The sequence below is a fragment of the Mytilus trossulus genome, chromosome 11, assembly GCF_036588685.1.
Source record: "Mytilus trossulus isolate FHL-02 chromosome 11, PNRI_Mtr1.1.1.hap1, whole genome shotgun sequence".
Lineage (NCBI taxonomy): Eukaryota > Metazoa > Mollusca > Bivalvia > Mytilida > Mytilidae > Mytilus > Mytilus trossulus.
In genome coordinates, this window is record NC_086383.1 from 54023758 (window position 1) to 54167936 (window position 144179).

The 144179-nt window shown below is 33.7% G+C and overlaps 2 protein-coding genes across 2 annotated transcripts; both read left to right on the forward strand.

The window, feature by feature from the left end:
- Positions 1-15879: 15879 nt before the first annotated feature.
- On the forward strand, positions 15880-113213 carry LOC134690165 (uncharacterized). The gene is made up of 18 exons (XM_063550142.1): positions 15880-15975; positions 16313-16411; positions 17035-17142; positions 29708-29779; positions 37843-37864; positions 46429-46647; positions 47359-48078; positions 51789-51895; positions 54441-54894; positions 59685-60460; positions 74698-75000; positions 77359-77386; positions 83773-84153; positions 87111-87413; positions 87862-88596; positions 98204-98391; positions 113024-113137; positions 113175-113213. The coding sequence occupies exons 1-18, from the start codon at positions 15880-15882 to the stop codon at positions 113211-113213; spliced, it is 4764 nt and encodes a 1587-aa protein (XP_063406212.1).
- A 41-nt stretch (positions 113214-113254) lies between these two features.
- LOC134690463 (uncharacterized) lies at positions 113255-117887 on the forward strand. Its single transcript, XM_063550435.1, has 3 exons — positions 113255-114259; positions 115569-116018; positions 117445-117887. The coding sequence occupies exons 1-3, from the start codon at positions 113273-113275 to the stop codon at positions 117457-117459; spliced, it is 1452 nt and encodes a 483-aa protein (XP_063406505.1). The 5' UTR covers positions 113255-113272; the 3' UTR covers positions 117460-117887.
- The last annotated feature ends 26292 nt before the right edge of the window (positions 117888-144179 follow it).

Sequence of the window (144179 nt, forward strand, 5' to 3'; positions counted from 1 at the left end):
TAGACAAACAAATACAACAACTAACAACACATAGTCTGGACCTGACTACTCAGAGCAAATAGACAAACGAATACAACAACTAACAACACATGGTCTGGACGAGACTACTCAGAGCAAATAGACACACAAATACAACAACTAACAACACATGGTCAGGACCTGACTACTCATAGTAAATAAACAAGTACAACTGCCTACAGCACATTGTCTGGAACTGACTACTCAGGGTAAATAGACAAACGAATATAACAGCACACAACACATGGTCTGGACCTAACTCAGAGTAAATAGACAAACAAATACAACAAATAACAACACAGTTTGGACCTGACTACTCAGAGTAAATAGACAAACGAATACAACAACTTACAACACATGGTCTGGACCTGACTACTCAGAGCAAATAGACAAACAAATACAACAACTAACAACACAGTTTGGACCTGACTACTCAGAGTAAATAGACACACAAATACAACAACTAACAACACATGGTCTGGACCTGACTACTCAGAGCAAATAGACAAAGGAATACAACAACTAACAACACATGGTCTGGACGTGACTACTCAGAGCAAATAGACACACAAATACAACAACTAAAAACACATGGTCAGGACCTGACTACTCATACTAAATAAACAAGTACAACTGCCTACAGCACATTGTCTGGACCTGATTACTCAGAGTAAATAGACAAACAAATATAACAACACACAACACATGGTCTGGACCTTACTACTCAGAGTAAATAGACAAACAAATATAACAACACACAACACATGGTCTGGACCTGACCTAACTACTCAGAGCAAATAGACAAACGAATACAACAACTTACAACACATGGTCTGGACCTGACTACTCAGAGCAAATAGACAAACGAATACAACAACTAACAACACATGGTCTGGACGTGACTACTCAGAGCAAATAGACACACAAATACAACAACTAACAACACATGGTCGGGACCTGACTACTCATAGTAAATAAACAAGTACAACTGCCTACAGCACATTGTCTGGACCTGATTACTCAGAGTAAATAGACAAACAAATATAACAACACACAACACATGGTCTGGATCTTACTACTCAGAGTAAATAGACAAACAAATATAACAACACACAACACATGGTCTGGACCTGACCTAACTACTCAGAGCAAATAGACAAACGAATACAACAACTTACAACACATGGTCTGGACCTGACTACTCAAAGCAAATAGACACACAAATACAACAACTAACAACACATGGTCAGGACCTGACTACTCATAGTAAATAAACAAGTACAACTGCCTACAGCACATTGTCTGGACCGGATTACTCAGAGTAAATAGACAAACAAATATAACAACACACCACACATGGTCTGGACCTAACTACTCAGAGTAAATAGACAAACAAATATAACAACACACAACACATGGTCTAGACCTGACCTAACTACTCAGAGCAAATAGACAAACGAATACAACAACTTACAACACATGGTCTGGACCTGACTACTCAGAGCAAATAGACAAACGAATATAACAACTAACAACACATGGTCTTGACCTGACTACTCAGAGCAAATAGATACACAAATACAACAACTAACAACACATGGTCGGGACCTGACTACTCATAGTAAATAAACAAGTACAACTGCCTACAGCACATTGTCTGGACCTGATTACTTAGAGTAAATAGACAAACAAATATAACAACACTCAACACATGGTCTGGACCGGACTACTGAGAGCAAGTAGACACACAAATACAACAACTGACAATACATGGTCTGGACCTGACTACTCATAGTAAATAAACAAGTACAACAACTAATAGCACATTGTCTGGAACTGACTACTCAGGGTAAATAGACAAACGAATACAACAACTTACAACACATGGTCTGGACCTGACTACTCAGAGTAAATAGACAAACGAATACAACAACTTACAACACATGGTCTGGACTTGACTACTCAGAGCAAATAGACACACAAATACAACAACTAACAACACATGGTCAGGACCTGACTACTCATAGTAAATAAACAAGTACAACTGCCTACAGCACATTGTCTGGACCGGATTACTCAGAGTAAATAGACAAACAAATATAACAACACACAAGACATGGTCTGGACCTGACTACTCAGAGTAAATAGACAAACAAATATAACAACAAACAACATTTTGTCTGGACCTAACTACTCAGAGTAAATAGACAAACAAATATAACAACAAACAACACATGGTCTGGACCTGACTTCTCAGAGTAAATAGACAAACAACTAACAACACATGATCTGGACCTGACTACTCAGAGTAAATAGACAAACAAATATAACAACAAACAACACATGGTCTGGACCTGACTTCTCAGAGTAAATAGACAAACAACTAACAACACATGGTCTGGACTTGACTACTCAGAGTAAATAGACAAACAAATATAACAACAAACAACACTTTGTCTGGACCTGACTACTCAGAGTAAATAGACAAACAAATACAACAACTAACAACACATGGTCTGGACCTGACTTCTCAGAGTAAATAGACAAACAACTAACAACACATGGTCTGGACTTGACTACTCAGAGTAAATAGACAAACAAATACAACAACACACAACATATGGTCTGGACCTGACTACTTAGAGTAAATAGACATACAAATACAACAACTAACAACACATGGTCTGGACCTGACTTCTCAGAGTAAATAGACAAACAAATACAACAACACACAACACATGGTCTTGACCTGACTACTCAGAGTAAATAGACAAACAAATACAATAAGTAACAACACATGGTCTGGACCTGACTTCTCAGAGTAAATAGACAAACAAATACAACAACACACAACACATGGTCTTGACCTGACTACTCAGAGTAAATAGACAAACAAATACAATAAGTAACAACACATGGTCTGGACCTGACTTCTCAGAGTAAATAGACAAACAAATACAACAACACTCAACACATGGTCTAGACCGGACTACTGAGAGCAAGTAGACACACAAATACAACAACTGACAACACATGGTCTGGACCTGACTACTCATAGTAGATAAACAAGTACAACTGCCTACAACACATTGTCTGGAACTTACTTCTCAGGGTAAATAGACAAACAAATATAACAGCACACAACACATGTTCTGGACCTAACTACTCAGAGTAAATAGACAAACAAATATAACAACACACAACACATGGTCTGGACCTGACCTAACTACTCAGAGCAAATAGACAAACGAATACAACAATTTATAACACATGGTCTGAACCTGACTACTCAGAGCAAATAGACAAACGAATACAACAACTTACAACACATGGACTGGACCTGACTACTCAGAGTAAATAGAGATACAAATATAACAACTAACAACACATAGTCTGGACCTGACTACTCAGAGTAAATAGACAAACAAATACAACAACTAACAACACATAGTCTGGACCTGACTACTCAGAGCAAATAGACAAACGAATACAACAACTAACAACACATGGTCTGGACGAGACTACTCAGAGCAAAATACACACAAATACAACAACTAACAACACATGGTCAGGACCTGACTACTCATAGTAAATAAACAAGTACAACTGCATACAGCACATTGTCTGGACCTGATTACTCAGAGTAAATAGACAAACAAATATAACAGCACACAACACATGGTCTGGACCTAACTCAGAGTAAATAGACAAACAAATATAACAACACACAACACATGGTCTGGACCTGACCTAACTACTCAGAGCAAATAGACAAACGAATACAACCACTTATAACACATGGTCTGAACCTGACTACTCAGAGCAAATAGACAAACGAATACAACAACTAACAACACATGGTCTGGACCTGACTACTCAGAGCAAATAGACAAACGAATATAACAACTAACAACACATGGTCTGGACCTGACTACTCAGAGCAAATAGACACACAAATACAACAACTAACAACACATGTTCAGGACCTGACTATTCATAGTAAATAAACAAGTACAACTGCCTACAGCACATTGTCTGGACCTGATTACTCAGAGTAAATAGACAAACAAATATAACAACACTCAACACATGGTCTGGACCAGACTACTGAGAGTAAATAGACAAACAAATATAACAACACACAACACATGGTCTGGACCTGACCTAACTACTCAGAGCAAATAGACAAACGAATACAAAAACTAACAACACATGGTCGGGACCTGAAAACTCATAGTAAATAAACAAGTACAACTGCCTACAGCACATTGTGTGGACCTGATTAAAAAAAAGAGTAAATAGACAAACAAATATAACAACACACAACACATGGTCTGGACCTTACTACTCAGAGTAAATAGACAAACAAATATAACAACACACAACACATGGTCTGGACCTGACCTAACTACTCAGAGCAAATAGACAAACGAATACAACAACTTACAACACATGGTCTGGACCTAACTACTCATAGTAAATAGACAAACAAATACAACAACACATGGTCTGGACCTGACCTGACTACTCAGAGTAAATATACAAACAAATATAACAACAAACAACACATGGTCTGGACCTGACCTGACTACTCAGAGTAAACATACAAACAAATTTAACAACACACAACACATGGTCTGGACCTGACTACTCAGAGCAAATAGACAAACGAATACAACAACTAACAACACATGGTTTGGACCTAACTACTCAGAGCAAATAGACAAACGAATACAACAACTTACAACACATGGTCAGGACCTGACTACTCAGAGTAAATAGACAAACAAATATAACAACAAACAACACTTTGTCTGGACCTGACTACTCAGAGTAAATAGACAAACAAATACAACAACTAACAACACATGGTCGGGACCTGACTTCTCAGAGTAAATAGACAAACAACTAACAACACATGGTCTGGACTTGACTACTCAGAGTAAATAGACAAACAAATACAACAACACACAACATATGGTCTGGACCTGACTACTTAGAGTAAATAGACATACAAATACAACAACTAACAACACATGGTCTGGACCTGACTTCTCAGAGTAAATAGACAAACAAATACAACAACACACAACACATGGTCTTGACCTGACTACTCAGAGTAAATAGACAAACAAATACAATAACTAACAACACATGGTCTGGACCTGACTTCTCAGAGTAAATAGACAAACAAATACAACAATACACAACACATGGTCTGGACCTTACTACTCAGTAAATAGACATACAAAAACAACAACTAACAACACATGGTCTGGACCTGACTTCTTAGAGTAAATAGACAAACAAATATAACAACACACAACACATGGTCTGGACCTGACTGCTCAGAGTAAATAGACAAACAAATATAACAACAGACATCACATGGTCTGGACCTGACTACTTAGAGTAAATAGACAAACAAATATAACAACAGACAACACATGGTCTGGACCTGACTACTCAGAGTAAATAGACAAACAAATACAACAACACACAACACATGATCTGGACCTGACTACTCAGAGCAAATAGACAAACGAATACAACAACTTACAACACATGGTCTGGACCTGACAACTCAGAGCAAATAGACAAACGAATATAACAACTAACAACACATGGTCTGGACCGGACTACTGAGAGCAAATAGACACACAAATACAACAACTGACAACACATGGTCTGGACCTGACTACTCATAGTAAATAAACAAGTACAACAACTAACAGCACATTGTCTGGAACTGACTACTCAGGGTAAATAGACAAACGAATACAACAACTTACAACACATGGTCTGGACCTGACTACTCAGAGCAAATAGACAAACGAATACAACAACTAACAACACATGGTCTGGACGTGACTACTCAGAGCAAATAGACACACAAATACAACAACTAACAACACATGGTCAGGACCTGACTACTCATAGTAAATAAACAAGTACAACTGCCTACAGCACATTGTCTGGACCTGATTACTCAGAGTAAATAGACAAACAAATATAACAACACACAACACATGGTCTGGACCTAACTACTCAGAGTAAATAGACAAACAAATATAACAACTTACAACACATGGTCAGGACCTGACTACTCAGAGCAAATAGACAAACGAATACAACAACTAACAACACATGGTTTGGACCTAACTACTCAGAGCAAATAGACAAACGAATACAACAACTTATAACACATGGTCTGGACCTGACTACTCAGAGCAAATAGACAAACGAATATAACAACTAACAACACATGGTCTGGACCTGACTACTCAGAGCAAATAGACACACAAATACAACAACTAACAACACATGGTCGGGATCTGACTACTCATAGTAAATAAATAAGTACAACTGCCTACAGCACATTGTCTGGACCTGATTACTCAGAGTAAATAGACAAAAAAATATAACAACACTCAACACATGGTCTAGACCTGACTACTCAGAGTAAATAGACACACAAATACAACAACTAACAACACATGGTCGGGATCTGACTACTCATAGTAAATAAATAAGTACAACTGCCTACAGCACATTGTCTGGACCTGATTACTCAGAGTAAATAGACAAACAAATATAACAGCACACAACACATGGTCTGGACCTAACTACTCAGAGTAAATAGACAAACAAATATAACAACACACAACACATGGTCTGGACCTGACCTTACTACTCAGAGCAAATAGACAAACGAATACAACAACTTATAACACATGGTCTGAACCTGACTACTCAGAGCAAATAGACAAACGATTACAACAACTAACAACACATGGTCTGGACCTGACTACTCAGAGCAAATAGACAAACGAATACAACAACTAACAACACATGGTCTGGACCTGACTACTCAGAGCAAATAGACACACAAATACAACAACTAACAACACATGTTCAGGACCTGACTACTCATAGTAAATAAACAAGTACAACTGCCTACAGCACATTGTCTGGACCTGATTACTCAGAGTAAATAGACAAACAAATATAACAACACTCAACACATGGTCTGGACCAGACTACTGAGAGTAAATAGACAAACAAATATAACAACACACAACACATGGTCTGGACCTGACCTAACTACTCAGAGCAAATAGACAAACGAATACAAAAACTAACAACACATGGTCGGGACCTGAAAACTCATAGTAAATAAACAAGTACAACTGCCTACAGCACATTGTCTGGACCTGATTAAAAAAAAGAGTAAATAGACAAACAAATATAACAACACACAACACATGGTCTGGACCTGACTACTCATAGTAAATAAACAAGTACAACAACTAACAGCACATTGTCTGGAACTGACTACTCAGGGTAAATAGACAAACGAATACAACAACTTACAACACATGGTCTGGACCTGACTACTCAGAGCAAATAGACAAACGAATACAACAACTAACAACACATGGTCTGGACGTGACTACTCAGAGCAAATAGACACACAAATACAACAACTAACAACACATGGTCAGGACCTGACTACTCATAGTAAATAAACAAGTACAACTGCCTACAGCACATTGTCTGGACCTGATTACTCAGAGTAAATAGACAAACAAATATAACAACACACAACACATGGTCTGGACCTAACTACTCAGAGTAAATAGACAAACAAATATAACAACTTACAACACATGGTCAGGACCTGACTACTCAGAGCAAATAGACAAACGAATACAACAACTAACAACACATGGTTTGGACCTAACTACTCAGAGCAAATAGACAAACGAATACAACAACTTATAACACATGGTCTGGACCTGACTACTCAGAGCAAATAGACAAACGAATATAACAACTAACAACACATGGTCTGGACCTGACTACTCAGAGCAAATAGACACACAAATACAACAACTAACAACACATGGTCGGGATCTGACTACTCATAGTAAATAAATAAGTACAACTGCCTACAGCACATTGTCTGGACCTGATTACTCAGAGTAAATAGACAAAAAAATATAACAACACTCAACACATGGTCTAGACCTGACTACTCAGAGTAAATAGACACACAAATACAACAACTAACAACACATGGTCGGGATCTGACTACTCATAGTAAATAAATAAGTACAACTGCCTACAGCACATTGTCTGGACCTGATTACTCAGAGTAAATAGACAAACAAATATAACAGCACACAACACATGGTCTGGACCTAACTACTCAGAGTAAATAGACAAACAAATATAACAACACACAACACATGGTCTGGACCTGACCTTACTACTCAGAGCAAATAGACAAACGAATACAACAACTTATAACACATGGTCTGAACCTGACTACTCAGAGCAAATAGACAAACGATTACAACAACTAACAACACATGGTCTGGACCTGACTACTCAGAGCAAATAGACAAACGAATACAACAACTAACAACACATGGTCTGGACCTGACTACTCAGAGCAAATAGACACACAAATACAACAACTAACAACACATGTTCAGGACCTGACTACTCATAGTAAATAAACAAGTACAACTGCCTACAGCACATTGTCTGGACCTGATTACTCAGAGTAAATAGACAAACAAATATAACAACACTCAACACATGGTCTGGACCAGACTACTGAGAGTAAATAGACAAACAAATATAACAACACACATCACATGGTCTGGACCTGACCTAACTACTCAGAGCAAATAGACAAACGAATACAAAAACTAACAACACATGGTCGGGACCTGAAAACTCATAGTAAATAAACAAGTACAACTGCCTACAGCACATTGTCTGGACCTGATTAACAAAAAGAGTAAATAGACAAACAAATATAACAACACACAACACATGGTCTGGACCTTACTACTCAGAGTAAATAGACAAACAAATATAACAACACACAACACATGGTCTGGACCTGACCTAACTACTCAGAGCAAATAGACAAACGAATACAACAACTTACAACACATGGTCTGGACCTAACTACTCATAGTAAATAGACAAACAAATACAACAACACATGGTCTGGACCTGACCTGACTACTCAGAGTAAATATACAAACAAATATAACAACAAACAACACATGGTCTGGACCTGACCTGACTACTCAGAGTAAACATACAAACAAATTTAACAACACACAACACATGGTCTGGACCTGACCTGACTACTCAGAGTAAATAGACAAACAAATACAATAACAAACAACACATGGTCTGGACCTGACCTGACTACTCAGAGTAAATATACAAACAAATATAACAACACACAACACATGGCCTGGACCTGACCTGACTACTCAAAGTAAACATACAAACAAATATAACAACAAACAACACATGTTCTGGACCTGACCTGAATACTTAGAGTAAATACACAACAAATACAACAACACATGCTCTTGACCTGACCACTCAGTGTAAATAGACAAACAACTATAACAACACACAACACATGGTCTGGACCTAACTACTCAGAGTAAATAGACAGACAAATACAACAACTAACAACACATGGTCTGGACCTGACTTCTCAGAGTAAATAGACATACAAATATAACACCAAACAACACATGGTCAGGGTTGTCTGATTTGGTACAGGCACACAATGTGGAGGGGTTAAACATATTTGCTTTTTTACGATTCCCCCTTGACCTATCTGGACCAATGGTATTAAAAATAAAACACACCATAATAAAACTTGTACTGTTCAATCACCATTGATCTGTATGGAAACTGAAACTTAGTCATTATACTGAATCAACATTAAATCAAAATTCTGAATTTAATTAGACAGTTTTAATGGAAAAAAATGGATGCAGGGTTTGATTTTGAAATATTTGTCTTTTTGTTTGAGTTATGGATGGTGAAGTTCTTATTTTGCTTCTTGACAAGAAACAATTTTTTGCACTAGGGTTTCACTTGATGTTGTGTTAACAACTTCGGTCAGATAGTGATATGTATAAAGATCTAATGTAGAAACATCTTGTAAATAGTACAAATAGTCGTTAGATTCATATAAAATGTAATTTCATTTTACTCATATAATTGTTCTCAATCAGAAAATACTACTCTTTTTCACTTTTCTTTGATTTTTAAAAAAAAATAATGATTATACTGAATCAACACAAAATCATGTTGTTAATACTCATTCTCTGTAACCACTTAAACTTTTTCGGCACGCATAGTCACCGATCTTTCTAAAAGTTGGCTGATATGTAGATCCTATTAAACTATTCAGAAAAATAATGCCAACCGATATTTATATAGGTTGGTAACCATGGTAACAGCGGAGAAAGTACCGATTTTGGAGAAAAATACAATATTTGGTGTAGTGCTGTGAAACCATGCGGCTACATCTATTATAAAGAAACACAAAAACAATTAATTTCATTCTTGTTTTAGTCTAAAATCAAAAAAAGTTATGGGTAATCTACCTAGAAACATGTGAAATTAATTTCTAAAAAATGGTCATCGTGCAGTATTCCTCACAAAACGAATTATCTCCCTTTGGTGGGTTACACTAATTACTGGACCAAAATAAAAATGCTAATAACTGTTTTATTTCTCAAAGGTTTCATGTCAAATTTGAATTGTAATAAATTTAGACCATTTAATACATAAGTATAAGAAAAAAATATTTGAAAACTTTTTTAAATATTCATAAAACTTGTCCTGACCAACACTGACAATGATAGGACTAAATGAAAATTCTAAGAACTTTTTTTTATTTCTTAAAAGATTTATGTTAAGCTTGAAATAATAATAAAATTTTATCATTTATTATATAAATCTAGGAAAAACTATAAATTAATTCCCAAAAAGTGACTTTCTAACGTTGACAATGACCTAACCAATGAAACTTTCTGTGTTAATTCACGGTATATTAAAAAAAAAAAAACAGGAAAAATATATGTTTTTGGGTAAAACACTTGACCTTACCAACGTTGACTGTGGCCTGTTTGTTGTACTTCCTAATACAATATATTATATATATATCTTATAGGATTTGCTTAAAATTTATTAAAAAAACAACAGTAAAATTAAAAAATCAAAATCAAATAATAATAAAAACCTTGGGCAAAACAGTTTAGGGTATTGTAACGAGCATGGGTTATCTTAACTTTTTATAATATTGTGTATTATATTGTTTTTTACTGTGTTGTAAATTATGTCGTATATTACCGGTTATAATTTGACACGTTTGATCACAAATATAGAGTAACACACACAATGTGTGAAGAAGGCCATAAATACATGTAAGTTGATCAATCCAATATAGTTTGTTTTTTAATATTTTCTTAACAGTAAATAATTATTTCCACGTCCTACTGAAGGCATGCCCGAGCCTTGTGCAGGATATCTTGTTAGTTAAATAGTTTCATAACACACAAATAAACATTTTGTGGACAACTTCAGGTATGCCTGATACTTGAGGTATGCACGATATTTTGGAAGTTTTGAACGTTTTCATCAAGTATAAGTAAACATATTTCGCGGATTTAACTTGATATATGCCAGAGCGGCAGAGCCTTGTGTTAGTTTAAATATTCCCGAAAGTCGTTAACTATTATGTTTAAATATCATTTTATATTTTTTTTATATATAAATCAATGGTTCAATCTAAGTGTTTCTATAAATTTAATGCAATTTGATAGCCTATTACATAAAATAGGTATGAAATCATTTTTCCTGATCGTGATAACTGTCAGAATGAAGGACAGAAAGTCACAGACAAAAAGTGACATGTATAATATGTTATAAACATTGAGTCCTGTTTCATAGAAAAAGCTTATTTTTGTTTGTTAAAAGAAAGACAGTATACTTATTTTGAAAAACATCTTTCTACGGAAGCGTATTAGGGACATAGAAAAAATAAAATTGGCAGTGAACTTTTTTTCAAAGTCGAAATTTTGACATTTCAAATCACTAAAATTTTGACTACAACTTGAAATTTTGACTTTTCAAATCCCGAAATTTTGACTACAACTTGAAATTTTGACTTTTCAAATCCCGAAATTTTGACTCCAACTTGAAATTTTGACTTTCCAAAATCTTGAAATTTTGACTTTGTAGAATCTTGAAATTTCGACCTTTTAAAAACTCGAAATTTCAACTTATGATAAACTCAAAATTTCAACTTATTTAAAACTCGAAATTTCGACCTATTTTTAAACTCGAAATTTCGACTTATTTAAAACTTGAAATTTCAACTTATTTTAAACTCAAAATTTCAACTTATTTAAAACTCGAAATTTCGACTTATTTTAAACTCAAAATTTCGACTTTTTGTAAACTCAAAATTTCGACTTTTTTTTCTAAAATCGTAATTTCGACTTTGATCTCAAAATTTTGACTGTTGAAATCTCGAAAATTTTTAGTATTCAAACACAGTTATTACAATTTTAAAAGGAGTAGACATGGACGCAAATTATTTAAGCGTCATCCACACATTTTGGCAATTTATATTCAGAGACTGGTTTTGTTCTTAAATTAAGATATGGATTAGCATTTAATATTGAAGAAATCATTCGTAAAGAACATGCATGTTGACAGAGTCCCCCCCCCCCATATTCCATGTTTTAGTTTCCACAACACTGTCATAGGATCATTAGGTCTGAGAACATTTAGCATCACAGTTTCAAAGGCCTGTTTGGTATACCAATAGCAAGTCACTGACTTTGCCTTGTTTAAACAATGGTAAATCAAGTAGCCAAAAATGCCATGCATATTCAGAACGAACAATGAGCTGCTCAGTTTTTTTTTTCTAGTTTTGGAAGTTTGAATTCTTATAACACAACTATTAACCCTTGTCTTTATATATTAGACTGTTGAGGAAAAGAATGTCGTAATATAGGTGTGTCGGAATAGCGGGGTTGTCTTGGTACACATATCTGAAGTCCAGACTTGAAATATGTATTTGAACCTGAAACATATTTTGTTTATTCTTTGGCAAGAACAAGATTTTCTATCTAAAATAATCTCTTTAAAATGGTTTAGTTTATTAAAATGAAGTTTATGATGTATATGGCTCTCCGCCTCGCTGATATAAATGACTGTGAATGTAGTAATCGCAAACGTATAAATACTGAGGAAAACTCAAAATTTTAAGTTTTAAAAAAGTCGAAATTTTGAGTTTAAAAGAAGTCGAAATTTCGAGTTTAGAAAAAGTCGAAAATTCGAGTTGAGTTTAGAAAAAGTCGAAATTTCGAGTAAAAAAGAAGTCGAAATTTCGAGTTTAGAAAAAGTCGAAATTTCGAGTTAAGAAAAAGTCGAAATTTCAAGATTTTAGAAAGTAAAAATTTCAAGATAAGAAAAGTTAAAATTTCGAGTTAAAGTCGAAATTTTGAGATTTGAAATGTCAAAATTTCGACTTTGAAATAAAATTTCACTGCCAAATTTATTTTTTAAATGTCCCTAATACGCTTCCGTATCTTTTTGAATGGGCTTTCAGTGAAAATCAAATTATATGTACATGCTTATAATTCTTTTAACGTTACCCTGTGTAAAGTTATATTGTCAAGATTTTTTATTTGCTGCTAAAAATCCATAAAGATAATCGTGATTTTCTCAAATTTCAATAATCCAATGCCTATTACTAATGTTAAACTTAAGATAGTGCTACCTAAGTCAGATCCAGGGGGCCCTGAGGGCCTACCCCCTCTTATCACTGGAAACATTTGGTTGATTACATATGGAATCACTGAAGCATGTATGTAGCGGGCCCTCTCTTGAGGCAGTCAGTGGCACCCCTTATTTGAAAGTTGTCTGGATGTTATACCCTCTGCTGCTCGTCGTAAGACCCGAGGCCACCCGTTGATAGAGATTCCTTGGGTCCATGTAGGGAAAAGAAACTTTTCGGAAAATCTCGAAAATTCCTCCCCGCCAGAACGGCAAACAAGAAATATGCCAGATGGATAGCAGGGAACATCGGGTCAACGGCCGACTTTACCCACCCTGGATGGTTACGCTATTAGTTTGCTTAAGAACCATTGCGTTGATTCTTTTAGGGGCTCCCTAGTTGACCAGTTGAAACTTCTGTCCTTGTCTAATTGATCCCCATTTTCATAGCAGTTATATATCAAATATTCCGCCTTTTTTCAAGCCTAGTACCCCTATTGCAGGATCTTTCTGACTTTTTTATTTCAACTTCACTACAGCATTTGAATAATTATAGTTTAAGGAACTAACTTGTAAAAACCATTGTCCTTTGACACTGCATTTAATTGAAAACTTACAGAAGAGAGTTTGTGTATGAGAGATTTAGTCTATTTTAAAGTGTTTTCCAAGTTAATGCATATAATTTATTGTTTCTATAGCAACACTATCACTAATCATGCCTGGAATATTATTGATAATTCCCATAAACAAGAAGACCTGGATAATGTAAACAAAAAAGTATATATTCATTGATATATATGTATCGAGGATCATTAAAACGAATTTGCAAAAATCAGCACTCATCAATAATTTTGAAAATGGACTGCATGTTCCCTGGCAACGAATTCAAAGGCAAATATTGCACAATTGAATATATATAATTTTAATTTTGAATGATTGTATTATTTTTTTTTTAGAAGGAATTATTGTTTTTCTTGTACACTTTTCATGATGATGAAAACATACTGAAATTTGTTCACAATCAGCAATTTTAACCAGATTAGAGAAATTTTGTTTGTTTCCTCCAAGTGGTTACACCTTTATGGATATACTATACTTGCATAATCATTTATATATTCATTTGTGTATACAGTGAAACTAAATTAGAGTTTTAGTTTTCCTACTTTTGTGCAAATTTAAGAAACTGAAACTTTTTTAAAATTGTTTTAAATTTGTGTATCATTATCAAATTGTTGCAATAGCAACACAGTTAAAACTATAATACCATTATTTATGAATATTTTAAAATTTAGATGATTACAATAATTTCTACAAATTTGATATTTATTTATTTTTTCTGACTGCAGAATTAGGTTTAATACAGGTTTTTTTCAAAATTAAAAAAAAAAAAAAAAATCTGAAAAAATGAAAACTAGGCATTTTGTATCCATGGTAACAAAAAATGAGATATACTTCCCCATGACTTTTTCACATCATTATTGAGATAAGACTATGGTTTTTATGAATTCATGGTTGAACTTAACTCAGGTGACCGCAAAATTTTTTTGTGAGCATTTAAAAATGACCTCAAAAGGGTATTTTTTACCTAATGCAAAGCACATAAAAAGGGGGGTGTATGTGATTATGATTGAAAATGAATATGAGAATATCAGTTATTTGAATACATTAATAAAATGCATATATTTAATAAAATCATAAAAAACATTCTTTCTCTTAATCATTTATTATGAAAAATTATGTTGAAAATAGCCTTTTTGCGCTTAAATTCATAGATATTGAGAAGAGGTAAAACAGGTCATCGGTTGCTATGGCAACCAATGTGCTTAGCAACCCAAATTTTGCCATTTTTTGTTTGTTTCATCAAAACTAGTAAATGTGTGAAGTTTGAAGAAAATCCATGACCATGCGTGCCACACTCCCTATGTAAGAGTTGAAATGGTTACAGAGAATCAGTATTAATTAGACAGGTTTTATGGACAACTAATATTTGTAATAATCATATAAAGTGGGGTCTCATTTTACTCATAGTATCGTTCTTAATCAGAAAATACAACTTTTTTCATTTTTCTTTGAAAAATTTACTTTTATAAAGTTAATGATTTTACTGAATCTACACTAAATCCTGTTGTTAATTAAACAGTTTTAATTGATGTGACTGGTCATTTTTGTTTATATTTATTACACAACATTGTCCAGTTTATCAGACAAGTTTTGATGTCAGTTGTATTATTCCAGGAGATGGGATGGACAGCATTAATGTTTGCTGCCAGTAGAGGACATGTGGAAGTGTGTCGACTTCTCCTGGAGAACAGATGTAAAAAAGATATCACATCAGTATGTTATCTACTAAATCTGATCACATTACTTTTAATCAAAACAAAATCATGTTGTTAATTAGACAGGTTTAATGGACAACTAATGTTTGTAATAATTATATAAAGTGGGGTCTCATTTTACTCATATTATTGTTCTGAATCAGAAAATATAACTTTTTTTCATTTTTCTTTAAAAAAATTATTTTCTTAAAATTTATGATTAAACTGAATCTACACTAAATCCTGTTGTTAATCAGACAGTTTTAATTAATGTTACTGGTCATTTCTGTTTATATTTATTACACAACATTGTCCAGTTTATCAGACAAGTTTTGATGTCAGTTGTATTATTCCAGGTTGGTGGATTGACAGCATTAATGGAGGCTGCCATGAGAGGACATGTGGAAGTGTGTCAACTTCTCCTGGAGAACAGATGTAAAACAGATATCACATCAGTATGTTATCTACTAAATCTGATCACATTACTTTTAATCAACACAAAATCATGTTGTTAATTAGACAGGTTTAATGGACAACAAATATTTGTTAGAATCATATAAAGTGGGGTCTCATTTTTCTAGTCTCCCTGTACTAAATTAGGAAATGTAACTATTTTTCATATTTCTTTGATTTTTTTTTTTTTTTTAAATTGATCATTATTTTGAACCATGTTAATCAGACAGATTTAATGATTATATCAACAAATACTTGACAGAATTATATAAAGTGACATCTCATTTATTTCTGTGCATCTGAATCCATTGATACAAATATTTTATACATTTCTTGAAAAAAAAAATTATTAACATGACATTTTTGATGGAAGTTCTGACATCGCACAAACAAAACTTGTTGTTTATTTGTTGTTTATGTACAATATGAATACAAGTGTGACTGGTCATTTTGTTCAGTTTTGACCACTGATTCATGTGATATACATTTTGTTTTTATTTATTACACAACATTATCCAGTTTATCAGACAAATTTTAATGTCAGTTGTAGAATATGTTGTATATTATTGATATTGATAACAAAGTATTATCCATAATATTTACATTTTGTTTGGTATTATTGTAGAGAGATGGAGAAACAGCTTTACATCTGGCTGCTGAGAGGGGATATCTACAGATCACAATATGTCTTGTAGAAGAAGGAGGTATCAGTCCCTTGGTTAAAACACATGAGGTAATATTTTATAGTAAATGCTCAGTATTCAACTAGTTTATAATGCATCACTAAAATGATGTTTAAGATATTTTTGGTCAAACGGATTTTTTTTCTCAAGGTTATAGTTACAAATATGTCATATGATCCTTTAAATTGAACTAAAATGATGAAAGTGTTTTACAGACTTGCATGTCTTAGTTTTTACTATAAAACATGAACATATATGATCATATACAAGAAATCCATTTTTTTTCTACAAAATCTTCAAAAATAAAATGATTTTGAAAAGGCCACATGCACATTTTAGGTGATAAGTTATAGTCTAGTCACTTTACCTATTTTTATAAACTGAAAGTCTGACCGATGATTTAAGAGAAAATGAATTTGTTTGTGCCTAAATATAGATAAAGTTATGCCAAATTTTATTGATTGTGGGTATAATTGGTATTTTTAAGTGTATCTGTTAACTTCTGTCATATTTGCAAAGTGACAAAAGGGAAGTAATTCAATTGTTTAACGTCAATAGCCAATATATAAGGGAGAAAACAATGATACAACTTACTATCTATAGTCTATTTTCTTTATTAAAACAACTGTTCTTCTAATGCATCCTTATCTGAAAGTGAAAAGATACATTTTACAGAGGTATTATTAGATGTTGTATACATAATTCTAATGTTTATGCAGTATTAAAAAAAAATACACCTAGTTTCTTTAAAATGTTCTTATTACAGTTAATGTCATACTTTATAAATTTTGTTTTATGAATATGATTAAATAGTTGCCTTTACTGGATAATCATGATTTTTGAAAACAAATTATCAAATAATATATTAACCCGAGAACTGCAGACTACCATTCTTATAATCTGTCACTATTTCTTCTATCTGCATATCATAGCACCCTTTACTACTACTGTTTGAAATGTCTTTGTTCCAATATTCAATCTGTAATATATTAAGACATAAACATGTGATGATCTATAAAGTTATGAATACTAGTACCAGGGATGATTCCAGGTGTTTTCAAATGGGTCCCTTTAACATCAAATTGGGAATTTTTATCCCAATTGGGAATTTTTATGCATACAATCTAAAACGAAATTTTATAAAATCATTTTCCTGACCTGTAAAAACGGAAAACGTATATTAAGTTTCACCTGTACAATGATTGAAGAAGATATTGGATTCAGACGAGGGAAGTTGTAATACATGAATAGCATTGCATATGATGCACTATCATCTTAACTTTAATAAACAAGGCTAGTAGTCTGTTGTTATTTATGTATTATTGTCATTTTGTTTATTTTCTTTGGTTACATCTTCTGACATCAGACTCAGACTTCTCTTGAACTGAATTTTAATGTGCGTATTGTTATGCGTTTACTTTTCTACATTGGCTAGAGGTATAGGGGGAGGGTTGAGATCTCACAAATATGTTTAACCCCGCCGCAATTTTGCGCCTGTCCAAAGTCAGGAGCCTCTGGCCTTTGTTAGTCTTGATTTATTTTAATTTTGGTTTCTTGTGTACAATTAGGAAATTAGTATGGCGTTCATTATCACTGAACTAGTATATATTTGTTTAGGGGCCAGCTGAAGGACGCCTCCGGGTGTGGGAATTTCTCGCTACATTGAAGACCTGTTGGTGACCTTCTACTGTTGTTTTTTTCTTTGGTCGGGTTGTTGTCTCTTTGACACATTCCCCATTTCCATTCTCAATTTTATATATACCAGCTAACATAAACCTATGTCAAGCAGTTTAGCTATTTATTCGAATTTCAAATAATCTTAAATTATCTCATAATATCATGATATATAAGATATCTTATATAACATAAGACTTTTATAAGATATCTCATTTAATATATGAGATATCTTATAAACTATAAAAGATATCTCATAAATTTTATGACATATCTCATGAACTATCTTGTAAGATATCTTATAAACTCAGGGTTCTCACTAAGGATTTTTGAAGGTGAGTCCAGGGACTCATCATTTTTAGGTATGATGAGTCCAACAGAAAGAAGAAAATATTTTATTGCAATACATATAAAGTAATATTTTAGTCTCCATTTCCTGACAGAGCAATGAAATGAAATCAAATTCAGATCACTTTTAAACTTTTGCTATACAATGATGATATTTGTGTTTAACTGTGTTCAGTTTATACAAAATATTTTAATCTTGATGCATCTGTGGACTCACCAGTTTTGAAAATGGTGAGTCCAGACAGATTTTGATGAGTCCAAGAATCATGGACTCGCCTGAGTGAGAACCCTGAAACTTAATAAGATATCTTACAAACTATATATCATATCTAATGAACTATTATATAAGATATCTTATAAAGTTTATGAGATATCTTGAAGTTAGATTAAATAGCAAAACGGCTTGCCATATTAACCACTGAAAAAAAAACATCCATTTGGTATTTTTTTCAACAAACCTCTTTATAAACTTACCTTGATTCAAATGGATTTCAAATTGAACTGGCCAATTGTCGAAATCAGAAAAGCAATTACAAAAGGTTATATACTTAATTGATAAGATATTTAAAGCAATTGCACCAGGCACCAGTGAACTTTAAAATTATTTGGATCATTTTTATATCTTTTCAAGTTTTGAAACAGTTCCATAATGATGACATCGTATTTCAGGGGAGGGGGCTCATTTCATGAGTGGTCTATCATCAATATTATTTTCAAAAACGCTCAAACTTTTGTCCTTTGAGGAAAAAGAGCAAAATATAAAATTACTTCTTTTACAAAACACTTTTTAATCAAGTTACATAACCGGCTCTGCAGGGGTATCTGCATTTATAAGATTGTCGCCCATTAACATTTGTTCATCAATGTTATATGAAAATTTGAATTTGTTCTTTGCCGAGGTATACTTTGACACCAATTTTAACAAAAAACATGTTTTTGATTAACCTGCTGAGCGATCTACTTTTTTTTAATTCAAATACTCCCATACAATTTTATTCACTTGAATCCGGCTGCAAAAATTGTTTACCTCACGTTGACATAATTAAATCGTTGCTAATAAAATGCGATCGTAGTCAGCATTCTTATCCGGATTTTACTACGTTTTGATGACAAACTATGAAAAATTATAGTTGCCGTAATCAGTGACTGAAACTTTTCCGGAAATACCCATTTTTATTTTATTTTCCTGAATTGGGAATTTATATTCACAATCATTTTTTTGGGGCCGCTGGCAGATTTAAAGGCCGCTAAGCGGCCCTAAACTATATAGTGGAATCATCCCTGAGTACTCAGTATAGCAGAAATTAACTCTTTAACAAAATCATGACTGAAACAAATCTTTCAACATTAATTTATGAAAATGTTCAAGCTGATGCCCATTTTGATGTACCAATTTTCTTACCTTATTTTCTGTTATTGATACATAGATGGCACTTTCGTCATACTAATTCTAAGACTCATTTTGATTTCATACTTAAATTTATTGTTCAAAATTAGTATACAATTTAAGAAACTTGACAAAATGTTTGGCCAATCAACTAGTTTCTGTAAAATTTAATATTTTAATTTATATGCACAATGCTTAGTGAGTTATCACTGTCAGTATCATCAGGCGGATAGTATGGTCCCCTGCCATGTGGGTTAATCAAACTAACTGAATGTGAAGAAGAATCAGATTCCATTATGTCAACAATTGGAATATGACCGGTGTCTATCAAATTCTGTCGGATATCTTCGTCATCAATATATATTCGATATCTTCACTTGAGGACTGATTCAAAGAATCAGTTTCTGATGAATCAGATCTTAAAAAGTATGACTCATATGTATTTGATTCTAGTTCCTTATATTGCCATTCGTCTGTATGTTTAACTGTATCTGCATTAGAACTTACAAAAGAATCCATAGAAACAAATATATCTGGAGAATAGATAGTGTCTCCATTTACACATTAATTTATACTTCCATGGACAACATTACAAATTTCACACAAACACCCTGGAGACAGATTACTGACTGATTCATCGATTTCAGAATCAGTTTCTATTCCAAAATATTCATTATATGCACAGTGATATAAAAGTACAGCACTACCATTATGTAGTGAAATATATCCTTCTTCAGGAACAGGAGTCTGAAAATAAGGGTATGCCCAAAATGCACATCTAGCCATTTTTAAAATTTAAAAATGTTTACATCTTGTATGCATTTTTAGCTCACCTGACCTGAAAGGTCAAATGAGCTTTTCTCATCACTTGGTGTCCGTCGTCCGTCGTCCGTAAACTTTTACAAAAATCTTCTCCTCTGAAACTACTTGGCCAAATTCTACCAAACCTGGCCACAATCATCCTTAGGGTATCTAGTTTAAAAAATGTGTGGCGTGACCCGTCAAACCTACCAAGATGGCCGCCATGGCTAAAAATAGAACATAGGGGTAAAATGCAGTTTTTATCTTATAACTCAAAAACCAAAGCATTTAGAGCAAATCTGACAGGATAAAATTGTTGATCAGGTCAAGATCTATCTGCCCTGAAATTTTCAGACAAATCGGACAACCTGTTGTTGGGTTGCTGCCTGTGAAATGGTTATTTTAAGGAAATTTTGCAGTTTTTGGTTATTATCTTGAATACTATTATAGATAGAGATAAACTGTACACAGCAATAATGTTCAGCAAAGTAAGCCCTACAAATAAGTCAACATGACAAAAATGGTCAGTCGACCCCTTAAGGAGTTATTGCCCTTTATAGTCAATTTTTAACAACTTTTCGTCATTTTTTGTTACTTTTCTAAAAATCTTCTTCTCTGAAACTACTTTGCCAAATTTAACCAAACTTGGCCACAATTACCATTGTGGTTTATAGTTTATAAACTGTGTCCGATGACCCAGCCTACCAAACAAAATGGCCGACATGGCTAAAATTAGAACATAGTGGTAAAATGCAGTTTTTGCTTTATATCTTTGAAACTAAGACATTTAGGGCAAATCTTTCAAGATTTTAATGTCCATCAGAATAAGATATATCCCCTCACAAATTTTCAATTGAATCGGACAACCTGTTGTCGGGTTGCTGCCCTAAAATTGGTGATTTGAAGGAAATTTTGCAGTTTTTGGTTATTATCTTGAATACTATTATAGATAGAGATAAACTGTAAACAGCAATAATGTTCAGCAAAGTAAGATCTACAAATAAGTCAGCATGATCAAAACTGTTAGAGGACCCCTTAAGGAGTTATTGCCCTTTATAGTCAATATTGAACAACTTTTGTCATTTTTGTAACTTGTATAAAAATCATTTCTAAAACTACTTGGCCAAATTTAACCAAACTTGGCCACAACCATAATACTAGGGTATCTTTTTTTTTAAAAGTGTCTTATGACCCCGCCTACCAACGAAGATTGCCGACATCAGTAAACACATTAACAGGTGAGCGACACAGGCTCTTGAGAGCCTCTAGTTATTTTTTGTTGGTTGCTGTATATTACTGGGAGGGAATAAGTATTATATTGTTTCTTTTTTTTTTTTTTTTTTCAAATGTGAAGATGATTTGAAATGTTAGCATATGAACAAGGGAAGAAATCCTTATAATATTAAATAATTATCTCCCCTATTAATGTTTTGTATCACAAGTATATTAAATCAAACCAAATCAAAGTTTTATTCATTGTCGAAACATAGTAAACAAAGTAACACAATCTAGTGAGCTTTTAAAATCAATTCTCCCACTGTTTATTATTCTTTTATGCTTTATATACTTAATGATTTTGTTGTCACAAAAAACAACATTGTCATTTGTCATCATTACTTTTAACTCATACAGTCTAGACTGCATGAATAGTTAGTGAAGAATTTCTATTTAAATATGAGTATTTCAGTGTTAAAGATTCTTCATTTCTTCATAATTATTAATTGTTATTTGAATAAAAGGAGATGTGGTATGTTACCAATAAGACAACAAATCAATGACATACTCATAGATAACAAAAAGACAAAATACATTCATCATTAACTCAAAAGTTAAAATTTCTTATGAAGAGATTGGTTCCTTCTTTAAAAATTTAAAAGCTGCATTTATTTCACAACACAGTTATCTCTTAATCTAAAATATCTAAACATTAGCTTACCAAGTTCCGTTTATCTTCAGTTATATCAAAGTCCAACTTCAAAGTTCAAATACAGATAATGAAAAATAAGCTCCTGAAAATATACGAAACTTGTCTCACTTTTATACATAGATTTAAGAAAATTCAATTTATAGCACTAGTTGAACCCTCAGGTTGCATAACACTTGCAGAGCCTGATTAATGATTCACACGAATATGTGTTAAGATCGTTCACCATGCTTACATGTTACACAGCCAACTAGCATAAAGCAGAGGGTGAATAAGGATCAAGAGGTGCATACACTATAAAGCGTATGTTGTATAACAGTGGGAGAGAATAGAACATGTATATTAACTGAATTCATTTTTTTCTTGTGACATGCAATGGAAGTGTTATAGGTATTAGAGAAGGTCAACATCAAAATTCAAAGGATGATATGAACAAAATATAACCATGATAACAGACCATCACTGACATTTGACTTTATTGATATTTAAATGAAAAATACTTACTGTGTTGCAAATCATAAATAAGAAGAAATCAACGTTGCGATGTTTTAACTCAGTAACTGAAAAAGAGATATATGTCAGTGTAATGTATTTCATTGATATAAGAGGGTGGTAATGAGTTAATTTTTTAGCAGCGCTGTCGTCCCTTTCATTTCCAGTGTTCTCTATTGTAGTTATGAGTAAGTTTTTGTTCGTGCAATGTTGTTGGGTTTTTCATTTCATTTTGTTTGTGTGTTTTATTTCTGGTTTTTGGAAAATGACGCTTCAGCGTCTTGTTCCAATACTGCTGACCTGAACTTCCATTACATTTCTCTGCCTTCCACGCTTGGTTTCGTATATTGTCTTCCCCATTACATTTCTCTGCCTACTGCGCTTGGTTTCTTACTTACTATTTTACAAACAAGCTGGAATCTGCTTGTATTATCATGTGTAGTAATCAACCTGGAACCAGTTTACATACCTCCGGTCCTTCTTATTACCAAAAAGATAGAAGTGTACCAACCAATGTAGTTAAGATACTCATAAATCTATTTTTATAACTTTATTGATTATGTGAAGTAAAACTAAAACATTGTTAAAACATAAAAGTTATATAACTAATCGGGGAATACTTGATAGTCTTTTCGTTTTACAAACTACTGCCTTTTTTATAAGAAAATATAATATGTCCGTGTTGGTCCACTTTCTATTGGTTATAAGACAGATCGAAGTACTGGAAATCCATCTTTGTTTACAAAGTTACAACTGTAGAGTCTGTAACAGACTGTATCTGTATGACATGTGAATAAATTGTCGATATAGATGCTGGCTTTAATACAACGGCTTGAGGGAGCGCCACCGATTTATTGGCGGGGCGGGATAACAGATTTGAAGCTCTCTATGCTTGATGCGTACACAACAGTGTCGTCATAGCTGATTAGACGCGATCACTGTCTTACAAAGGATGAGTTTGCATAATGTACGATGTTTTACTTAGTGGAATGTCAAAGAACTCACAGTAAGAGTTATTCTTCACTTGCTTTTCCATTGTTTTCCACAATAATTGTTGCGTGGTATTTTTTGAATTTCTCTGCAGTTATGATTCTCTTTAGACATGCTTTTTTGAGGAATTCGTCTGGTTCAATAGCGTAAATCAGCCCCTCAACAACTTTTTACATAAATACTAACTATGGCTTCAACTCCTTGTTCGTACTTGTCTGGAGATCTTGTTGAAGTTCCAGTTTGGCAAGCATCTTGGAGACTTATCCATCCTCTCTTGACTTGTAATCTCTGGTGATAAATTTTGGCGCTTGACATGTTTTATTTTGTTACCGGGTAGGGGTCCCATACTATGATTCCATATTAAATAATGAGATCAATTCCTAAAGGTCTAGTTCATTATCCAATCTGACACAAATTTCAATAACTGGAATGCCACCCAAGTTGAATATGTGGTGACCCACTATAACAGCATAATCACGTGTTTAATTCCATGATGGTTCAAAAGCATAAACTTAAATGAAGACAGAAAGGAGTAGGTCCGGTAAGACCCCTTTTTGGCCCCAAAATATGGCAGTTTTACAAAATTGTTAAAATGTAAACTTTTAGTTATTTATTGAACAGTTGAATGCTTCTGCTACAAAAATATGGGCTGTTTTTGACAATAAAAAGCACATATATCGGGTTGTAGCACCATTAAGTCATGCTTAATTACTGAAATCTTCAAAATTCTATCATTTTAGTTAAATTTTTGGACGGTTTCCGTGTAAAACGAAAGTGGCCGCATTCGTGTTCATCCTTAATATGGAAATGTAAGTTGTATTTTATAATAATACATAGCATATATAAAGGTTGTGGATGAACACGGATGCGGCCACTTTCATTTTTGACAATAACCATCTGAAAAGTGACGTTTTTTGGCATATTTGAGAGATTTTTCATATTTGAGCTCGAATCGGATCGTTTTTAATGACTAAATTAGTTAAAAATGTTCACAAAAACTAATTTAATCAAATGAAATAGACACTTTAGTGTTTAAAAAGTGGTCAAATTCTTTCGTCAGATAAGTCTGAAATTTGAGGCCAAAATGAGTCCTTACCGGACCTACTCCTTTTACACGGAAGATTGTGGATAAGTGTAAATTAAAAATTAGCTTACTATGATATATGGTTAAGGAATGAATATGAAATTGAGCAGAGTTGTTATAAAATATCAATATGGCAGAGAAGTGTCAAGTTTCATATAAAGGGACCTAACTAGCATGGAATAAAAGATCAAAGGAGTATCCCTATTTGTCTAATCCTCAAGGTGAAATAAAACAAGTATAACAATATTATGCTATTGTATAAATCTACAGAAATATAATTTGCTTCAAGTAATAGAAATAACTATGTCACTAGTAACTTATTTAATGAATATGTGGGTAATTATATATATAGTCCTATAACATATGACCTCGGGAGCATTTTTTACTATTTCTATTTACTGTTCTGATAAAAAAAAATACGATCAATGTGTCAAACTTCGCATTCAAAATAAAAACAAATAATGAAAATATCAGTATAAAAACGTTAAAAATTGAATAAGGATGCGAAGTCATATGTTATAGGAGGCTCTTCTAAATCATTTGGTTTGAAAGGATACTAGTCCACTTGTATTTTTGTCCGTCTGATGAGTAATAAGCCTTTTTCAACTGATTTTTATAGTTCGTTCTTATGTTGTACTGTTATACCACTGTCCCATGTTAGGGGGAGGGTTTGGATCCCGCTAACATGTTTAACCCTGCCACATTATTTATGTATTTGCCTGTCCCAAGTCAGGAGCCTGTAATTCAGTGGTTGTCGTTTATTTATGTGTGACATATTTGTTTTTCGTTCATTTTTTTACATAAATAAGGCCGTTAGTTTTCTCGATTGAATTGTTTTACATTGTCTTATCGGGACCTTTTATAGCTGACTATGCGATATGGGCTTTGCTCATTGTTGAAGGCCATACGGTGACCTACAGTTGTTACTGTCTGTGGCATTTTGGTCTTTTGTGGATAGTTGTCTCATTAGCAATCATACAACATCTTCTTTTTTATAGTAGTCTGTATTCTTGATTTAGAAAAATGCAATTGCAAGAAAAAATTTACACATTACTAAGAGTACTTTAGATCATTCAGGTAGTTTTTATTTAGTATGTACAAAAGAACAGCTAGTAATCATTGGATATTGTAGATCATTCCAGTATTCTTGATCACCTATTTATTTGTACCAAAAAACCAGCCAGGAGTCGGTGGATACTGTAGATCATTCAGGTAGTCTTGACCTATTTATTTGTACAAAAAAAACCAGCCAGTAGTTATTGGAGACTGAAGATCATTCAGGTAGTCTTGACTCTTGATCTGTTCATTTGTATTAAAACAAACACAGTCAGTTGTCATCTTCATTTCACACACGCATAAACGAATATCAATTATATGCTAAAGAGACATGTTGCAATGTTAAACTTATTACAGTATGTGAAAATCAAGACTTGCATAAAAAATATCCCAATATTAGAAATGTCCTTCAATCCCGTAGAGTATCGGATTTGTCCTCTCTATTTTAGCAATTAGATTTTACACAGGTAATTTTTATCTATGAATAGTCGAATCTTCTGGAGTAAACAACAACGTTAAATGATACATACTACTTCATAGCGTGTGACCTCACGTGTGTGGTAAAATTTGTTGATTGATGCACGTGGCTATTCTAGTAAATGAATTAATCTACAAAGCGAGGGCACTTTCCATTTTCATCAGCTAAGAGTCGACTACAGCACTTTTTGAAAAGCTAATGCTTGTAGTACCTTTTTCTTTAATACTTACAATTTTATTTCTTGTGCTTCTTTTTTTCAGGGTTTTTTTTCACACTCACAGTGCTTTTATGTTCAGACCCCCCTCTCCTACCCTTTTATCACCATCTTAGATGATAATATGTCAATAAAATTATTTAAATAATGAACAATATTGAATTACTTTATTGTTATTGTCATTTTGATTGTTTTATTTCCATGAGGAGAGAAAAAATATGTTATCATTCATTATATTTCTTTTCTGATATAGAATATAGTATAAGGGGCACAACTCTGACGGGAAATTTAATACCGGCAGAGGAAAAATCATATAAAGTTAAAAGCACTGGAGTGACGTTTTTGAAATTTTCACACTAAAATATTGTCCATCTTATTGGCTCATTAGACATCCATGGTAGGGATAGCTAAAACACCTCTTTATATTAAAAAATATATATTTCTGTGAAGGATCGCTTTTGCCATGTTGAATATTTACTCAAAATGAATAAATGAATGGTTATTTTAACAAATAGATTTCATAATAATTCATATTTGGTGTGTACGCTTTTATTCCTTCCAATCTCTTAATTTCTACTTCCTTACAAAACGTCATTTAGCAGCACCACTTGTCAATTTTTCCTTGGTATCGTGCAGCACACAACCAAATCACACTTCCAGTATACATAAGAGTTATCTTTTCTTTTCCGCAATCGTCAAGTAGATTATATAAGAAGGTATATAGATTATAATATCAAAAATGGAAGAAAAAACCTCCAGAATGGAAATAAATCAGCAAAAGTTAGAGTATAGAGAATTATGGGGTGTTTATATGTAAAGAACTGGGGATAATGTTTCCTAAAAAAATAGTTAAAAATCGAGACCCCCCAAAATCTTACACTCCTAATTATGTAGACATAAGTATGCATTAACCATATCAAACTGAAAAGAAAAGTATAAAGATCAAATGGTGACAGATGGAGCTTTTTGTCGAGCCTTCGACTTTAGTAAAAAAAGCGAGACTTCGCGATCCTACATTCCGTCGGCGTCGGCGTCAACAAATATTCACTCTGTGGTTAAAGTTTTTGAAATTTTAATAACTTTCTTAAACTATACTGGATTTCTACCAAACTTTGACAGAAGCTTGTTTATGATCATAAGATTGTATCCAGAAGTAAATTTTGTAAAATTAGAATTCCATTTTTTCCGTATTTTACTATAAATGGACTTAGTTTTTTCTGCAGGGAAACAAAACATTCACACTGTGGTTAAAGTTTTTATAATTTTAACAACTTTCTCCAACTATCCTGGGTTTGTACCAAACTTGGACAGAAGCTTGTTTATGATCATAAGATAATATCCAGAAGTAAATTTTGTAAAAATAAAATTCCATTTTTTCTGTATTTTACTTATAAATGGACTTAAATTTTTCTGCAGGGAAACATTACATTCACTCTGTGGTTAAAGTTTTTAGAATTTTTATAACTTTCTTAAACTATCCTGGGTTTGTACCAAACTTAAACAGAAGCTTGTTTATGATCATAAGATAGTATCCAGAAGTAAATTTTGTAAATAAATAAATCCATTTTTTTCATATTTTACTTTTAAATGGACTTAGTTTTTCTACGGGGAACCATTACATTCACTCTGTGGTTAAAGTTTTAAAAATTTTAATATCTTTCTTAAACTATCCTGGGTTTGTACCAAACTTTGACAGAAGCTTGTTTATGATCATAAGATTGTATCCAGAAGTAAAGTTTGTAAAAAGATTACTCCGTTTTTTCTGTAATTTACTTTAAATGGACTTTCTTACAATCATAAAATAGTAACAAGAGGAATTTTTATTGATTTTTTTCCTCATTGTTGTTTAGCCTGCGATTTACAGCAAAAATAGGCGAGACACTGGGTTCCGCGGAACCCTTACAAATTTTATTCATATGCTTTAAAAAACAAAGTTAAAAGCCTATATATATAATATTACATGTCTTCAGAAAAAATTGAAAAATAATCTTAAAGTTTTCTCGTGACTTATATTTAATGAACAAAAATTATATGATTAGCCTCTGTGAAAAATGAAATTACACACCACTCAACTGTTACTGGTCTTACTTATTGTATGATACGTGTTACAAAAGTATTCATTGTAATAATCAGATGAAAGCAAAATAAAGATTTGTATGTATTTCAGGGTAAGACTCCATATGATCTAGCAGCAGCAATGATAAATAGGCAGTATAAAGAAGTAATGGAATACTTAGAGGTACATATAATTTTGATTTACAAATGCTAACACTTAAAATAAATCTGGTACTAAACACAGTCTGTTAGAAAGATGATACCCTTACCAGTAGTGGTACTTAACAGTCTGTTAGGTAGATGATACCATTACCAGAAGTGGTACTAAACACAGTGTGTTGGGTAGATGATACCCTTACCAGTAGTGGTACTAAACACTGTATGTTAGGTAGATGATACCATTACCAGAAGTGGTACTAAACACAGTATGTTAGGTAGATGATACCCTTACCAGAAGTGGTACTAAACACAGTATGTTAGGTAGATGATACCATTACCAGAAGTGGTACTAAACACAGTGTGTTGGGTAGATGATACCCTTACCAGTAGTGGTACTAAACACTGTATGTTAGGTAGATGATACCAGTACCAGTAGTGGTACTAAACACTGTCTGTTAGGTAGATGATACCATTACCAGCAGTGGTACCAAACACAGTGTGTTAGGTAGATGATACCATTACCAGTAGTGGTACTAAGCACAGTCTGTTAGGTAGATGATACCCTTACCAGCAGTGGTACTAAGCACAGTGTGTTAGGTAGATGATACCCTTACCAGTAGTGGTACTAAACACAGTCTGTTAGGTAGATGATACCATTACCAGTAGTGGTACTAAACACAGTCTGTTAGGTAGATGATACCATTACCAGGAGTGATACTTAACACAGTATGTTATGTAGATGATACCCTTACCAGCAGTGGTACTTATCACAGTCTGTTAGGTAGATGATACCCTTACCAGCAGTGGTACTAAACACAGTCTGTTAGGTAGATGATACCCTTACCAGTAGTGGTACTAAGCACAGTCTGTTAGGTAGATGATACCATTACCAGTAGTGGTACTAAACACAGTCTGTTAGGTAGATGATACCATTACCAGTAGTGGTACTAAACACAGTCTGTTAGGTAGATGATACCATTACCAGTAGTGGTACTAAACACAGTCTGTTAGGTAGATGATACCATTACCAGGAGTGATACTTAACACAGTATGTTATGTAGATGATACCCTTACAAGTAGTGGTACTAAACACTGTCTGTTAGGTAGATGATACCCTTACCAGTAGTGGTACTAAACACAGTGTGTTAGGTATATGATTACCCTTACCAGTAGTGGTACTAAACACAGTCTGTTAGGTAGATGATACCATTACCAGTAGTGGTACTAAACACAGTCTGTTAGGTAGATGATACCCTTACCAGTAGTGGTACTAAACACAGTGTGTTAGGTAGATGATACCATTACCAGCAGTGGTACTAAGCACAGTCTGTTAGGTAGATGATACCCTTACCAGTAGTGGTACTAAACACAGTCTGTTAGGTAGATAATACCCTTACCAGCAGTGGTACTAAGCACAGTCTGTTAGGTAGATGATACCCTTACCAGTAGTGGTACTAAACACAGTCTGTTAGGTAGATGATACCATTACCAGTAGTGGTACTAAACACAGTCTGTTAGGTAGATGATACCCTTACCAGTAGTGGTACTAAGCACAGTCTGTTAGGTAGATGATACCATTACCAGTAGTGGTACTAAACACAGTCTGTTAGGTAGATGATACCATTACCAGTAGTGCTACTAAACACAGTCTGTTAGGTAGATGGTACTAAACACAGTCTGTTAGGTAGATGATACCCTTACCAGTAGTGGTACTAAACACAGTCTGTTAGGTAGATGATACCATCACCAGCAGTGGTACTAAACACAGTGTGTTAGGTAGATGATACCATTACCAGTAGTGGTACTAAGCACAGTCTGTTAGGTAGATGATACCCTTACCAGTAGTGGTACTAAACACTGTATGTTAGGTAGATGATACCATCACCAGCAGTGGTACTAAACACAGTGTGTTAGGTAGATGATACCCTTACCAGTAGTGGTACTAAACACAGTCTGTTAGGTAGATGATACCATCACCAGCAGTGGTACTAAACACAGTGTGTTAGGTAGATGATACCATTACCAGTAGTGGTACTAAGCACAGTCTGTTAGGTAGATGATACCCTTACCAGTAGTGGTACTAAACACAGTCTGTTAGGTAGATGATACCATCACCAGCAGTGGTACTAAACACAGTGTGTTAGGTAGATGATACCATTACCAGTAGTGGTACTAAACACAGTGTGTTAGGTAGATGATACCATTACCAGTAGTGGTACTAAGCACAGTCTGTTAGGTAGATGATACCCTTACCAGTAGTGGTACTAAACACAGTGTGTTAGGTAGATGATACCATTACCAGTAGTGGTACTAAACACAGTCTGTTAGGTAGATGATACCATTACCAGTAGTGCTACTAAACACAGTCTGTTAGGTAGATGGTACTAAACACAGTCTGTTAGGTAGATGATACTAAACACAGTCTGTTAGGTAGATGATACCCTTACCAGTAGTGCTACTAAACACAGTCTGTTAGGTAGATGGTACTTAACACAGTCTGTTAGGTAGATGATACCATCACCAGCAGTGGTACTAAACACAGTGTGTTAGGTAGATGATACCATTACCAGTAGTGGTACTAAACACAGTCTGTTAGGTAGATGATACCATCACCAGTAGTGGTACTAAACACAGTCTGTTAGGTAGATGATACCATCACCAGCAGTGGTACTAAACACAGTGTGTTAGGTAGATGATACCATTACCAGTAGTGGTACTAAGCACAGTCTGTTAGGTAGATGATACCCTTACCAGTAGTGGTACTAAGCACTGTATGTTAGGTATATGATACCTTTACCAGTAGTGGTACTAAACACTGTATGTTAGGTAGATGATACCCTTACAAGTAGTTGTACTAAACACTGTATGTTAGGTAGATGATACCATTACCAGCAGTGGTACTAAACACAGTCTGTTAGGTAGATGATACCCTTACCAGTAGTGGTACTAAACACAGTCTGTTAGGTAGATGATACCATTACCAGTAGTGGTACTAAGCACAGTCTGTTAGGTAGATGATACCCTTACCAGTAGTGGTACTAAACACAGTGTGTTAGGTAGATGATACCCTTACCAGTAGTGGTACTAAGCACAGTCTGTTAGGTAGATGATACCCTTACCAGTAGTGGTACTAAACACAGTCTGTTAGGTAGATGATACCATTACCAGTAGTGGTACTAAACACAGTCTGTTAGGTAGATGATACCATTACCAGGAGTGATACTTAACACAGTATGTTATGTAGATGATACCCTTACCAACAGTGGTACTTAACACAGTCTGTTAGGTAGATGATACCCTTACCAGTAGTGGTACTAAACACAGTGTGTTAGGTAGATGATACCATTAAGAGTAGTGGTACTTAACACAGTCTGTTAGGTAGATAATACCCTTACCAGCAGTGGTACTTATCACAGTCTGTTAGGTAGATGATACCCTTACCAGCAGTGGTACTAAACACTGTCTGTTAGGTAGATGAAACATTACCAGTAGTGGTACTAAACACAGTCTGTTAGGTAGATGATACCATTACCAGGAGTGATACTTAACACAGTCTGTTAGGTAGATGATACCCTTACCAGTAGTGGTACTAAGCACAGTCTGTTAGGTAGATGATACCATTACCAGGAGTGATACTAAACACTGTCTGTTAGGTAGATGATACCATTACCAGTAGTGGTACTAAACACAGTCTGTTAGGTAGATGATACCATTACCAGGAGTGATACTTAACACAGTCTGTTAGGTAGATGATACCCTTACCAGTAGTGGTACTAAGCACTGTATGTTATGTAGATGATACCCTTACCAACAGTGGTACTTAACACAGTGTGTTAGGTAGATGATACCATTACCAGGAGTGATACTTAACACAGTCTGTTAGGTAGATGATACCCTTACCAGTAGTGGTACTAAACACAGTGTGTTAGGAAGATAATACCCTTACCAGCAGTGGTACTTAACACTGTTAGGTAGATGATACCCTTACCAGCAGTGGTACTACACACTGTATGTTAGGTAGATGATACCCTTACCAGCAGTTGTACTTAACATTGTTAGGTAGATGATACCCTTACCATCAGTTGTACTAAACACTGTCTGTTAGGTAGATGATACCCTTACAAGTAGTTGTACTAAACACTGTATGTTAGGTAGATGATACCCTTACAAGTAGTTGTACTAAACACTGTATGTTAGGTGGATGATACCCTTACCAGTAGTGGTACTAAACACTGTATGTTAGGTATATGATACCCTTACCAGCAGTGGTACTTAACACTGTATGTTAGGTAGATGTTACCCTTACCAGCAGTGGTACTTAACACTGTCTGTTAGGTAGATGATACCCTTACCATCAGTGGTACTTAACACAGTCTGTTAGGTAGATGATACCCTTACCAGTAGTGGTACTAAACACAGTCTGTTAGGTAGATGATACCCTTACCAGCAGTGGTACTAAACACTGTATGTTAGGTATATGATACCATCACCAGCAGTGGTACTAAACACAGTCTGTTAGGTAGATGATACCATCACCAGCAGTGGTACTAAACACAGTCTGTTAGGTAGATGATACCAGTACCAGTAGTGGTACTAAACACAGTCTGTTAGGTAGATGATACCCTTACCAGTAGTGGTACTAAACACTGTATGTTAGGTATATGATACCATCACCAGCAGTGGTACTAAACACAGCAGTGGTACTAAACACTGTTAGGTAGATGATACCATTACCAGTAGCTGTACTAAACACTGTCTGTTAGGTAGATGTAACCCTTACTCAAATATCATTTAACCAGATGCTCCGCAGGGTGCAGCTTTATACGACCGCAGAGGTTGAACCCTGAACGGTTGGTTGGGGCAAGTATGGACATAACATTCAAGCTGGATTCAGCTCTAAATTTGGATTGTGATTAAATAGTTGACACAGCATAGGTTTCTGACACAGAATGAATGTGTTCTAATGAACTTAAAATTTTTGTTTTCTCTTAGAGCAATTCACTATGCTGTTGAATATTAATCCTCTCAAAAATAATGTTTGAAGAAATTTTCTTTTTATTTATGAAATTTCAAATGAGAAAAATTGAACCCAATTTTTTTAATCACATCCCCCTTTCCCTTATTCCAAAACTAATCTCAAGTAAAATTTCTAATGGAGTTTGCAACAGTAACTACTCATTTAAATACATCATAAAATATTAAGATGTAAAAAAACTGCTTGTTATCACTGAATGGTAAAGATTATTTTAATTTATCAGTTGGTAGTAAAAAGTGAATATACATTGTATATTGTATATAACAAAGTTGATTCTAGAAAAAGAAAGATAACTCCAATTAAAAAAAATCTTGCTATTGCACAATATTGTGCAATTAGATATTTCTTGCTTACTATTCTGGACAAAGAAAGATAACTCTAATTAAAAAAAAATTCTATTTCACAATATTGTGCAATTAGATATTTCTTGCCATTGGGCAATACTGTGCAATTGAAAAGACTTGCTATTGCACAATACTTAATATAATAATTTTAGATCCTGATTTGGACCAACTTGAAAACTGGGCCCATAATCAAAAATCTAAGTACATTTTTGGACTCAGCATATCAAAGAACCCCAAGATTTCAATTTTTGTTAAAATCAAACTAAGTTTAATTTTGGACCCTTTGGACGTTAATGTAGACCAATTTAAAAACAGGACCAAAAATGAAGAATCTACATACACAGTTAGATTTGGCGTATCAAAGAACCCCATTTATTCAATTTTTGATGAAATCAAACAAGTTTAAATTTGGACCCCGATTTGGACCAACTTGAAAACTGGGCCAATAATCAAGAAACTTAATACATTTTTAGATTCAGCATATCAAAGAACCCAACCAATTAATTTTTTGTCAAAATCAAACTAAGTTTAATTTTGGACCCTTTGGACCTTAATGTAGACCAATTTGAAAACGGGACCAAAAGTTAAGAATCTACATACACAGTTAGATTCGGCATATCAAATAACCCCAATTATTCAATTTTGATGAAATCAAACAAAGTTTAATTTTGGACCCTTTGGGCCCCTTATTCCTAAACTGTTGGGACCAAAACTCCATTAATCAATACCAACCTTCCTTTTATGGTCATAAACCTTGTGTTTAAATTTCATAGATTTCTATTTACTTTAACTAAAGTTATTGTGCGAAAACAAAGAATAATGCTTATTTGGGTCCTTTTTTGGCCCCTAATTCCTAAACTGTTGAAAACAAAACTCCCAAAATCAATCCCAACCTTTCTTTTGTGGTCATAAACCTTGTGTCAAAATTTCATAGATTTCTATTAACTTAAACTAAAGTTATAGTGCGAAAACCAAGAAAATGCTTATTTGGGCCCTTTTTGGCCCCTTATTCCTAAAATGTTGGGACCAAAACTCCCAAAATCAATACAAACCTTCCTTTTGTGGTCATAAACCTTGTATTAAAATTTCATAGATTTCTATTCACTTTTACTTAAGTTAGAGTGCGAAAACTAAAAGTATTCGGACGACGACGCAGACGACGATGCCAACGTGATAGCAATATACGACGAAATTTTTTTCAAATAATTGTGGTCGTATAAAAACCGTTATAATAAATAGAGGAAATCTGACAAAAACAAAAGTGTTCAGAACGTTGACTTCTACCAATTATCCATAAACTTTAACCAATTGTACCCCTCTTCTTGCCGACTTGTTTCTTTATTATTATGAGGCTGACTTCATACAGGAACTTCTTAGGAAGAAAGATAAAAAGTTAGCAATATCCTTTAACTTAGTTTACTTTCCGCTATAAGGATGATGTTCTCTCACTAAATAATTCAAAATTTGGTGACTATGTTGAACTCATCTCTCCCATCGAACTAGAGATAAAGGATACAATTAAGTCGACTCATATCTTGATTTACATTTAGACATTGACAATGAGGGTCGGTTGAAAACAAATCTTTACGACAAAAGAGATGATTTCAGCTCTCCAATATTGATGGACGCCATCATGAGTTGGTTGACCGTTATGGAATTACTGTTTCATAGATGATATCGGTTATGTTCCTTACGCCGTAACTACAATCCCCTTCCCTTTCATGAATGTGACCTACCGAATTAGAATATTTACTGGAACACCTGAGTTCACCCCAGTTTTTGGTGGGGTTCCTGTTGCTTATTCTTTAGTTTTCTATGATGTTTCATGTGTACTATTGTTTTTCTGTTTGTCCTTTTCATTTTTAGCCATGACGTTGTTAGTTTATTTTCGATTTATGAGTTTAACTGTCCCTCTGGTATCTTTCGTCCCTCAGGTGCACCAGAAGGGTAAGCAGATCCTGCTCTACATGTGGCATCCGTCGTGTTGTTAAATGAGGATTATTTTTTACCCTCTTTTGTGTTTTGAGCAAATAAACTGAAGAAGAGAGAGAGCAACTCAACAGACTACATAAAAGCAATCAACAAAATATAGATTCTTTTTCTTGAGTTCCATTATTGTATACAATGTTGTAGGATGTCCTTTGTTAAATTGTTATCAAAGCCTGGGATAAGAAAATCCATAGTATTTCGAATTATTCATACTTTTGCAAACATGCTGAATATTCTCCAATGTGAGCAAAACAGGCTTTTTAGAGCTTAAGCTTGTTTTTTGATGTGCTAATCCAAAGGCTATTTTGTTCAAATAAAGGCTGACCCATTATAGTCAAGTACTGACATTGGCTGTAGATATGATCAGTCCCTGACGTTACTAGCGTGAAAAAAGCAAATGAAAAGGAACAGTAATTTTTTTGAAGTTATTCATCTTCAAGTCTCATCATGTGGTTATGCATTTTTTTGTGTGTGGATAAAGTAAAGACAATTCATTTCTGTCTATACTTAAAAGTTTTAATATATTATATTATGTTGTATATATCCCATTGTAATTTTGCCAATAGTATGAATAGGTCAGGAAGTGACATTTGACACCAAATATAAATCAATCGATTTGTTTTTCATTACAGACTTTGTACGATATGGGTGATATTTTTTAAATTTAAACATTTCTACAAGTTTCGTGATATACACTCAATACATATCCCTCTTTTTCAGGCTGCAGTACTGAGGACGAAAGGTATTTTCTTTATTTCATTATTAGATTTCACACATTACATATTTAGTGTTACTTATGAACTTAATGTATATGTAAATACAATGTGAGGTAGATCCCTATTCAATTTAAGGTCACCAAGTCAGAGGACATTTTCATACAGTTACAATAAATAGACTGGAATATTTTGTTAATTATGTAGAATACCAGGGTCAGCCCTAACATTGTGTGGTCTTGTAATATAAAAAAGCAGATGTGGTATGATTGCCAATGAGACAATTGTCAACATGAGACCAAAATGACAGACATTAACAACTATAGGTAACCCTATGGCCTTCAAAAATGAGCAAAGTTCATACCGTATAGTCAGCTATAAAAGGCCCCGATAAGACAATGTTAAACAATTCAAACGAGTAAACTAACGGCCTTATTTAAAGATAAAAAAATGAACGAAAAACAAATATAACACATAAACAAACGACAACCACTGAATTACAGGCTACTGACTTGGGTCAGGCACATACTTAAATTATGTTCGGGGTTAAATATGTTACCGGGATCCAAACCCTCCCTTTAACCTGGACATGCTGGGAGAGTGGTATAACATTACAACATAAGAATGAACTATAAAAATCAGTCAAAAAGGCTGAACTCATCAGATGGACAAAAATACAAGTGGACTTGGCCGGGTACTTGTACATCCTGACAACAAAAAGACACTGGGAACAGATCTGAAAGTTATAAGCACTTCCATGTGTTATTTCCACATTTTGAACATTTAGATTGTATCTGTGTTTCTGCAATGGAAAATCAATGCATATCAAATATTTTCAAAAGTAACACCCCTTGAAAATATGTATTTTATAGAAATAACTTTGTTAGCATGTGCACTCTCATGTGTGCCATTCTTATAATTTATTTATGAAATCCTTTTATATCAACAATGTATTGAACAAGATTCGAAATCAGTTCCGATCATTTGGAGGATAAACATTTACCTATGTCCCTATGTACCGCAATTATTTTGTTTTCTTGAATAAAGTGTTCCTCGACCATATAATGTGAACTTCATACACAATACTTGTCACCAAAACACAGACACAGTGCCAATTTTGGATCCCCGTTTTTGAGTTGATATATTTTAAGAAATTGAAAATGAATCTTAATTTACAAAGCTGGGGTATTTTTGTCTCGAGGAAGATCTGTTGCAGTTTTTATACGCCCGCAACGACGTATTACGACGTAAAAAGCCTTGAGATTAAGATTTAACAGGATGTTGCAACTTTGAATAAATGTTATTCAGAATTTAAAACTCTCTGGTAGATGTGATCTTTTTAATAAGTTTGCCCCAAGCAGAAGGTATTGCTTTATAAATCACCACAAATCAGAAAAACTATTTAGATAATTTCTTTAATTTTTCTTTACTTTTTGATATATTTATATGATAAGTCTATGGAAATTTATCCATTTTCGAACCCATTGTATAAAAAAATTTAATCAACGGGTGTTTGCTGGTGATCTCAGAAGATCATTGGATGATTTTAAGGGTCATGACCTTTTTGGCTGACTGGATGAACCAAAATATGATAACAGGTGTTAATGAAATTGACAATGCAATGTGAAAGGCACTCGAAGGGGATTTTCCGTTAACAAAAAAAGAAAATGTCTTTTTAATCATTAGAGAAACAGATTCTTACATAGTTACTCGTGGATTATCGGATTTATCCAATCTCGATAGTTAAATTATAAATTTTAAAGTACTCGCCGAGGCGGCTCGAACTTTAAAATTGATAATTTAACTATCTCGATTGGATAAATCCGATAATTCACTGGTATCAATGTAAGAATCTATATATATACAACTTGTCTAAACATCAACCCAACAATGTTAGATCTGTAAATTTGCTTTCGCAAATTTTTGGTTCTTCCCTCGCCGGGATTCGAACCCATGCTACTGTGATATCGTAACACCAAATTGCATGCACTGCAGCCGTCCTGCTAGACCACACGACCACCTGGGCTCTCACGAATAGTAGTTAGAATAAATCCAAGTTGATTTGAAAAAATTATTAAAAAAAATTAAAGTGTACTATCTCTATTTTGTTTGAACTGCAGATTCTAGCTTTTTTGACCTAGATTAATTAATTTCTTAAATTTGACGGCAATTCAACAAACAACAAAATAACCTAGAATTCAGTAAGCTTGATGTACATCTAAGATAGCTGCATAATTTGATGACAATCCAAGTTGATTTGAAAAAGTTATCAAAAAAATTAAAGTGTACTATCTCTATTTTGTCCAAACTGCAAATCCTAGCTTTTTTTACCAACATTACTTTATTCCTAAATTTTACAGCAATTCAACAAATAAGTAAATGAAATGGGATTCAGTATGCCTGACATATATCTAAGATAGCTGCATAGTTTGATGACAATCCAAGGTGATTTAAAAAAGTTATTAAAAAAAATAAAGTGTACTAGCTCTATTTTGTCCGAATTGCAAATCCTAGCTTTTTTTTACCGAGATGACTTTGATTCTTAAATTTTACAGCAATACAACAAAAAAGTTAATAAAATGGGATTCAGTAAGCTTGCTATATATCTAAGATAGCTACATAGTTTGATGACAATCCAAGTTGATTTGAAAAAGTTATTAATTTTACAGCAATACAACAAAAAAGTAAATGAAATGGGATTCAGTAAGCTTGATATATATCTAAGATAGCTGCATAATTTGATGACAATCCAAGTTGATTTGAAAAAGTTATAAAAAAAATTAAAGTGTACTATCTCTATTTTGTCTGAAATTGCAAATCCTGGCATTTTTTACCAACATTACTTGAATTCTTAAATTTACAGCAATACAACAAGAGAGTGAATGAAATGAGATTCAGTAAGCTTGATATATATCTAAGTTAACTGCATAGTTTGATGACAATGCAAGTTGATATGAAAAAGTTATAAAAAAAATTAAAGATGCCTATCTGAATTTATATAATAATTTTTATTTTTACCTATTGTAAAAAAATGTTTTTTTATTTCACAGCCAGTAATCAAACTACATAATAAGCTTGAATTTTGTAAGATCAATATTTAATTTTGTAAGATGGGCTTCTTTATACTAGCTATATATATAGCTAGTCAAAACAAAATTTGAAGGTCAAGACTAGTCGAGACAGGTCGAGACTGATTCAGATTGAGTCGAGACTAGTGGAGACAGGTCGAGACTGGTTCAGACTGAGTCGAGACAGGTCAAGTCGTGGTCAAGACCATTTCAGACTAATTAAGTAAAGTCGAGATCTAGTCGAGTACACTTAAGTACAGTTAAGTCCAGTCGAGACAATGTCGAGACTAGTCGAGTAAAATGTGTGCTCCATTTTACTGGTCGAGCACAAAAACTGGTCAATTCAGACTCTGAGCAGTTTGTAGTGAATTATGATCATAAGATAGTATCCAGAAGTAAAATTTGTAAACAAATAAATCCATTTTTTCCGTGATTTTACTTATAAATGGACTTAGATTTTCTTCCAGTTAACATTACATACAGTCTGCAGTTAAAGATTTTTTAAACATTTATTAGATTCAAAAACAATCCTGGATTTTTACCAAACTTGGACAGAAGCTTCTTACAATCAAAAGATAGTATCAAGAGGAATATTTTTATTGATTTTTTTCCTCACTTTTGTTGAGCCTGCGATTTATAGCAAAAGTAGGCGAGACACCGGGTTCCGTGGAACCCTTACATTTTTTTCTTGGGTTTGCACCATTACTTAAGTAGAAGTAAATAGAAATCTATGAAATTTAAACACAAGGTTTATGCCCATAAAAGGAAGGATTGATTTTGGAAGTTTTTGTTTTCAACAGTTTAGGAATAAGGGGCCCAAAGGGTCCAAACTTAAACTTTAAAAATTGAATAATTGGGGTTCTTTGATATGCCGAATCTAACATTGTCTAACTGTGTATTTAGATTCTTAATTTTTGGTCCCGTTTTCAAATTGGTCTACATTAAGGTTCAAAGGGTCCCAAATGAAACTTTGTTTGATTTTAACAAAAATTAAATTCTTTGGGTTCTTTGATATACTAAATCTAAGCATGTACTTAGATTTTTTATTATTAGGGCCGCGCCTTTAGGCGGGTCGCCCTAAAGTGATCAGTCTGTCCGTCCGTCTGTCTGTCCGTCCGTCTGTAACACTTTAACTTATTGTCCGCTCCATATCTAGAGAACCATTATGATTTCATACTTTACATGTTTATTAACCACCACCTGAGGGCGTGGCATGATGTATGTACAACTTCCTAGGTCAAAGGTCAAGGTAAAAAAACTTTGGTTTCAGTTGACAACCCTGTGCCCTGTGGTGTAGATCGTGTCCGCTCTATATATTGAGAACCGTTATGATTTCAAAGTTTATACTTGACATCCATGTTAACCAACACCAGAGGGTGTGTCATGATGTATGTACAACTTCCTAGGTCAATGGTCAGAGTCAAAAACTTTGGTTTCAGTTGACAACCCCGTGTCCTGTGGTGAAGATCGTGTCCGCTCCATATCTAGATAACTGTTATGATTTCAAAGTTTATACTTGACATCCATTTTAACCACCACCAGAGGGCGTGTCACGGTGTATGAACAACTTCCTAGGTCAAAGGTCAAGGTTAAAAAAAATTGGTTTCAGTTGACAACCCAGTGTCTTGTGGTGAAGATCGTGTCCGCTCTATATCTTGAGAACTGTTATGCTTTGAAATATTATACTTGACATCCATTTTAACCAACACCAGAGGGTGTGTCATGATGTATGTACAACTTCCTAGGTTATTTACCCCACGTTATTGACAGCGGTGTCCACAGAGATGGCTCCCATCTCAATGGTATCTAGTTGCCTCAGTTTTCAAGTTTGTCCAAATCGTTGTCCAAAATTAAACTTTGTTTGATTTCAACAAAAATTTAATCCTTGGGGTTCTTTGAAATGCTGAATCTAAACATGTACCTAGATTTTTGTCGAGCCTGCAACTTTTGTTGCAGAAAGCTCGACATAGGGATAGTGATCCGGAGGCGGCGGAGTTAGCTAACTTCTTAAAAGCTTTATATTTTAAAAGGTAGAAGACCTGGATGCTTCATACTTTGTATATAGATGCCTCATGTTACGAACTTTCCTTCAGTCACATGTCCAATGTCCTTGACCTCATTTTCATGGTTCAGTGACTACTTGAACAAAAAGTAAAGATTTGTTGTAATGTTAAATTCTCTCTTATTATAAGTAATTAGATAACCATATTTGGTATGTGCATACCTTGGAAGGTCCTCATGCCCGTCAGACAGTTTTCACTTGACCTCGACCTCATTTCATGGATCATTGAACAAGGTTAAGTTTTGGTGGTCAAGTCCATATCTCAGATACTATAAGCAATAGGTCTAGTATATTGGGTGTATGGAAGGACTGTAAGGTGTACATGTCCAACTGGCAGGTGTTATCAGACCTTGACCTCATTTTCATGGTTGAACAGTTAAGTTTTTGTGTTTTGGTCTGTTTTTCTTATACTATATACAATAGGTCTGAATTATTTGGTGAATGGAATGATTGGAAGGTGTACATGTTTAGCTGACAGGTGTCATCTGACCTTGACCTCATTTTTATGGTTCAGTGGTCAAAGTTAAGTTTTTGAGTTTTGGTCTATTTTTCTAATACTTTATGCATATATTAGGTCAACTTTATTTGGTGTATGGAAATATTTTATGATCTATATGTCTGTTACACAGGTTTTATTTGATCTTGACCTCATTTTCACGGTCCATTGCTAAGTGTTAAGTGTTTGTGTTTTGGTCTGTTTTTCTTAATTTATTAGTAATAAGTCAACTATATTTGTTGTATTGAAGAACTGTTAGCTGTACATGTCTGCCTGACATGGTTCATCTGACCTTGACCTCATTTTCATGGTTCATTGATCAATGTTATCTTGGTTAATTTTGAGTTTATGTGACAGTTGTAATAACGCTTTATATTTAGTAGATATAGGAAGATGTGGTCTGAGTGCCAATGAGACAACTCTTCATCCAAATAATAATTTAAAACGTAAACCATTATAGGTTAAAGTACGGCCTTCAACACGAAGCCTTGGCTCACACCGAACAACAAGCTACAAAGGGCCCCAATATTACTAGTGTAAAACCATTCAAACGGGAAAACCAGGTCTATCAACAATATATCAATGATAAGTAAAGAAGGCGAGACATTTCAGTGTGTGCACTCTTGTTAATTATAAGCCCAGTTTTCAAGTTGGTCCAAATTGGGGTCCAAAATTAAACTTGGTTTGATTTCAACGAAATTGTATATATGGGATATATGCTTATTCTAACCAGTTGTTGGCATGACATGGCTTATGTTCTTCTCATATATGTAATGATGGTATGATACTAAACCCCTAACGGGAAGGATTGTGCCTGATACTCATATGATGAAATCACAATCTAACAATCAGTTTAATTGAAGTCTGGAGCTGGCATGTCAGTTAACTGCTAGCAGTCTGTTGTTATACCCCACGCAACGGGTTGAGGAGGGTATTATGTTTTTGACCCGTCTGTCAGTCCGTCCGTCTGTCAGTCCTGTTTCTTGTCATCGCAACTCCTCTCAAACGACACAACAGAATTTAACGAAACCTTTTCAGATAATAAGGACATACTATGTAGTTGTGCATATCAACGGGAAATTGCGATTCATTTTTTTTCTAGAAGTTACGCCCCTTTGAACTTATTATACCCTACGCAACGGGTTGCGGAGGGTATAATGTTTTTGACCCGTCCGTCAGTCCATCCGTCAGTCCTGTTTCTTGTCATCGCAACTCCTTTCAAACCACACAACCGAATTTCACGAAACCTTTTCAGATAATAAGGACATACTATGTAGTTGTGCATATCGACGGGAAATTGCGATTCAATTTTTTTTGTAGGAGTTACGCCCCTTTGAACTTATTTACTTTAATGTACTACTGCAACAGTGTGTCATCACAACTCCTCTCAAACCACACAACAGAATTTCACGAGACCTTTTCAGATAATAAGGACATACTATGTAGTTGTGCATATCGACAGGAAATTGCGATTCAATTTTTTTTCTAGGAGTTACGCCGCTTTGAACTTATTTACTTTAATGTACTACTGCAACAGTTTGTCATCACAACTCCTCTCAAACCACACAACATAATTTCAGGAAACCTTTTCAGATAATAAGGACATACTATGCAGTTGTGCATATCGACAGGAAATTGCGATTCATTTTTTTTTCTAGGAGTTACGCCCCCTTTAAACTTATTTACTTTAATGTACTACTGCAACAGTTTGTCATCACAACTCCTCTCAAACCACACAACAGAATTTCACGAAACCTTTTCAGATAATAAGGACATACTATGTAGTTGTGCAAGTGGACGGGAAATTGCGATTCAATTTTTTTTCTAGGAGTTGCGCCCCTTTGAACTTATTTGCCTCACTATACCGAAGTGAAACTGTGTTTCTCCAGTGACAATATGAAGACGTGGGGTATGTGAGCGTGCTCACAAAGGTTCTTCAATTATTGATGTATTATTGTCATTTGTTTATTTTCTTTGGTTACATCTTCTGTCATTAGACTCAGACTTCTCTTGATTGAATTTTAAATGTGCGTATTGTTATGCGTATACTTTTCTACATTGGCTAGAGGTATAGGGGGAGGGTTGAGATCTCATAAACGTGTTTTACCCCGCCGCATTTTTGCTTCTGTCCCAAGTCATTGCTGGAATTTCTTGCTACATTGAAGGCCTGTTGGTGACCTTCTGCTGTTGTTTTTTCTATGGTCGGGTTGTTGTCTCTTTGACACATTCCCCATTTCCATTCTCAAATTTATTTAGATTTTTTATGTTTGGGCCCTGTTATCAAATTGGTCCACATTGGGGTATAAAGGTCCAAAATTGAACTTTATTTTATTAAATCAAAAATTGAATTCTTGGGGTTCTTTGATTAACTGAATCCAACCATGTATTTAGATTTTGGATATTGGACTATAATATGATAATAGTTAATGCCCATTTTAAAATTAAAAGTTTTTAAGTTTAAGTTCTTAGACCACATTCATTATGTGTCAGAAACATGTGTTGTGTCAACTATTTAATCACAATCCAAATTCAGAGCTGTAGCAAGCTTGAATGTTGTGTCCATACTTGCCCCAATTTTCAGGGTTCGAACTCTGGGGTCATATAAAGCTGCGCATTGCAGAGCATCTGGTATATGAAGGCAACAGTATGCATGATGCAAAATTTATGAAATTGAAAGCTAATCTATGACTTAAATTATCTTTCATGGAAATTCATTAACAACATAGTACTAGTAATTTGCTTAAAATCAAACTTATGTCTAAAATGTCATATTGCAATTATTCTCCTTTAACTATAAACAGTTTGAAACTGGACTGCAGGGACTGGTAGAAGAAAAAACCCAGATATTCCTTATTGCTGAAGAATATTATAATGCTACGTAGTCACTATTCCTAAATTGTAAACACATATTTGTTAGACATCAGTAAAACATCAATAAATAACCATTTAAGAAATTTTTATTAATAGATTCTATGTTGAACAAACTGCTTGGCAGCGGAAGCTACCAATCGTTTGACATGCGCTGCATGGTAACCGGCCAGTTCGCTACTGGGAAATCAAGTCTAGTCAAGCTTTTAGTTGGGGATCATGTTCCAAAAGGGCGACAAGCCACTGATGGCATTTCCCTCGTTGAAGGTCGCTGTGGACTTGATATAGAGACAAGAAACTGGATCATGATTAATCCAGGTAAGAATACACATTTGCATATATATGGTTTTAATATTAGATTTATAATAATAAATATGAAATCTTGTTTTGCAGGTAAATGTACGCAAGCTCTATTTTGTAAAGAAATGGTCAAAATCAGATTTTTTTGTCGTATGACATTCAATCCTTATCTCAAACGTTCTGTGTGTGCCTATCCTAATACTGCAATTCAGGGTTGGTGTTGGTTGCTTTCTGTTACATGTGTTTTTCATTAATTATTTTGTCATTGATAAGGTTATTGGTTTCCTTTGTGTCACTGGTTTTAGATGTCTGGTCAAAACCTTTTTTTTAAAATCTGGTGGACTGCACTTTACTGAATAGTTGTTTCACATGCATTCATGACACATCAGTTTTGAAAAAGACTAACATTTGTTTTCCTGTTTCAATGATGAAAAACGGGTTTTCTGCTAACATGGATAATGTCAGTTTTTCAGTTACATTGAGTGACTATTTGACTATATAGTATAAATATATCAAAGCTTATCTAGTTTGTATTTACTGTGGATTATTTTATTTTGGTTTATATCAATGTTCGTGGATAGGGATAATTGATTAAGTGGTTTTGTTACAAGGCAATATAACACTTGCAATTTGTATAACATTTACATTTTTTGTGTGCATGTTCCTGCGAAATCGTTTTTACAAAAATATCATGGATAATATTGAAACAGTTACTTTTTTTATATACAGGAACATATAATGCCTTGGATGTAGTATACAATAAGGTTTTAATGACCTCTGTTGAAAAGGATGAAAGAAAACAAACAAAAACATCAGGAAAACATAAATCCGATGCAAAACTTGTTGAACTTCCAAATAAAGACGATATTCATTCTCAGAAGTCAGAGGCTACCAAGTCAACATATTTTCCTGTGAACCTCTCAGGTGAGCCTTCTACACAGCAACAAGCTACCAAGTCGACATATCTCCCTGTGAACCTCTCAGGTGAACCCACTACACAGCTACAAGCTACCAAGTCGACATATTTACCTGTGAACCTCTCAGATGAACCTTCTACACAGCTACAATCTACCAAGTTGACATCTTTCTCTCTGAACCTCTCGGGTGAACCCTCTCAGCAGCCACAAGCAGCCCAATCTTTGTCGCAACATATTTCCTCTATGGAGTCTAAAACACAGCAAATGAAGAAGAAAATGACAACTAAAATGACCAAGAAAGAAATGAGAAAGAAAATGGAAAAGGTCCTCAAAACTGGTAAATATGAAATGAAAGTTGGCAGGCTCATCTTCTGGGACTTTGGTGGACAGTATGTCTATTATACAACACACCAGACATTCATGACTTTCAGAGCGTTGTTTCTAGTAGTTTTTGATGGAAGTAAAGGATTGAATGAAGACATACCTGATGTACTGTGTTTTCCAGGGCAGCACATGCCACCAACCCCAGCAGGTAATATATATCAATTACTATTGTAACACCTTTATTACTGAACATACTTCATTTACCAATGACATGAATAATGACAATTAAAAACCAATTGTCAAGAGAAACACCCTCATCTTGATAATCAAAAGTCTGAAATACTTGCCATTGTTATTATCTAGCTGGTTACTATGTTATATATAACTAATTGAACACTTTTTTAATACTTTTTATTCTGGATTACAAAAAATACATGAAATATGACCAGAAAAACCTTAAATGATCGTCGAATCACCCCAAAGTTTTGAAGTTACACATAGGAAGTAGTGCTCATTAGAAATCCTTGTGTAGTTTATTACGACCTGTGCTTTTGGCTAAGATGTCAAAGAACAGTTGTATGAAATATTTAATCGCCTAATATCTCTAAAGACAAGTAGTTTAGATTTCCCAAATGGCAAAAGTCGTAGGAATATAGTACAACTATGTCAGTAGATTATACAATAACTGTTCATGCTGTTGGCGGCAGATTAGAAGACGAAATTTTCGAATCTTTTCAATTTGGACACAGGGGTGCAAATTAGCGGTGGTCCAAGGTCCGCGACCTTCCAGTTTTGCACGTGGAAATTCGACTTGGTTTCTAGCTACACCCGACGGAGTCACCTTCCACTTGAAAGAAAATAAGAAATAACTTTGCAAACCTTTTCACCAAAGTCGAGCTAAAAACTTATTTTCATCATTATAATTCATGACAGTGATGTTCATTTTGTTCAACCACTAGCTTTATACAGAAAATCGCCGACAAATAATGTGTAAATTCAAGTAAAACCGTATCTGATTGACAAAAACAACATTGCAAACACAATAAAAATGGCTGCCCTGAAGACCAAATTTTACAATATCGGATCCGATTCCGGAAAGCGGATAAGGGTAATTTTGGGTTTTGCCAATCAACTTCAAAAAAATCCAGGCAGGTGACAGAATACATCTATGCATGGTAATTGAATATGAAAACTAGAATTGAAAACCAAAAGATATAATATGTAAAAGAAAGAAATTAAAATTAAGCAGAAAATATTTTATACAGACACTCAAAATTACTTTTTGACAAATTTTAATGTCAAAATCCAATACAATGTACGTGACAGCTGGGAACAGTATATCTAACAATATATATGTTCATGGTCACAGTATAAATTTTCTTTATCAGTGATAAATATAGAATAATACATGGCAAAATCCGTATCAGATGCTGTATCATCACGAGAAACCAATATCAGTCTCGAGGGCCGAACGTCCAGAGTGCTAATATTGGTTGAGTGGTGATACAGCATGTGATACGGATTGTGCCATGTATTATTCTGTTTATCATATATTTTAACAGAATCAGATTCATGCAATATCCGTTTATTTTTTTTAAATGGTCTAAAATATAAGCAAGAAAAGAACATTATGGTTTTTCTGTATTTTTTCAGCTGCCTTTTTTTTTTTACATTTTTTGACAGCCATATTTACACCTTATTGTATTTAATTTTTATGAAAATCACTAGTAAAGTGACTGGGAAATAATTTTTTGAAAAATATCGATTTTAGTTGAAATGGTAGGACATTTTTTTAGTGGGAACAGCAAATGGACGTCATAGGTCAAACGTTGACGTCATTCGAATTGTGACGTCATGCCAGGTATGCGATAGGGGATTTGCGATGCGATACGGGGTATACGATACGGGTTTAGCCATGCGATAGGGGTATGCAATACAGGGTAGGTGATACAAACTTGAAAAAAGAACCTTTATTAGATATACAAAATTGCTGTATTTTGTACTAAGCATATGATAAATGATGATAATGCATGTGAGGTGCTTTTAAAGTGTAAACATATTACTGCAACTTTGAAGGGGTATTTTTTCCTCAATTTTCAAGGGTCAATTAAAGTAGCTGGAAGTTTCTTACTTTATTTTCACAAATAATGCAACTATGTTATATAATACCTGAATGTAAGCAAATCATATGATATATAGGTGGCGTCCTTTACACCACTCTACTCCTCCTGTTTGATAACTTGGAAACGGTTGCGATCCCCACCCCTAAACCATATACTCAAGTATAGACAATATAATAAATCAAATAAAATAAAGGGGAGTCCCTGGAGTCACCCTACCCCTCCGGTTTAAGAACTTGGAAACAGTTGAGATCCCCATACTGAACCAATATATATTCATGTATGGGCCAAGATAACTAATTAAATGAAATATAGGGGAGTTCCTGGGGGTCACTCTACCCCCTCCTGTTTGAGAACTTGGAAACATGAGATCCCCACCACTAAACCATATATATTCATGTATGGGACAATATAACATATCAAATGAAATGTAGGGGAAGTCCTACCCATTCCTGTTTTAGAACTGGAAAACCGTCGAGATCCCCACCCCTAAATCATATATATTCATGTATGGAACAAAATAACAAATCATTTACATTAACTATGGGCAGGTCAGTCCGACCTTACCTTCGATCCCTGTAGTAGTGAACATTTGTCTGATTCATGTCTCATAACTTTTGTACTATAGAACAGAAACTCAGTTTTCTTTCCAGGGAAACCAGTCCATTCATACCTTGAAGACCTGTTGATGACCTTCTGCTGTTGTCTTTTTTATGGTCAGGTTGCTGTCTCTTTGACACATTCCCCATTTCTATTCTCAATTTTATACTATTACATGTTCGTACTAAGTCAACTTATACTACTAGCAGTCAACTAAAACCAACGTTAACTACCAAGTAGAACAACTGCAACCATTGCGAACTTGTACCACTGCAGACTCACCATAAAAAAAATACATTGATATATGCATTGCTTTTGTAATCTTGATAACATATAAATCATTTGCCTTAATAATTAATCAATAGATAAACATAAATGAACTATATATGACTGTTTAATGTTATAAATTATTTGCCTGAAGGATTAATTCATTAAATGAACATAAATGTACAATTATATATGAATGTCTAATGTTTGTTCTTTTAAATCTTCAAAAAAAAATTGAAGCAACATTGCCACAGTTTTCATAATTACGTTTGCCTTTGTTTTTTGTTAACTGCATTCAGCGCTTACAGCGCTTTGTTTATGTCTTGTCGTGACCTTTCAAATCTGACAAAATGATATTTGTCATTTGCTCTTTTCCGGTGTCAAACTGTAACATCAGACAATTTAAGACTGTTTGTACGCTTCAGAATGTAATAAAATTTGAGAAAAAGAAGATTGTAAGGTGAAAAGTGTGATTGTTTTGTATCATCTAATTGAAGAAATCAAAATGTATGTTGCCATTGACGAAATGTGCATCGTCTCAACCTTTGAACATCATCATTGACCTAACGGATGACCAATGCTAATGCCGTAATATTGTCGTGTAATGCTAGATAAGCCAATCAAATTAACGCTGATTTTCATTTCACTTGTGTGTATCACACTCTTTGCAGTGTGATACGAGAAATATCTACCCAATCAAGAAATATATAACAGGTCACAATTTCCATATGAGAATGTGATACTAAACAGTTTCAAGAATCATAAATATTTACAGTCAAACCCTTCAATATTTATTGAGAAATTCAGGTCAATTACCTTTTTTTTCTAGACAAAAGGATAAAGTTCTCAAAACGAATATTTCCACACCCCTGAAAATTCAGTTACAGAAAAAATTAAAACACAAATATTTTTAACTTTATTTTTCTTTCAGTCTTTTTACTGCACTGGGTAAACTCAATCCTGACCTATTGTAAGGTGGTGTATGCTGGCATCCCTAAGATATTGTTTGTTGCCACCCATAAGGACAAGGTACCAGTGGTAAGTAGAAAAGATATAAATAGGTCTTCTATGAAGGCTTCCCTAAGATCTTGTTTGTCGTTACCCATAAGGAAAAGATACCAGTGATTAATGAACAAGATATAAAAATGTCTTTTATACGTCAATCCTTAAATCTTGTTTGTTGCCAACCATAAGGACAAGGTACCAGTGGTAATTAAACAAGATGGAAATAGGTCTGTTAGATCTGTTTTGGTGTCGGCCCTAAGGACAAGGTACCAGTGTTAAGTTGAGAAGATATAAATAGGTCTTTTAGATCTGTTTTGGTGTCGGCCCTAAGGACAAGGTACCAGTGTTAAGTGGAAAAGATATAAATATGTCATTTATACAGGCATTCCTTAGATCTTGTTTGGTGTTACCCATGAGGACAAGGTACCAGTGGTAATTGAACAAGAATTAAATAGGTCTCTTATACAGGCATTCCTTAGATCTTGTTTGGTGTTACCCATGAGGACAAGGTACCAGTGGTAATTGAACAAGAATTAAAAAGGTCTCTTATACAGACATTCCTTAGATCTTGTTTGGTGTTACCCATGAGGACAAGGTACCAGTGGTAATTGAACAGGAATTAAATAGGTCTCTTATACAGGCATTCCTTAGATCTTGTTTGGTGTTACCCATGAGGACAAGGTACCAGTGGTAATTGAACAAGAATTAAAAAGGTCTCTTATACAGACATTCCTTAGATCTTGTTTGGTGTTACCCATGAGGACAAGGTACCAGTGGTAATTGAACAAGAATTAAATAGGTCTCTTATACAGGCATTGCTTAGATCTTGTTTGGTGTTACCCATAAGGACAAGGTACCAGTGGTAATTGAACAAGAATTAATTAGGTCTTTTATACAGGCATTCCTTGAATCTTGATTGGTTTTACCCATAAGAACAAGGTACCAGTGGTAATTAAACAAGATATACATAGGTCTTTTAGATCTGTTTTGGTGTCACCCCTAAGGACAAGGTACCAGTGTTAAGTGGAAAAGATATAAATAGGTCTTTTATACAGGCATTCCTTAGATCTTGTTTTTGTTGCCTACACAAACAAAGTACCAACAGTAGGTGATTTGGATATAAGTCAATAGTATATATACATGATATATATATAATGGAATTTTTTTTATACCTCCTATCATGCCTATTGGATAGGGGTGGTTTACTTGTTTACCTACATCTATCCATGTTTCCATTCCTTCCATGAACTTTTGGTTTTCCTTTAACAGGAGCAACACATCTCATATTTTCCAAGCCTGACGCTGAAAGTAATCCGTAAACAATTATTATTGTATGTTATTATTGTAAGGAGAATCTCTGTATAGGCTTGACAGGGTTAACATTACCTTCACCTCATTTGAAACAAAATTAAAAGTAAAGCAGTTGCAACATTTCAGTATGTGCAATCTTTTTAGTTCACCTGGCCCGTAGGGCCAATTGAGCTTTTCTCATCACTTGGCGTCCGTCGTTGTTAACTTTTACAAAACTCTTCTCCTCTGAAACTACTGGGCCAAATTTAACCAAACAATCATCATTGAAGTATCTAGTTTAAAAATGTGTCCAGTGACCGGGCCAACCAACCAAGATGGCCGCCATGGCTAATAATAGAACATAGGGTAAAATGCATTTTTTGGCTTATAACTCCAAAACCAAAGCATTGAGAGCAAATCTGACATGGGGGTAAAATTATTTATCTGAAACTACTGGGCCAAATTAAACCAAACTAGGCCACAATCATCATTAGGGTATCTCAAAATGTGTCCGGTAACTTGGCCAACCAACCAAGATGGCTGCCATGGCTAAAAATAGAACAGGGGAAAAATGCAGTTTTTGGCTTATAACTCAAAAACCAAAGCATTTAGAGCAAATCTGACAGGAAAAGAAATTGTTGATCAGGTGGAGATATATCTGCCCTGGACTTTTCAGGTGAATCAGATAACTGGTTGTAAGGTTGCTGCCCCTGAGTTGGTAATTTTAAGGAAATTTTGCTGTTTTTTTGTTATTATTTTCATTATTATTATAGATAGAGATAAAACTGTAAACACCAATAATGTACAGCAAAGTAAGACCTAAAAATAAGTCGAACATGATCACAATGGTCAGTTTACCCTTTAAGGTGTTATTGCCCTTCATTGTCAATTTTTAATAATTTTCATAAAATTTGTATATTTTCACTAACATTTTCCACTGAAACTACTGGGCCAAGTTCAATATAGATAGAGATGATTGTAAGCAGCAAGAATGTTTAGTAAAGTAAGATCTACAAACACATCACCATCACCAAAACACAATTTTGTCATGAATCCATCTGTGTCCTTTGTTTAATATTCATATAAACCAAGGTGAGCGACACAGGCTATAAGAGGCCTCTAGTTTTTAAAGCATTTAAATAATCTTCATTATGTATTCATTTATATAGAAATGAAAAAGAAATTGATAATGACGTCAACCAATTTTTCAACAACAACCTATGCCACCTCCAAATCTGTATTCAATGATAATGTCTTCATTTAAAGTCTTGTTTATTTTTTTGGGCAGGAGGATGTTGAAACCAGACGAGCACTATTGTACAGTGAGGTAGAGGAATTATTTAAAGACCACGAGGGAAGAAATCATCTTGTCCTTGACAAAAAGATATTTGTCAATGCAACTGATAAAGATGATCAAGAAATTGAAGCCCTTAAGGAAGCCATCACTGAGCTTACTTTCGATCATCCATGTTGGGGGGAGGACATGCCGAATGCTTGTGTCCCCCTTGAACTGGAGATTGCTGAAATGGTAGCTGCAGGAAAGCAAATCTTGTCATTGGTAGAGCTTGAAGAATTGAATTCAATCAGCAAGGTGTCCGTTCTGGATTTAGAACAACTTCATGATTTCCTTCACTTCCAACATTCTCTTGGGAAGCTTATCTTCTTTGATACCCTTCAGCTCCGAGATCATGTTATAATTAACCCGCTTCTCATGGTGGAGGTTATGAGATCCTTTGTGACAGGTATTTATCAATTGAAAACTAAGAGTTACTGTCTTATTTCATGTAGATGTCATTGTTGTAAATAATTGGACCATTGGACAAAACAGATGTATGGCTTTTTATTTTGTGTTTATGCTGATACATATTGATTCCTTAATGTCTTTATGGATTTCTTTGTTATCCTTGGATGTTGCCAACAATATAAAGTGTAAAATCACAAAAATACTCAATTGTCACTGAACTACTAAGTATATATTTGTTTAGGGGCCAGATGAAGGACACCTCCAGGTGCGTGAATTTCTCGCTGCATTGAAAACCTGTTGGTGATCACCTTCTGCTGTTGTCTGCTCTATGGTCGGGTTGTTTTCTCTTTGACACATTCCCCATTTCCATTCTCAATTTTATTAACTCAGAGGAAAATCAAATCAGAAAGTCCATAATCACATGGGAAAATCAAATGACAAAACACATCAAAAACAAATGGACAACAACTGCCATATTCCGGACTAGGTACAGGCATTTTCAAATGTAGAATATGGTGGATTACACCTTGTTTTATAGCACTAAACCTCTCACTGTATACGACAGACTCATGCAATTCTGTTATATGAACAATGATGCGTGAACTTAACAGACAAAATAAATAAAATAGTTAAAATATAGGCACAGCAGTCATCGTCGTGTTACAATTTTAAAAGAAACAATTTCGAGTGTCTGACGTCAGAAAATTTATACATCACATATTTTTGTCGTTCAATGTTACAATTTTAAAATTTGTGTCGTTCAAAGTTTATACAAACAATTTTATAATTTAGGTAATAAAAGGTAATGGTCTCCGTCTGCATTTGCATCTTTCTGTATGAAGCACTTCAATATTCAGATACTGTTTGCCATCATGTTTTGTTTACTTGGTAGGATTCCTTGTCGTTAGATTCTCTCCACCCTGCTTAATCATCAGTTTATTTGACCAATTTTACAGGAGTAAATGGACTCATACTTGGTTAGATAAGTTGATATCATATTATCTCAACCCTTCTTTATCATCAGATCTATTGAACCATTTTTTACTGGAGTAAATTGACTCATACTTGGTAGGATTAGTTGTTGTCATATTCCTTCCAACGTGTATTTTGAACTGAAACTGTATTATAGCAAGCTTTTATAATTGGTTTGTTTGTTTGCCATCATGTATTTTTAGCTCACCTGGCCCGAAGGGCCAAGTGAGCTTTTCTCATCACTTGGCGTCCGGCGTCCGGCGTCGTCCGTCGTCGTCCGTCGTCGTCCGTCGTCGTTAACTTTTACAAAAATCTTCTCCTCTGAAACTACTGGGCCAAATCAAACCAAACTTGGCCACAATCATCATTGGGGTATCTAGTTTAAAAAATGTGTGGCGTGACCCGGTCAACCAACCAAGATGGCCGCCACGGCTAAAAATAGAACATAGGGGTAAAATGCAGTTTTTGGCTTATAACTCAAAAACCAAAGCATTTAGAGCAAATCTGACATGGGGTAAAAATGTTTATCAGGTCAAGATCTATCTGCCCTGAAATTTTCAGATGAATCGGTCAATCGGTTGTTGGGTTGCTGCCCCTGAATTGGTAATTTTGAAGAAATTTTGCTGTTTTTGGTTATTATCTTGAATATTATTATAGTTAGAGATAAACTGTAAACAGCAATAATGTTCAGCAAAGTAAGATCTACAAATAAGTCAACATGACCAAAATGGTCAGTTGACCCGTTTAGGAGTTATTGCCCTTTATAGTTAATTTTAAACCATTTTTCGTTAATTAAAGTAATCTTTTACAAAAATCTTCTCCTCTGAAACTACTTGGCCAAATTAATCCAAACTTGGCCACAATCATCTTTGGGGTATCTAGTTTAAAAAATGTGTGGCGTGACCTGGTCAACCAACCAAGATGGCCGCCACGGCTAAAAATAGAACAAAGGGGTAAAATGCAGTTTTTGGCTTATAACTCAAAAACCAAAGCATTTTGAGGAAATCTGACGGGATAAAAATGTTTATCAGGTCAAGATCTATCTGCTTTAAAATTTTCAGATGAATCGGTCAATCGGTTGTTGGGTTGCTGCCCCTGAATTGGTAATTTTGAGGAAATTTGCTGTTTTTGGTTATTATCTTGAATATTATTATAGATAGAGATAAACTGTAAACAGCAATAATGTTCAGCAAAGTAAGATCTACAAATAAGTCAACATGACCAAAATGGTCAGTTGACCCGTTTAGGAGTTATTGCCCTTTATAGTCAATTTTTAACCATTTTTCGTAAATTAAAGTAATCTTTTACAAAAATCTTCTCCTCTGAAACTACTTGGCCAAATTAATCCAAACTTGGCCACAATCATCTTTGGGGTATTAGTTTAAAAAATGTGTGGCGTGACCTGGTCAACCAACCAAGATGGCCGCCACCGCTAAAAATAGAACATAGGGGTAAAATGCAGTTTTTGGCTTATAACTCAAAAACCAAAGCATTTTGAGGAAATCTGACATGGGATAAAAATGTTTATCAGGTCAAGAACTATCTGCCCTGAAATTTTCAGATGAATCGGTCAATCGGTTGTTGGGTTGCTGCCCCTGAATTGGTAATTTTGAGGAAATTTTTCTGTTTTTGGTTATTATCTTGAATATTATTATAGATAGAGATAAATTGTAAACAGCAATAATGTTCAGCAAAGTAAGATCTACAAATAAGTCAACATGACCAAAATGGTCAGTTGACCCCTTTAGGAGTTATTGCCCTTTATAGTCAATCTTTAACCATTTTTCGTAAATCTAAGTAATCTTTTACAAAATCTCCACTGAAACTACTAGGCCACAATCATCTTTGGGGTATCTAGTTTGAAAAATGTGTCCGATGACCTGGCCATTCAACCAAGATGGCCGCCACGGCTAAAAATAGAACATAGGGGTAAAATGCAGTTTTTTGCTTATAACTATAAAACCAAAGCATCTAGAGCAAATCTGACAAGAAGTTAAATTTTTAATCAAGTCAATATCTATCTGCCCTGAATTTTTCAGATGAATTGGACAACTGGTTGTTGGGTTGCTGCCCTCCAATTGGTAATTTTTAAAGAAATTTTGCCGTTTTTGGTTATCTTGAATACTATTATAGATAGCGATAAACTGTAAACAGCAATAATGTTCAGCAAAGTAAGATCTACAAATAAGTCAACATGACCTAAATGGTCAATTGACCCCTTAAGGAGTTATTGCCCTTTATAGTCAATTTTTAACAATTTTCATTAATTTGGTAAATTTATGTAAATTTTTACCAAATATAGTTCTCTGTTACTAATGGGCAAAGTTCATTATAGATATAATTGTAAGAAGCAAAATCGTTCAGTAAAGTAAGAACTTCAAACACATCACCATCACCAAAATACAATTTTGTCATGAATCCATTTGTGTCCTTTGTTTAATATGCACATAGACCAAGGTGAGCGACACAGGCTCTTTAGAGCCTCTAGTTTTACCATGTTGTCATTCCATTTAGAGTTTAACCATTTTTACAGGACTGTTATGAGATTTTTGACAATTTTTAAGATTCTCTTATCACTTGGTGCCTGAAAATTGTCATCTTTGTTGTTTTTTAACTTTGACAAAGATCTTCTCTAACAGTATGTAGCTAAATTTAACCAAACCGGTCTACAATTCTTAGGGTTATTTTAATGCCCCACCTATTTTTCAGTGTGTGCGTCAGTTCTTTCGTTTGTCCGCCTGTCTGTCTGTTCGGTAGCTGTTCCACTTCAGGTTTACGTTTTTGGTCAGGGTAGTATTCGATAAAGTGGAAGACCAATCAATTTGAAACTAAGTTCACATGTTCGCTATGATCTTTCTAATTTTAATATCAAATTCGAGTTTTGACCCCAATTTAAACGTCCATTTAATATAGAAAATATTGGTGCCCATGGCATGCATGGGTGCATCCATGTACTATGGACCCCTTTTTGTTTAATATTGACCCCGTCTTCCAACCAATATGGCTGCTATGGTTAAACCAAAAAAGATAAAAATATAAGTTTTGTCTTTTATAGTGAAACCGGCTAATGACAGAGAAAGTCTAACATTCGCAGAGATGTTGAGAATGTTAAGAATTATCTTTATCAACATCAAAACTGTCAGATGACTTCTATAGTAGTTGTCATGGTTATTACCAGAAAAAAAGAACTTTGGCTATTTTTTCTCATAATTGAAAGTTATTTTGAGTACCAAGACCATAAGACAGAAAGCTCTCAAACTTGGAGTGTGTGTCATCATTTTTTGTCTACAATATCATACCCTTCTTTTGAATTGACCATTTGAGATATTGAACTTTATATCATATTTTGCCTATTGTACCACAAGGACGTAAGTTAAAATTGAATTCACAGTCTTAAAATATCATTCCAAATGTAATGTTGACTCTACATCCTAACACAAAAAAAATATTATGACAGCCTCTACTAAATATGCAGGATTATTGCGTATTCAAAAAGGAGATACCATAATTTTGATACTAATAAATGCTACCGTTGTTTATAGTTTGTAAAGAATATTACATAATGCAACCTTTTATAAATGGTCTGTTTAGAATATCGCAACATCCAACCTTTTGTTTGCTTTCAATTTGTACTCCCCTTGGCCTTATGCAGCGTTCATGCATCATATTGTTTAGACATTTTCCCTTTGTTTACGTTTATGCAAGATAGACTGCTATTCTGTAGAATTCCGATTAAGTTGACAAATGATCAGTTATAAAAAACTTTAAAAAGAATAATGTCATTCCTCTAAAAATAGTTTTTTCCCTTTTTTTCAGATGTAGGATTTTGGCCAAAGAAAAAAGGTTTAGAAGAAACTTTCCGAAGAATGTCAGAAAGTGGGATCATACGCAGAGAAGACCTGTATCAGATATGGAAACAAAAGGACTTCCGGGCAATTCTACCATACAAAGAGTTTATATTCAACATCCTCATTCATTTAGATATTCTGGCAGAGCAACGGAGATATGATACAACTACAGGAAGTCGGTTACCAGTAGAGAACTTCTTTGTTCCCTGTATGGTCACAGAAAGAAATAAAACCAGCTTCATGGACAAAGAATGTACACCAGAGAAAGCAATATGTCTAGCCTTTGTTTTTAAAGGAACTGTAATACCACCAGCTTTGCCCAATCGTCTGATCAGTGCATGTCTGAGCATGTGGACTCTGAAGCAGTATGAAGGGAGAAAGCTCCTCTTTTCAGGATTTATTGTAGTCTCATTTGACAAGGCACATGATGTTGTAGTATGTGTTGAAGGCAACAAGATTCTTCTTTATATAGTCCATAAATCTTCGGCTGGACTTATAGTACCAGATGTGGCCACAGGAGTTAAGGAATGTTTGGTTATAACAATGGAGAGAATTTCAGATTTCTATCAGTTCACCATCCATGAAAAACACATCCAACAATTACCTTTCCAGATTGAATATTCATGTTCTCAGTTAAAATGCTTCATCAGTGAAGAGGAAGCTGTGCAATCTAATGAATGGGTTTGTGACGAACATAGTCAAACACACAGATCAAGAAACTGGGAGATTTGGAACCAAGATAAGGTATGTATTTTATATAGTCAGTAAGCAGCATGAGCAAAATAAAAAAAAAAATTCAAAGGAAAAACAACATATGCTAAAAAGAAAAATAACAGGATTAAGGACAGTTTAAAACTTATTTTGGTAGGTAGTTAACACAATAATAAATAGAATTAAAAAGCGTTGCTTTATCATTAGCATGCATAGATCTAACATGACTAAAAAAGGTTGTTCATATTGTTAAGGATATACAAATATAAACTAAAAGATAGAGAAACATGACATTGGTATATTTTCTTGCGATTAAGGAATATTTTGAGTGTTCTACTTAGGCCATGTTTGTTTCTTGTTGCTAAATTTTTTAGTTTTCCTTCTTTTTTTACCATGATGATATGTGTCTTTCTCTAGCTTTAATTTTTGATTTTACCCTTTGTATTTTCTGATTTGTATACTTTTACCTATGTCAAGTAATCATAGGTATGTATTTTATTTCTTCAGAAGAATGAACAATGTGAAAAGAATTGTCCAGGTAAGATATCCCATGTATACAAAGTTAGGATCTATATAAAAAAATTTCACTGGCATACGTTAGTGGCATATGAAAGTATTATTATTGTAGAATAAAGGAAAAATTATTTAACATTTTGAAAATACAAAAAAAAAAATATTTGAAGGTGTGTATTAACATGATTAACATATTTTCAATAGAATATGACTTTTTGATGTACATTATCAGGATTAAAGTACAAATCTGTGTTATCGAAACTAGAATCTAGAATATCAATTATAATGCAATCGATTCATTTTTACTATAAATGCAATGAATATTTTTGATGTGGAATTTTTAAAAATGAAATGGCAGGTTACATCTAAATTATCTCAATGCATGCAACTATGAAATGTAAGTCAAGCAACTTGGTGAGCTTTGTTGTCACCGTACCTACCTGATGTATATCACCTAAGATATATACCTTAACAAAAAGGTCAACAGTAACTCAAGCAAAGCATGTACATGTAGGTTGTTTAAATGCTTTGTATACGACATTTTTTGGTCGTATATTGGTATCACGTTGGCGTCGTCGTCTGCGTCGTCGTCTGCGTCGTCGTCGTCGTCGTCAGAAGACATTTGGTTTTCGCACTATAACTTTAGTATAAGTGAATAGAAATCTATGAAATTTTAACACAAGGTTTATGACCCAAAAAGGAAGGTTGGGATTGATTTGGTACCAACAGTTTAGGAATTCGGGGCCAAAAAGGGTCCAAATAAGCATTAGTCTTGGTTTTCGCACTATAACTTTAGTTTAAGTCAATAGAAATCTATGAAATTTTGACACAAGGTTTATGACCAAAAAGGAAGGTTAAGATTGATTTTGGGAGTTGAGGTTTCAACAGTTTAGGACTAAGGGGCCAAAAAGGGGCCCAAATAAGCATTTTTCTTGGTTTTCGCACCATAACTTTAGTATATGTAAATAGAAATCTATGAAATTTAAACACAAGGTTTATGACCATAAAAGGAAGGTTGGGATTGATTTTGGGAGTTTTGGTCATACCACATTATCAGTTTAGGAATCAGGGGCCCAAAGGGTCCAAAATTAAACTTTGTTTGATTTCATAAAAAATTGAATAATTGGGGTTCTTTGATATGCCGAATCTAACTGTGTATGTAGATTCCTAATTGTTGGTCCCATTTTCAAATTGGTCCAGATCTACATTAAGGTCCAAAGGGTCCAAACTAAAACTTAGTTTGATTTTAACAAAAACTGAATCCTTGGGGTTCTTTGATATGCTGAATCTAGAAATGTACTTAGATTTTTTATTATGGGCCCAGTTTTCAAGTTGGTCCAAATCAGGATCCAAAATTATTATATTAAGTATTGTGCAATAGCAAGACATTTTTAATTGCACAGTATTCAGCAATAGCAAGAAATCTTCAATTGCACAGTACTGTGCAATAGCAAGAAATTTCCAATTGCACAGTATTGCGCAATAGCAAGAAATCTTCAATTGCACAGTATTGCTGTGGAGCATCTGGTTATTATCTAAGAGGCATTCATCAATAATGTGTCATTAGTATGTGCTGTTTATAAACCTAGACATAGACCGAACAGAAAACATAAGTAAATGTTGGGGCTTGGATGTACTTAACTGTCCAAGGTGAATGTATTCAATGACTAAATGTAATTTGAATGATGTTTAACCAGCATTTTAATGCAGACGAATTTATAGAGAAATATAATTGGATACTTTTAGCAATCAAATGTATTTTGATATAATACTATTGATGTGTTACTAAAGCTTTTCCGGACTATCAAATTAAAATGACATGACTTTCCGCCACAACGTAAGCTTTGTTCAATCCTTTTAACTGTGTGTAAGTGGGTCGGATGAATTAAAGGTGCATTAGTTAAGATTCTGATTTTTTTTTTAAATAAGATTTTTTTGTTTCATGCACTTATAAAAACTAAATATTAAAAAAGTATTTTGATAATAGCAGCTGTTTGGTTCAATTTTGTTCCAAAACAATACTGATGTATTATAAGATAGCAAGACAATAGTTCAACCTCATTTAGATCTGTATTCATACAACCTCTAATTTGACCCTTAGCTGGGTATGGGTTACACATATGTTAAGAGTGATTAGTTTCAAAAACTTTTAAAATGAACATTGAAAAGTGATATAAGGGTGCCATTCATATACATGTGTCATGATGATTTACATCTTTTTAATCAAATACCATGAAATCAAAGAGACCTTGAAATATCGTCATTATTACATTATATGACTCAACATAGATATAGAAAGATGTGGTATTAGTGCCAATGAGACAACTCTCCATCCAAGTAACAATTTATAAAAGTAAACCATTATAGGGCAAAGTACGGTCTTCAACACGGAACAGCAAGCTATAAAGGGCCCCAAAAATTACTAGTGTAAAACCATTCAAACGGGAAAACCAATCATGCTTGTTTGTCTATATATATTAATGTTTCTATAATTCTTTAAATTGAGAATGGAAATGGGGAATGTGTCAAAGAGACAACAACCCGACCAAATAAAAAACAACATAGCCCATTTATCGTCTCCTAATTAAGCTGTTGATTATTAGGCAGTTAAGCTGCCTCATGCAAGCACCCTCATTGTGTTCTACCCAATAAATGCTGAAATATGTGTTGTTGTTATTATCTAGCTGGCAATTATGTTATTTTTAACTAATTGGGCACTTTTTCATACTTTTAATTCTGGAATACAAAAAATATGACCAGAAAAACCTTAAATGATCGTCGAACCACCAAATAGTTTTGAAGTTGCACATTTGAAGTAGAGCTCAATAGAAATCCTTATGTAGTTTATTATATCCCCTGTGGCTTTGGCTAATATGTGAGAGAACAATTGTATGAAATATTTCTTCGCCGAAAATCTGTAATTACAAGTCGTTTATATTTCCCAAATGGCAGAATGAGCAGGAATATTGTTCATGTACAACATATCTCTATGATAGAGGAAATAAAGTGATATATCTAAGTTGGCGGTAATTTTAACTTATCTTGCCAAATAAGTTTGTTTTATGAATGAAACGAGGTCATGAAACAGATCCGGAAATCGACGTTGATGAGATGTTTTAAGTAATGTGGACAACTCGACCCCTAGACAAGTCGGACCGATTCCAGTCGAACCGTCTAAAGAGGACAACACGGACCGCTTGTCAGATTTACTTAGGGTTTCATTAAAATCTCTAGCGGGGTCTCTAATCTTTTGTTTGTGTTTACGGGTCTATTTAAGGGTATTTTGATGGGCCTAAAGAAGGGATGGGTTTACTGAAGAGCCCTATGGGATTTTTTTTAATAAGTAAGTGATAGACCTAATACACTGTCTTCAGTAATTATTTATGAGAACAGGACAATAAAACACATTTTTCAAATGACTATTTCACGACATCAAATCAAATAGAATAAAGGGTGAGTCCCTGGGGGTCATCCAAACCCCCTTCAATTTTTAAATGTGCTTTTATCTTGTAAATGGTCGCAATCCCCACCCCTAAACCATATATATACTTGTATGGGACAATAAAATAAATCAAATGAAATATTTGGGAAGTCCCTGGGGTCACCCCTCCTTTCTGTTTGAGAACTTGGATATGGTCAAGATCCCCACCCCTAAACCATATGTATTCATGTATGGGACAATAAAACAAATCAAATGAAATATAGGGGGAGTCACTTGGGTCACCCACCCCCTCCTGTTTGAGAACTTGAAAACAGTCGAGATCCCCACCCCTAAACCATATACAGTGTAAATTCATGTATGGGACAAAATAACAAATTGAATGAAATATAGGGGGAGTCCCTGTGGTCACCCACCCCCTCCTGTTTGAGAACTTGAAAACAGTGGAGATCCCCAACCTAAACCATATATATTCATATATGGGACAATAAAATAAATCGAATGAGATATAGGAGGAATACCTGGTCATCCATCCCATCCTGTTTGAGAACTTGTAAACAGTCGAGATCCCAATCCCTAAACCATATATATTCATGTATGGAACAATATAACAAATCAAATGAAGTATATGGGAAGTCCCTTGGGTCTTCCCAGCCCTTCCTGTTTTAGAATTTGGAAATGGTCGAGATATCCACCCCTAAACCATATATATTCATATATGGGACAATAAAACACTTCAAATGAAATATAAGGGAGTCCCTGTGGTCGGCCCACCCACTCCTGTTTGAGAACTTGGAAATGTTGAGATCCCACTCCTAAACCATATATATTCATGTATGGGACATTAAAACAAATCAAATGAAATATAGGGGGAGTCCTTGGGGTCACCCTTCCATTCTGTTTGAGAACTAGTAAACGGTGGAGACCCCCACCCTTAAAACATACATATTCATAAATTCATGTATGGCACATTAAAACAAATCAAATGAAATATAGGGGAAGTCCTTGGGGTCACCCCACCTTTTATTTGAAAACTTGTTAACGGTCGAGCTCCCCACCCCTAAACCATATATATTCATGTATGGGACAATATAACAAACCAAATGAAATATAGGGGGAGTCCCTGGGTTACCCCAACCCATCCTGTTTGAGAACTTGGAAATGGTCGAGATCCCCACACCTAAACCATATATATTCATGTATTGGACAATAAAACAAATTAAATGAAACATAAGGGGAAGTCCCTGGGGTCACCTACCCCCTCCTGTTTGAGAACTTGCAAACAGTGGAGATCCCCACCCTAAACCATATATATTCATGTATGGGATAATAAAATAAATCAAATGAAATATAGTGGGAATCCCTTGTCACCCAACCCCTCCTGTGTGAGAACTTGTAAACAGTCGAGATCCCCTACCCTAAACCATATATATTCATGTATTGAACAATATAACAAATCAAATGAAATATATGGGAAGTCCCTTGGGTCGTCCTAGCCCTTCCTGTTGGAGAATTTTGAAATGGTCGAGATCCCCACCCCTAAACCATATATATTCATGTATGGGACAATAAGGCAAATCAAATGAAATATAGGGGAGTCCCTGTGGTCACCCCACCCACTCCTGTTTGAGAACTTGAAAATGGTTGAGATCCCACTCCTAAACCATACATTATTCATGTATGGGACATTAAAACAAATCAAATTAAATATAGGGGGAGTCCCTGGGGTCACCCTGACCTTTCTGTTTGAGAACTTGTAAACAGTCGAGATCCCCACACTGAAACCATACATATTCATATATTCATATATGGTACAATATAACAAATCAAATGAAATAAATGGGGAGTCCCTAGGGTCAAACCACCCCTCCTGTTTGAGATCCCAACCCTTAAACCATATATATTTATGTTTGAGACAAGAAAATAATTATGAAATAGAGGGGGAGTCCCTGGGTCACCCCAACCCCTCCTGTTTCAGATCTTGTAAACAGTCAAGATCCCCACCCCTAATTCATATATATTCATGTATGGGATAATGTAACACATCAAATGAAATATAGGGAGAGTCCCTCAGTGGGGTCACCACACCCCCTCCTGTTTGAGAACTTGTAAACGGTCATTCCTAAACCCTATTTATTCCTGTTCGTCATTTTAAAAAAGATTTGAATGACACACAGGGTCCTAGGCGTCACATATGCATATCACTTTACAAGACCAAACCAATATGTACTGGACTTTTCCCAATGTCAGGCGACCATGGGAATAACAATTTATGGGAGCTTTGTTTGGGAGACTTCGTAAAGGCATCCTGTTACAATTATTTCTTGTTAAGGTTTATTGAATTTACTTTAATTATTTTTTGAATTATTTCTGGGCCTATAACCATGATAACATGTATAATAATTTTCATTTGTGGCTTATTATTGATTAATTTCCCTTAATATTCAATTCATGAAATAAACATACATGTATTATATACGAATGTCTAATGTTTGTTCTTTCAAATGTTAAAAAAAAAAAATTAAGCAACACTGCCACAGTTTCCATAATTAGGTTTGCTTTGGTTTTTGGTTAACTGCTTACAGTGCTTTGATTTGTTTTTAATCAATGTGTGGTTCGTTTGATCACAGCTACTCATTGGTCAAAATTCAATTAGGCGTAAAATTTTCTTGCTTTCCAATAAATTTCCTATTGTGACGTCATGACAAAAGGCGACCATGTCTGATGACATCACATAGAAAGAACACATCCTTTTTCAGATCCTTTGAGAAGAAGGAATAAGTTTGCCTGCATACTGCATTAAAATCATTAGAGAAACTGATTTCACCGCCAAATCTCGTGTAATACGATATTTATCCACTCTCAACAATTAAATTTTAAACATTTAAAATGAAACTGTCTCCAGTGGATAAATATTGCATCGTATTCGATGCAGTGGTAAAATCTATATTTACAATGTTTTATATCATGTGGCCACGTATGACCATTGGCAGTCTCCTAATGTTATCTAGATATCTAATGAGATGGTGTATTGTTCTAAAATTAAATACACATGAAATGCTAAAAGTGGAGCGGCGAATGTTGAAAAAGTCGCTTAGTTAACGAGTTTAAATGACCAAAATACCTCATGGAATTTTTAAGTAGTCCTATATACAAGTATGTAAAGCACAATGCAGCTGAACACGGTACAAAATAGCACCGGAAAATCATTGTTTTTTTACCTCGCATTATTTGCACGTGCAGTATATGTGTTTGTAAAGGTACAACAGTAATGCCACCATATAATACTTCAATCGACCCGATTTACTTTTTTAGGTTTATTCTTAAGGAGATAGATATTTGGTTAAATATCTGCTTATTAGGATTTCGAGTCCGGATATTTCTCACACATTAACCGACACTGTTGTGGGTTCTAGTTATAGGCCAACATTAGGCAATTAAGCGAAGGTCATTTGTAGTCATTATCAAGCTGATCTATTGTTCATTTTAGAATTTCCAATTAAAAGCCCTGTGATTTTTTTATGTTGTTAGGTATTGTTGTGTATTCGTTTATGTTGAATTTAACCGAGAAAGTGAGTATCATTGTTTGGTTTTTAGGTGTGTTTAATTTGCTTTGTATTCAAGACAATTTCACTGTGTCGTTTAAACTGGATATGCCCGATGCAAAGAAAAGGCGAGTTGTAGTTCAGGTGTTGACAAATGCATTATCTGCGATTCTGGTGTTGATGAAATATTAATTATATCAACAGTCAATCTGGACGTAAAAATGTCTAAAAAATGCTGCACCAAACAGATGTGATGTTTTTTTGTTTTTTTTTAAATGAATTCTGTAATGATACAGGAACTGGATTAACCGTATTTAAGTATTATAGTTCATATAAAAAAAGCTGCACAAGTAAGCAGAATTTGAAATCAGTAGCACATTCTTCGTCTGAAAAGGAAGCTCCAGATACGAAGCCCTATTTATCAAATTATTTGCTGTCTGAAAATAATGGTCATCCACTCAATACATGAAATTGTTTTTGCAAGAAACTATCTCATAAAAAGGTGATTACATACTATTGCATCTGTTGAAAGGTTAGCTAATCTAAAAGATGCTCCTGTTAAAGCTTGCAACGCTGAAATGATTTATCAATTAGAGCAAGATAATTTGCTCAATAATGCAGTTTATAATGTGGCATGTTTGACCATATACTTCACATATAGACCAAAACCACTGATGAATCTGTGTATGATTTGGTATTTGAAAGAGATGTTGAAACTTTTTTATTCGTGACAAAAAGTCTCTTGTAATGTCATCAATTTTGACAATGTACCAGGTTTTTTTTACCAGATAAAATAAGTAATTCCTCTAACCTCCAGTCTACACTTGAGAAGCACTACAGGGTTGCCATTGTGTTCTCAACAAGGACAAGGTTAATCTTGCATTGTATTTGCTAGCGATATTTCTATTGGAGACGCTGTTAATTAAGGCTGCAGATAACGTCAATGCTGAATTAGAATTAACAGACGATTTATACCTTTCACACCATTGTTTCGTCTTTTGACCCAGGTGTCATCGGTATTTTGCCATTCGTTCATGTCTTGAGTTAGTGTGATTCAACTTCCAAGTTTTTTTGGCATCGGTAAAAAGTCAGTATTCACTGTGTGACCTCCTCAGAACAAAACCGAGCTGCTCCATTAATCTTGTAGCCTTATCCCAGGATGATATCGGTAGTGCAGTAGTTGCTGCTAGGGTTGTCACTGCTTTATATGACTCAAAATACAAATTTAAGAAATCGCACAACAATTTAAGTTTGCTGTGACATCTGTTGACTATAAATAAAGATAAAAGTCGTATAAAGCTTCCGCCATGAGAATCAGCATTTTAACAACATGTACTACGTGCTGTGTGGCATTAGTTTGTGATTAGATCAATTTAAGATGAATTGCTAATGTTAAGTCAATGATATTTGATATGCAATTTTATTGGCATTTGCAAGTATCGTTTCCATGGAGATTATGTAGCCCAACCCCTCATCATGGTTCATTGACTTTGAAACTTTTACATAGTTTACAAGTTAATGTTTGTGTTTAGGGTTGTTTAAAGGCAACGACTGAACATAGGTCAATGGTATTTTGTATGCAGTTGTATTAGCATTGGCACATCTCATTTCCATGGAGATTGTAAAGCCGTGTACCTTCAATCATGGTTCATCGACATTGAATATATGCATAACTTACATGTTAAAGTATTGCTATTTTACTTTCAACATTTGCATTTGCATTATCAAAATTACAAAAAGGTGAGACATATCTCTGTAATAACAGTTTATTGAAATAAGGGATAGTTCCGTATTTGTTATTTGTACTTTTGTAAGTTATCGTGTGACAATGAACTTTGAGCAAAATACAAAACTACGTCCTGTCAGACTGGACCTTAAAGAGAGTGCCACGCTCTCTTCACGTTACGAACCGTTACAAGAATTCTTTAAGTGGTTCGTTGATTGCAAATATATGTCTGTCCCTATCCAATATAACCTCATTTCCAGTGGCTATCTAAATTTGCCGATCTTCATCCTGAACGGACTCTATTACAGGACCTATGTATTGTATTTATTGTTAATTTGTTATTGACCTGAACATGCATGAAATATTTGCCACTGGCAAACAACTATAAATCATTTAAAATAGGCTGTTTATATATAAATAATAAAGAAACTCAGGTTTCAACTCCCTCGGGCAAAGTTTCACTTATTACGGATTTTGCTATTTTTAATATGCCTTTTGACCATACACCTCTTCAATTGTTTCGGTTCTTATATTAACTTAATTGGCTTCCAAATATTCAGCTTTGAATGTAGGTATATACATAAAAGCGCTGCTGACGTATGCAGTCAAGTTTTGTTAAAAATTTTATTGGATATTTCACTCACTTGAAATGTTATTGTCAATGGGAAATAGTACTAGGGTAAGTTTTTGTTACTGTAATCCTAAGTTTTCTTATCCATATTTTTAAAACTCACGAGTTCGCCTCTGTAATATGTATCAATCATTTTATTATTGACTGTGAATACAAAGTTAGCATGAGACTGAATTGAAAAGACCTGCACTCAGTGCTCAGGACCGTTTTAAAAAGTACACGGAGATTTCTTATACATGGATATCGTAATACTGCATGGTTATTGTAAAATATGTTCAGTAAAGAAAGTTAACATTAAATCGAAAACGGTTAAATTTGATGAATATTGAAATATATTTTGTGACTTCATGGGAATATATAATATTGTTCTTCACTATAGATAACAGTTGAAATCTAGAAAAAAAAGTGTTTATGCAAAGAATGCCTTCTTTCGTATTCACATTTTTTCTTTAAAAAAAACCCGGCCCATTTGTTAAAAACTGACTAGGACGTTTTAAAATTTGCTCTGGAAAAAAACAGGATAATGTAAAACGCTGAATTTTCAGTTCAATTTAAAGACATAGTTTCTGCCTCAAATATTGCGTATTGTGGTCACCGGTTTTTTACGAGATGGGTCACACTGAGGTCACCTTGCATACGGAAAATATTACGGGGGAATTGCTTGCTGAAAGGAAGCAATTCAAATAAAGTAAACTTCTTCTAAATATGAATAAATTAAAGAATTTTCTTCAGAAAAAAGTATATGTACATAAGTTTTACAATGAAAACTATCCATTGAGTTTTAAAAAACATATGCATTGTTGTTTTTTTTTATTTGAGGTTTATTATGACTTTAAGAAATAGCAGTTAATCGATCTGATTGAATTTAATATCACTCGAACATATAATATCTCAGCCAGACACTTTACCTATCGTTTTACATGACATAATAAAATAAGACAACCAAGGAACAAAATTATGCAAAATCAATAACGGAAAACAAAAATCAACCAAAATAATTTACCATTAAAATTGGTCACTTCAACTTTCTAAAATGTGTATTAGTGATGTGAACTTATAAAACATTATATCATTTAAATTGCTGTTTTGTTTAACAATGTGTTTTTCTTTTTCAAAATATATTAAATTGGACTGGGCAACAGACTTAGTATCTGCGGGCCTCACTAAAAGAGAGAAAACATCGCCTAAACCAACTTTCATTATTTATAAAATTGCATGGTGTTGCTCATGTAAATAAAACTGAGGGCATGCATTAATCAAAATGCCCACAACTCATATGGGTAGAATGGAGCTTTACGTACAGCGTCAAATATTAAGACTGAAATGTTTATGTGATATTAATTAATTTAACTTTCAGAAGACTATCACTCTGAGTGTGATATAACCGATGTACTAAGCTTAGTATTATCCTGGCTCCAAGCTTCTTATAATAAGTCAAAATCTGTTAAAGACAGCATGTATAGCGGACGTGGCTGCGTACTTGTATTTTGCTCAAAGTTGATTGTCGCACGATAATTTACAAAATAACAAATGCAGAACTATCCCTTATTTCAAAAATCTAATATCCCATTTCCTTTTTCGCAATTTAAAAATAGCAGTAATTACAAAGTCAACAAGTAATTTCTGTATTTTGTTCATTTAGTTAGATAATCAAAGTGTATCGAAATCTGGTCTTACTTTTTAGACCTAAAAGAAATATATTTCTCTTTTTCACTCTGTAAATCAAACAAAAGACGGGCGAAAAATAACAGAGGGACATTCAAACTCATATTTCAAAAATAAACAGACAATGCCATGGCTAAAAAAGAAAAAGACAAATAGCCAAACAATAGTACACAACACACAACATAGAAAACTAAAGACTGAGCAACATAAATTATTTTTATTAAATTTAGTTTTGAAAAAACTGTTTTCGTTTTGATTTGTTTTTGGTAAGTTACAATTCGTTTCCTTCCATTCTTATTCTGTTTCACACTTGTAACAGCTTTCCACTTTTTAGTCCTTTCCTATATTTTAATAAAAAATCAAAAAAAATCAAACTTTTAAAAAGCAAAGTGATCAAAACTGTACGTTCAGTTTCGAAATTTTAAAGTTTGCTTAAATATGTAAACTATCTAAATTTAAAGCAAAGATTAAAATTTTAAAATTCTAATTATTTTTTTTTTTTTTTAAATTTTAACATTTTAAAACTTTCATCAAAAATCCAAAAAAGTAAAACTTAAAAAGTTTTTGAAATTTTGAATTGATAAGTAATACATGGACCTAACTGGCATCATCTGAAAAGTCTTCATTTATTGAGACAGTTGAAAATAATTTTAAGAAAACTCAGTACGTGACATGTAAAAACTTAAACGAAATTCAAAATGACTGCAAATTTTGTTTGATTTATAAACAATGCATTTCGGATGCTTTTTAAAAAACTTATATTCTAAAGTATTCCAGAAATGCTATTTGTCTAGGTCAAATATCAAGGTATTCTTTTACTGTTATTTAATAGGTTTCGAAAAGTTTTATTACACATATTTCCTTAAAAAAATTAAATAAAACGTTGTTATGACATCATTTTCAGATATCAAAAAACATCTAGAATGAACTGAAGTATTGATACATAATACTTCTTTCATAATTTATTTCATTTGTATCAACGGTTTGTTTCTTCAGATGAAAATTGGAAATGTTTAAGTGATGACCTTTGACCTTGATTTTTGGCAAGGTTGTACCCCCTTTTATAGTTACGACACATATTTTCAAAAAGTACACAATTTCAGCTTTCCAATGAGCTATTACAATGCCATGAGGTATTTAGGTAATTAAGATTTCTTAAATTGTCCTCTCCGCCGCTCGACTATAATACATTATAACTTGTGTTGTAAACGGTTAACCGATTAACTGGTTAACCGTTGGAAGTATTGAATATTGAATATCAAAAACGCTAACCGGTTAACCGGATCTTTTTCAATTTTAATAGATTCGATATAAATGTGAATTGCAGTCATTACATTTTAATTTTGTTTGAATTTTTAAATGATTGACTTGCTATATAATTTGACAGATCAATTGTCCAGTATATTGATTGCTATTAAATCACCCTGAAAACATTCTAATTTTACTAAATTAATTAGCACAAACACAACTTGTTCATCAGCTTGGGGCAAAATCTAAAGTAAATATAATTATCATACATGTTTTTTGAAGAAGAAAAAATCTGATTAGATTTTACTTTTTACTTCTTTATTTCACTTTGGATTTAATATTGCGTAAATATTCCAACTTCATCGTCCAAGGATTTGTCATACTTTTAACGGAATCCCGACTCAAACATTGTAAAATGAAACTTATGTGAATGGAATAAACATATACTAGATGGCAAAAGTAACACGCTTAATCATCTCAAATTGAAACACCCACATAAATTGCATTCTTTGTCAATTCGCCGAGATGAAACAGATTTTCATCCTCTCAATCTGAAATTATTACAAACGGCACTGTAGATATGGTAGTATTAGGTTATTAAACGAAAAGCTTCACCAGGAATTTTCAAAGCAAAGCCTTATAATGCTCAAGAATAAACTACAATTCCTTGTATCACGAAGCCATGCATTTTTAGTGCACTGCAAATTAAGCTTCATACACCCACGTAACCACAAGTTAACAGGTTAATCGGTCCAAAGATTATTCAATTAACCGCTTTGACAAAACAGATCAATTTGACAACACTAATTATAACAGGTCCATGCAATGTAAGTTGATTTATTTTGGATTTTTTTTATTTTTTATTTATGGGTTTTATTATGTTATAAATCAAATTTGAGAATTTAGGTGTATCGACCACAAATCTGGATAAAACCCAGTCCCCATCTATTACCTGTTTCTCGAATTTTTAAAAACAATACTTTTATATATTATTTCCTTATATATTTAGAAATCATAAAAACTGTCATTGTTTGGTGATTTGTATGTTTGTAAATACTTTTATATGTGTTCAAATGTTTAAATAAAGAAAAGAGAACAAAAATGGGTATAAGGTCGTTGTAGTCATTATCATCACTTTTTTTTACTGTTTTCATGAAGTACTGGACATTATACTTTCTTGAAATTACAGTTTATTTAATTCATAGTTATCCCAAATTCACAGTGACTTACCAAAATGACTTCTGTGTCTATAAATACATTTTTATAAATTGAAGAATTTTTTAGACGACACGATATATCACTGTTGAAAACAATTCAATTGCTTTACAGAATTTTAATAAAAATTTTAGGATGGATCATTAAAACACCTTAACATGTTTTGACTATTATCTCCATAGGGTATATTTTATGCAAGACTTTTTTTTTTTACTTCTTCTTTGTTTATATATTGTGAATCAACGAAAGGTTGTTTCTTGAATAATCATTGCGCTTATTGTTAGACAGGTGAGATTTTCATACCAATGTTTATTTTCAGGGTTAAGTGATGATGCTTTAAACCAAAGACCAAGTGATATTGAATTGTTGCGATTTTCAATCAAATTTGAATCAAGTCAAATGTACGAATTAGTTCAATATCTCGAAATGTCACAGGAATGGGGTGATATCACACTCAATTATCCAAAAGATATAAAGGTAGCAAAGTTCTTGGTTTTATCAAAATGGAAAGAGATGAAAGATAACAGCAATTTCAAAGCCTTGGCAGAAGCTCTGAAGAACATAGATATATCAACACATGTCTTGTGTCAAGTAAGTTTGTACTTTTTTTAATATAAGAACAACATGTAGCTCTAGTATGCTACATTGTGTAATATATCAAATTTATTCATCCAGTGTATGTTCACTTGTTTTTGTTAATATGTCTTTTGACTGAGTTAAGCCATTTCAATTGATATTGGTTAGTGTGTCTTTCTATGTTGTGATGTTACACTATTGTTTCAGGTAAGGTTGAAGGTTGGTCCCTATTAAAACGTTTAAACCGCGGCATTTGTTTGCACCTTTTCTTAGTCAGGAACCTGATGTTCAGTGGTTGTCGTTTGTTGATGTGGTTCATAAGTGTTTCTCCTATCTTTTTTTTACATGAGACCGTTGATTATTGTTTGAATGGTTTTTACAAGTCATTGTTGGGGCCCTTCATAGCTTGCTGTTCGGTGTGAGCCAAGTTTCCGTGTTGTAAGCCGTACTTTGACCTATAAAGGTTTACCTTTACAAATTGTGACTTGGATGGAGAGTTGTCTCATTGGCACTCATACCACATCTTCTTATATCTATTGGATCAAATTACTGCAAACTGTCATTAAGATAAGTGAATGCAGATTTGATTTTGATTTTTGAAAAAAAAATGCTGGGTTGCCATGCAGAGTTAAGGGACTTTTAACAGTCATATTTGTACAATTTTTATCATAGAATACCTAAGGATATCTTCTGGCATGTTATACAGAGCCATTTCATTCTTGCAACAGGTTCAATATGCACCCTGAGCTAACGTGAATAGTGCTTTTCTTGACACAGCTGTTTAGAAGTATATATAAAAATAAGGAGTTGCTGTATGATTGCCAATGAGACAACTCTCTACCAGTCTTATGATACTGGTCAGTAACAGATTTTTATTAAAATTAAGTGGATATTCCTGTTTTTCACAGCAAAGACATTTATATTATCCCTGTTTGCTTGTTATTTGGTTTTCATTTTTAAGGATTTGACTGTATGATTAAAAAAAAAACAGTCAACAGCTACATAATAAAGGTTGTCATTTTTGTCGTGCCTGCGACTTTTGTCGCAAAAGCGAGACATAGCGATCCTACATTCCGTCGTCGTCGTCCGCTGCGGTGGCGTCAACAAATATTCACTCTGTGGTTAAATTTTTTGAAATTTTAATAACTTTCCAAACTAAACTGCGTTTGTACCAAACTTGAACAGAAGCTGGTTTATGATCATGAGATAGTATCCAGAAGTAAATTTGAAAAACAAATCCTTTTTTTTCCGTATTTTACTTATAAATAGAGTGGTTAAAGTTTTTGAAATTTTAATAACTTTCTTAAAATATAAGGATTTCTCCCAAACTTGGACTGAAGCTTGTTTATGATCATAGAATAGTATCCAGAAGTTAATTTGAAAAAAAAAATTCCAGTTTTTCCGTATTTTACTTATAAATATAGTTATTTTTTATGACAGTTAACATTACATTCACTCTGTGGTTAAAGTTTTTGATAAATAACTTTTTAAGCTATCCTGGATTTTGACCAAACTTGGACAGAAGCTTGTTTTGAATCATAAGATAGTATCCAGAAGTAAATTTGTTAAAAAAAATCCTATTTATCCGTATTTTACTTATAAATGGACTTAGTTTTTCTGCCAGTAAACATTACATTCACTCTGTGGTAAAAATTCTGAAATTTTTATAACTTTCTAAAAACTATCATGGATTTGTACTAAATTTGAACAGAAGCTAGTTTGTGATCAGAAGTAAACTTTGTTAAAAAAATCATGTTTATATAAATCAGTATTTTACTGATAAATTGACTTAGTTTTTCTGCCAGTTAATATTACATTCACTCTTTGGTTAAAGTTTTCAAAATTTTAATAACTTTCTTAAACTATCCTTTATTTGTATCAAACTTGGGCAGAAGCTTGTTTATAATCAAAAGCTAGAATATAGAAGGAAATTTTGTAAAATATATTTTCTGTTTTTTAGTATATTACGTGAAAACATGATAAATATGCATTTCCCTATCACACTGAAAACATAGACAACAGCAAACGCAGGCGAGACACTGGGTTCCGCGGAACCCTTACAAATATTTGGTAATGATCTTTAGATTGATTCCATTTTACTTAATGCTAAGGAAATCACTATTGCTGTTCATCGCTGCTTCCCTAATAAAAAAATTTAGAAAGACCTACAAGTGATTGTATTTCACTATGATTTCATGAATTAAACAGGTTTTCCTGAAACGTGCGTCTGGCGTACTAAATTATAATCCTCTGGTACCTTTGATAACTATATATTCTCCTGGAGATGCCAGGTCAAGTTTTATAAAACATCATATGAAAATATTTGTTGAATATGTACAGGTTTTGTTTTGGTAATTTCATTATATTTTACAGGTAAGAAGAGTCAGACTAGCAGAAACTGGTAATTAATATGATATATAAAAAAAATAACAGCATAGATAACAAACAAAACACAATACAACCAAAACACAAACTTAAAGCTTAGCAAAACTATTGCTGATGATTATAACATTTCTGGAAGTAAAACTATGTTTTCAATATTAAAAACATACCAGTGTCTTTTTTTTATGTGGCAAAAGTAAAAAAAAAATCAAGTATCTAGTATTTTGGTCTCGAATATAACGAAAGTTGCAGAAGGCTAGGCATAGGTATTGCTTTTCTGGAAACAACATTGTCGTTGATGTCACCTATTGTTCAGTTTTTTGCTTAAGTTAATTTGATAAGAATTACTTGTGCTAGATCAATTATATTTTGTATGAAGTTACTATCAGTAAGGTTATGGTTCAGCGACTTTCAATTAATAAGCAATTTTTAATTTTGAGTTTTCTGTTTGAGTCAGTTTGATAATAACTACTTATTTATAGATAATATATATCAATAATTGTTTCTATAAATTTGCATTAGTATCAGTACTTATCAATATGGCGACTATTTCGACTCCTTGTCCCCATAGGTCATGGTCCGACTTAAAAAAAAAATATGGCAGCCATATATTTGTATTCAATTAACCATGGGTTGGGCATTTATATTCGATAATTTTATCTTAACCCATGGTTAAATAAATCAAATCTACATCTGCCATGAAATTTTTTGTCACTGATGCTGCGTTGGTTGTTCTTTTTTACGCCCTTATAGGAATTTTTAATAATTTTATATTATTCGATACAAATATAAAAAAAACATATTTTTTTTAACTAAAACTGGTTTTTTTTTCTATAATTTTATTACATTCTGAGGCATATAAGAAGCATGAAAACGCCCGGGGTAAACATTGACACCGGAAGCATACATATGACATCACCTGGTTTAGTGCTGAAGTCAATAACATCATTTCAAGGAATTTTTGTTTTATGTCATTTTAAATAGAAATGATAACTGAAATTGATTGATTTATTAAAAATGGTATTTCAAATCCTGAATTTTACGGTACATGTATTATTGTACTATAAGCGCTGAAATCAGTATGTGATCGGAAGAGACTTGGGGTAATTGTAATCATTAACAATCTGTAATCGATTACAATTTTTCAAATAACCATTTTAATCATTATTCAGCCAGAAATCTGATTACATGTAATTTAATTTAATCAATTACTTTTCAAAATGCCTTGTAACCCTGCTTACTTTTTGATTACATTCTGATTAAAATGAAAAAAAATAATTATACAATTCTGTGAATATTTCAAAGTGGTATCTGGACATACAAAAACAACTTCAAACTCTTTGACAAATCTAAAGATAAGGATTATTGTTATGATTTTTGATTTATTAGATTTATCTTTTTATTAATCAGAAGAAATATGAATAATGTTTATAACAAATTTATAGGATTAAAAACATCTACCTGTCTAATATACTTCAGATTAGAAGTAAACATGATGAGAGACTTAACCATTAACATTCTATTTTTTTTACCAAAAAAAACATGTAATATTAGTTTAGGCTTAATTGATTCATTTACTTCTTTAAAAATAACCACTTTCAGTTTCGAAAGTCCCTGTTAGCCTAAAATAAAAAGTATTATTATACATTTATTCACAATTAAAAGATTTTTATTTGATAATGACTGCATGTTTGGTTGGGAGAGATCCGTTTGCGCCAAAAATGCGTCATTTTGCGCCACAACTTTTATTTCTCAAATGCTACGTTTGTGCCACATGTTTTAAAATTAGATGGTATCATTTGCGCCAAAAATAAAATATACGGTTGCGCCAGTTAAAAGAAAAATTACTTCTTTACTCCTTTATTCGGACTTGGAACCGGCAGTGTAACACTATGCATGTTTCCTTTTCTGAAACATGTTTTTCTTACTGCTGCTGCATGGGTACTTCCCAATTTAATGTTTGTAGTAGCTTTTAACTTCTTTTTATTGTCCAAAAACACAGACATTAAAGGATGAAATCCATAAAATAGTTAATAATAGTCCATAAAAAATAATAAAGCCCATACACATGATGGGGACAAAGCTCTGTGTCATCAACATATGTGGCTAAAACATAAAGAGCAAACACTTCTATTTTCTATATTGGCATATCTTTATTTTCAAAGCAAAGCAATAAGTTTTATTCTCTCTCTGAACATTGACTGCCTAATACTGCTTAAGTCATTTAATTCTCTTCAGAAACTCGTCTTTATGGTGAAATATCTCCTAACATATGATACCTTTTGAGGCAAAAAAAGAATGAATATAGTAATCATTACTATTTATGATAGATATGTGTACAGGTAAATTGGCGCAAATGAGTTCAGTATATTGGCGCAATTGATATATTTTGAAAATAAAATTTGGCGCAAATGATACCCCGGAAAAACAGTAATTGGCGCAAAAGGACTGCTGCCGTTTGGTTCTTGTTATACTTTTCTTTAATCCTGAATTATAATCCTTTTGTTTATACTGTGATTATGTCACCTTTAAATTAACAGGTAGGAGATTTATTTAAGTATGGTTTGATTTCAATTACCTATTCTGTACTAATAGGGCAATATGATAAAAGATAAAACAAAATATCTAATCAGCACAAACAAAAATTGTGACAAATATGTTGTTTAAAATATACAAATGTTTGTATATATAATTACATGTAAAATGCAATGACTTTAAACAAAACTAGTACACTTTTAGCGTTTTAGGTATCTTTTTGGCTGATAACTGAAATTCTTATAAAATCTGTAAGTTTTCAGAAAAAAAACCCAATAACCCAGCCTCTATACAAATCTTTTTGGAATTAAAGTCAACATATTTAAAAAAAATGATAATTATAAAATGTTTAACTATAAAGGGCCATAACCGGTGACAAAATGTTCATGTACATGTATATATGTTGTGAATTTTTGTGGTATATTAAATCAATAAATTTTGAAGTTATCATTTAAAAACATATCAAAAAGTAAAATAAAAATACGGTACTTCATGGAAAAATGGAAAGTCAAGCTCAAACACATCACATGAATAGATAACAACAATCATATTCCTGACTGACTATTCTGACTTAGTACAGGCATTTCTTAATGTAGATAATTTCATCGATTAAAATCCTTTCTCAAAACATGCTACAATTATAATCTTTATATATTAACATCATTTAAACGGGTTATTTTGAAATTCATTGTAATCAGATGTAATCATGATTACTTGCTAATGTAATCATTAATGTAATCAGCAACTTTGAGAAATGTTGTAATCATTAATTTAATTTAATCTTACATTAATTTAATCAATTACATCGAAAGTAATCGGACCAATCTCTTGATCCGATTAAACTCATCAAACCTTTAAACAAACTAATTTATAGTAAAGGTTATCCTATCAATGTTGTAATTAGATCTTTGAATATTGTTTTCATGGGCACAAATATCGATTCTGTTATCAACAAATTTAACAACTAAATTTCTAATCTTTTCAAATGTTTTTTTTTTATAAATACACATCCATGTTCATTTTCTGTATAGATATATAAATATATACTGCACTGGTTCTATTTGAGCAGTCAAAATGTGTTGACTGTATATTTCTATGTCATATACAGTCACTGACCGGATATCACTTTTCCTCATGAATATTTAAATAGAAATTTCCGAAATAATATTGAATTATTCATACGACCTCTTCAACCTGTTCTTGTTTCAAATGCATACAACGATGCGTGGAAAGACTCAACATTGTTTCTTTTGCAATTATTGGAAAAACATATTTAATTTGTAAATAATTTTTGTTTGCAACCTATAAATCATTATGTCTTAATGCTAATGGTTGATATTTAAGTCCATACTCAAACGATTTCGTTCACCAGCAAGTGTTGTTTTCAACAGGTAAATGTAAATTTCATTTTGTTGTATATTTCTCCGCAAACATGATGTGAAGCCTTTTAAAGGGTATTTCCCCCAATATTTAAATCAAATAAATAAGCCTGAACGCATTAAACAACAATTGAAAATGTTTTTTTTTTATTGCAGTATAAAGACAATAATAGTGCATTGACTTGACATATCAACGATATAAGGATTCGGCCCGAATCGGGAAAATAGCTCGGCACAGCCTCGCATTTCCCGGTTTCTAAGCCTCATCCTTATATCGTTGATATGTCAAGTCAATGCACTATTATTGTCTATATATAAAACATTATACATATTTATTAAAAGGTTAAATCCTAACTACATGTATCCTACTGCCTTTCGATACTTTTATTTAACATTGCACAAGTCATGTCTTCTTTGACTGTCCATGACAATAAAACAGTAAATCCCTCGGATGTGTTTAAGTTGATTTTAGTCTCAGATGCATGATCTTTTTATTATTAATTGTTTTTTGGCTTTTAACTAGCTTGCAGTACTATCAAATCGTAATTTCGTGTTAATTTGACCTGTTGATACAATTTGTCATGCATTTTTGTTATTTAATGTTTACTTATTTTGTGTTATATCTTGTCTCACTATTTTTTATATGTACTACCTTTGATAATTATTTAGTATGACGATACATTTTGACTTCTGTTCTCGTACTATGAACAACAAATTTATTTATTTTGTAAACAATATTTTCGTACTCAATGTACTCCTTACAGCACAATTAATTTTATAAGTGTAAGTTATTTTATTTAACGGCATTTTGTCCAAGGTCATAGTTTTACACCTCACCCTTCTTTTTTTTTTATTAATTTAGTATATACATTGTGTCATAGCTCAACATTTATTTGTTCAGTGTACCTGTTGTTCGGTGGTTGTCGTTTGTTGATGTGGTTCATAAGTGTTTCTTGTTTCTCGTTTTTTATATTGATTAGACCGTTGGTTTTCCTGTTTGTCTTTGAATGGTTTTACACTAGTCACTTTTGGGGTCCTTTATAGCTTGATGTTTGGTGTCCTTATGACCGTATTTTGACCTATAATGGTTTACTTTGACAAATTGTGACTTGGATGGAGAGTTGGCTCATTGGCACTTATACCAAATTTTATCATATCTATGATTTGTTTGTTTTGCTTTAGAATAGAGATAACTTTTGTATTTTAAGCTTGGCCTACATAAACATGGGTTTTACTGTCAAAACTTGAGTTTACCTGGTCGTATGAATAAAATGAGTGTAACTCAGAACAGCAAATTTTGGGTATTACGTAGATATACTGTGATTATACTGGTTGACGATATATAGATCATCATGTTAAAATTTCAAATAATTACCAATTGTTAATGTTAAGATTTTTGCTCTCATAATAGTTACTGTGATAGAAACTACTTACAATAGACAATGATGTTTTATATAAAGTTAAATTACTGTCTGTACATCTCAGTTTAAAGGCAATGCTTACTAGTTCATGGTCCAGTGAATTTTTCAAAGAGCAAAGACTGGTCAGCTAAGAGTAAGAATAATGTGTCCGGTTACAATAACATGTCTACATATACTCTGCAAACTTGCACGTTAAATATATGGTTCAGCGTGTCAGTCTAATACAAAGGAAAGTTAATATACATGTTTTCGTCCTGAATATGCACATTAATTTGCCACTGGACATTAAGCAGTCATTCATTATTATAAAAAAAAAGATAACATTTTTTTGTTTGGTCTATTATATTTGCTGTGCCTTTTTATCATGTGTTTATAGTCTGTACTGTTTAGCTCACTTGGACAGCAGGACCACAATAGGCTATCACCATCACTTTGCGTCTATCAGACACCTTTCAAGGAATTGGTCTACAGTCCTCTGAATCTACTATTCCATTTTGAACAATTATTCTTAAGAGCGCCTGAATCTAGTTTAGAAAATAAAATTCCGTTCAATGATATTGCTAGTGAATACAACAACCTGGACAGTTTGATTTTGAAAAATCAAACTGTTAAAGATACAGTCCGGGGTTAAGATTGCTACACATCAATAACTCTTCAAACATAGAGCTTTATGAAACTTTTTAAAGCCTTTTTCTAATAGATGGACTTTGTTTTTATAGTTAACATTTACAGACAGACTAGCCACAAATTTGTTATAAAACTTGAACAGCCGATTTTTCTTTTTTTCTATTAAATTATGTATTTTACTGATAAATGGACTTACTTTTTAAGTCAAAATTAATAACACTTTTACACCGACAGCTTTATGAAATTCATTATGTTTTTTTAGTGTTTTCGACTTTGTGAGAGTATCAACAGATCTAAAAATATTTAAAGTTGGTCAGAATATAACCTTCATTCCCAGCTAGTGATTCCAGCTCCCTTGAACCTTTAGTTTTTATAATTTTGCAGTGACTATTTTCAATTTAAATCAGTTTGAATCTATCATGTCTATTATGTATATATTTCAGACATTCCTTTGGAATACCTAGATTGTATTCCGACAGATGAGATTTTGGATGCATTAGCACCACAAATAGGTCAGGTATTTTTTCAACTTGGTGCTGAAATTGGGTTGTCAATTGCAAACCTAGAAAATATACAGAGCAATAATTCCCAAGACTTAGCAGCTCAGAATAAGGAAGTCCTGTTTAAATGGAGAGAAGACAGAACAGTGAAACCTACAATACGGATACTGGTACAGGCTTTAGTAAACGTTGGTAGAGGATCATTTTGTTTACAGGAAGTTTTGAAAACTGTAGATCTTAGTACCCTTAGAAACTCGGATGAAGTGAGAGAAAAAGGTGCAATTATGAAAAAAAGGAAGAACAAGTCAGAACAGAAACCACATAGTAAGGATCATTTTTCAAAGATTATTCTTTCATATGTTACATGTATATAGTCTTTCATTTTAAGTTTTGTGTAGCAGTTAGAAAGATTTTGTTCATTTATCCTGAACGGGGTATATTTTTGCTGAATATTACAGATATACCTTTGTTTCCTGTGATTTTACTTTTAGTCTATATGATTGTGTTAAAAAGTTATAAATAAATTTCAATTGTGCCCAATACTTAGAATAGTTCGTTAAAAACTTAAATTTCGAAAGGTGAATTTTACGGGTAGTGTTCGAACCATCACTTACCAAACAAGATACAAATTAGAACATATATAACATGGTCTTGTTTTCCCCATTAGGCAAATGCTCTTAACAAATTTCAAGCAGGATACAATATTTGTTTTCTAATGTGCTGACCCTTATTTAGTACCTAAATGGCCACCCTACTGTTACGATTATTAATTTCACCATATTTTTTGATCTAGTGAAAGTGAGCAGTCTTTTGTGAGATTATTTAGAAAATTAACCATTAAACTTTAGTAATTTTCTTTATATTTGCAAGTTTTTGTTTTTTTGCTGGACCATATTTCTTTCCTATTTGATGACTTATAAAATTGATGATTTGATAACTCAAATTAACTTCAATTTGAATAAGACAGCTTTGTTTGCACTCTTGGTGTAGGTCGTATTTTTGCAACATTTGTATTAAAAGAGTTCTCTGCATTGTGTTGTTAAAACTTGATGTAAATGTGACAAAACTGTTTAAATATACACCAGTCTAAATGGGCAATTCCCTGAAAAAACAGCCATATAAGACTCAGTCAGAATAACAGCTGCCCATGTTTTTGAAAAACTAGGGTTAAAATTGGGATTGTTATCCAAATTAAGGTTCAAGAAGGGTTTACATTTTATGTAGTTTATTGTCTAACCTGCAACACAAGTCACAAAATTTTATCGAGGAGTGTAAGACATAGACAATAATAGTACATTGACTTGACATATCAACGATATAAGGATGAGGCATAGAAACGGGGAAAGCGAGGCGTTGCCGAGCATTTTCCCCGTTTCGTGCCGAATCCTTATATCGTTGATATGTCAAGTCAATGCACTATTATTGTCTTTATACTAGTACTGCAATCTAAAAAAAAAGTTGTTTCATTTGTTAATTCTATTATTTAATTTAAATATGGGGAAACTCCCCCTTTTATAAAAGGCCTCATATCATGCAGGCGGAGAAATATATAACACAATGAAATGTACATATCCTTATGAAACCCTTAATCGATGGTGAAGAATTATTGTTTGAGAATGAACTAAAATATCAGCAATAAGTATAAAACATAATGATTTAAGTAAAATATTTTTTTCTCTAAAAATTGTAAAAGAAATAAGTTTGAGTCGTTTTATACATTGGAAACAAGAACAGGTTGAATAGGTCATATGCATAATTAATAACAATTTCGGCAATTTCTATTTGAATATTCATGAGGAAAAGTGATATCAGGTCAGTGACTGTATATGACATAGAAATATACAGTCAACGCATTTTGACTGCTCAAATAGAATAAGTGCAGTATAAATATGGTTACTATCCGGCATTGGTGGTGTGAACTATTTGTATAAATAAATATAGTTAGGAGGATAGAAGACTAAGCATACAAATGCCTTAGGTTACGAAGTTTATGTCTTTCATAAGTCAATTGTCATTGTTCTCATTTTCATGGTTCAGCGACAGCTAACAAAAAATGTTAATGAGTGATAGGATAACTGTATTTGGTCTATGTGTTTTGCAATGTCAACATGTTCGCTAGACATGTTTCACATAACCTCAACCTCATTTCATGGATCAATGATCAAGGTTAAAACTACATGATTAGGTCTGTTTCTTAGATACTATAAAATTACGGTCAACTATATTTGGTGAATAGAATACTTGTAAGGTGAACAAATTTGTCTGACAAGGTTCACCTGAATGTGACTTCAAATGCATGATTGATTGGTCAAATACTAAGTTTTTTGGTTAGATAAGTCTCTGAGATACTATAAGCAATATAGTCAACTATAATTGTTACACGGAATAAGCATGATAAGTGTAAGGTGTACATATCTCTCTGGCAAGTTAATCTGAGCATGCTGAGCTTGACATCAATTTCATGGTTTATTGGCCAATGTTAAGTTATCATGGTTTGGTCTCTTTCTGTGATACTTTAACCAAGTAAGGTCAAGTATTGAATGCTAATAAGGTCACTGTACATGTCTGTCTGGCAGGGTAATCTGCCCTATAGTTCTTTGAAACAAATTAATGATAATGCTAAGTTTATTTGATACTTGTAGAAAAAACTTTATTATTCACCTTTATCCTTTTCGACTTTCAAAAATGAAATCAATCATGGTCATTAAAGATGGCTAGACATTTCAGTGTGTGAAATGTTTTACACTTTAGCATGGAGTTTTGGCTTTTATGTTAGCTCCCGTTCATATTTTTTGTATATAGAATTTTCTTTTTTGTGGACGGACTTTTTTTATGCATGAAAACACAATTAATTTGTATACATTTCTTATAAACAATATGTAAATGCAAAATTAAAAAAAACAACTTCTTTTTTCAATAATATATTTTCAATGTGTGTTGTTCCAGTTTTAAAGAAAATTATAGAAAACTTCCTCAGCTCTAACTCAAAATGCGGCCATTTTTCTGATGAAGGTGTGTTGAATTCATTTTGACAGCTTCAGATATACTAAAGTATTACCTTTTGCAACTGGAGCAAATTCTTTCTGTACTTAAAAAAAAAAATTACAGCGTAATTGTATGCTCCTACTTGCTATTTGAGGCATATAACATGAACAAATAAATTAGGAAGGTATTAAATGGAAAATACTTGCAAGTATTACACTGTCAACACTAGAGGCTTTATTTTTGTTAAATGAAGGACGAAAATTGTTTCAAATAGTATGAATTTTCGTTTTTTGCAGTTCCTGCTGAAATAAAATTGATGGCTGACAAAAGATCTGTTCCTTTGTATCTCAAATTACTAGAGTCGGGATATGAGAATAAAAGAGACATACGCTTAGTCATAGTTGGGCAGAAAGGGGCTGGAAAGACCTCATTAATTAAAAGATTACTGAACGAAGGGAAAACACGTACTGGACTGACCTCGTTTTTAAAAAGATTCATTGGTAGAAATAATGCAGAAGTAGATAGCACAAATGGAATAGAAATTCACACTATAAAATGCAATCCAAATTCCTGTGATGGCATATGGAATAAATTAGACGGTATGATATTTGAATGTTAACCTAACAACTTCTTTACTATAGATATATTAATATCCAATAATCGAAAAAATATTTGTGTTTAAGATCAGAGCTGTGTTGCCAAATTATATCAGGCTCTACTAACTCTATTTCTCACAAAATAATAATACGACTCCTTAAAGGCATTATTGCCCTTGGATGGCGAATTTTTATCTTATCAATTTTAGTTTGTCTACATATTTTATTGTATTGTTACAAATTGAGTTGACATGGTCGTAACAATAAGAAGGGTGTGACTCGGAACACCCAATTGAATGTATTTATGCGTTTGCGCTATGAGTAGATATAATGTGATTATATTGACTTACCAGTCTTCATATTAATAGAATGTATCTTATATACTTATTTCTTGTTTATTCGGTAACACATTGTAAGGAAAAACATAATAATTTTATTATCCTAATAATAGGCAACTTTGAAGAAAATGCACTTTATACAAGATTGTTAAAACCATACGAAGAAAAACTAGTCAGTGGTGACAAAGCAAAAATTGAAGCAGCGGGTAACAAGACCATTTCGGAACCAACTACAACAACAACAGTTTTTAAGCAGTCTGAAAAGCTTAAACCTTCAGTAGACACTGAATATAAACAAAAAACATTAGAAGAAACCCAGGTTAAACAATCAAAAGGATCGAATAAAACTGGTAAAGAAAACACTCTAATAACACATTTGAACAGACGAGTTGATGAATCAAACGAATCAGAGACAATATCTCAACAACCTGAAAAAATCAAATCTCCAGAAGACACTGAAGATGATCCGCCTGCAGACACTGAATCTCATGCCAAACTTCCTGTTGCCATTGAATTTCAAGCTTCAAATGTAGGAGCCATTGTATCTCAATTACAAACTGAACCCCCTGAAGGGATTGTTTCTCAATGTAAACCTCAAGTAACCGATAGTTATCATTATCAGCAGCAAAACCTATCATTAGAAAAAGAAAAAGCATATAAGGATATCAAAACCATGATGGAAAAATCTAATTTTGATTTACATGACAAAGATGAGTATGCCACATTCTTACTTTGGGATTTTGCTGGAGATGAAGAGTTCTACCATACCCATCAAACCTTTCTGTCTCCAGATGCAATTTATCTTGTGGTCACAAAACTTGATGAGGCTGAAAACAAAAATGCACAAGGTTAGTATGTTTATGATATTTGATATTCTACATGTTAATTTTTTTTTAGTCTTTTTTAGTCTATCACTTTTGAAGACATAGCGATGTACAAAGCTTTATATGTCGGAAGATAGGAGACCTGAATACTTCATAACATGTTTAAAAAAAGCTTTATCCACCTGTATAATCTGTTCATTTTCCTTTACCTAATTTTCATAGTTTCAGTGACTGTCTAAAATCGTATCATTTTTTATTATGCCCCACCTACATGTACGAAAGTTGGGGATATTCTATTTTCCACTCTGTGCTTCTCTCTGTCCGTTTGTACATCTGTTGTTTTCATATCAGATTAAAATTTTCGGATTAGGTAACTTTCCATGAAGAAGCTGTTACATCAACTTGAAACCTATACTGACGGACTTTAGAAATGCAACACACATTTTGGTAATTGTTTGAACCAAATCATAAACTACCATTTATGCTTTCCATACTTCCTTGTGATTAGAAAAATTCAATACCTGACTTACCTGAGGTTATTGAACATACCGGATTATTGAAGTCGCACGTATTTTAAAAGTGAAATTTGAAACCCATAAATGGTTTTTGGAAAATGACGCAGTCATTGTTCCATTACTGCCGACCTGAACTTCATTACATTTCTCTGCTTACCGCGCTTGGTTTTGTATTTACTATTTTCCATACAAACTGGAATCTGCTTGTGTTATCATTATGCATGATCATTGTGTAGTAATCAGCCAGGAACCAGTTTCCACTCGGTTTCATATTTACTATTTTACAAACTAACTGGTTTCTGCTTGTATTCCACTACACTCGAACAAAGTGTTGTAGTTTGACGGGAACCAGTTTAGAATTTGTAAACTACAAAACGTAATTGGTCATTGTTCATTCCGTTTTGGTGTTTCATACCGACTTATATGGTTTGAATAAGCTTAAGACCCTTCAAACATTAATGTGATAGGTATATTAAAGACTGTTTTACAAAAGGATTGAACTGTTTTACTTTCAAAGTCGTACTATAGTGATATCTGTCATGTACGGATTTCCACTCTCACCGGTTAATTTCTTCTTTTACACGTGCTTTTGAAACTTCCTGTTTAAACATCGCAAGTTTTAAAATTGTTTTTTGAGTGAATTAAACTTATTTTAACAATCATGAAGCATTCCAGAATCATTTTAAAGCAGTTTCTTCTTCTCTTTGATGATGGAAAATAGGTTTTCTCAAGAAAATACCGCAACCGATCGCAGAGGAATTGAAACGTACAAGTCAAGTCGGCACCTGGTTAAATTGGCATCTAGTCAAATCGGCACCTATAAAGTAAAGTTTAAACAGCATTAAACTAACAATCCTGTAAAATGCTCAACTGGTTAAAATAATGCAGAAAAATATCCAATATCTCATGTATTAGTTCAAATAATTATGACGTCTGGCAAGGTTATTTTATTTTTTTCTGGGACGCCTTCCTACGATGTTCGTAGGGAGGCGTCCCAGAAAAAAATTAACATAGCCTTGTGGTCATAGGAAGGTGTTCCAGAATAAAATTAAAAAAGCATTGCCAGACGTAATAATTATTTGGAATACTCATATATATATATATATCATTAAAAATACACCAAAAAAGTCATTTAGTTGAGAAAAATAAATACATACAAAATGTACATGAAAACCCAAAAATGTGAAAGTTAGTATTTAACTGCTTAAATACTGAAAAGAATTCTGGCAACCCCTTTCTTATTTTTACCCTTTTTGCTTAAAATACTGTTAAAAATATATATTTAACATGGGTGACGAATTGAGTATATCAGGTGTCGATTTTAACCAGGTGCTGATTTGTCCAGGTGCCAATTTAACTAGGTGCCGGTTTGACTAGAATTCTTTGACAAATGTTTGAAATTATCTGAGTTTCATAAGACCTTTGATAACAGTAACAAAAAGATTATTTACTTAATATTTTGTGGGAGAAGGGGGTTCAGACTATGTGGTATCAGGTCTGTTTGCACCCAATACATGTTTGCACCCAAGGTCCGTTCGCACTCTACTCATTCACGCCCAATTTTAATTCAAATTCAAGTTGAATAATTGGAAAATCATGGTTGTTGTTTTAAATTGCTTTGGTGTAAATACTGAATGTATTTATAGCTTGGTATGAGTAAAACATTGAAGATTTTAAAGGAAAAACACAAAAGATAATTGTTTTTAACAGCTTGGTCCCTTTGATCTGAAACAACGAAACAATAAAACATAGAAACCAAAATATAGCAATCCACTAATATAACCAAAACATGATAAAATTTATTCAACACACAGAAAAAAACATAGTCAGAATCTCACTTCATTTTGAAACAAGTCAATGAAACAAAGTTATAGCAATACACTTACCAAAACATGATTAAGAGTTATTCAACACAAAATAAAACATTGACAAAATACCACTTTATTTAGAAAGGATTATCATTATTTTTAACAATACGCTATCCAAAACATGATTAAGATGTATTCAACACAAAAAAAAATGCTGTCTCACTTTATTTTGAGACAATGACAACAATTATACTTATAAGAAAACACTTTTTACAGAGTTATTAAACACAAAACCAATTAAGATTGGGTGCGAACATGTAGGGTGTGAAAGTGAAAGGGGGTGAACATGAGTGGGCGCAAACATGAATGGAAGCGAACAGCCCCGGATTCAGACTATGTACCAGTGAGAAATATACAAGCCTTTCTATGGTATTTATTTGTACAATTCAGGTAGTCTTGACCTATTCATTTGTCTTAAAAAAACAGCCAGTTGTCACCTTCACTTCACACACACACACACATATACGAATATCAATTTAATATATGCTTACGATACATTGTTAAACTAATTATGGTATGTGAAAATCAAGACTTGCATAAAAACTATCCCAATATTAGAGAAAGTGGCGTCATTTTTCTTCAGAGCTTTCAGCTCTTTGATTTTAAGGTGGTATGGGAGTCTAAAATAAAAATGATAGAATTTGTTTATACTTTGTCAAAATGTAGTATCTATTGATACATGTTCAAAAACATTATAAAAATGATAGGTCACCGTGCATTTTCTCAAGCTACAGGTTGTGACAAGATGACAAATTTTGTATGGATTATTCAGGAAAAAACAACATTTTGTGAATAGAAACTAAACAAAATGATAGAATTGTAAAATAAATTAGGAAAAGATTGCTTTCAGACAATGCTTTGAGAATATCAAAAGAAAAGATAAGGTCACCGTACGTTTTTTCCGGCTAAAAGACAAAATAGGAAAATTTTATGTAGAGTCCTTCAGAAAATGCACTGTTTTAGAGTTACCTCCCCTTAAATTGCCAATTTGAAAATATTCAAAAAACAACCAAAAGTAATCTGCAATTGTAAAAATATTAATATTTTTAAGTTATTTTCTTATAAATTGATTCTTTTCAATGAAAATTCACATTAAAAATCTGCATTACTGCATCAAATTTTGCTAACTTGATAGAAAATATGGACCTTAGATCTCTGTTTTTTACAATCCAAGATGGCGAAAGACACCCATACCACCTTAAGGGTTTTTTCGTGAAACAATTTTTTGAACCCATACCTACACTTGAATCATTACAAGCATGTTGCATCTCCATATTGCCGAGACCATAAGAATATTGTAGGAGGAAATAAGTGAACGTGCTGTTTACAGACAATGTCATGTCAGAAACTCGTCATTCTGTCTTTACAACAACGGTACAGGTAGACAGGATTTGTTAATGACCATCAATGGCCAGATCAATATAATGAATATGCAGCGACAACGCCATATCAATAAAATTTGATTATGCAACGTCATTTGCAAGAAATGTTTTCAGCCGCAACGTCAACTTCTAATCTGTTCGACTAGTGCCATGGCTGAAAGATTCATACCAAAAATGATCACCATATACTGAAATGTCAATGAATCGACCGCAGAAAAACTTTTTAAGCCCTAAATTGTAAACCGTTTAATTGCCAAAATACACTGTAATGCTTGGGGCAGAGTCTAAATCGTAAGTACAAAACAGAACTATAAATATGTCCAACAGAATTGGTTGACCTTTCTGACATCCATTTTGGCTTTGGTTACATACAGCCATTGCCTTTGACGGTGACACATTCATTGATAAGGGGAAAACCAGGGTTTCAGTGCATGCCACATGATTTGAACATTACAAATAACGTCATCAATTTAACTTTCGAACTGCAAACTTTTTTTAGACAATAAAGTAATGAATAAAATGTATGATTATACATTCGTACTTATATAATCTTACACATAATGGGCTTTAATGAATATTTAACTCGTACCAACAGAAACTCGTACCATGTTAACTCGTACCAAAAAAGTTAACTCGTAACACTGGGAAGTCGTACCACTGCAAACTCGTACCATCAAAAATATATAAAATATTACGAATATTTTTAGTTAACTTAATAAAACTAATGTTGAAATTAGAATTACTTGAATTTTATACTGGATTTTATAGACAAAAATACGAATGTTTTTTCTAAAAAGCTTTATATTTTAAGCTGATCTTTCAAAGTAGTTATAATCCAGAAGAAAGAAAAAAACATCATTGCTTTAACTGTACCTTAAGTTGAATATCTATATCCAAATTAAATTAATTAATGCTGTAATCCATGATCACAAATTGAATGCTTTGTTTACAATTGTTGAAAGCCATGTGCTTTTTGGCGGGAAAATTCGGGAACAGGAAACGGTTACATTTCATTGTAACTTGCTATTAATAAAAAGTAAGAATTTCATTTTGGAAATCGTTTTGATTAACTGCTAGGATTTATTCATGAAAAATTACTTTGGAATTATTAAAAATTAAATTCAATAATTATCAGTAAAAGTTTAAAAAAAGTCTTTTCAAAGGAGACAACAAAGCAAATCTGCCACGGTATTTTCTATCCAATAGACAGGGAACATTAGCTACAAATTGGTCATTGTACTTTCAAATTATATACATTTTACATACTTGAGAGGTATTGAGTGAAAGTAAATTACATACATCATAAAACACCATTTAAATAAGTTGGTACGAGTTAGCAGTGGTACGAGTTTGCATTGGTACGAGTTTTTGTACAGTGGTACGAGTTGACGTTGGTACGAGTTTACAATGGTACGGCATAACTATAATTCTAATGAATATTTAAGTGCGTCCAGAAATTTTTTTCATGTGAAGATACTGAATCTTTTGCGTCAGATTTATCGCTCATCAACTGTTTGTTTACACAATGCTTATATATACTTAAACATAATGTCCATGTATGAAAATTTTCTTAAATACGTCAGGCTTCATTGAACATGTTATACTGTTTGATGTGTTTTCACATTCATCTCTCATCAACATCAACGTCCTGTTTACTGTAAATTGATACACTCTCATGATCAACAAGTCAGAGCACCCTTCAATTTTGTATTAACATTCATGTTATCATGCCTATTATGCCGTGTGATTGAGTTTCACATCCATTGCTATTAAACTCCCTGTTAACTTAATGTTTTAAGTGTGGTCATCCTAGTGAGCAATAAAGGCAACAGTAGTATACCGCTGTTCAAAAGTCATAAATCGATTGAGAGAAAACAAATCCGGTTTACAAACTAAAATCGAGGGAAACACATCATTTATAAGAGGAATACTGTGGATGCATTTATTTTCGTGGGTATCAATTTTCGTGGATAGAGAAAAAAAGACGTTTCGTGGAATACGTAAATTCGTGGATTCCTGATTACAAAAAAATCAGATACGTAATTCGTGGATTTCATTTTGATTTAAGAAATCATATAACCTCATTGGTTTGATCAATAATAAAACATACAATAAAGAAGGAATTCATTGAAAAAGCTTTGAATTGTCAAAATCCTCGCTTGGACATTTTAGGTTAAAGTGTTCATTTAAAACTTCTATTACAATAATGGACAAAGATAACTATTTTTTTTTGTTTGTTTTAAAATTTATAAATGCTTGTCGGAATTCTATATGGCAATCAAAACTTTATGATTGACAGCTCATTTCCCTAATCACGATATAATAAACAGTAATATAAGTAAAAGGTGTGAATAGAAATGTTCCTGTCATAAACAATATTACCTAGGGGCAATATCCCCGTAGTTAATCCTATTGATTTCCAAACACAAGTAAACCAAACTATGACACAGTAATTAACAACTTGCAGATATTTTCCATGAACAGTTTTAATAAATTTTAAAAAGAAAATTATCGCTGATAATTTTATATATTTTTATTATTGATTTAATTAAAATACTTGTATCTTTTAAAAAAAAAAAAAACACGTGTTACATTACAATGTTTATCGCAATTCAACACTATACTAGAACTGCATAACATAACCGGAAATGAACATCCGACTCCATACACATTTATCGGGATTATTTTTCGTTGAATTCTTAAATTCGTGATTCGCTGTGACCCACGAAACCCACGAAAATTGGTATACCACGAATAAAAATGAATCCACAGTACATCATAGTACCACCTGTTACACTTGTTTATTATTACACGATTTGTTATGCCAAGTTATGTCTTTGGCCCAATTTCATATTTCACTGAACATATTTAAAAAGCTGATAATTGAAAATTTGACCAATATCAATATACGAAGTAAAAATGTTCTTTATGAAGAATACTGTTTAACTCATTTTATAAAATACACCTTTGACATCAATTTTACGTTCCACTGAACAGGAACATATGCGAGCAGGTCATGGTGTCCTATGGGCACATATTCTTGTTATCAGTTGAATTGATAATGGGTACAATATAATAAGATAAAATGTCTACCAGACAAGGTTTCAGACATTTTCCTCCTTTTCTGAATATTTATCTTGGTAAAGTATATACCTCTGGTACCTCAGGTTCTTTCAGTAACAGATTGACTATGTGAATAGCATGACTGTAAGGTGTGTATGTTCATCTGGCAGGGTTGATCAGAACTTGGTCTCGTGTTCATGGTTCATTGGTAAATGTAAACATGCAGTTTATGTTTAGGTTGATATCTCAGATACTCAAAGCAAAAGGTCAATTATATTTGGTAAATGAAATGATTTTAAAATGAGTATATTGTTAAAACTTGGTATGCATATACATGTATGCATGCATATAAAAAGTACATGCGTCTTGTTTAATATAACAATAAGTTTGATCCTTGTCCGTCTGTACGTACGTCCGTCCGTCCGGATTATGATACATTGTTTGTCAGGCTATCTCCTCTTACAGTTTTGGAGGTACAACTTTAATACTTTGTAGGATGTTCATACACTTAACGGAGGTGTGCATGGCCAAAGAGTTTTGATTTTTTTTCAAATATTCTGAAAATGAAAGGTAGTTGGACTTAGTGATTTTGTTGGTACAAGTTGCATAAAGAGATCATGGTTTGTCCGGCTATCTCCTCCTACAATTTTGGAGATACAGCTTTAATATTTTGTATGATGTTCATACACATAAGGGAGGTGTGCATTGCCACTGGATTTTGATATTTTTCAAATATTCTGAAAATGAAAGGTAGTTGGACTAATTGATTTTTAAAGCGATCATGGTTTGTCAGGTATCATATGGTTTTTTGAACCCCCTGAAAAGTGAACCCAGGGTCAAAATACCATATGGAAAATTGAACCCGGGGTCATTATACAGCATGGTATTTTGACCTTAGGGTAATTTTCCCATATAGTATTTTAAACCCCACCATGGATAATTGAACTCCCCTGTTTTAGATAAAACGTGTTGCAGATTATCAAATGTACAATATGTTGGCTATGAAATTTGTTAACTTGGAGGTGTATAGGAGGGGGTTCAATATACCATGGCAGGGTGGTCAAAATACCATGGCTGTGTAAAATTTTCAAAACATCCTTTATGCCACGTTTTTTTAATTTGTTGGTTTACGGATTTTTCGCATAAAAAAGTCGGGTCTGTCGGTCGGAAAAAAAAAGAAAAAAAATATCTTTCAAAACAAAAAATACGCAAAATAAATATATATTTCACCTTACTAACAAAATGTTGGTCTTATATGCTGTTTTGTCATCATTTCTTAACATTAAGTTTGTTGAAATATTATTGATCAGTGATCATGAACATCGCATGACATCGTTTAATAATTTCCTGTAAAAAAGGGGGTTGCACGGACAAAGACGAAATTAAATCGTCATTTCACAAACAAGGAAAACAGATTCGCGTAGCTCTCAATCAATTCCAGAAAACTTGGTGAATAATGATCTTCAAGCACAAAAACTGATAAAGAAAAAAATATAAAAACGTCTTACAAAAATAAGTTTCAACACACGTGTCGAAAAACGTAATAGACTCGTCCACTGGAAAAACGACAATATCGGGTTAATCAGTTGTCATGCAATCCGGTTTTTATCCCAATGATCGATATTTTTTGTTATCTATGAAACACGAAAATTTCAAATGATTTGTTAATATTCAGTACTTTAATTGATGTATTCCACCTGTCCACATTTGGACAAGTCTATTTCTCTGAGATGATACATCTTACGGACTGATGACAAATAAGGGAAACGAACTTATTTTGTAAGTGGTTTTAAACACAGGTTTCGTTCCACAAAATTATTTGCGCAAAAGACATTTCAAGGTCAGTTATATTTGATTTGTCTATTTTTAGAAACGTAAATTGGAAGTTTTATTTTTCACAACAGAAAGTGTTACAGTCAACTTTGTTAATGATTAATGCATTTAATTTCATAATAAAGAAAATTTTAATTATTTTTCAGGGATAATGCATTTAAAGGGGTCGGCGGGGAATAAAAAAGCATGAAAAGTCAATTTTATTTTTATTCTGAAAATCGGCAAAATCGGGTCGGCGGATCCGTAAACCAACAAATAAAAAAACCGTGGCCTTATAGCATGTTAAAAACATATCAAGTACGTAGTGAAGTTTTATGGAATTTTTCATTTCCGTTCCCTTACTTTAGCTTGCCTCAACCAAGGCATGTTCCTTGATAACGTTATATGCTATCGGGGGCATCATCTGTATCCCATGAACACATTCCCCATTCATGTTACCTACCATGGGAAATTGACCTCCTCTTTTTGTATGTGTGATTTTCAAGCTACATAAAGCTTTACAATAATGTATAATGTTCTAATAATTATCTAGAATGAAAAGAACAGGGGTTTCAATTTACCATAGCGGTATTTTGACCTCGGAGTCGAATTTCCATTGAATTCAAAATACCATCTGACACAGGCTATCTCCTCCTACAGGTCCTCAATGCTCTTCAACTTCGTACTTTATTTGGCCTTTTAATATTTTTTTTGGTTCGAGCGTCACTGATGAGTATTTTGTAGACGAAACTCATGTCTGGCGTAAATAAAAGATTTTGGTCCTGGTATCTATGATGATGTCCTATTGTCAGGGAGAAAGGCGGGGTGGCATTGTCCATATCTAGTTTTTGCTAATGTCAGTTTTTTTTGCTATTACTATAAGCAATATAGGTCAACTGTATATATGTTTGGAATGAGTTTTATGTGTTTTTATTCGTCTGAAAGCTTTGATCTGCAATGTGCATGCTGATGTGAAATCATTACTTTGTAGATATGTTTCAATTGTGGATGAACTCTATACATTGCTACTGTACACTTGAAGAACAGAAACATAAAGCTGAAAGAAGTAACACAGAAATGGAGGAAAATACTGAGCCAGGAAACACTAATATTCTTGGACCACCAGTGATTCTTATTGGTTCACATAAAGACAAAGTTCAATGTTCAAAGGAAGGAAAGGTATGTTATAATCATGTACACATAGGTATATGATATCAAGTTATCTAAATCAGGGGATGGGGAGACAATGATGTTTATGCCCCTGCAACTAAAAGTTGGGGGGATATTATTTTATTATTTCATGATAAGTGAACAAATGCCCTTCTGTAGGAAAACTGGCAAACCTAGTCAATCAGGATCAGAAAATAACGTATCAACAATCAAACAAACAAACTGTTTGTCATCTATATTTGATGTTAAAATTGGAAGGTACTGGTGGTCTTCAGAAGAAATCCAACTGACATTGACCGTTCATAGTTCATTACGTATAGGAAAGTGTTCGTAAGTAAGATATCAACCACAAGAGCACAAGCCAATCTTACAACCTTAACTATTGGCCATGTTGAAAACAATGCTCATTTAACTTGGCGTCTGTCGTTCGTTAAATTTTAAATGAAATCGTTTCGACTAAAACATTGAAACCACTAGGCCCATTAGAGCCACACTTGGCCACTATAATTATTGAGGTAGCTAGTTTAAAAAACAATTATATAAACACACATGTTCAGAATGTCTCGATCGGTCTACTGTCCATTTCGTCTTAAACCGTCAGAGAAGTTATGTATGAATTAATGTGATAACAATCACACTCAAAAGTGTAAGTATTAATTGAAATCACATCCACCTTGTTGTCAATCTAAAGTGACAACAGTTACTTTCTTTTTTGAAAAGGTGTTTTAGTATAGCCATTGTAAAACGCAGCCTATAAAACTACTTGTATACTCAACTTCTGATCTCACTACTATACATTGTGTATATATACCTATAGATACTTTTGATCTACAAAGTGTTCTGTAAAATATGTCTTTAACGTGAATGATATAGGATTTATAATTTGTATTTTTGTCTCGCCTACATCAAAGTCGTGGAAAGTGAGACATACGGATTGCTTTGACGGTGACGACGGCTGTGGCGACGACGTCAACGTCTACGACTGTTAAGTTTTCTGCTTAGTTTGATAGGAACTCCTTGTGATAGATCATTGATATTTATAATAAAGTTGCATTACTGTCAATACAATCCCCTTATGATCATGGTCAAGTGAATTTGAATTATTAGTAATCTTAACTGTTACGTTTTTAAAGGCAGTGCTTTAAGGCCTGACTTTTAAGTCACGAGGTTCATCTTTTCATACGCAATCTTTGCAGGGGGTCTTTTGGCCAGAAATAGATCCGAAAATGTTCGAATTTCTCCTCTTCTTTTTATGGTATAATATGGTTTTTGTTTCTTTCATTTACATTGGGGACTAAAGAAACGATCAGTGTGTATTGTTCGTTTTTTAGAACTTGTTATTAGTGTGTATTTTGCATTATAAGCAGTCAACCTGACTACAAACTATCATTATGTGTATTCCGTGTGGAAAGAGGTCGGGTCAATTTCGAGTGTTGTCTGACATCTAAAGTTTCTTTAATTAGTTCAGACGTTGATATAACAATGAAAAGTCGACTGAACATGATTAATATTGCATCTTCTATAATTCAAAGCGGAATTCGGTTAATGAACGAGAAACCGTAAAGCGTTTTCAATTTCGGTTCTAGTTATGTATGTTGTCCACGTTTTATCCTGGTTCCCGGTACTACGTTCCGGGTATTAGCTATTTGATATATGTGATGTGTAACATTACGATCGGGTACCAGCCAATCTACGTGTGTATGTGTACATGATTTCCCACCAAAATGACACTTCCGGCAAATGACGGATAAAACCTAATCGACGATCCCGGGTCAATGGACAAAGCCAATGCAATGTTACGCGACTCGGGTTCGCATACTTATTTTATATATTTTGGTAATCGATCTATTTCCGGTATCATGTAATATTTATCGTCATGAACATTGATGTTTTTACTTGCTGAACATTTGTTTCTCGTACATAAATTAAACATCTCTATACGTTTTGAAATTAATTTTATGTTTTTGTTGGATTTCAACTTTGTCTTGTGTATTTTTTTACTTGTCCACGGGCAACCAAGACAAAAATAATTACTTGTCCGGTTGTTCAAATGTACAAGTCGGGCATAGCATTTCCACACCCCTGGTTATAAAACTTTTTTTTCAGGGCACAAACCCACTTTAAAGAGACTTGTCTACTGCCATACCCATCCTATTTTCATGCACCATTTGCAAGCAAGAGACTGAATGGTTTGCAAAATTAAAAATCAGGACGGTGTCCAATTAAAACAAAAGAACTAAACTGGATGAATATTGTAGGAGAAATCTAGAGGAAAGTTTTGATTTGTGAAATTGGTTTTCCTGAAAAGTCATTCATCCTAGCCTACAGAAAGGAACTATATATTTAAATGTCCACCACCAACTGACGAGCTAATGTTGAGCTTCACATATGGAATTACTCAAAAACCAATGTCTATGTTTTCAGCACAGATTTCACAAGTTATGACACAGCTGTGCTTTTTTTTATACTTGTTAAAGAGTTGTATACTAAATTTTATTTTTTTATCAATAAATATATATTGTGTCATTTAAGAACTTGTATTTTGCCAAAAGATGCATACTAGTGAATGAAAGTGGTGCAGTTCATTTTGCTTTGGTATATAGAATTGAATTACAATTGTTCATGTTATTGGAATGCTTATAAAAATAAGGAGATGTGGTACAATGTATTTGATATTTAGTGAGTTTATCAAGCAAAAGTGAATAAGAAATAGGTATAAGCAGTTACAGGTACTACTGTACAATCTCAAACAATGAGAAAAACTCATACCGTAAAGAGAATTTCATATTTACAAGCAAGTTTTGTTTTTGCGTTAAATATTTTCTTCTATTGTTTTAATTGCAAATATGGGAAGTGGTTAAAATGCTAATGAGACAGCTGTTATGGCCACATAGCCTTAATTGAAATTTTCTTTTTCATTCATACCGGTAGATTTTGCCTGGAGTTAGAAACATATCTGCCAACTTTTCAAAATGCACATGGGGGTTTTACGTGAAAGATGGTCCATATAGTCATACAAAACCTTCAAGGGGGCCTTCAAATGGAAGCAGGACAAGTTGCCCCACTGGCTAATCGCCCCACTTTTTAAAAAACCGCCACAAACTGATTTATCAAATCGCCCCACATGTGAAATTGGTTAAATCATGTTTAATATTACTCCTGCCAACTCGCCCTACTTATAAAAAAACAGTAATATTTAGATTAATATATATACAATTAAACATAAAAACTCGCACCACTTTAATGAAAACTAATCTACACAGAATACAAAAAAAACGAAAATTCATTTAATTACTATTATTGATATATACTGAGATTATAATTCTAAAAAAAAACTGATTGTTGAAGAATAACTTAGTTTTGAAGCTTAGTTATTTGCATAACAATAGAAAAGTAACCAGTTAAATGTATCAACATGCAATATAAGGAATTTAACTTATATTCAATGGAATAACATCTTTTTCCATAAGTGGGTCGAGTTGGCATTACTTAATTCATCCTGGTTAATAATATATTTATCTAGATTTCACCCATTTCCATTAGATGGGACCAGTTGGCAGGAGTAATATTAAAGGGATTTAACACAGTTCACAAGTGGGGTGATTTGGTAATCCAGGTTGGGGCAGTTTTTTTGTCGAGTCTGCGACTTTTGTCGCAGAAAGCTCGACAGGGATAGTGATACGGCTGCGGCGATGTTAGCTCAGTTCTTAAAAGCTTTATAATTTATAAAAATTTTTGTAATGTTAAATTCTCTCTTATTATACATGTAAGTAATTGGATAACTATATTTGGTATGTGCGTACCTTGCAAGGTCCTCTTGTCTGTCAGACAGTTTTCACTTGACCTCACTTGACCTCAACCTCATTTCATGGATCAGCGAACAAGGTTAAGTTTTGGTGGTCAAGTCCATATCTGAGATACTATAAGCAATAGGTCTAGTATATTCGGTGTATGGAAGCACTGTAAGGTGTACATGTCCGACTGGCAGGTGTCATCTGACCTTGACCTCATTTTCATGTTTTAGTGGTTATAGTTAAGTTTTGTGTTTTGGTCTGTTTTTCTTATACTGTTTGCAATAGGTCTCCTATATTTTGTGTATGGCATGGTTGTAAGGTGTACAGGTCTACCTGGTAGGTGTCATATGACCTTGACCTCATTTTCATGGTTCAGTGGTTTAAGTTAAGTTCTTGAGTTTTGGCCTTTTTTTCTAATACTTTATGCAATAGGTCAACTATATTTGGTGTATGGAAATATTTCATGATTTACATGTCAGTCGCACAGGTTTTATTTGACCTTGATCTCATTTTTTACGGTTCATTGCTCAGTGTTAAGCTTTTGTGTTTTGGTCTGTTTTTCTTAAACTATAAGCAATTAGTCAATATTATTTGTTGTATGGAAGAATTGTAAGCTGTACATGCCTACCTGGCATGGTTTATCTGACCTTGACCTCATTTTCATGGTTCAAAGGTCAATGTTTAGTTTTCTTGGTTTATGTTAAGATTATGTGACAGTTGTAATAACGCTTTATTATTAGGACTATCAACAGAATATCAATGATTAGTAAAGAAGGCGAGACATTTCAGTGTGTGCACTCTTGTTTTTAAAGTGAGGCGAGTTAGTGAAAAAGTGGGGCGATTTGTCATGGATTCCCTTCAAATATATTCTAATGTGGTTTTTGGCTTCTTCGTGCATTAACAAGCTCATAGCCATTGTTGAATTAATTGTTTTCCTTAAAATAGTCGACAAAATTGCTCTCACAAAATTTCCATTTGGGAGCCTTTAGCTCGATGGGGGAAATACTCTGCAAAAACTGACAGTTGACAGGTATGGTCATCAAAAAAGTTGACATGTTACTATGTACATTTACCATTATGTTACTTGATGTCCTTGCTATACACACAGTACAGAGACTAGTCAATCTTTGAACTATTTTTTATGGGAGTCATAAAATATGTGTATACAATCAATAATTAAAAATAATCTATTTATATTGAAAAGGAAAAGTTCTTATATGTCTAAAGAAGAGGGACGAAAGACACCAAAGGGACAGTTAAACTCATAAATTTAAAGCAAACTGACAAGGCCATGGCTAAAAATGCATTTCATGGGAGGCACAGAAAATATACTGTAAACAGTAGACTAGATATAGGTGAACTAGGTACAAAAGAACTCTAAATCTTAAATTCTACAAACCACCTCTGTTCTTTGGAAGATAATGATATAACTGGACTAGAAATACACACAACCTGTAATTAACTGCCTTTACAGCGCTTTCGCGCTTTGATCTGCTTAAGTTACCCTACTAAGATCTACTTGTGAAAGATCTATAACAGTTGTAATTATATGAAATATAAATCATAAAACGTTGTGGCAGGCAATGCTGACCCAAAACAAGACAGTTGTAATGATATGAATTAAAGATCATAAAATGTTGTCGCAGGCAAGGCTGACCCAAAACTAGGCAGTTGTAATTATATGAAATAAAGATCATAAAATATCTTCGCAGGCAATGCTGACCCAAAACAAGACAGTTGTAATGAAATGAATTAAAGATCATAAAACGTTTTGGCAGACAATGCTGACCAAAAACAAGACAGTTGTAATTATATGAAATAAAAATCATAAAACATTGTCACAGGCAATGCTGACCCAAAACGAGGCAGTTGTAATAAAGTTTTAAAAATCGTAAAACGTCTTGGTAGGCAATGCTGACCCAAAACAAGACAGTTGTAACTATATGAAATAAAGATCATAAAATATCTTGGCAGGCAATGCTGACCCAAAACAAGGCAGTTGTATTGATATGAATTAAAGATCATAAAACGTTTTGGCAGGCAATGCTGACCAAAAACAAGACAGTTGTAATTATATGAAATAAAAATCATAAAACGTTGTCGCAGGCAATGCTGACCCAAAACGAGGCAGTTGTACTTATATGAAATGAAAATCATAAAACGTCTTGGCAGGCAATGCTGATCCAAAACAAGACCGTTGTAATTATATGAAATAAAAATCATAAAACGTTGTGGCAGGCAATGCTGACCCAAAACAAGACAGTTGTAATTATATGAAATAAAAATCATAAAATGTTGTCGCAGGCAAGGCTGACCCAAAACTAGGCAGTTGTAATTACTGTATATGAAATAAAGATCATAAAATATCTTCGCAGGCAATGCTGACCCAAAACAAGACAGTTGTAATGAAATGAATTAAAGATCATAAAACGTTTTGGCAGACAATGCTGACCAAAAACAAGACAGTTGTAATAAAGTTTTAAAAATCGTAAAACGTCTTGGTAGGCAATGCTGACCCAAAACAAGACAGTTGTTACTATATGAAATAAAGATCATAAAATATCTTGGCAGGCAATGCTGACCCAAAACAAGGCAGTTGTAATGATATGAATTAAAGATCATAAAACGTTTTGGCAGGCAATGCTGACCAAAAACAAGACAGTTGTAATTATATGAAATAAAAATCATAAAACGTTGTTGCAGGCAATGCTGACCCAAAACGAGGCAGTTGTACTTATATGAAATGAAAATCATAAAACGTCTTGGCAGGCAATGCTGATCCAAAACAAGACAGTTGTAATTATATGAAATAAAAATCATAAAACGTTGTCACAGGCAATGCTGACCCAAAACGAGGCAGTTGTAATTATATGAAATAAAGATCATAAAACGTTTTGGCAGGCAATTCCTACCCAAAACAAGACGGTTGTAATGCTATGAATTAAAGATCATAAAACGTTTTGGCAGGCAATGCTGACCCAAAGCAAGACAGTTGTAATTATATGAAATAAAAATCATAAAACGTTGTCACAGGCAATGCTGACCCAAAACGAGGCAGTTGTAATTATATGAAATAAAGATAAAACGTTTTGGCAGGCAATTCCTACCCAAAACAAGACGGTTGTAATGCTATGAATTAAAGATCATAAAACGTTTTGGCAGGCAATGCTGACCCAAAGCAAGACAGTTGTAATTATATGAAATTAAAAATTCATAAAACATTGTCGCAGGCAATGCTGACCCAAAACAAGGCAGTTGTAATTATATGAAATGAAAATCATATAACGTTGTGGCCGGCAATGTTGACCCAAAACAAGACAGTTGTAATTATATGAAATAAAGATCATAAAACGTCTTGGCAGGCAATTCTGACCCAAAACAAGACAGTTGTAATAAATTTAAAAGATCGTAAAACGTCTTGGCAGGCAATGCTGACCCAAAACAAGACAGTTGCAATGATAAGAATTAAAGATCATAAAACGTCTTGACAGGCAATGCTGACCCAAAACAAGACAGTTGTAATTATATGAAATAAAAATCATAAAACATTGTCGCAGGCAATGCTGACCCAAAACAAGGCAGTTGTAATTATATGAAATGAAAATCATATAACGTTGTGGCCGGCAATGTTGACCCAAAACAAGACAGTTGTAATTATATGAAATAAAAATCATAAATCGTTGTCACAGGCAATGCTGACCCATAACAAGACAGTTGTAATTATATGAAATAAAAATCATAAAACATTGTCGCACGCAATGCTGACCCAAAAACAAGGCAGTTGTAATAATATGAAATAAAGATCATAAAACATCTTGGCAAGCAATTCTGACCCAAAACACAACAGTTTTAATTATATGAAATAAATATTTTAAAACATTTTGGCAGGCAATGCTGACCCAAAACAAGACAGTTGTAATGATATGAAATAAAGTTCATAAAACGTTTTGGCAGGCAATGCTGACCCCAAACAAGACAGTTGTAATTATATGAAATAAAATCATAAAACGTTGTGGCAGGCAATGCTGACCCAAAAACAAGGCAGTTGTAATTATATGAAATAAAATCATAAAACGTTGTGGCAGGCAATGCTGACCCAAAACAAGACAGTTGTAATTATATGAAATATTGATCATAAAAAAACTTGGCAGGCAATTCTAACCCAAAACAAGACAGTTGTAATTATATGAAATAAAATCATAAAACGTTGTGGCAGGCAATGCTGACCCAAAACAAGGCAGTTGTAATTATATGAAATAATGATGATGAAAAATCTTGGCAGGCAATTCTGACCCAAAACAAGACAGTTGTAATGATATGAAATAAAGATCATAGGATAGGACAATTCCATCCATGAACTGCAGCAGAAGTTTTCGTTTGTTTTATTTTCCTTCTTCTAAAACTAATTGCTGTATAGTTACGAGCGTCCAAGACAATTAACGACATAGCCAACTTTAAAAAGATGGTGGAATAACAATAGGTGCTTTGAACTTTCATTGTAAACTAGGGTCCAATTGTGTATCAAAACGCTGATTGAAGTCATATTTTGTAAATTTGTATTTATAAAACAGTCAAAATTCTAATCTTGAAATTATGTATGTGTCTTTAATATCAATGAAACAGCAACCCATCAACATTCGTATGTTTGTATTATCGGAACTATGGCATACCACTGATGTATGAAAGTATATGAAAGTTGTTGATATCATGCTTCATTGCACATTTCCTTCAATGGGGAAAGTTCTTTCGTAGATCAATACCAGACTAAGCGCTCTTTGTCCATAGTTAAAGCACGAAAAAAAAAAAAAAAAAGAATATAAAAAAATGGAAAGCTTAAATTCCAATTAAAAAAACAAACTTGATCTTCCTCAATAGATATAGGAAGATGTGGTGTGAGTGCTAATGAGACAACTCTCCATCCAAATAAAAATTTAAAAAGTAAACCATTATAGGGTAAAGTACGGCCTTCAACACAGAGCCTTGGCTCACACCGAACAACAAGCTATAAAGGGCCCCAAAATTACTAGTGTAAAACCATTCAAACGGGAAAACCAACGGTCTAATCTATATAAACAAAACGAGAAACGAAAAACACGTATATATTACATAAAAAAACGACAACTACTGTACATCAGATTCCTGACTTAGGACAGGTGCAAACATTTGCAGCGGGATTAAACGTTTTAATGGATCCAAACCTTCTCCCTTTTTCTGAAACAATAGCATAACATCACAACATAGAAAAACATACGATAAAATATCAATTGGCAGACTTAACTCAATCAAAAAACGTATGATTACACAATGAACGAATAAATTTGATCTGCGATATCTGAATACAAATGCACAGTAAATTATATATTAGAGACAAACATTCATGACCAAAAAGCTAACAAGCAAATTCAAACACAGGACATCACTGAGAAATATTTAACCAATCAATGTTCACTTTAGAAAAAAAAAACGTTTTTTTTATAATCTTGAAGTTTATACAAATGTTGAAAATTGAAGATATTACAAAAAATCAAAGATGACCACAAACAATAACGCGTGTTAAGGAATACTATGCGATAATTTAATTATCAAAGATTCTCTTCTTTAATATTCAACCATTAAACAGAAATGATTTTTATATATCATGTATTAAATGAAGAGTATGGACATTAAAATACTATCAGTATATGTCTTGTTCAATGTTATTTTTAATAATAAATCTAGTATATAGTAAAAGCAAACGACCTTACAATGCATAAGTATTGGCATAAAATTATCAATTTTTAACAAATTATTTCACAAAGAAAGATTCACAATTAAAACATCAAATGCTGATGATAAAAGGAAGTGACCCACAACGCACTTACACGTGATCTCATGCTGACCCTGCAAGATCATTGACCAATAAGAAAGATGAACTCCAATCATGCATTGATAAAATGGTCTTTCGAGAGATCTCATTGTAGTTTTATTTGCTGCAACTTGTTTAAAGCCTTTTGCTGTAACGAAAAAGGAAAGTATGCTAGATACACTTACTGGAAATGTGAGGATATGATTGAAGCTTTACATTGTCTGCTAGATAGCATTTATGTACGTTTCGGCAATAAAGTGTATCGTCAGGTTGTAGGTATTCCTATGGGCTCTAACTGTGCCCCTTTAATAACAGATTTATTTCTATATTGATAATTCTTTTTTTGGCTTTTAAAAAGATGTCAGTAACTGCGAGTACTCTCAAGTCGTATTTTCTTGTTAATTCGATCTGTTGATACTGTTAATAATGTGTTCTTGTTTTTTTTATATTAATATGGATCTTGTCTACATACTAGCTTTGATTATTCGGAATATTTACTAATTTTCACTTCTTCGTACTACATTTGTATGAACATCAAGATTAGTCTCCTTAAATATGTACAGGGAATTTTTTGCTAGCTCTAATTGTATAGTTTTATTGTTGATATATTTTTTATCTAGTGTTAAATTATGTATTTATATGACATAACTTTCTTGGTATTCCTAAGTATTAGAAGAATTTTATACACATATTGTAAACAGCAATAATGTTCAACAAAGTAAGATCTACAAATAAGTCAAATGACCAATAGTGTCAATAGACCCCTTAAGGAGTTATTGCCCTTTAAAGTCATTTTTTAACAATTTTTCCTAAATTTTTGTAATCTTTTACACAAATCTTCTCCTGAAACTACATGGCCAAATTTAACAAAACTTGGCCACAATCATCATTCGGGTATCTAATTAAAAATGTGTCCGATGAACCCAGCCAGCCAACAAACATGGCCGACATGGCTATAAATAGATCATAGGGGTAAAATGCATTTCTTGGGTTATATCCCTGAAACTAAAGCATTTAGAGCAAATCTGACATGGGGGTGAAAATGTTCATCAGGTTCGGTTCTATCTGCCCTGAAATTTTTAAATGAATCAGACAAGACGTTTTTTTGGTTGCTACCCCTGGATTGGTAATTTTAAGGAAATTTTGCAGTTTTTAGTTATTATTTCGAATATTATTATAGATATATATAAACTGTAAACAGCAATAATGCTCAACAAAGTAAGATCTACAAATAAGTCAATTATCATAATTGTCAATTGAAGCCTAAGGAGTAATTGTCCTTTATAGTCAATTTTTAACAGTTTTTTTCGTAAATTTTTGCAATCTTTTACAAAAATCTTCTACACTTAAACTACTGGGCCAAATAGCATTAAACTTTAACCCACAATTGTCAATATGGTATCTTGATTGAAAAATATATCCGATGACCCTGTCATCAAACCAACATTGCCGACATGGCTAAAAATAGAACATAGGGATTAACTTTACAAGTCTAAGGGGAAATTGTAAAAAAAGAAATCATATGGTCACACAATTGAAAACTAATTTAAATAATGATAAGGGGTCTTCAGTAACTATTGTAAGTCTACTAGTGAGACGACCTGTTTTTAATTAACTACTGGGCCAAATTAAACCAAACTTTGCCTCAATCATAATATTAGGGTATATAATACTATTTATTATGATATAAACAATATTTTACGTGATTTCCAAAACCAGATGAGATACAGATGAGCGGCACAGGCTCTATAGAGCCTCTTGTTTATGGGCTTTATTGTTATTTCAAAATATATTGCTTATATATGTTAGATAATATATTGGAATAGTTGCGATAACATTTACTAGGAGTTGTATCCCCTGGAAGGTAAAAAAGCAAGATTTACTGTAATATAACTTATTGCCAATACATGGTTAAGAGACCAAAGGTCTTATGATATCAGGTCTTTGCTTGATGACCTTGATGACCTTGAAATTGAGGTCAAGGTCTTTAGTTACTTTGGCGTTCTATTTGTTTACTCTTGCTCTAACTTCATATTTATACATTATAAAACCATGGTACTTTTGTATTAATTAGTTGCATATGACCTTGAAAACTCCAAACAGACAGTAGCTATTTTTTGTACTTATTTAAGATCAATAATATAGAACCATATTTTGGGGGGAGGGGGGTCAGTCAATGTCAAGTGAACTATAATATTATTCCATCAATGATTTTTTTCAAACCAGAAGTAACAAATTATTTCCCTCATTTCAAACAAAAGTTTGTAGAACGATATATTTCAATATAAGACTTTAAAGAATGGGTTGCAAACAAAAGTAAAGCTTCTAACCACGTGTTTTTGCAATATTGAATAGTAGTCTAAGGCAGATGTTAGAATTGTGATGTTGCACGTTTCGAATGATGCACTGTAAATGTAACATTTCAGAACATGGCATTTATACTGAGCCAAAAAAGTTTAGCAATAAAAATGTGAAATTTTATTTTATTACAAAATCATAACAACATAAAATTTTAATAATAAAAAAATGGAATTATGATATGTCAGAAGCAACATGAATGTTAATCACTCACATTCATTAGGATTTTCTTTGTATGGAGCGCGGGCGGGACAAAATGCGTAAATGAGTATAGTGTTTCTCAAAATCAATTTCTCAACCATGCCCTAAGTGCCCCAATGAAGGATTGGCAGGCACATCAGCAGCTTCCCTTAGTCAATGCACTACTTTTTTTAGCCGGAAAAAACTTGTCACGTGTTGACTTAAAGCGAAGGAAGCGCTCTTCCCTTGATGATAGTTTTGTTTTGTCTACGAGATATCGACCTATCCTGTGCAGTTGTAATATGTCGATATCTGTTTGTTAGTCTCTAAACTGTTGCCTTTTGCACATTAAATCGAGCCATGATGTCAGCAACCCTCATTCCGGCATGAACCATTTCAAGACCTTTCTGACTGTCATTTTCGGGGAGGCCTGGTTCACGCCCCATGCAATTTTTTCAAATGTGTTTGTGTTTTTCTTACCAATGGTGTGTTTCTGAACGTTAGTGAAAAAGATTTTTTTAATATCGTTTTAAATGTACAGGTACAGAAGGTAAAACATCATTTACACGTGCAAAGCTGAAATGGCGCGAAATCAATAAGCAGAAAAAAAGTACGACTGTTTTAAATTACAGGTAAAACTAAGGATAATATCAATGCTGTTTAAATATTTTTTTCAAAAAACAACAAAAAAAAAAGTGTTGCTAAACTTTTTTGGCTCCGTATATATCGAATGTTTGAAGTTTAATTTAATTTTATGCCAGTCAAAGTTTTAATGCCCAATATATACATTACTAGTGTTTGTTGACAAGTCTAAAGAGATTGAAGACGAGAAAAAATTTCCGGCAGACTTAAATATTTTTGGAAACCCAATATACATGTTTCTAATAATTTAGCTTAACTCTTGTTCATGTATGGCCAAACAAGCATCCCAATGTCTGCCTTTTTGTACAAATTAGTAATTGTATGCTTTGCAATCATGCAACTATTCTAGTACATTATGAAAGTGAGGCTTATATGTTCCTTACAAATTGAAATATATTTTGCCAACAGGTCTTGCAAGAAAATGAAAATACCCTGTATGTACACTGAACAAAATGTGCGCATCCTCTACATGCTCTAAAACAATTAAAATAAAATGTAGAGGGGAAGTAATATGAGGACTTGAAGTGACAAAATCATTGAGTAGATAGAAAGTGCTTTTTCATTCCCTTCTGCACTATTCTGAATTATACTCCTCAATAATAAAGATTATGCAGGAGATACAATTTAAGAATAAGTGATAGAGATTTCTAATGGACAGGGCAGAGGTTTGAAACAAAAAGTAGGATCCTAGTTTGAATTGTTCTTGGTGTTTGACTAAACAATTTATAATAAGTTGATTTTTGTCTCGCCTTGACGGAGGCAAAAAGCGAGACATAGGTATACTGTTTCCGGTGGCGGCGGCGGCGGCGTCAACAATGTATAAGTTTGTGATAAGGTCTAGTTAAAATGGTGAACAACAAGAGGTAGGTCAATCTTATTTGGTATGCAGTTGCATTAGCATTGGCACATCTAATTTCCATGGAGATTATTTGGCCCTGTCCCCTCAGTCATGGTCTATTGACTTTGAAACTTTTGCCCATCTTACATGTATTAGATTGTGATTATGTCAGTTCAAGGTGACCCTTAATGGCAGGCCATTAATTGGTATTCAGTTATATAAGCATTTATAGCACATTTCATTTCCATGGAGAATATTTGGCCCCGCCGCCTCCATCATGGTCTATCGACTTTGAAACTTTTGCTTAGTTTACATGTATTAGTTTGTGATTAGATCAGTTAAAGATGAACTGCTAATGTTAAGTCAATGATAATAGCAAATTTATTGGCATTTGCAAGAATCATTTCAATGGAGATTATATTAGCCCACCCCTCAAGTTCATGGACTTTGAAACTTTTACATAGTTTTCAAGTTAATGTTAATGTTTGTGTTTAGGTTTGTTTAAAGGGAACGACTTGTAATAGGTCAATGGTATTTGGTATGCAGTTGTATTATCATTGGTACATCTCATCTATTGTGTAGCCATGTACCTCAGTCATGGTTCATTGACTTTGAATACTTGCATAACTTATGTAACATTTTAAAGTATTGTTATTTTAATTTCAACATTTGCATCATCAAAATTACAAAAAGGCGAGACATATTTCTGTGATAACAGTTTATTGGTTTTAGAAGAACAAAAATGGTAATCATTTTAGGTTAATTTAGATAATCAGTATAATTTTATAACTTTATACATTGTTATATGTTTGCATATCTTTGGTTTTGTAAATATGAAACAAGGATGGCAGTACTTGAAAATTCCTTATATCGGTTAATAATAATAAAACTCTGATCTGCATGATAATGATATATTGACATAGTTTCCATTGTCTTGTTGCAACATTTTCACAGACTAGTAAAAGACCATATTATATTTTATAGATTGAGAATGCATGTAAGGATCACCTTGATAGATTTGTCGACGACATTTCAGATGATGCATGTAGACATATAAGGAAAGAATACTTCATTTCAAATACTGAGGATGATGATCAAGTGTTTAGGCAGATGCGACAAGATATCATCAACTTAGCAAAAACAATGTCGATTTGGAATAAAAGCTATCCATTAAAATTTATTCAGATGGAAAAGTGTCTTCAAGAGAAAAAGAAGGAGTTGCAAATTCCTATTATGGCTCTCCGTGAAATTCAACACATCTCTACTAAAATGCCAAAGCCATTAAATGAAGATGAACTCAGATTGTTTCTGGAATTTCACCATGAGATCAGAGCATTGGTTTATTTTAAGGATCTTCCCGATTTTATCATTTTAGATACACAGTGGTTATCTGATGCTTTTAAATGTATAGTCACAGCAGAGAAATTTCAGTTAGATGTAAGCAGGCATAGATTGAAGGGAAAATTGAAGGATTTAAATGTCAGAGGAATATTACATAGCGATATTTTAAAAGGTATCTTTAAAGATAAAAACAACATTTTGTATAAACAAGATCAACATAAAGATGATATCCTGAATATTATGGAGAAATTCGATATTATCATACCCGCACCTAGAGAGAGTCTTGATGAAAAGGATTGCTACTATGTACCTTGCATGGTCAAATCAAAACCAGAAAAGGACATATATGAGATGTTCAATGTGACCAACGATAACTGTAAGAAATCCACCTGGTTATGTTTCAAGTTTATGTTTCTACCACCACATCTTATTAATCACTTGATTGCTTCACTGAGCCGGAAGTTTAAAATTGCAGAGTTGGATGCCACTGAACAAAAGAAAGGTCAAATTGCTCTTTTCAGAGGTACTGTTGTCTTTGAATTGCACAAGAGTACAAAACTGAGAAAACTTATTTTAATGACATGTCCCAATTTTATTCAGATTCAGATTTTGGAATTCAAAAAAGAAATTAAAAGAGGTATGTACAAAGACATTGCTGCCTTCGTGACAGAGGAAATAATCAAGATAATAAGTAGAAGATTCAAGATGTCAAATGTAAAATTTGAGAAAAAGTGGAAATGTGGTCTTAAAAAACCAGAGTCTGTTACAGGGTTGAATGATTTTAGTGAAAAACAGATTATAAAATATCATTGTGAGAAATGTCAAGCAACCCACAAGTTCACTGATGAATGGTCAGATCTACAAAATGAATCGCTATGTGTAAGTGAAAAATATAAATATAACATATATAGAAACATTTGATTGTTATTCTCTATCTGGAGAAACTCATGAAAGGCACCATGTACGTGTTTAATTAGCGTTAGACGGTAGTGGTTGTTATTCTCTTTACATGTATCTAGAGAAACTCTGACATTGAAGACAAAATATATAAGCATTAGACCCCAGTGACTTCCTAAAAAAAGAGTTTGTCCATTTTTTATAAATCAACCAACTACAATACAGTTCACTAAAATAATAATATAAAAAACATAGGCCACCAATGAGTTTATTTTCAGTTTTAACGTAAATACATGAATTTGAAGCTAGAAAGGGGGAGATAATTATGTTCTATATACATGTAAATAAAAATAAAGTACGTTCTATATACAAGGAAATAAAGTACGTCATCTAGAGCCACATAGGAATATGCATGAATATAAATACTTGTCATCTATCATATACTAATTAGAACTGCTGGAAATGTTTTTTACTTTTGAAAAAAGGACTAAAATATCGTCCTCCATCTAAAATAGATTGGAAACAGTGTCGCCAGGTCACAAAAGACGCTCTTTCATCATATTGTAAAAAATGGTGTAAATGTATGAATGCTGTGGATATTCGAATATCATACTTTGAAAATAATTCATAAATAAATAAAAGAGAACATAATCAACTATTTCTATAATAAACGAACTTTATGAACTTTCAAAGCTGTTTGGGTTTGTACTGGCCGACACAGCAGCCAACAAAGACCTTAAACAAAGAAAGGACCCAGGAATAGTTATTATTTGAGGGACCATACTGTGTTTATTGTGTTAAATCAACAGGTTTTTGTTTGCTAGAAGTGAAATATATTTATAGTATTTCAATATGTTTAACTCGTTTTTTTCTGATTTCAAAAAAGTATCTGTAATGCACATGTGACACATATCCAAAAAAAAAATTTTTTTTTTAATTCTGATTATTTAGAAACAATGGCTGTAGTTCATTGTAGTTGTATGTAATGAATTATACACCATCTTTCTATGTATCTTCTGTTTGTGAAAAAAAGGTAACTTTAAACGGTGATTTTTATCTGATCAAAATTATCAATATAATTAAGGTGACTAAACAGCAGAAAGAAAGACACTTGTACATTGCTTCGTCAATTGATAATGAATGTACTGTGGAAAAAAAAATAGTTGAATAATCTTATTAAATTTATTTTGAATGATTGATAGAACTAAATAAAACTAGAATAGGAATCAATTTCTGTATTAAGCATCACTGAACACCATTTTTCTTACTTTTACTATTTACTTCCTTTCAGATCACCAAGGAAGAGTTTAATTTTACAAAAATGGGAATGATTGTGCTTAATATTCTTGCTGATGTTTTATATGATTTACTCAAACAATCTAGACCAAACCTGCCTCCGAGGAGTGACTGTGATATAACATACTTGTACAGAGAGCACAGGAATCTTAATAAACATATTCCTAGTAATTTTTGGGGCGGGACATGGCAAACTATTCAGAATACAGACATAGCTATTGGAGATGATATTGAGCGCATACGACTTACAAGAAATGAACTGCAACACTCTAAAACATTTAATCTCGATGAAAATCGTTTTAGTGATTTATGCAATATCATTGGTCATCTTTTGAAACGTTTTGATAAAAATATCAAACCAGTAAGTCGATATACAGATCGACTAAATGAAACATTAGCTAAAACTTGCTCTGAGGAGGAAGTTATATCATTTGAAAACGACTTGGTAAGTATGCCATATAGAGTCGATTTCCAACATGTTTCCAAGCCATGTTAACAGTCTGTACAAAGTGAGGAAGTATTTTGGCATATTTTAATGCATTTTTGCTCGTTACGGATATTGACTGTTTTTTCAAACTTATCCTTCAAAAGCAAATGCATATGTATATAGCATTATCATGGTTATGTGATTAGGTATGATTTTATGTTCAATGTGATAGATGCATTCACCAAACTTATTTTATTTAGTGAGCAGACATCATCTATATAGCGAAACATGAAGATAAAGGATAATCCTAGCTTTTTAACATTTGTCTTAGAAGCTACTGTACAATATGCCTAAGTTATAGTGCATTAATCTCAATATTAAGGGGGGAAATAATGACTGAAAGCAGTGTTCCTTGGTTGCTGTCTGTCCTTTCTTATTTTTGTTTATTGTTGCGTCATAAATTAAAATCAGGCCGTTGATTTTTCTCACATTTTTTCACATTTGTCCTATCAGGTAGGATCCTTTAATTTAAACAGTATTTATTATTGAAAATTATAAAAATGAATCAGTCAGTACAATGTCACATAGGCAGCCAAAAAACTTTAATAAATGTATATTCCGAACTGGACCTTCATAGCTGACTGTATGGTATTGGTATTGTTCATTATTAAAAACTATAGCAAGCTAGAAATATAGTTGATTATGCTCACGCCATTCAGTTGAAAGTTGTCTCATTTGCAATCATACAATAATAAATACTGTTAACCTATTTAAACCGACATGACAAATTTGAAGCAATGTCAGCGAGAACATTCATTCTAATAAGTCACTAATATTCTAAACACATCAGAAAAATGTCTACATTCACCTCAAAAGCTAACCAAAACCTTTAAACAGACTTATTCAAAAGGGTTATAGATACGATAGTGCGAGATTTTCTCACTGCGTTAAAGACCCATTGGTGGCGTTCGGCTGTTTTCAGCTCTTTGGTCGGGTTGTTGTCTCTTTGAAACATTCCCCATCACTCTTAATTTTATAATTGATTGCTTTGGTTATTTTGCAAGAAGAAAGGCCTGTCTTCACTGTATCGGATTTGCCTGTATGTTTGTTTGTTAGTAATTATACCTGGTGTTGCTTGTACTTTTAATCAAGATATCATTTTATGGGATAGCAATTTTATCAATGGTGATTTATGGAACATTTTTAATCTGCGTTTCAGTCTTTTTTTTATTATAATGAAGACTATTGACTTGTGTTACACATTCGGATATGTCATGTATGTTGGTTCTTTTTAAATTTTGTTTTAAGTTAGTTAAGCAATTCTTTATCAACAAAAGGCAATGTTATATTTGTCATTTGGTTGTTATCTCACTGGTGAAAACACAATAACATTATTATTGTTCATATTATGTCAACTTTTATCAGTAAAACTCTTTCATTTCAGTTGACATGGAACTGAGATATGATTTGCATTCAAGGCAATAATACAGAAAATGGTAGAAAAATTTACCGATGGCAATCCAGCGAGGTATATCAACAGGGACGATACCAAGCCTAATTATTTAACAATGCGCCATTGTATGAACAGAAAGAAAAAAAAACTATTTTTGTGATTTTATTTTTTTCATGTCGCCAAATTACCCTTGTCCTTCATTATCCGTGGTATTAACGTCAAAACCCGTAGTCAAACCGTTGTGCATCCGTATCGGATCCGTATCTGACTACGGAAACTGCATTTCCGGGATCATTCGTGAGATTTATTCCGTAGTGGATCCGGCGAGGTGATCCGTGAATCTGTGACCTAGGCATAAAAGTAATTTTTCAATGTATTTAAAAACAAAGTGAATTGCTTCCTGCTAACCATTTTATATTACTTGTATTACACGGACACCAGTACCATGCTTAATTTATAGTGCATTAAATCAAATTTGTGTTATAAAGAGTCCTTGTTTCGCGATGTTTACAAGTAATTCACTCTCCAGTCTATTTAAGATGGTAATAACCAATGATAAACCCGTTGTTGTATTTAAGATGGTAATAACCAATGATAAATCCGTTGTTGTATTTCTTTTACAGATGTTTAAAGACTGACCTCTGAATTTCAATCACTACGGGTCGTTGTCTTAAGTTTGTTTGTTTTGAGCCGGTCAAATTTGTGTACTGGTCGTTTTGACTATTCAAAGCTGATTTATATGGTAGGAGCATGAGTGTTTCCACTGCGTGACAAATATTCAAAGCTGATTTATATGATAGGAGCATGAATGTTACCACTGCGTGACAAATATTCAAAGCTTATTTAAGGGAATACTAAAACTTTTCAAAGAGGAGTCGCATAAAAACTCTTACCTTGTATTCAAAGAGTTTCTTCTCCTTGACCAGTGTTTTTCTTTCCAATCGACGACACGCTATTGGCAAACACAACGAAATATCTTTGAACGTTCATGATGTTGACCACTAATGAAATTAATGTTATCCCATTATCCTTTAGATTGAAGTGAGTTTGTTGATTGGTTGAAGGTCCAGTGGCAAATATAACATTCATATATAAGACGATGGAGTGGTTTGGGGTTAGATATTTTAGAAAAAATATTATTTCCGCGCTTTCGTATTATTCAAAAGTTTTGTTTTTCTTTTCTACTTGTTCATTTGTACAACCATGTCCGGCCAGGATTATTTTGCTTATCTTTAACCAAGATATTTGGCCTGAACGTATAGTACTTTAGGACGAAATGTTGCATATCATCGTGACCTTCATGTGACTTTGTTTGACCTTTGACCTCTATATCAAAATACAGGATTATTTTATTTTTGATTTCCATGTCCAGTATATAACTTTTACCTTATATGTATTTTTTATATTTGCCAATGGGGCGACATCTCAAGACGATGTGTCGTTTACCATAGAAGATTATCTCTGACCATGACCATTGATAATAAATTATTTTATTTTATATAACACCTAAAATCATATATTATGCTTGATTGCTATGACAAGACCTTTTCAATTCAACTATAAGGGTTTGGCATTGGAGATCATGCCCCGCACCCTCATATAAGACAATGCTAAATATACCAAAGAAGTTCAGATCCCCACTTTAAACCATATATAATATTAGATGCCTTGATATAAAGACCTGTCTTTCTTCTTCACCATATGTTTTTTTACTTCAGGTCATGACTCATCCCGTCATATCATAAATTGTTACGAGAGACACGAGTTTTATATAGAAATTAAGAAGATGTGGTATGATTTCGAATGAAACAACTTTCAACCAGAGAGTAATTGACGTACGGGGAAAAACAATCTGATACTAGAATGTAACCATATAAAAATAAAGAGATGTGGTATGACTGCTTATGCGACAACTTTCCACAAGAGACCAATTTACGTAGGGGGAAAACAATCTGATACTAAAATGTAACCATATAAAAGTAAAGAGAAGAGGTATGATTGCTAATGCGAAATGTTTCCACCACAAGAGACCAATTTACGTAGGGGGAAAACAATCTGATACTAGAATGTAACCATATATAAATAAAGAAATGAGGTATGATTGCTAATGCGACAACTTTCAACCAGAGACCAATTGACGTAGGGGGAAATCAATCTTATACTAGTATGTAACCATATAAAAATAAGGAGATGTGGTATGAATGCTTATGCGACAATTTTTTACCAGAGACTAATTGACGTAGGGGAAAAACAATCTGAAACTAGTATGTAACCATATAAAAACAAGGAGATGTGGTATGATTGCGTATGCGACAACTTTCGACCAGAGACCAATTGACGTAGGGGAAAATAATCTAATACTAGTATGTAACCATATAAAAATAAGAAGATGTGGTATGATTGCTTATGCCACAACTTCCCACCAGAGAATAATTGACGTAGAGAGAAAACAATCTGATACTAGTATGTAACCATATAAAAAATAAGGAGATGTGGTATGAATGCTTATGTGACACCTTTCCACCACAAGTAACTAATTGACGTAGGGGGGAAACAATCTGATGCTAGTATGTAACCATATAAAAATAAGAAGATGTGGTATGATTGCGTATGCGACAACTTTCGACCAGAGACCAATTGACGTAGGGGAAAATAATCTAATACTAGTATGTAACCATATAAAAATAAGAAGATGTGGTATGATTGCTTATGTGACAACTTACCACCACCAGAGACCAATTGACGTAGGGGGAAAACAATCTGATACTAGAATGTAACCATATCAAGTTAGAAGATGTGGAATGATTGCTTATGCGACAACTTTCAAGCAGAGATCAATTGACGTAGGGGGAAAACAATCTGATACTAGAATGTAACCATATGAAGATAAAGAGATGTGATATGATTGCTAATGCGACAACTTTCAAGCAGAGACCAATTGACGTAGGGGGAAAACTATCTGATACTAGAATGTAACCATATCAAATTAGAAGATGTGGAATGATTGCTTATGCGACAACTTTCCACCAGAGACCAATTGACGTAGGGGGAAAACAATCTGATACTAGAATGTAACCATATTAAATTAGAAGATGTGGAATGATTGCTTATGCGACAACTTTCAAGCAGAGATCAATTGACGTAGGGGGAAAACAATCTGATACTAGAATGTAACCATATGAAGATAAAGAGATGTGATATGATTGCTAATGCGACAACTTTCAAGCAGAGACCAATTGACGTAGGGGGAAAACTATCTGATACTAGAATGTAACCATATCAAATTAGAAGATGTGGAATGATTGCTTATGCGACATATTTCCATCAGAGACCAATTGACGTAGGGGGAAAACAATCTGATACTAGAATGTAACCATATCAAATTAGAAGATGTGGAATGATTGCTTATGCGACAACTTTCAAGCAGAGACCAATTGACGTAGGGGGAAAACAATCTGATACTAGAATGTAACCATATAAAAATAAGGAGATGTGGTATGATTGCTTATGCGACAACTTTCCACCAGAGACCAATTGACGTAGGGGGAAAACAATCGGATACTAGTATTTAACCATATAATGTGATGTGGTATGATTGCTTATGCAACAATTTTCCACCAGAGACCAATTGATGTAGGGGGGGGAAACAATCTAATACTAGAATGTAACCATATAAAAATAAGGAGATGTGGTATGATTGCTTATGCGATAACTTTCAACCATGGACCAATTGACGTAGGGGGAAAACAATCGGATACTAGAATGTAACCATATAAAAATAAGGAGATGTGATATGATTGCTTATGCGACACCTTTCCACCACCATAGACCAATTGACGTAGGGGGAAACAATCTGATACTAGAATGTAATCATATAAAAATAAGGAGATGTGGTATGAATGCTAATGCGACAACTTTCCACCACAAGAGACTAAATGACGTAGGGGGAAAACAATCTGATACCAGAATGTAACCATATAAAAATAAGGAAATGTGGTATGATTGCTTATGCGACAACTTTCCACCACTAGAGACCAGTTGACGTAAGGGGAAAACAATCTGATACTAGAATGTAACCATATAAAAATAAGGAGATGTGGCATGATTGCTTACGCGACAACTTTCCACCAGAGACCAATTGACGTAAGGGGAAAACAATCGGATACTAGTATTTAACCATATAAGGTGATGTGGTATGATTGTTTTTGCAACAATTTTCCACCAGAGACCAATTGACGTAGGGGGGAAACAATCTTATTCTAGAATGTAACCATATAAAAATAAGGAGATGTGGTATGATTGCTTATGCGATAACTTTCCACCATGGACCAATTGACGTAGGGGGAAAACAATCGGATACTAGAATGTAACCATATAAAAATAAGGAGATGTGATATGATTGCTTATGCGACACCTTTCCACCACCATAGACCAATTGACGTAGGGGGAAACAATCTGATACTAGAATGTAATCATATAAAAATAAGAAGATGTGGTATGAATGCTAATGCGACAACTTTCCACCACAAGAGACTAAATGACGTAGGGGGAAACCAATCTGATACCAGAATGTAACCATATAAAAATAAGGAAATGTGGTATGATTGCTTATGCGACAACTTTCCACCACTAGAGACCAGTTGACGTAAGGGGAAAACAATCGGATACTAATATTTAACCATATAAGGTGATGTGGTATGATTGCTTATGCAACAATTTTCCACCAGAGACCAATTGACGTAGGGGGGGAACAATCTATTACTAGAATGTAACCATATAAAAATAAGGAGATGTGGTATGATTGCTTATGCGATAACTTTCCACCATGCATGGACCAATTGACGTAGGGGGAAAACAATCTGATACTAGAATGTAACCATATGAAGATAAAGAGATGTGATATGATTGCTTATGCGACAACTTTCAAGCAGAGACCAATTGACGCAGGGGGGAAACAATCTGATACTAGAATGTAACCATATGAAGATAAAGAGATGTGATATGATTGCTAATGCGACAACTTTCAAGCAGAGACCAATTGACGTAGTGGGAAAACTATCTGATACTAGAATGTAACCATATCAAATTAGAAGATGTGGAATGATTGCTTATGCGACAACTTTCAAGCAGAGACCAATTGACGTAGGGGGGAAACAATCTGATACTAGAATGTAACCATATAAAAATAAGGAGATGTGGTATGATTGCTTATGCGACAACTTTCCACCAGAGACCAATTGACGTAGGGGGAAAACAATCGGATACTAATATTTAACCATATAAGGTGATGTGGTATGATTGCTTATGCAACAATTTTCCACCAGAGACCAATTGACGTAGGGGGGGAACAATCTATTACTAGAATGTAACCATATAAAAATAAGGAGATGTGGTATGATTGCTTATGCGATAACTTTCCACCATGCATGGACCAATTGACGTAGGGGGAAAACAATCTGATACTAGAATGTAACCATATAAAAATAAGGAGATGTGATATGATTGCTTATGCGACACCTTTCCACCACCATAGACCAATTGACATAGGGGGAAACAATCTGATACTAGAATGTAATCATATAAAAATAAGGAGATGTGGTATGAATGCTAATGCGACAACTTTCAACCACAAGAGACTAAATGACGTAGGGGGGAAACAATCTGATACCAGAATGTAACCATATCAAAATAAGGAGATGTGGTATGATTGCTTATGCAACAACTTTCCACCATCAGAGACCAATTGATGTAGGGGTAAAACAATCTGATACTAGAATGTAACCATATAAAAATAAAAAGATGTGGTATGATTGCTTATGCGATAACTTTCCACCATGGACCAATTGACGTAGGGGGAAAACAATCGGATACTAGAATGTAACCATATAAAAATAAGGAGATGTGATATGATTGCTTATGCGACACCTTTCCACCACCATAGACCAATTGGCGTAGGGGGAAACAATCTGATACTAGAATGTAATCATATAAAAATAAGGAGATGTGGTATGAATGCTAATGCGACAACTTTCCACCACAGGAGACTAAATGACGTAGGGGGAAAACAATCTGATACCAGAATGTAACCATATAAAAATAAGGAGATGTGGTATGAATGCTAATGCGACAACTTTCCACCACAAGAGACTAAATGACGTAGGGGGGAAACAATCTGATACCAGAATGTAACCATATAAAAATAAGGAAATGTGGTATGATTGCTTATGCGACAACTTTCCACCACTAGAGACCAGTTGACGTAGGGGGAAAACAATCTGATACTAGAATGTAACCATATAAAAATAAAAAGATGTGGTATGATTGCGTATGCGACAACTTTCCACGTGAGACCAATTGTCGTAAGGGGAAAACAATCTGATACTAGAATGTAACCATATCAAATTAGAAGATGTGGAATGATTGCTTATGCGACAACTTTCAAGCAGAGACCAATTGACGCAGGGGGGAAACAATCTGATACTAGAATGTAACCATATGAAGATAAAGAGATGTGATATGATTGCTAATGCGACAACTTTCAAGCAGAGACCAATTGACGTAGTGGTAAAACTATCTGATACTAGAATGTAACCATATCAAATTAGAAGATGTGGAATGATTGCTTATGCGACAACTTTCAAGCAGAGACCAATTGACGTAGGGGGGAAACAATCTGATACTAGAATGTAACCATATAAAAATAAGGAGATGTGGTATGATTGCTTATGCGACAACTTTCCACCAGAGACCAATTGAAGTAGGGGGAAAACAATCGGATACTAATATTTAACCATATAAGGTGATGTGGTATGATTGCTTATGCAACAATTTTCCACCAGAGACCAATTGACGTAGGGGGGAAACAATCTATTACTAGAATGTAACCATAAAAAAATAAGGAGATGTGGTATGATTGCTTATGCGATAACTTTCCACCATGGACCAATTGACGTAGGGGGAAAACAATCTGATACTAGAATGTAACCATATAAAAATAAGGAGATGTGATATGATTGCTTATGCAACACCTTTCCACCACCATAGACCAATTGACATAGGGGGAAACAATCTGATACTAGAATGTAATCATATAAAAATAAGGAGATGTGGTATGAATGCTAATGCGACAACTTTCAACCTCAAGAGACTAAATGACGTAGGGGGGAAACAATCTGATACCAGAATGTAACCATATCAAAATAAGGAGATGTGGTATGATTGCTTATGCAACAACTTTCCACCATCAAAGACCAATTGATGTAGGGGTAAAACAATCTGATACTAGAATGTAACCATATAAAAATAAAAAGATGTGGTATGATTGCTTATGCGATAACTTTCCACCATGGACCAATTGACGTAGGGGGAAAACAATCGGATACTAGAATGTAACCATATAAAAATAAGGAGATGTGATATGATTGCTTATGCGACACCTTTCCACCACCATAGACCAATTGGCGTAGGGGGAAACAATCTGATACTAGAATGTAATCATATAAAAATAAGGAGACGTGGTATGAATGCTAATGCGACAACTTTCCACCACAAGAGACTAAATGACGTAGGGGGAAAACAATCTGATACCAGAATGTAACCATATAAAAATAAGGAGATGTGGTATGATTGCTTATGCGACAACTTTCCACCACTAGAGACCAGTTGACGTAGGGGGAAAACAATCTGATACTAGAATGTAACCATATAAAAATAAGAAGATGTGGTATGATTGCGTATGTAACAACTTTCCACGTGAGACCAATTGACGTAAGGGGAAAACAATCTGATACTAGAATGTAACCATATCAAATTAGAAGATGTGGTATGATTGCTTATGCAACAATTTTCCACCAGAGACCAATTGACATAGGGGAAACAATCTGATACTAGAATGTAACCATATAAAAATAAGGAGATGTGATATGATTGCTTATGCGACACCTTTCCACCACCATAGACCAATTGACATAGGGGGAAACAATCTGATACTAGAATGTAACCATATCAAAATAAGGAGATGTGGTATGATTGCTTATGCAACAACTTTCCACCATCAGAGACCAATTGATGTAGGGGTGAAACAATCTGATACTAGAATGAAACCATATGAAGATAAAGAGATGTGATATGATTGCTAATGCAACAACTTTCAAGCAGAGACCAATTGACGTAGTGGGAAAACTATCTGATACTAGAATGTAACCATATCAAATTAGAAGATGTGGAATGATTGCTTATGCGACAACTTTCAAGCAGAGACCAATTGACGTAGGGGGGAAACAATCTGATACTAGAATGTAACCATATAAGAATAAGGAGATGTGGTATGATTGCTTATGCGACAACTTTCCACCAGAGACCAATTGACGTAGGGGGAAAACAATCGGATACTAATATTTAACCATATAAGGTGATGTGGTATGATTGCTTATGCAACAATTTTCCACCAGAGACCAATTGACGTAGGGGGGAAACAATCTATTACTAGAATGTAACCATAAAAAAATAAGGAGATGTGGTATGATTGCTTATGCGATAACTTTCCACCATGGACCAATTGACGTAGGGGGGAAACAATCTGATACTAGAATGTAACCATATAAAAATAAGGAGATGTGATATGATTGCTTATGCGACACCTTTCCACCACCATAGACCAATTGACATAGGGGGAAACAATCTGATACTAGAATGTAATCATATAAAAATAAGGAGATGTGGTATGAATGCTAATGCGACAACTTTCAACCACTAGAGACCAGTTGACGTAAGGGGAAAACAATCTGATACTAGAATGTAACCATATCAAATTAGAAGATGTGGAATGATTGCTTATGCGACAACTTTCATGCAGAGACCAATTGACGCAGGGGGGAAACAATCTGATACTAGAATGTAACCATATGAAGATAAAGAGATGTGATATGATTGCTAATGCGACAACTTTCAAGCAGAGACCAATTGACGTAGTGGGAAAACTATCTGATACTAGAATGTAACCATATCAAATTAGAAGATGTGGAATGATTGCTTATGCGACAACTTTCAAGCAGAGACCAATTGACGTAGGGGGGAAACAATCTGATACTAGAATGTAACCATATAAGAATAAGGAGATGTGGTATGATTGCTTATGCGACAACTTTCAAGCAGAGACCAATTGACGTAGGGGGAAAACAATCTGATACTAGAATGTAACCATATAAAAATAAGGAGATGTGGTATGATTGCTTATGCGACAACTTTCCACCAGAGACCAATTGACGTAGGGGGAAAACAATCGGATACTAGTATTTAACCATATAATGTGATGTGGTATGATTGCTTATGCAACAATTTTCCACCAGAGACCAATTGATGTAGGGGGGGGAAACAATCTAATACTAGAATGTAACCATATAAAAATAAGGAGATGTGGTATGATTGCTTATGCGATAACTTTCAACCATGGACCAATTGACGTAGGGGGAAAACAATCGGATACTAGAATGTAACCATATAAAAATAAGGAGATGTGATATGATTGCTTATGCGACACCTTTCCACCACCATAGACCAATTGACGTAGGGGGAAACAATCTGATACTAGAATGTAATCATATAAAAATAAGGAGATGTGGTATGAATGCTAATGCGACAACTTTCCACCACAAGAGACTAAATGACGTAGGGGGAAAACAATCTGATACCAGAATGTAACCATATAAAAATAAGGAAATGTGGTATGATTGCTTATGCGACAACTTTCCACCACTAGAGACCAGTTGACGTAAGGGGAAAACAATCTGATACTAGAATGTAACCATATAAAAATAAGGAGATGTGGCATGATTGCTTACGCGACAACTTTCCACCAGAGACCAATTGACGTAAGGGGAAAACAATCGGATACTAGTATTTAACCATATAAGGTGATGTGGTATGATTGTTTTTGCAACAATTTTCCACCAGAGACCAATTGACGTAGGGGGGAAACAATCTTATTCTAGAATGTAACCATATAAAAATAAGGAGATGTGGTATGATTGCTTATGCGATAACTTTCCACCATGGACCAATTGACGTAGGGGGAAAACAATCGGATACTAGAATGTAACCATATAAAAATAAGGAGATGTGATATGATTGCTTATGCGACACCTTTCCACCACCATAGACCAATTGACGTAGGGGGAAACAATCTGATACTAGAATGTAATCATATAAAAATAAGAAGATGTGGTATGAATGCTAATGCGACAACTTTCCACCACAAGAGACTAAATGACGTAGGGGGAAACCAATCTGATACCAGAATGTAACCATATAAAAATAAGGAAATGTGGTATGATTGCTTATGCGACAACTTTCCACCACTAGAGACCAGTTGACGTAAGGGGAAAACAATCGGATACTAATATTTAACCATATAAGGTGATGTGGTATGATTGCTTATGCAACAATTTTCCACCAGAGACCAATTGACGTAGGGGGGGAACAATCTATTACTAGAATGTAACCATATAAAAATAAGGAGATGTGGTATGATTGCTTATGCGATAACTTTCCACCATGCATGGACCAATTGACGTAGGGGGAAAACAATCTGATACTAGAATGTAACCATATGAAGATAAAGAGATGTGATATGATTGCTTATGCGACAACTTTCAAGCAGAGACCAATTGACGCAGGGGGGAAACAATCTGATACTAGAATGTAACCATATGAAGATAAAGAGATGTGATATGATTGCTAATGCGACAACTTTCAAGCAGAGACCAATTGACGTAGTGGGAAAACTATCTGATACTAGAATGTAACCATATCAAATTAGAAGATGTGGAATGATTGCTTATGCGACAACTTTCAAGCAGAGACCAATTGACGTAGGGGGGAAACAATCTGATACTAGAATGTAACCATATAAAAATAAGGAGATGTGGTATGATTGCTTATGCGACAACTTTCCACCAGAGACCAATTGACGTAGGGGGAAAACAATCGGATACTAATATTTAACCATATAAGGTGATGTGGTATGATTGCTTATGCAACAATTTTCCACCAGAGACCAATTGACGTAGGGGGGGAACAATCTATTACTAGAATGTAACCATATAAAAATAAGGAGATGTGGTATGATTGCTTATGCGATAACTTTCCACCATGCATGGACTAATTGACGTAGGGGGAAAACAATCTGATACTAGAATGTAACCATATAAAAATAAGGAGATGTGATATGATTGCTTATGCGACACCTTTCCACCACCATAGACCAATTGACATAGGGGGAAACAATCTGATACTAGAATGTAATCATATAAAAATAAGGAGATGTGGTATGAATGCTAATGCGACAACTTTCAACCACAAGAGACTAAATGACGTAGGGGGGAAACAATCTGATACCAGAATGTAACCATATCAAAATAAGGAGATGTGGTATGATTGCTTATGCAACAACTTTCCACCATCAGAGACCAATTGATGTAGGGGTAAAACAATCTGATACTAGAATGTAACCATATAAAAATAAAAAGATGTGGTATGATTGCTTATGCGATAACTTTCCACCATGGACCAATTGACGTAGGGGGAAAACAATCGGATACTAGAATGTAACCATATAAAAATAAGGAGATGTGATATGATTGCTTATGCGACACCTTTCCACCACCATAGACCAATTGGCGTAGGGGGAAACAATCTGATACTAGAATGTAATCATATAAAAATAAGGAGATGTGGTATGAATGCTAATGCGACAACTTTCCACCACAGGAGACTAAATGACGTAGGGGGAAAACAATCTGATACCAGAATGTAACCATATAAAAATAAGGAGATGTGGTATGAATGCTAATGCGACAACTTTCCACCACAAGAGACTAAATGACGTAGGGGGGAAACAATCTGATACCAGAATGTAACCATATAAAAATAAGGAAATGTGGTATGATTGCTTATGCGACAACTTTCCACCACTAGAGACCAGTTGACGTAGGGGGAAAACAATCTGATACTAGAATGTAACCATATAAAAATAAAAAGATGTGGTATGATTGCGTATGCGACAACTTTCCACGTGAGACCAATTGTCGTAAGGGGAAAACAATCTGATACTAGAATGTAACCATATCAAATTAGAAGATGTGGAATGATTGCTTATGCGACAACTTTCAAGCAGAGACCAATTGACGCAGGGGGGAAACAATCTGATACTAGAATGTAACCATATGAAGATAAAGAGATGTGATATGATTGCTAATGCGACAACTTTCAAGCAGAGACCAATTGACGTAGTGGTAAAACTATCTGATACTAGAATGTAACCATATCAAATTAGAAGATGTGGAATGATTGCTTATGCGACAACTTTCAAGCAGAGACCAATTGACGTAGGGGGGAAACAATCTGATACTAGAATGTAACCATATAAAAATAAGGAGATGTGGTATGATTGCTTATGCGACAACTTTCCACCAGAGACCAATTGAAGTAGGGGGAAAACAATCGGATACTAATATTTAACCATATAAGGTGATGTGGTATGATTGCTTATGCAACAATTTTCCACCAGAGACCAATTGACGTAGGGGGGAAACAATCTATTACTAGAATGTAACCATAAAAAAATAAGGAGATGTGGTATGATTGCTTATGCGATAACTTTCCACCATGGACCAATTGACGTAGGGGGAAAACAATCTGATACTAGAATGTAACCATATAAAAATAAGGAGATGTGATATGATTGCTTATGCAACACCTTTCCACCACCATAGACCAATTGACATAGGGGGAAACAATCTGATACTAGAATGTAATCATATAAAAATAAGGAGATGTGGTATGAATGCTAATGCGACAACTTTCAACCTCAAGAGACTAAATGACGTAGGGGGGAAACAATCTGATACCAGAATGTAACCATATCAAAATAAGGAGATGTGGTATGATTGCTTATGCAACAACTTTCCACCATCAAAGACCAATTGATGTAGGGGTAAAACAATCTGATACTAGAATGTAACCATATAAAAATAAAAAGATGTGGTATGATTGCTTATGCGATAACTTTCCACCATGGACCAATTGACGTAGGGGGAAAACAATCGGATACTAGAATGTAACCATATAAAAATAAGGAGATGTGATATGATTGCTTATGCGACACCTTTCCACCACCATAGACCAATTGGCGTAGGGGGAAACAATCTGATACTAGAATGTAATCATATAAAAATAAGGAGACGTGGTATGAATGCTAATGCGACAACTTTCCACCACAAGAGACTAAATGACGTAGGGGGAAAACAATCTGATACCAGAATGTAACCATATAAAAATAAGGAGATGTGGTATGATTGCTTATGCGACAACTTTCCACCACTAGAGACCAGTTGACGTAGGGGGAAAACAATCTGATACTAGAATGTAACCATATAAAAATAAGAAGATGTGGTATGATTGCGTATGTAACAACTTTCCACGTGAGACCAATTGACGTAAGGGGAAAACAATCTGATACTAGAATGTAACCATATCAAATTAGAAGATGTGGTATGATTGCTTATGCAACAATTTTCCACCAGAGACCAATTGACATAGGGGAAACAATCTGATACTAGAATGTAACCATATAAAAATAAGGAGATGTGATATGATTGCTTATGCGACACCTTTCCACCACCATAGACCAATTGACATAGGGGGAAACAATCTGATACTAGAATGTAACCATATCAAAATAAGGAGATGTGGTATGATTGCTTATGCAACAACTTTCCACCATCAGAGACCAATTGATGTAGGGGTGAAACAATCTGATACTAGAATGAAACCATATGAAGATAAAGAGATGTGATATGATTGCTAATGCAACAACTTTCAAGCAGAGACCAATTGACGTAGTGGGAAAACTATCTGATACTAGAATGTAACCATATCAAATTAGAAGATGTGGAATGATTGCTTATGCGACAACTTTCAAGCAGAGACCAATTGACGTAGGGGGGAAACAATCTGATACTAGAATGTAACCATATAAGAATAAGGAGATGTGGTATGATTGCTTATGCGACAACTTTCCACCAGAGACCAATTGACGTAGGGGGAAAACAATCGGATACTAATATTTAACCATATAAGGTGATGTGGTATGATTGCTTATGCAACAATTTTCCACCAGAGACCAATTGACGTAGGGGGGAAACAATCTATTACTAGAATGTAACCATAAAAAAATAAGGAGATGTGGTATGATTGCTTATGCGATAACTTTCCACCATGGACCAATTGACGTAGGGGGGAAACAATCTGATACTAGAATGTAACCATATAAAAATAAGGAGATGTGATATGATTGCTTATGCGACACCTTTCCACCACCATAGACCAATTGACATAGGGGGAAACAATCTGATACTAGAATGTAATCATATAAAAATAAGGAGATGTGGTATGAATGCTAATGCGACAACTTTCAACCACTAGAGACCAGTTGACGTAAGGGGAAAACAATCTGATACTAGAATGTAACCATATCAAATTAGAAGATGTGGAATGATTGCTTATGCGACAACTTTCATGCAGAGACCAATTGACGCAGGGGGGAAACAATCTGATACTAGAATGTAACCATATGAAGATAAAGAGATGTGATATGATTGCTAATGCGACAACTTTCAAGCAGAGACCAATTGACGTAGTGGGAAAACTATCTGATACTAGAATGTAACCATATCAAATTAGAAGATGTGGAATGATTGCTTATGCGACAACTTTCAAGCAGAGACCAATTGACGTAGGGGGGAAACAATCTGATACTAGAATGTAACCATATAAGAATAAGGAGATGTGGTATGATTGCTTATGCGACAACTTTCCACCAGAGACCAATTGACGTAGGGGGAAAACAATCGGATACTAATATTTAACCATATAAGGTGATGTGGTATGATTGCTTATGCAACAATTTTCCACAAGAGACCAATTGACGTAGGGGGGAAACAATCTATTACTAGAATGTAACCATAAAAAAATAAGGAGATGTGGTATGATTGTTTATGCGATAACTTTCCACCATGGACCAATTGACGTAGGGGGGAAACAGTCTGATACTAGAATGTAACCATATAAAAATAAGGAGATGTGATATGATTGCTAATGCGACACCTTTCCACCACCATAGACCAATTGACATAGGGGGAAACAATCTGATACTAGAATGTAATCATATAAAAATAAGGAGATGTGGTACCGTATAGCGGGTTATTTTCGCGGGGTGTAAATTTTCGCTTATTTTCGCGGATAGAAGAAAATCGCCAAAATAAATTCCGCCAAATTAAAGGTGTACATGCAAAGTATTAATAAAAGTTTTCATCCGCCAAAATAATAACCGCTAAAATATTTCGTATACCTTGTTCAATGAAAATCGCGAAATTTTACACCCGCGAAAATAACCCGCTATACGGTATGAATGCTAATGCGACAACTTTCCACCACAAGAGACTAAATGACGTAGGGGGGAAACAATCTGATACCAGAATGTAACCATATCAAAATAAGGAGATGTGGTATGATTGCTTATGCAACAACTTTCCACCATCAGAGACCAATTGATGTAGGGGTAAAACAATCTGATACTAGAATGTAACCATATAAAAATAAAAAGATGTGGTATGATTGCTTATGCGATAACTTTCCACCATGGACCAATTGACGTAGGGGGAAAACAATCGGATACTAGAATGTAACCATATAAAAATAAGGAGATGTGATATGATTGCTTATGCGACAACTTTCCACCACTAGAGACCAGTTGACGTAGGGGGAAACAATCTGATACTAGAATGTAACCATATAAAAATAAGGAGATGTGGTATGATTGCGTATGTAACAACTTTCCACGTGAGACCAATTGACGTAAGGGGAAAACAATCTGATACTAGAATGTAACCATATCAAATTAGAAGATATGGAATGATTGCTTATGCGACAACTTTCAAGCAGAGACCAATTGACGTAGGGGGAAAACAATCTGATACTAGAATGTAACCATATGAAGATAAAGAGATCTGATATGATTGCTAATGCGACAACTTTCAAGCAGAGACCAATTGACGTAGTGCGAAAACTATCTGATACTAGAATGTAACCATATCAAATTAGAAGATGTGGAATGATTGCTTATGCGACAACTTTCAAGCAGAGACCAATTGACGTAGGGGAAAAATAATCTGATACTAGAATGTAACCATATAAAAATAAGGAGATGTGGTATGATTGCTTATGCGACAACTTTCCACCAGAGACCAATTGACGTAGGGGGAAAACAATCGGATACTAGTATTTAACCATATAAAGTGATGTGGTATGATTGCCTATGCAACAATTTTCCACCAGAGACCAATTGACGTAGGGGGGAAACAATCTAATACTAGAATGTAACCATATAAAAATAAGGAGATGTGGTATGATTGCTTATGCGATAACTTTCCACCATGGACCAATTGACGTAGGGGTAAAACAATTGGGTAGTAGAATGTAACCATATAAAAATAAGGAGATGTGATATGATTGCTTATGCGACACCTTTCCACCCCCATAGACCAATTGACGTAGGGGGAAACAATCTGATACTAGAATGTAATCATATAAAAATAAGGAGATGTGGTATGAATGCTAATGCGACAACTTTCCACCACAAGAGACTAAATGACGTAGGGGGGAAACAATCTGATACCAGAATGTAACCATATAAAAATAAGGAGATGTGGTATGATTGCTTATGCAACAACTTTCCACCATCAGAGACCAATTGACGTAAAGGGAAAACAATCTGATACTAGAATGTAACCATATAAAAAAGGAGATGTGGTATGATTGCTAATACGTAAACTTTCCACCAGAGTCCAATTGACGTAGGGGGAAATCAGTCTGATACTAGAATGTAATCATATAAAAATAAGAAGATGTGGTATGATTGCTAATACGACAACTTTCCAACACCACACATGAATTGACGTAGGGGGAAAATAATCTGATATTAGTATGTAACCATATAAAAATAAGGAGATGTGGTATGATTGCCTATGCGACAACTTCTCCACCAGAGACCAATTGATGTAAAGGGAAAATGATCTGATACTAGAATGTAACCATATAAAAATAAGGAGATGTGGTATGATTGCATAAGCGACAACTTCCCACCAAAGGCGAATTGACGTGGGGGGAAAACAATCTGATACTAGTATGTAACCATATACAAATAAGAAGATGTAGTATGATTGCTAATGCTACAACTTTCCACCAGAGACCAATTGACGTATGGGGAAATAATCTGATACCAGTATGTAACCATATAAAAATAAGGAGATATGTTATGATTGCTTATGCGACAATTTTTTTCCAGAGACTAATTGACGTAGGGGAAAACAATCTGATACTAGTATGTAACCATATAAAAATAAGGAGATGTGGTATGATTGCTTATGTGACAACTTTCCATCACAAGAAACTAATTGACGTAGGGGGAAAACAATCTGATGCTAGTATATAAAAAGGGAGATGTGGTATGATTGCTGATGCGACAACTTTCCACCACAAGAGACCAATTGACGTAGGGGGAAAACAATCTGATACTAGAATGTAATCATATAAAAATAAGAAGATGTGGTATGATTGCTAATACGACAACTTTCCACCACCAGACATGAATTGACGTAGGGGGAAAATAATCTGATATTAGTATGTAACCATATAAAAATAAGGAGATGTGGTATGGTTACTAATGCGACAACTTTCTTAGCAAAGACCAATTGACGTAGGAGGGAAACAATCTGATTTTAGAATGTAACCATATAAAAAAAGGAGATGTGGTATGATTGCTAATGCGAGAACTTTCCACCAGAGTCCAATTGACGTAGGGGGAAAACAATCTGATACCAGAATGTAATCATATAAAAATAAGAAGATGTGGTATGATTGCTAATACGACAACTTTCCACCACCAGACATGAATTGACGTAGGGGAAAATAATCTGATATTAGTATGTAACCATATAAAAATAAGGGGATGTGGTATGATTGCCTATGCGACAACTTCTCCACCAGAGACCAATTGATGTAAAGGGAAAACAATCTGATACTAGAATGTAACCATATAAAAATAAGGAGATGTGGTATTATTGCATATGCGACAACTTCCAACCAGAGACCAATTGATGTAAAGGGAAAACAATCTGATACTAGTATATATCTATATAAAAATAAGGAGATGAGGTATGATTGCTTAGACGACAACTTTCCACATGAGACCAATTGACGTAAGGGTTAACCAATCTGATACTAGAAAGTTACCATATAAAAATAAGGAGATGTGGTATGATTCCTAATGCGACAACTTTCCACCAGAGACCAATTGACGTAGGACAAAAACAATATGATATTAGTTTGTAACCATACAAATATAAGGAGATGAGGTATGATTACTAATGCGAAAACTTTCCACCAGAGACCAATTGCGGTAGGAGGAAACCAATCTGATACTAGAATGTAAACATATAAAAATAAGGAGATGTGGTATGATTGCTGAAGCGACAACTTTCCACCACCAGAGACCTATTGACGTAGGGGGAAACATTATGAAACTAGTTTGTAACCATATAAAAATAAGGAGATGTGGTATGATTGCTAATGAGACAACTTTCTTTCCACCACCAGAGACTGACTGGTTAGTGTAGGGGGAAATCAATCTGATACTAGAATGTAACCATATAAAAATAAACAGATGAGGTGTGATTGCTAAAGCGACAACTTTCCACCACCAGAGACCAATTGACGTAAGGGGGGGGTGTTTTTCCCACTACGTCAATTGGTCTCTGGTGGTGGAAAGTTGTCTCATTAGCAATCATACCACGTCTTCTTATTTTTATATGGTTACATTCTAGTATCATAATGTTTTTCCCCTACGTCAATTGGTCTCTGCTGATGACAAAAAGTGGTCTCATTAGCAATCATACCACGTCTTCATATTTTTATATGGTTACATTCTAGTATCATAATGTTTTCCCCTTACGTCAATAGGTCTCTGGTGGTGGAAAGAAAGCTGTCTCATTGGCAATCATACCACGTCTTCTTATTTTTATATGGTCACATTCTAGTATGTTAATGTTTTCCCCCTACGTCAATAGGTCTCTGCTGATGACAAAAAGTGGTCTCATTAGCAATCATACCACGTCTTCATATTTTTATATGGTTACATTCTAGTATCATAATGTTTTCCCCTTACGTCAATAGGTCTCTGGTGGTGGAAAGAAAGTTGTCTCATTGGCAATCATACCACATCTCCTTATTTTAATATGGTTACATTCTAGTATCATTATATTTTCCCCGTACGTCAATAGGTCTCTGGTAGTGGTGGAGAGTTATCGCTTTAGCAATCATATACGTCTTCTTATTTTTATATGGTTACATTCTAGTATCATAATGTTTTCCCCCTACGTCAATAGGTCTCTGGTGGTGGAAAGAAAGTTGTCTCATTGGCAATCATACCACGTCTTCTTATTTTTATATGGTTACATTCTAGTATCATAATGTTTTCCCCCTACGTCAAGTGGTCTCTGGTGGAAAGTTATCGCATAAGCAATCATACCACATTTCCTTATCTTTATATCGTTACATTCTAGTATCGAATTGTTTTCTCCCTACGTCAATTGGGATTTGGTGGTGGAAAGTTGTCGCATTAGCAATCATACCACGTCTTCTTATTTATATATGGTTACATTCTAGTATCATAATGTTTCCCCCTACATCAATTGGTCTTTGGTGGTTGAAAGTTGTCGCATTTTGATACTAGAATATAACCATATAAAAATAAGAAGACGTGGTATGATTGCTAATGAGACAACTTTCTTTTCACCACCAGAGACCTATTGACGTAGGGGGAACACATTATGATACTAGAATGTAACCATATAAAAATAAGAAGACGTGGTATGATTGCTAATGAGACAACTTTTTTTTCACCACCAAAGACCAATTGACGTAGGGGGAAAACATTATGATACTAGAATGTAACCATATAAAAATAAGAAGACGTGGTTTGATTGCTAATGAGACCACTTTCTTTTCACCACCAGAGACCTATTGGCGTAGGGGGAAATCAATCTGATACTAAAATGTAACCATATAAAAATAAGGAGATGTGGTATGATTGCTAATGCGACAACTTTCCACCAGTGACCAATTGACGTAGAGGGAAAACATTATGATACTAGTAAGTAACCCTTTAAAAGTAAGGAGATGTGGTATGATTGCTTATGCGACAACTTTCCAACACCAGAGACCAAAAACTATAAAAATTAGTTGAAAAAGGTTTTACTCTTCAGATCGATACAAAGCAGAAAAACATATAACAAAAACACTGACAGGAGGTGCTTTTTTTAGGACTTGAATCTGTCTTTAAAAAAACAATTGGTTCATAAACTATCAAGATTTCAAAATGTTCTCTTTCTAAACATTTTCCGCAATCAGTTCATTACTGATGACCTTTGTTTTTGTAACACTTGACCCCAACAGGAAGTTGTCTATGAAACACTTGACTCCAACAGGAAGTTGTCTATGTAACACTTGACTCCAACAGGTATAGTTGTCTATGTATTGGACTAAACAGCAATACGGTCTATTGGCATTGCTATAAATTTACAAGAATATGTCTTCATAGGACACAATGCCCCATAACTCTATCCTGTTTCGATGTTCGGTGAACCGGGAAATAAGCTCTAAATTGTGATTTTTTGTGTACTAAGCTTCAAGTTTAACCTGAGAGTGTTCTAATTTCAAACTATCACAGTTTTTAATTCAGTGAACCATGTAATCAGGATCAAAATCGTCATCTACTAAATCATCTGAAAAATTCACATTATAATGAACAATAAATTATTGTTCTAAATTTTCAAGTGGATGTGACCACACTTTCATGATAAACTACTTCAACCTAAGCCTGATACGGAAAGGACTAACAAACTGGCATACAGAACAAAAAACAAAGCCCTCCTCCCCCTTTTTTCGTAGGTTGGCATTTCAATGAATGTACGTTACAACTGTTACAGTAATAAGCTTTTCATTATTTCAGATACATTGTAGCAAACATAAGCTTTGAGTTGGTTTCTGTTTTGTTAAAATTAAGTTTAAGTTAATACATCTGTACTCGATACTTTTATGTAACATTTATTGAATTCCATTTTAAATTTGTCATTCATTATAGATAGATACTTATAAAATTTCCGTCTCTGAGGGTCTGGCTCCAGTGTCCTTCAGTTCTGTTTTCTTTGTTTTTTTAGGTCATTTTCTCTATTCTTTATGTTAAAGCAGCAAATTTTTATGTTCATTTTTTATTTTAATTTTTGCCTTATTTTTCTATATTCTTTATTTTTCTGTAGATTTGCCAAATCATCCTTTATTCTGTTAACCCCATCAGACCCTCGTCTATAAGTACTATCTCGTGATTTCAATTGTTTTCTGTCATGTGGTTTTCATTCATATTGAAATCAAACAATTGTCAAAGTTCAAGTATTTTCTACAATTGTTGTGAACTTGTGAAAGTACGTTATTTGATAAAAATGTAAACAATTATTTCCGTATCAGTTTCACATTGTTTGACTCGGTACTGTGTAAAGATTACATACTGTATAGACATCTGGCTTTTGTCGAAGACTGGATGTTGCACTCTATATATGTCTTTTATTTATTTGTGTCGTTTGTTTGCTGTCGCGTTGGTAAAAGGCTTGGTCTGTTCTTGACCTCATTTTCATGGTTTTTGCTAGAAAAAAAAAGATTTGTTTTTGTCATGTGAATTTCTCACTTAGTAATAGTAATAGGATAACCATGGGTTCCTTGCAATGTCTACATGCCGTCAGACAGGGTTTATCTGACCTTCACCTCATTTCACGGATCAGAAATCAAGGTTAAAGCTAAGCGATTATGTCCGTTTCTCAAATATTATAAGCAGTATGTACATGTGGTGTATCGAATGACTGGAACGGGTACATGTCAGGCTGGTAGGTTTCATCTTACCTTGATTTCCATTTCATGGTTCATTGGTCAATAAAATTTAGAATGGAAATGGAGAATGTGTCAAAGATACAACAACCCAACAAAGAGCAGAAAAAAGCTGAAGGCCACCAATAGGTCTTCAACACAGCAAGAAAATCCCCCACCTTGAGGCGGGCTTCAGCCTCCCCCTAAACAAAATGTTAAGTTTTTTATAGTTTGGCCTGTTTTTCAAGTACTATTGGCAACAGGTCAACTATATTTGGTGTATAGAATGATTGTGAGATGTACATGTTGTCTGGCAGGTATCACCTGACCTTCACGTCATTTTGATGTTTCATTGGTAATTTTTTTTGTGTCTGTTTTCCAGTACTTTAAGCAATATAGGTCAACTATATTTGGTATGGAATGATTGTAATTGGTACATGTCAGTCTGGCAGGTTTCATCCGACCTTGACCGCATTTTCATGGTTCATTAGTCAATGATAAGTTTTTGTGGTTTTATCTGTTTTTCAAGTACTATAAGCAATAGGTCAACTAAAGTTGGTGTATAGAAAGATTGTTAGGTGTACATGTCTGTGTGTCAGATATCATCTAACCTTGACCTCATTTTCCAGGTTCATTGGTCAATGTTAAGTTGGGTTTTTTTTATTTGTTTTTTGGTCTGTTTTTCAATTATCATAAGCAATAAGTCAACTATATTTTCTGTATAAAAAATGTATGGGGTATATATGTCTGTCTAACAGCATTTATCTGACCTGCGTTTCTGTGATGTTTTTGGTTAAACCTTTATTTTTAAGACTTTCAGCATAAAATCAATGGTCAGTACAGCAGGCGAGACATTTCAGCGTGTGTACTTTTGTTATTAATGTGTTAGATATACTATATACTACTATCTAATCGAAAATAAAACAACACCTACCTCCTATTCGCCGTTTTAATGTTATTTTATCCGATTTTGAAGCGTACAGGTAACGTAATAACCTCCAGTTTGTAAGTTTTCATTCGTATGACGTCACGTTTATCCATTACGCTTTTGCGCTAAAATCATTCATGAAGATTCGCGGATTTTTTTTTATTTGTCATATTTAGACATTTTTCCAAGTTTTATCGTATTATTTCTTTTTGAAATGCATTAGAATCGGAATAACAGTACTGTAGTTGAAGAGTTGCCACCGTCAATTTTGATTTGACAGTCGCAAATCTCCGTTTTACTGTCTCCGCTACGCGTCGCCAGTAAAACTGCATTTACGACCGTCAAATCTACAATTGACGGTGGCAACTCTTCAACTACAGTACTGTTATTCCTTAATTTTAAGCTCGGACGGCAACAATTCGGTATTTGATGGTCGCAAATACCCGTTTACTGTCTCCGCTAACGCGTCGCCAGTAACTTAATTTGCGACCATCAAATCCCCAATTGATGCCGTCGGAGCTTAAAATACAATACAGTTATCTCCTAAACGTAACGTAACAGAAAAGGTTCAACTCTAGAGTTTTCATTTGTATGACGTCATGTTTTGAAATGACTTAAATGCACCAAAAACATTAATAGACTTTCGCGGAATTTTATTTTATTTTTATTTTGTTGGTTTCTCCGAGCTCTTAAGGTGAGAGGTACGTAAATGAACGCCTCTAGCGGAAAACGGGAAAATCGACGTCTGTTGTTATGGGAGTTAAGCATGACTTCTTTTTATTATGCATCCGAATAAGAATAAAAGTGATTTTGTCTTTTCTGAATTGCAATATTTAAAACAATTAAATCGACAAAGGGTTTGCAAATAGGTTTCAATACATGTGGATTTACGTGGGAAGTATATTGTAACAGCCATTATTATGTACACCACGGAGTCTGCGCTAAGTATAGATATATCAAGAATTTTATCACAGTGTTGTTTACAAAGCGAAAGAAGCACATCATATTAGAATGATGTTTTTTAATAAGTAATGTTTAATTTTATTTCACAGGCTAAAATTGGAAAAGTTACAAAATTTCTTAGGTTGGTGTGGAAAGGAAATTGTCACCAGGTTGTTTTTATCCAGAAGGTTATTCCTGCTAATCATAGAAATGAAAGACTGCAATATATAACTACAACAGAGACAACATTTTGTGTAAAATTAGTTAAATTGCAGTCATTAATTCACACTGTACATGACTGTAGAGGAGGGAATTGCCATCTGAAGGAAGGAACTGTAACCAAAAGAATTGAACAGGAAAACAGAAGTGTCAAAAGAACATACCTTAAACACTCTTCACAGCATAATGTTTATATCATTAACAAATACAGATTAACACATTCTTTGGATAAATTTGTTTTTTAAATTTGGCTATTTAGAACATGATGCAGTACCAAATCAGAATTAATTATAAAAAGAAGATGTGGTATGACTGTCAAAAGGACAACTTTTCACAAGAGAACATGTGAGACTGACATTAACATGTGTAGGTCACTGTACAGCCTTCAACAATGAGCAAAGTAAATACCTTCATGAAGTGCATGTACAGTAATGTATAATGTGAATAGGATATTAAAGAATAATGAATGAAATTAAAAATGTAACACATCAGCAAAAGACAACCACTGAATAACAGCTGTGTTTCAACTCTCCTTCTTAAATCTGACATATATATTTGTAAGCTTTTTTCCCCTTTAATCACATAAATTGTTCATCCCATTTTTCAGGTTGGATTTTTTAATGATCCTCCTAATCAATCAGTAATATCCCTTTAAAAAGGAAAGTTTTAGATAAAGTCACTGAGAAAAATGTCTTAGAAACAATCACATAAGTCAAACTAGTGGTCATCTTTTAACCCGTAAAACTGTAATTGATAAAGCATTTGAATAAATAACTAAGTAAATAATTAATTTCAAGAAGTCATTTAAAACTGTTAGCAGAGACTGTTGGCCAGATTAGTTTTTTAAGACTTTAACTATACCTCTTGTCAATTTAATAGTATTGGCTGAACTTGGTATGTATCCTGTTTTAATAAAAAGAAGCCCTGAAATTGTCTATAATGTCTTTTGGTTGCATGTAAAAATTGACAATAATTGTTTACTTAGACACATATATAATTAATTTTTGCGCATGTTGTAAGTAGGCAACGGTTTTGCCATAACATGTTGAGAGTCATTAGCTTAATTTTTAACATGTTTTTGGGAAAATCAAAACATTTTGTTATAGACAGCAACTTTTATTGTATGCATGCAGTATATACTATACTTAATGATAGATTATATTGGAAATATTGGAAATAAAATGTTTATTGTTATATTGATTCAATTATCTGTAAAAAGGTAAGAATTCATAGATGACATAAGGTGGCTGTCCTCCTCCATTGTCCTCCAACTTGTATTTTGAAGTAGCAGATAACTATTGATCTAGATTTTTAATGAAATGAGCGAAGTTTTAAAGAAGTATGTAATTCATGTGTAAGACTTTTCAATGTTAATTAAGAAAATTGTGTGTTTTACCATATTTTGGGTGTATTATCTACCTGTATGAAACAATCTGTATGGAATGTACACGGAATATAGTAGGAAAATTGCTTTGAATTCCTACCAGAAAAGAGTAATATTCCAGTCAGACAGTAGTAGGAATCCACACGGAAAATAGGCGAAAAATTAAAATTAGCCGGAATTTCTTAGTAGGAATATTGTTTCTTAGTAGGAATATTGTATATTCCTACCAGGAATATGCAAATTAGGAGGAATAATTTGGTAGGAAAATAAAATTCCTACTAGAAAACCTGGTAGGAATTTTTCAAAATTCCACCCAGAAAAAAATATTTTCTGGTAGGAATCTAAAAATATACAAAATGTAAGTGTATATTCAAAAATACACAACTGGGTCAATGATAAGTTTGAATCTCAACAACAAAGAACAAAGGAAATTCATGGAATCAATTCCTTTTTAAACAAATAGACTTTTGAAATGTTTAAGGAAACTGCATGCAATATATGCAAGCTATAGAAAGTGTTATACATAAAGTACATGTAGATCTAAATTAGTTTAAAGAACAAATAATGAGTAAGATTATGCACTATTAATGTATTATAAATTGATTACTAAATATTTTTGGCAGGCAGATAAAAAAAAATCATCTTGAATGTATAAGAATTACCTTTAGTCTTGATTATCCATATTTTCTTACATTTCTACATTGTTATGTTGTGTGACCCTAGCTTGCATCATTGTATTCCAACACAACTTTTCAATCTTTCCCCTCCAACTTTTGAATTTGTGAACTGGAACTTGCTTGCATTTAACATTGCAAAATGTGTGTTATTTGCAAACAGGAATCCAGTTCAAGATAACTTTCCAGGTAGAAAGATTTTCTGGTAGGAATATATAAATAAATTCTGGTAGGAATTTTAAACATGTAGTAGGAAAATAAATAATCAACACAGATTTTCAAAACAGAAAAAAATCTGTACAGACTTTAACAATTCCACCTAGGTAGTAGGATTTTTGAAGTAGGAATATTAAAAAATCCAGTCAGACTTTTGTTCATTTTCCATGTCCGTCTACTTTCTATATAGAATCCTTGAATCTAGGTGGATTCCTACTTCATTCCTACTAGTGTCTGGGTGGAATCCTACTACTTATTTCGTACGGGTATATATATATAGAAAAAAAAACCATAATTATTTTTATTTGATTCCTACTTTTTCAATATTGTCACA

What these genes read in the sequence shown, in the direction of transcription:
- LOC134690165 (XM_063550142.1), top strand. Translation starts at nt 15,880, where the DNA reads ATGGGATGGACAGCATTAATGTTTGCTGCCAGTAGAGGACATGTGGAA. An exon ending in AGTCAGACTAGCAGAAACTG is followed by an intron (nt 77,387 to 83,772) that starts GTAATTAATATG and finishes TATATATTTCAG; the next exon opens with ACATTCCTTTGGAATACCTA. An exon ending in GTCAGAACAGAAACCACATA is followed by an intron (nt 84,154 to 87,110) that starts GTAAGGATCATT and finishes CGTTTTTTGCAG; the next exon opens with TTCCTGCTGAAATAAAATTG.
- LOC134690463 (XM_063550435.1), top strand. Translation starts at nt 113,273, where the DNA reads ATGGCTCTCCGTGAAATTCAACACATCTCTACTAAAATGCCAAAGCCA. An exon ending in TACAAAATGAATCGCTATGT is followed by an intron (nt 114,260 to 115,568) that starts GTAAGTGAAAAA and finishes ACTTCCTTTCAG; the next exon opens with ATCACCAAGGAAGAGTTTAA.